The sequence below is a fragment of the Taudactylus pleione genome, unplaced genomic scaffold (assembly GCF_031769625.1).
Source record: "Taudactylus pleione unplaced genomic scaffold, aTauple2 ptg000887l, whole genome shotgun sequence".
Taxonomy (NCBI): Eukaryota; Metazoa; Chordata; class Amphibia; order Anura; family Myobatrachidae; genus Taudactylus; species Taudactylus pleione.
Window position 1 is genome coordinate 1,080,270 of NW_028285288.1, and position 144,179 is coordinate 1,224,448.

Here is a 144,179-nt window from a genome sequence, read left to right on the forward strand (position 1 = left end):
CCAGGCCGGGTGAAGCTTGTGCTCCGGTCTCACCGGACGAACAGCCCCCTGACAGAGACTTTCCCTTGCTCTTACTGTCAGGCAGCGGTTCATCCAGCGATTAGTTCCGGTGGAGCTCTTAGCTGTGACTGAACCCCCCCAGACCTTAGTCGGCGACTTGGAGGCTTTAGATCCCGGTGTTAGGCCTGTGACCAGGCTTGGCGCTGAGACCGGAGCTACAGCTACACCCGGCCTGGTTCCTTACGCCTACCGTTTTGTGGGCGGCCGCACTGACATCAGCAGTAATGTCAGTGGGGAGCTTCCTGCGGTTGCCGAGACCCAACCTTAGGGTCTCGTCGCAAGCCCCGATGGTCACGATGGTCTTGACCATCGCGACCATCAACCTGGTCGGTCGCTAAGCTGTGGGTGGTAACCCACAGCTTAGCTAGCGACCAGGATACCGCACTAGAAAAAGCAAGCGGCCGCCCTCATTCAGAGCGAGCGGTCGCTTTTTGCGACCGCCTCTGAATGAGGGCCAAAGTCCCTACCAATCAGCTCCTAACTGCCACATTACAGGCTGTGTTTGACAAATGGCAGTTAGAAGCTGATTTGTTGGTACTTTATCTTTCTCCAAAGTTTGATACATCTCCCCCTATACCACAGGGTAGAATCTTTCCCTCTGCAATTTGATGGGACTAAACTGAAGTCATTCTCTAGGTAGCGCCACCCAAGGGGGACACATCAGAGAACATTGGCTATTAATCAAAAAATTATATTCTGAAGAATATTTAGATGGGGCAAGTAGTTACCCTGTTGACATTAATGCTGTAGTGTCGGCAGTCAAAATGTTGACCTTATGCCATCAAGGCTATGCCGACATGGTTAATATGTTACTTCTTTACTAGCATGTTTAAAGTTATAACGCAGGCACGGATAAAATGCTACCGCGTCTCCATTTTCCCTTCAACACAATGCTGCTAACATTTTGAATCACATCATCAATGATGTCATTTGTTGCAACCCGCTCCCAACCCGCCCATCTAGACCTCCGTGTCCCGGAGAGGGTCTAGCCAATGTTGGTAAGTATGGCCAGGAGGTATCTTGCCATTCCCTCCCAGAGGGCTGGGGCTGATCGAAAATGCCCATCATAACTATACCGCACTGCGCATCTCACGTCGCTGTAACCAACACCATGACAGAGACCACCAAACCCTCACTGTGACCGGATGACCTCACTTCTCTACCCGATCATTGGTTAGGCTTGATCCCCACTGGATCTTGGAGTATCAGGGATTCCCGCTTACCGCCAGTAACCGCCTGTTATTGACTCCGCCCACTGCGCAGTGGGTGTGTAACATTGCTGCCACCACCAGGTCCTTCCACCGGCCCTGGAACCGCTTGCTGTTGTGTATTGTGTATGCGTCGACGAGCTGCGGTCACACCTCCTGATTGGTGTCGGCTGATACCCACTGATCCCTTGCAATAGACCAGGCTCTGCATGGTAGCTGGCAGAGGGTTTGAGCTTGGAGACAGTGGGCTCAATCCAGAACAGCCGGAGAACGGAATAGCGTTTGGCACAATTCTGTTGTCGCAGGATTCAGATGTAGTCGTGGTAAAGGCAAAGATGTTTATTGCTCAAATAGTCTTAAAAAAGACTCTTCCCCTCAGCTTTAAGTGGGTCAGCATACAGATGTTAAACATCAGTACAATCCTTGATGTTCAAAAAGATATACACATAACCAGGCTCGCAGGCTAATACATGTTACCACAGGGGGTAAGTGCGCCCTGTAGTTTTTACCCAATCACTTTAAGGGCTTGATTCAGCTTTGGGAATAGAGGCCCTGATTCAGAGCCGGACGCTGTTGCAGAGGGCATGGAGCTTAGCTCTGCCCCTGATGTGAATCATGAAGCCCCGTCCCCTGCCCTGATTGACACAGCTAGTCCTGCTTTACGCTGCTGAATTCGTTTACACAATTCCTGTTGACGGTTTCCTGCCATCGATGGAGACCTCCGGTGGTACCATCGATGGAGACCACTAATGGTAGACCCATCTATGACCATCCCTACCCTATATTACTGGCATATGGTTCTGACAAAATACGTACTATCCTGTGCCAAACATATATTACTTTGGGATACTGGGCCTGATTCAGAGCCGAACGCTCTGACAGAGCGCTCGCTCTGAATCAGGGCCGACCTTCTGGTTTTTTTAGAGTGGCCTCCTGGCCGCTCGCATACCTGTGGGTCACCACCCACAGCTATAGCGAGCGGGCAGGAAGATGGTCGCGATGGTCAAGACCATCGCGACCATCGGGCTTGCGACGAGACCCTTGTGGTAGGGTCTCGTTGCCGCAAGACCCAGAGTGCTTTCGGCTCTAACAGAGCCGAAAGCACTCCCACTGACATCACTAGTGATGTCAGTGGGGCCGGCTCCAGACGGTAGGCGTTCCCATGGGAACGCCTCCGTCTGGAGCCGGCCCCCAAAGGGGGCGTGCTGTCTCTCAACCTTGACAGCACACCCCCTTTGGTACGAGAACTGGTGCGACGGTTTGCCCGCCGCTATCCGGGTCTCCTGCATGCGCACGATGGAGCCGGCTCTGTCGTGCGCATGTGCACTGGGCCACCATCGACCCGCTTGCGAGCGCATAGCGCTCGCGTGCGGGTCTGAATCAGGCCAAGAGTATGATATAGCAAGTTAATGTGCATCTTGGTGAAACCATGCTGCACTGCAGGTGGGGCAGATAAAAAATTTGCAGAGAGATTTAGATTTGGGAGGAGTGTGTCCAAACTGACATCTAAATTGCAGTGTAAACATAAAACTGTGCAGTATTTGTGGGCTACATGCAAAAGCAGCCAGTATTTACCACACATACAAACAAATGTATGTATTGCACCCCTTGCATGGCAACATGATTTGTCCAGGTACAGAGTTAAGGTGGCCATACACGGTGAGAATCAAAAGTTGGTCAGATCAGTTGTACGATTTCCCTTGAAAATTCTTCCCTTCAGATACAGGACGATTTGTATTTAAAATGCAACTATTTCACATAAGACCATACGATTTGATCAATCACGTCACATAATGTGTGTCAATTCCTACACGATCAGTTGAGATCTCTCTGCAAAACCATCTGATCTGCGATCCAACTAGACGACGGTGGGGACGCGCATCGGGGTCGCAGAAGACTCAAAATACAACTATTTTCAAATGATTGGTCTGTCCAACCTGTAGAAACTGCCCAAATCGTGTGATCAATCGTCCCGTGTATGGCCAGCATAACTTGCCATTTCTTACTCTATTCCAAAGCTGAATCAGGCCTGAAGTACATGTGCCTTGCATGCTCACCTTGGACAGTGAGGAATGGTAACTCTCCTGTGCCTGAGCCCACCCGCAGGGCTCAGTGACGCCCCGGCTCCGTCACGTCTCGAATGAACAAATTGTTCCCTCCAAAAGGTACTTCCAGGATTCTGCAAAGGGACCAAAGCTGATACCTCTGGCCTGAATCTGAGCCCAGAGGTGGGCAACCAAGGTCCCAGAGCAGGGTTTCCTGGCCACATGTCGGAGGCCAGAGCAGAAGACATTCCATTCTCCTAAGAGGGAGGTAGGGGGTCCCATCAGCCCACACAGAGCCCTGGGTTACCCCTAGACCACCAGGGATAAGGGTAAGTGCTTTTTACTTTGAATTGCATTTAAAATACATTCACTATAAATACACTATGCATACACCTGTACCAGGCGTTAATCACCGTAGCACTGCAGCTGTGAGCCCAGCTCCGTGCTGCACATACAGTTCTAACATTTTTATATATTTATTTTACACTTCATTTAATTATTCTATATTTTACACTGTGGCCAGCGCTCAGCGCTGGGCTCTCATACCCCTGCAGTCCTGGACGGCTGGGGATCTCCCCGATGCAGCGTACCAGGTGTTAAAGCTCCTGAGCAGCGCAGCCACAGGACTTTGTTTGGCTGCGAATGCTCCGTACTGGCCCCTCTACGCCGGGAGGAAAGAGGTGACTCTCCCTGTCCCCCAGCATGCGGCCAATTTGCCTAGTAGCAGTCCGCGCACAGGCCCCCTGGTGCAGTGCAATCTGCTGTTGCGCTGAACTGGGAGCCAGCTTCCCCGTGGCCACTCATCTGGAGTGCTGGCGGGCCGGGAGCTCCTGGTCCCCAGTGGTTGGTATCCAGGTCTGCAGCTCGGGACTCGATTCATTACCGACCGCAACTACGATAATGCACGCAATCAGCCGATTGTTTCGTTCTGCACATGGATACGCATCACAGTGTGTGTGCGCAAATCGGCCACTGTGATCGGGAGTGCGATCGCAGTCACTACGTAGACCCATCCCGGAGTGATTGACAGGAAGTGCCATTTGTGGGAGGTGATGGGGGGGTGGTCGGCGAAACGCAGGCGTGCCAGGGCATTTGAACGCCGTTGCAGGGGTGTGAATAAATTATCCACTGCAATGCCGTACGCAGCCTGATAGCGTGAGATGAGGTTAGCAACTTCTGAGTAAGGTCAGAGCTTGTGCAAGTGTGCGTGAGGCTGCGATGGTACTCACTGTTACCGATGGTTTCACAGTCTTGCTAAACATTACGGATGTGTGTAAGGTAAAGTGTCCTTATGTTATGCTGCGACGGCATATCGATCGCAATGGATTAGCATACTATCGCAATCGCAGTTGCAAACAGTAGTGAATCAGTCCCAGCTGCAGTGGCACTCTCCACCAGGTCACCATCATTGCCGCGGCTGCCGGAGCCCATCTCTGGCGGCTGTGGCGCTTAGCGGCACACCGGGGGCAGGCGGCCGCGGCAGAGCTAATGTTTCAAAATTAATTTAACACCCAGCGCCTAGCGCCAGTAATACATGTTTACATAACATTTCAAATATGGCGCCGCATCACGGGGGTTAACCCCTTCCGTGCCACGGCTGCCATTTACCATGAGGAGGGGGAAGGATGTTTTTTTTCAGTCTGGAGTGCCGCGGACCGCACGTGCCCTGGACTGCGGCCGGCGGTGCCCCCCACACCGTCAGGTCCGACGGCGGCGAGGGCATTTTTGTGAAGTGTATTCTGATCAAGTCCTCTGACCCTTGCGGACTAGTAATATTGTAATAAAATGTATTTCTGTTTTTTTGTATCTTATTTTAACGAGATATTGTTGTTTCCAACTAGACAGGTATTTTTAAGCACCCAGTGTAGTGTACGTTTACCCTTTTTATACCGCACTGCGCAGCCTGGTCCGAACACGGAAGTACAGTAATTGCATCCGTATGGAAGGTCTCACCCTAATCCTGGAGCCTCCCGGATGGTGCAGGTGCCTTTTCATATTGGAACAACCTGTCTTTTATACCCCTTTTCCACTGCTGCAATAACCCAGGTTATTTCTGGGTCTTCCCGGGTAGCAGCTCAGTACCCCTTTCACATCGCCAAAATAACCCGGGTTATTCCCGGGTTGTTGCCTGGTCGACCCGGGTCGATGTGATTTTTAAATGCATCAAAATGAATAACCTGGATCGACCCACCTGGTATTTCAACCCGGGTTAAAAGGAGAGTTAAACACGGGTCGGACCCGGGTTATTTGGCTCTTAAATGGTACAGACACGGTATATTCGACCCGGGTCTGAGAAAACAGTGCCGATTGGCTTTTTCCAGTCAGCTGACCAGCCTGCACACAGAGCACATGTCTCTGTAGTTACATTACTGTCCTGCACTGCACACTTTTGGGAAAAGGCAGCTAATAATGGGGGGAGATGTACGAAGCCCAGAAACGGTATCAGCGCACGTTATGTGCGCTGATACCGCTTCTCCCCGATGTATGATCGGGGGTCTGGGCGGTAAATGACAGGGGCGCTATGCCATGTACGAACGGACATACCACATGACCGTTCGGCCAGCTGTAGCTGTCGTTATCGACAGCTACAGCCTGGCGCTAGCCTATCCCCACAGCAGGGACAGCGCTGTCCCTGCTGCGGCGGCTGCGATACTTGCGAGATCCCGCGCATGCTCAGTGGAGCCGGCCGGGACAGAGACACAGCGCATCAGCACTAGGCTGATGCGCTGCTGTCTCTAGCGGGTAGCGCCGGAGGGGGGAGTTAACGCTCCCCCTCTCCGGCCCATGAGATGTTTATACATCTCATCGTAGTGCTTCCTGCTTCGCCTCGGTAAAGAGTGCCGCTATAATACATCTACCCCAATAAGCTATATACAGACAGCACAGTGTACTATACTGCACTTTACTTTTACTGGTGGAATCATGGCAAACTGGAGTGATGAACAAGTAATGGAGTTGCTATGGATCAGGCATGAGGAAGAAATATGTAAACAGATAACTGGCCCTGTCAGGGATGTGATAACTGCTCTGTCGGCCATGACTGCTGCACAGCGAGCATTCCCCAGCCCCTCCTTTTTCTTTACTGAAAACATCATCATAATTGTGAGCCAATAAAATCCTTTAAAAATTACATCACACTGTTTTAACATGGGCAACCCGGGTTGAGTTAAAAGGCACCAAATCTGCAATAACCCGGGTTATTTAGGCGATGTGAAAAGCCCTGACCCGGGTCGGACCTGGATCGGACCCAGGCTCAAAACCCGGGTCCGACCCGTGTTTGCGATGTGAAAGGGGTATAAAAAAGGGTTCCTGAAAAACAACCCGGGTCAAGCAACCTGGGAATCCAACCCAAGTAGCTCCCAGGGTTGGACCTGGGTGGTGCAGTGTAAATGGTGCAACCCGGGTTATCTGACCTGAGTCATGCCCAAAATTAGCTGAGCAGTCACCTTTCATTTTTATGATCTCACAAGTTTGTTTTAAGCCTATGGTGGGTATTACTAATGTATTTACAATCCCTATGAAAACAAAATACATGTACTGGTGCAGGTAATATGTGATGAGTCAGCAGGAGGTCACAGGTTGCAGAAGCTGCAGGTGACTGAGGGGGGACAGTTCCGGCAGTTACAGGGAGCCCTGAGGATGATGCACTGAGGAGGGGACCTGCACGTGAGGACTAACCTGAGGGACAGCGGCTGCTGCCACCGAAGCACCAGAGACCTCCACCCAGCACCTGTGACAGCCTGCAGCAAAGGGGTGAAAAGCTGACGGTGGTCCCATCGCCATCAGAGGCTGGATCGCAGGCAGTCCTACCTTGATATAAACTTCAAGCAGAGAATAGTCTGTATCCCATATAAAGAGACCACTGGGTAGTGCCAGTTATCTCCCCGAAGGAGCCGAACCAACGTCCGGAGAGGTCGGTAACACAATCCCCAGGTAAATCCTGCATTATAGACTGCATTACAGCCACAGCACTGAGGCAATAGTAAGGTGAGGGGTGCAGGTGTAAGGTATAGTGACCATCACCTAATTATCATTTGCAGCACCATACTCATCCAGCAGTAAAGCCATTACCCAAGATACTGGATAGGAGCCATAACAGCTTATATTCAATACATAACAGCCTTGACCCGTCAGGGGGCATCAACTAAACAACATTACATTAGTGAAAGTCTGCAGAGATAACGGCATAAAGTAAAATGACAATTCCTTTTAAGTACTTCAAAAGGCTGTAAAAGTTACATTATAGGTTGCAAAACGCATTCAACCTGGGCAACGTACTACAACACAGCTCTCCAACAGTATTTAAGTAATAACTTTAGCAAAAGTGAGAGGAACATCCCAAAATCAACTTATGAGTGCACCACCTATAAAGAACAAACTGAACGTATTGTTGGTATTAGGCTGCATGCATGCAATTATAAAAGTGAACAAAAAAGCACTTTAAACAAAATGGGGCAGATGTATGAAGCTGTGGGAAGTGATAAAGTGCAGAGTGATAAACGACCAACCAATCCCCTCCCACCTGTCATTTTTCAAACACAGCCTGTAACATGACAGTTGTGAGCTGATTGGTTGGTCGTTTATCACTCTGCACTTTATCACTTCCCACAGCTTCATACATCTGCCCCAATGTGTGTTATTCAAAAAGTGTTACATTTCTTTTATTTAATTGTTTGGCCACTGATACAGTAAGTGCGACTGTGTCAAGTTGTTTAGTGTGTAATACATGACAATGTAACTGTAGTTCACTGGGACCAGTTAGTTATTCAGAAATAGTGATATAATTTGTTCCGTAAGGAGAGTTTTAAAGAGAATTGCATGTTGGTAGGGAATATTCATCTTTTCACAGGTGTTGGAAGTGGGTGGGATAAACAGAGAGTCTCCCACCAATTTCCAGTGTGATAAAAATTCAGTGTGATTTTCTAGTAGATGTAAAGAAATTATATTGTAACTTGTCATATGCTGATTGTTACACATTGTGTTATCTTTTTAATAAATTGTAACTCTTATTTGACACCAAACTGGTGACAATTGTGCCTGTAATCCCTCCTTACCTCTCTGCAGCCAGAAAAAGAACCAAATAACTCATTAAAATCTTTTAAGATTAGGTGACGCCGCACCACACCATATACCCGAACAGCTGGGGTGTCACAAGTTTAGCAGGCAGACCCGGGTTCAGTGTGAACAGGGCTGACCCAGGAATAACCCGGATCCAAGGTGCAGTGTAAACGAGGTGAGGCCCGCGGTTTTTGGTGGAAAATGGGTATAAAGCTGGCCACACATCTAATGTTTATCTGTTCAGCCAGCCAACTAGTTGATTGGTTGGAATGAAAACCTGGTAATGTATGAAAGCAAATGACAATCAGCAATTTGCTCCCAAACGCTGGAAAATGGTCCAAAACTGTTGTTTGAACAAATAGTTTGGATCAAACATTTAACAAACTTGTCTGAACGACCATTTTCATCTGTTTTCTGGCATTTAGGAGCAAATTGCTGATCATCAGTTAAGCTGGCCACACACTAGACCAGTGGTGGCTAACCTTGACACTCCAGATGTTGTGGAACTACATATCCCAGCATGCCTTGCCACAGGTTTAGCATGCCCTAATAGCAAAATGGTAGCAGTGCATGCTGGGATATGTAGTTCCACAACATCTGGAGTGTCAAGGTTAGCCACCAAGGCACTAGACCAACTTACATCCAACCAGCCAACTAGTTGATTGGTTGGAATGAAAATCTGGTAAGGTATGGGAGTAACTGATGATCAGCAATTTGCTCCTAAATGCCAGAAAATAGATGAAAATGGTCGTTCAGACAAGTTGTTAAATGTTTGATCTAAACTATTTGTTCAAACAACACTTTTGGTCCATTTTCCGGAATTTGGGATCAAATTGCTGATTGTCATTTACTCCCATACATTACCAGGTTTTCATTCCAACCAATCAACTAGTTGGCTGGTTGGACAGATAATCATGTGTGGTCAGCTTTACTCCCATACGTTACCAGATTTTCATTCCAACCAATTAACTAGTTGGCTGGTTGGATGTAAAGGCCCCCATACATCAGCAATTGATTGCAGCAATCGTGCAATCTGCAATCGATTGTGTATAAGAATCGTTCCCTTTTTCAATCGATTGTGGCAAATCTGCAATCGATTGAAAAAGGGAAAGATTTTTATACACAATCGATTGAAAATTGTATGGGGGCCTTTAGTTGGTCTAGTGCAGGGGTCTTCAAACTTGGCCCTCTAGATGCTGTGGAACTACACATCCCAGCATGCACTGTACATAGCTTTAGCATGCTGTTCTATCAAAAAGGTGGCAGTGCATGCTGGGATGTGTAGTTCCACAGCAGCTGGAGGGCCAAGTTTGAAGACCCCTGGTCTAGTGTGTGGCCAGCTTTAGTTTCATAAGTCCAGGACCCCACAGAGTCTCCTCACAGAATCACAAGAATAATTAGCTTCACCTGGGGCTCTTTTAGAATGTGTCAGTGAGTACTAGATACACCTGTGCACCTGTAATGCGGCCAGGAAAATGTTAACTGTTTGAGGACAGAGGGCCTGATTCACTACGGGTCGCTATTCTGCTTATACGCACGCAACGCAGTTGGTAATATCAGCGGTGATATGTAAGTAATTGCATTCGCATTGCGATCGCAGCCTGACATAAGAACGCCCACTTCCCCTTACTCACATCCATATACTTGGGTAACATATCTAAACCATCGGTAACATCGAGTAACATCAGCCCCATACACACAGGTAAGGCAGGTCAGACCTCACTCGGGAATTGCTAACTTCAGCGCACGCTATGAGGCCTCAGGCGGCGTCTGGTATCGCAGTGGCTAATTTATGCATGCCCCTGAAACGCCGTCCCAAGGCACTGGCACCGGCCACCCCCCATCACCACCCACAAACGACACTTCCAGTCAATCACTCTGCCGTGGGTCTGCGTATCCTCTGCGATCACAGTCCCGATCACAGCAGCTAGTTCACACACGTGCACTGCGATGCATAAGCAGAACGCAACAATCAGCTGATTGCGTGCGTATTAGCAACTCCGTTCCGTGCAGAATCAGGCCTAGAGTTTGGGAACCACCGGCATAGCAAATGAACAGAATGTATCTTTCTATTGAATAGAAGCACTTTATTCAGAGATGGATTAAGGGTGGGGGGTGGCAAGTTTCCCTGCCCCCCCCCTCCCTCTCCCCAGCTTTGATTACAGCTCCTGCAATGCAAAAGTGCACAGCAAGCTGTAGTAATTGAAAAAGGCGAGTTAAGGCCCCCATACATCGGCGATCTGAGGCAATGACTATAGGCCCCCATACATCGGCGATCTGAGGCAATGACTATAGGCTCCCATACATCAGCAATCTGAGGCAATGACTATAAGCCCCCATACATCAGCAATCTGAGGCAATGACTATAGGCCTCCATACATCAGCAATCTGAGGCAATGACTATAGGCCCCCATACATCAGCAATCTGAGGCAATGACTATAGGCCCCCATACATCAGCAATCTGAGGCAATGACTATAAGCCCCCATACATCGGCGATCTGAGGCAATGACTATATCCCTCCATACATCAGCAATCACAGGCAATGACTATAAGCCCCCATACATCAGCATCTGAGGCAATGACTATAGGCCCCCATACATCAGCAATCTGAGGCAATGACTATAGGCCCCCATACATCGGCGATCTGAGGCAATGACTATAGGCTCCATACATCAGCAATCTGAGGCAATGACTATAGGCCCCCATACATCGGCAATCTGAGGCAATGACTATAAGCCCCCATACATCAGCAATCAGAGGCAATGACTATAAGCCCCCATACATCGGCAATCTGAGGCAATGACTATAAGCCCCCATACATCGGCGATCTGAGGCAATGACTATAAGCCCCCATACATCGGCGATCTGAGGCAATGACTATAAGCCCCCATACATCAGCAATCTGAGGCAATGACTATAAGCCCCCATACATCGGCAATCTGAGGCAATGACTATAAGCCCCCATACATCAGCTATCTGAGGCAATGACTATAGGCCCCCATACATCGGCGATCTGAGGCAATGACTATAAGCCCCATACATCGGCGATCTGAGGCAATAACTATAAGCCCCATACATCGGCGATCTGAGGCAATAACTATAAGCCCCCATACATCGGCGATCCGAGAACCACAATTGTACAATTTGAAGATTTGTTGCCCGATCTAAAGGCGCGTATCCACTACACGAGAAAAATTAGCGATTGAACGATTACGACATTGTTATCGTTCAATCGATCATTAATAACGCAGTAATTATGCCGGCAACGACTAGCAATGCGCACTCCCATGGTCAGGTTGTGCATGTTCGGGGATGAAGGAGGGTGCCTGCACTGACCGACATATTGTTCAGGGGTCTATTCATCAAACCATATTTTTTTCATTCTGCATGCTATTTTATTTTAACATATATATGTCTTGTATTCATTAAAGGACTTAACGCAGGAGAAACGAAATATCTCTTAGTTAAGTCAGTCAGCGTAAATTTCCACACTCCCCGTATAGTATAGTAATGTGGGGATGTCGAAATTAGTGTATTCATCAAACACCGAAAATCTTAGCTGATGTTGTAAATGTTCGCCATCTCCAGACGGCGTTCAACCCCCAAAACCTGCCATTTAGACGGCAGTTTGTGTTGCAGCGGGATACACTTACCTGTTCTCCAGCGCTCCCTCCTCAGGATTCCGGGTCCGGACACACTGTACACACCGCCGATGCTGCTGCTACTGCCGGGAAGCGTCTCCCCTCTGTTCCCTGATAGCACTTGTAAGTGCTTCTTCAATTAAGTGTTTATTTACTATAAACAATGAATTAGGGAACAGAGGGGAGACACTTCCCGGCAGGAGCAGCATGTTGCGGCTGGGACTCTGGGAGAACTTAGTAAACAAAGCCGTTTCTAGGGGTGGGTGACGCGTGCAATCACACGGGGTGCGCCGCCTCTGTCCCCTGCTGTAGAAACAGCCTGTGAACTGCCGGGCGCCTGCTGAGATTCAGTTACCAGCAGGCGCCCGGCCCCCTCCCCACAGAGCAGCCAGAGACGGAGGCTGGAGCTCAAGCGTGAGCTCCGGCTTCCGCAGTGTGCACTATGGGAGAGACGTCATGAAGTCTTTCTCATAGTGCAGAGGAGCAGCCGAGCGGAGCGGACGCCGGAGTGGGGCTTAAGGTAAGTATTAGGGTATTTTTTTTTTGTGCAGGCGGCTTTTACTAGGGACAATACTTGTGGGGGGCACGTCTACTGGGGGAGGCACTACCACTGGGGGCACCCGTGCACTACTACTGGGGTCATTACTCTGGGGGGGGAGACTACTACTGGGGGCACCACTACTAGGGACATTACAATGGGGGCACATCTACTGGGGGAGACACCACTACTGGGGGCACCCGGGCACCACTACTGGGGACATTACTCGTGGAGAACTTCTACTGGGGGCATTGCTTAGGAGGCACCACTACTGGGGGCATTACTCAGGGCCCAAGGGCACTTCTACTGGGGGCTTTACTACTTGGGGCACTACTACAGAGGGAGCATTACTATTGGGGGCACTAATACTGGGGAATTTGTACAGGGGACACTACTATTGGGGGCATTACTACAGGGGCCACTACCACAGGGGGTATTACTATGGGGGCATGGCATAGGGAGCACCACTCCTGAGGGCTATACTACTGGGTGCACTGCATAAAGGGCACCACTACTGTGGGCACTGCATAAGTTGCACTACCACTGTGGGCACTGCATAAGGAGCACAACTACAGGGGGCACTGCATAATGGGCACTTTTGCCTGAGAGCCAGTGCTGGGGAAGCCTAAGACCTGTCGGGCTGGAATGGCAAGGGAGGGGGCTGGGATGGCAAGGGAGGGGGCTGGGATGGCAAGGGAGGGGACTGGGATGGCAAGGGAGGGGGCTGGAATGGTAAGGGAGGGGGCTGGAATGGTAAGGGAGGGGGCTGGGATGGTAAGGGAGGGGGCTGGAATGGTAAGGGAGGGGGCTGGGATGGTAAGGGAGGGGGCTGGGATGGTAAGGGAGGGGCCTGGGATGGTAAGGGAGGGGCCTGGGATGGCAAGGGAGGGGGCTGGAATGGCAAGGAAGGGGGCTGGAATGGTAAGGGAGGGGGCTGGAATGGCAAGGGAGGGGGCTGGAATTAAGTGTGTATTATGTGAATCTTGTTTTTTCAATGTGTTTTATGTGGTTTTGGATTTCAAAATGTATTTGAGGTGGATGTGGTTTTAAAACGTAGTTTATGTGGCTCTGGCTTTTCCAATATATTTTATGTGGAAGTGGTTTGTTGCAGTGTAATCCTGAAGTGGTTTGTTGCAGTGTATTTTATGTGGATCTGGCTTATTTCAGCGTATTTTATGTGGATCTGGTTTGTATTTTGACTAAAACTGGGTGTGATACAAGGTCATACTCCTGTAAATGTCATACCAAAGGCATGCACACACAAATGCGGCGTGGGCTTGTGACAGCTAGGCCACACCCCATTTTTGAGCGCGCGCCTGGGCTCAGTAGCCACAGCGGCTGACATTCTGACCACACCCCCTCACGATGAGGCCACGCCCACTCTGCAATATTACTGCTTCATGGAGGAGGGTGGGGGCACATTTTGACTGCTCGCACTGGGAGCCTCAGACCCTAGAAACTGCCCTGTTAGTAAAGTTTAAATGAAAAAAAAAGCCAGCAGCACCTTCTGCCCTGCTCTCCCCGTACCCGTCACTAAAGCGGGTCTGACAGTGGGGGTCTGCCGACAGCCGGGCAGTCCCGGCCAGGGAGTGGGGGAGATTTGCGGAGGACCTAGGACGCAGGAGAAGGTTCGGAGCCGCCATTGCCCATCAAAACACAGTGGATGGAGCAGGCAGTAGGTCGAAGCCATGCCGCCGGGAACGCAGATCTCTGCTGCACAGGAGACGGAGGACGGCAGTGGGTTCAGGTAGGGAAAAGTATCTATTTTTCGAAAAGCTGTCATCGCAAAAATGAGATATACAAATAGATAGTTATGGAGAGAAGGAATGATAAATTCCTCCGGTAATTAGGTAGATCTCCATGCGAGTGCTAAACCTAATTACATCCAGAGAATTTTATATGTTAATGAATAGGCCCCTAAGTGTGGGCACATTATCCACTGCACAGGATGATGAGCGACTGAACGATTATAATGTTGTATTCGTACAGTCGTTCCACTCATGTAGTGGATACCAGGGCCGCCATCAGGGGGGACTGCCGGGTCTGTAGTCCCGGGCCCGGAGAGAGAGGGGGCCCGGTGGTCAGCATTAACAGAGAAAATGCGGCGCAGGCACTGGCAGCATTCCAAATAAGCTGCCAGCCGCGAGCCAGATTAGAGCTCGCGGAACGACAGACAATCAGGAGCGGCCGCTCCTGATTGGCTGCTCGCGGGACAACCAATCAGGAGCGGCCGCATCTGATTGGTTGGATGCTTGCAGAACGACAATCAACAGTGGCCGCTCCTGATTGGCTGCCGGTCCGCAAGCAATGATTGGCTCGCAGCCAGTGCCTTATTTGAAATGTCTCCGACGCTTTCTTGCTGGCTGCCGATGCATAACTGCAATGCTGCGGCCCTGCAACCTGGGCCCCCGCGCTCTCCTGACCAGCTGAAGTAAGTACTCCTAATGCAGCTAGCCTTTTACTGCATGTCCACCCCCCAAGTCCAGACAGCCTCCCCTGCCCTGTGCCTCTCCCCTTCTCCTAACAGCCCTCCCTCCCATGTGCCTCCCCCTTCTCCAGCCTTTCCTAACCTGCCACCCCCCCCCCCCAATAAGGTTCAGCCTTCCCTGCCCTGTGCTCTTCCCCAGGGGGGCCCTGAATATTTTATTAGTACCGGGCCCCAGGTGGCAGCCCTGGTGGATACACATCTTTAGGATTTCCCAATCTAGCAATTTGCGCCCATACATTAGAGATCTTTTTCAATAATTTGCAGATCACTTTCAGCAAGCCCATCATTTTACTAGTAACGGTCTGCAGATCTGCTGATCATCTCCATACACTAACAATCTACAGCCCCAATCCATCTGTGACATCCAACCTTTTGGACAATCTGATTAAACTATTCCAATCACTTTTTGGTTGCAATCTGCGATCTGTGAAGCCCATACATTGCAGATTTTTATACACCATCATCTGCAAATTGCAGAATTGCCGCAATTGATTGCTGATGTATTGGGACCTGTAGATTGGAGTCAGCAGGGGGCGGGACTACATGGCACGGTACAGTCAAGGCCTGATTCACTGCGGATCACAATATTGCGTACGCACGCAGTTCAACTGCGATAGCAAGGCACTCCACAGCTATCGCAGTGCAAACTCAGCACTACATAAGGACGCCCACTTTACAATACACACATCTGTAATACTTGGCAGAATAGCGAAACCATCGGTACAATCGAATACCATCGGATCCATACAAACACTTGCGCAAGCCCTGACCTTACTCAGGAATTGTTTTCTTCAGCGCACGCTATGAGGCCTCAGGCTGCTTATGGTATCGTAGTAGCTAATTAATGTACGCACCTGCAATGCCAGGAAGTCCAGGAGCAGAGCAGTTTGTACTGGGTGGAACGGATCATGTTGGGGGGTCTGAACTATGTATGTATATGTGTGTGTGTGTAAGTGTGTGACTGTATATACAGTATGTATGTGTGTGACTATGTATGCCTACCCTCCAACATGACCCCCTCCACCCGGTACACAATGCTCTGCTCCTGCAGCCACCTGTGTTGAGCAAGTTAATAGATGACACAGGTGGCTGCAATCATCAATTAAGAGAGAAGTCCAGGAGCAAAGCTTTTTGGACCGGGTCTGTGTATTTGACTGTATAGATGTGTGACTGTATGTATGTGTATGTATAAGTGTGTGACTATGTATGTGATTGTATATATGTGTGACTATGTATGTATTGTATGTGTATTTGTGTGTATATATGTGTATGACTATGTAGGTGATTGTATATGTGTGACTATGTATGTGACTATGTATATATGTGTGACTGTATGTATGTGTATGTATCAGTGTGTGACTATGTATGTATGTTACTGTATGTGTATTTGTGTGTATATATGTGTATGACTATGTATGTGATTGTATATATGTGTGACTATGTATGTGACTGTATGTGTATTTGTGTGTGTGACTGTATGTATGTGTATATGTGACTATGTATGTACAGGTTGAGTCTCCCATATCCAAATATTCCAAAATACTGAATATTTTTAGCATGACTGAGATAGTGAAAACATTGATTTTTGATGTTTCAATGTACACAAACTTTAAGGCACAAAATTATTAAAAATAAAGTATAAAATGACCTATAGGCTGTGTGTATAAGGTGTATATGACACATAAATAAATTTCATGTATGTACACAAACTTTGTTTGAGCCACAAAATTATTGAAAATATTGTATATAATTACCTTCAGGCTGTGTGTATAAGGTGTATATAAATCATAAATGATTTCTGTGTTTAGATTTGGGCCCTATTCCTAAGACATTTCAATATGGTATGCAATTATTCCAAAATACGGAATATTCCGATATCCAAAATACCCCTGGTCCCAAGCATTTTGGATATGGGAGACTCAACCTGTATGTGACTGTATATATGTATGTGTATTTGTGTGTGAGTATGTGTGACTGTATATATGTGTGTGACCGTATATACGTTTGTGTATATGTATGTGACTGTATGTATGTGAGTGTATATATGTATGTGTATTTGTGTGTGAGTATGTATGTGTGACTGTATAAGTGTGACTGTATATACGTGTGTGTGACCGTATATACATTTGTGTATATGTATGTGACTGTATGTATGTGTGACTGTATATATGTGTGTGACCGTATATACGTTTGTGTATATGTGTGACTGTATATATGTATGTGTATTTGTGTGTGACTGTATATATGTGTGTGTATGTGTGTGTGACCGTATATACATTTATGTATATGTATGTGACTGTATACATGTGTAAATGTGTGTGACTGTATATATGCATATATGTATGTGAATGTATTTGTGTGACTATGTGTATAGCTGTGACCACATGTATGTCTGTATAAGAGTGAGTGTAATATATATATATATATATATATATATATATATATATAAAGCGATTGGGGCTAGCTCTCCACACAAACTTAAAAAATGCCCAGGTGCCATCAGAAGTAAATTAATACTTATGTAATGTTGATGTCCGCATTGGATTGCTATGGTGGTGCCTTTGTTCTATTTCTTGGACAAATATGACTTCTGTCATTTTATTCAGTAATGTATATTCTTGTCTTTGCATACTTTTTCATTGGTCATTTACAGTCAACACTGTAGTGGTCAGTTAGATCTTGCCTGCGTATATCCCTTGATTTGAACTTTTAAAAAAAAAAATTGACGTTTAAATTTGGACCAGTCAGTCAAGTAATGAGGTTACTCAGGTACTTAGTTGGATGATTGGACCCCTTGGAAATCTGGATCCAGTATACTTACTATCATACAACAATGGATGTGCCCGATTTTCGTCCGATCTCGGAAGCAATACCTTGTTGGCCTGGTTAGTACAAGGTTGGGTGACCACCTTAGAATCCCAGGTGTTGTAAGTGAATAAATACAGTATCCTTTGGACGTAATGGTATCTCTCCAAAGATTGACTTTACAACCTCCTGACTACAGTTAACATCATTGGATTTATACATTATTTGTACTGGGCTCATCGCAGTGCAATTACCTCTATTTCACTTGTGATGATTTCTTGCATCACATTACAATGACGTAGGTCATTATTTCCTTTATTTTTACAAATATACCCATAATATACTTTTTTGGAGATGATTTCTCCTTGTGTACTATATACAAAAAATTTTTTTTGCGGTACATGCCCGACCATCCTATATGGACACTTGTAATTTGTTTTATCCGAGTATGTTTTATTGTTATATGTCACATTTGTATTTTTTCTGGTATATATGTTTAGTTTGTGTGTCATTTTGTGTCATGTTACACTTACATCACTTTAGGTATGTGTATCACTGTAGTTTGTTTTGTTTACACATGGTTGCTTAGCAACGCATGGTTCACCATGATCATTGTCTGTATGTATGCATTTAATATTGTGGTGCAGCGTTTGACATGTTTATGTAGACCTACTCCTAATGTTTATATTTGTTTTGCTCCTGTGTTTAGGCATATTATGATATTCTTTGCCTATGATCTCGTATTTTCCCCTCTGGTGGGAGTGTCAGTCACCCGATCAGGTGATGTCAACAAAGGAGCACCAGGCTCCGGCAACGTGTGACGTCATCGCGCGCGCCGGGATGCCTGTGGTGCACATGGATGACGTCATCTGCGGGGAGGCACCAGCCGAGAGGTGGAAGTAGGATTGGTCTGCAGCAAGCGCGATGTCTGTATAAAGGTATGTGGTTGTCACTTTGTTCACTGAAGTTCTTGATAAAAGTCGAAAGATTGAAACGTTGAACGAACGTTCCCTGAGTTGGAGTCATTCTTTCTATGCAAGACCCGTGAGTGCCGCAGCATTTTTTCCCTACAATATATATATATATATCCAAAATGTTGTCTTGAGAAAGGGGACTCGATCCCCGAAACGTCGATATGAAGTCACATTAAAGCTATCCCTGCTGTGGGTGCTTGTTTCACCGCATACTGAAGTCTCTGAGTGCCACCTTCATTCATTATACGTCTATATATATATATATACATATATATACAGTATACATACACACACGCGCACGCAGCCAGGTCGGTGTAGTAGGGAGCGTGGCAGCACAACCGCATCATTGCGACCCCAACCCCCCCCCCCTTTACAACGCTGATATTGCTATGATGAAGCGATTCAGCGGCCAATCCGGGAGTGTTGCCTACTCTTACAGAGGGCCCAGGAGCGACACCCGATTTTTTTGGGAGGCTGGAGCTCAGCTCCGATCAGGCAGCATCAAAGTCTCATTCTATCCAGTGACGAATCAGGGCGGGGCGTTCGCAGTCCCTGAAACCCAGTTATAGCCACGCCTACTTATGCTGCAGTCCCCAGCCGGGCCAATCAGCTGTTACTATGATTCATCCCCTCCTGCATGTATCCCTGGGAACAGGAAGTGATGTCTCAGCCAGTGTAAAACAGAGCATGCTGGGAGATGTAGTTTTATTGTTCACAGCATCCAGTGAGTGAATTGTAGCTGAACTTAACAAGCATATCCTAACAATACACAAGATGGAGATCAGTGGTGTAAGCCAACATGGTCTAGAATAGAATGTGTTAGCTGGCAATGAAATTGATTCTGACTGCAACTTTTTCAACAAAGGTATAATGGATCGCTGTCCTCTTTTTAATATCTATATATCTGAGATCACTAAATGTCTGTACTCAGTAAATAAAAAAGTGTCAGTGACTTGAGTCGTTTGATATATATATAGATATATATATATATATATGAATTTCTGTACTTGTCATGTTGTATCGCAATAGAATATATAAAAATGGTTTTAAAATTTGACACAATGGACCAGATGTTATGATTTGCATGGTTTCTTTAATACTACTCAATTCTGAAGCTGTGCAGGGCCAACCCCTTGTCATAGTATTTTCCCATTGCTTCTAATGCTAAATCAGACTAGTTACAGCAGTGGTGGTCAAACTCGGACCCTTCAGCTTTTGTGGAACTACATATCCCAGCATGCCCTGCCACAGTTTTAGCATGCCATAATAGCAAAACTGTGGCACTGTATGCTGGGATGTGTAGTTCCACTGCAGCTGGAGGGCCTGAGTTTGACACCACTGAGTTACAGGAACGGAAGTGCTTTCTAGACTGTGGATTGAATCAGCCGCATATGCATTCAACTCCCTCAACGTATTTATACAAAAATACACTGAAACCATATAGAATTCTTTAGTTATCCATACCATGGGGTACATAGGAATGGAAGTCCTTCATGTATACTTGTACGTTGAGGGTGTTGTATGCTTTTATACGGGCGATTCAATTACTGTACATGCTTTTGTACTGCGCACATCATGGTAAGAAGTTCTGTTCACACCTCCTCGGGCTGTGAGCTGTAATGAGCGACAGACACATCGCAAATACATTCAAGTGTAATTGCTTCGGCCCCTATGTGTCTGTGTATCTTTATGTGCACTATGTATATGGAACAGTCCCTGGGGTGTATTTTTTTCCTTTGTATGAGCAGCTTATGCTTACCTCAGTAATGTTCATGCCTCAGCCCTGCTAGACTCTGTGTCCCTCGCCAAACACATTCCCATTTCCTACACCTGTACTGGTAGCAGGCGCCAGAGAATACAGCTCACTTATTATGCCGCAGGATAGTATAACAGACCCTGCAATGTGACCCCTTCCACCAGGTACAAAATACTCTGCTCCTTGACTTCCCACCTAATGTATGATTGCAGGACCTGTGTTGAAACACCTTTCTCTTTAATTACCTAGTTCAACACAGGTGTCTGCAATCATACATTAGGTGGGAAGTCCAGGGGCAGAGTATTTTGGCCCTGATTCAGAGGCGCTCGCTCTGAATCAGAGCGAGACATTTTTTTTTTACCGGCCTCCAGGCCGCTCTCTAACCTGTGGGTGACCACCCACAGCTTTAGGGGGCGGCCTGGCGACCATCGGGCTTGCGACGAGACCCTTGTGGTAGGGTCTTGTCCACCGCAAGCCCCAGTGAACTTCCTGCTCTAATAGAGCAGGAAGTTCGCTACTGACATCACGTGTGATGTCAGTAGGGCTGCCCCCAAACGGCAGGCGTTCCTTTGGGAACGCCTCCGTTTGACCAGCCACCCCCCCCGACCCGCCTACAAAACGGGGTGAGCATCAACATCGACAGCCGCCCCGTTTTGCTGCGAGCCCTGAGCGAGTGAAGTTCTCACTCACTCCAGGGCTCGCGTGTGCATCTGAATCAGGCCCTTTGTACCTGGTGGAAGGGGTCACGTTGCAGGGTCGGGGAATGCTGTGCTGGGTGAGGCCAGGGGTGCTATATTGTATAGGTTGGTGGTATTTATATTGCCGTTTGGTTCCTTTTATATTTATACTGTAGTTGTATAATTTGTGAGTTTAACACGTGTTTCTTTAACAATAAAAAATTGGTCATGAACCAATGTGTTATTTTTTTGCCATCCAACACAAAGCTTGGTGGTGGGATTATCTGCTAGGGGGCACCAGCCAAAATCTTGCCTAGGGCACCAAATTGGTTAGGGCCGGCTGTGACTGTATGTGTGTATGACTAAGGGCCTGATTCAGTAAGGATCGCAATATTGATTACGCACGCAGTCTCACTGCGAACATATGCTAATGATTGCAATCGCAATGCCATACGCAGCCTAACATAAGGGCGCCCTCTTTACGTTACACACATCCGTAATACTACGAACCCATCGGTACCATCGTAGCCTCACGCACACTTGCACAAGCTCTGACCTTACTCAGGAATTGCTAACTTCATCGCACGCAGTGAGAGCCCAAGCTGCGTATGTCACCGCAATGGCTAATTTACACACGCCCCTGTAACGGCGTTCAAACGCACTGACACGTCTGCTATCGCCCGACCGCCCCCCGTCACCTCCCACAAATGACACTTTCTGTCAATCACTCTGCGATAGGTCTGTGTAGTCACTGCATCGCAGTCCCGGTCGCAGTGGAGTGTTCGCGCACGCACCCTGCGATGCATGCGCAGAATGCAACAATCGGCCGATCGCGTGCGTAATCGCAGTTACAATCGCTAGTGAATCAGACCCTATGTGTGTATGCTTATCCCTCCAACCATTTTGCTGGGACAGGTTTGTTTTAGGGAATTGCCCCCCCCCCCTGCTGTTGGCGTGAGGCTGGGGGCAGCCCAGGCTTATCTTTATTCTATTCTCCTGTCCTTAGGACCAGCGAGGCCCATTGTTCCCTGTGTGCGCGGTGACCTGTACAGCAGAGCAGCTTCCCATCTGCACATTCACTTCCTGCACTTGTGACTCAGGAAGAAAAACACAGCAGCGTGGAGCGTGAAAGCACAGCCAGGCAGGGGCTCAGCCAGCAGAGAGAGGAGGCCGCAGGCAGCTACATCCTTATTGTTCTGGCACAGAGAATGAGAGGGATCGGTTCTGCACTCCACACAGAACTAGCAGAAGAGAGCAGAGGTGAGCATAGTACAAAGGGTGTGTACGAGCCTGTCTGCTGAGCACGCACAGTATCAGATTGCAGGAAGAAGGTGCAACATATAACAATAAAAGTAGACGGACAAGAGAAACGAAAAAGACTACAAAAATGCATCGTTCCTGCATTGGGGACAACTGAGGAACTGAAGCGCAGGACATGAACTGACGGTTAGCTTCCAGCTTGGCTAGAACCAGATCTCTAAGCAGTAGAGAAGTGTCAGCATGGCGAACGCCCCAGAAGAAGTGACCCAGCTCCCTTACGATGGCACCTGCGACGCCTGTGAGCCGGACGAGGCCGGTGAGGCAATTGTCATCTGCGACGACTGCCATTTCTCTTACTGTGACCTGCACGCCGGTGAGCACAGGCAGCAATATGCTGGGCACAGGGTGAGAGACTTTGCACAGGAGTCCGCAGAGGAGGAGAATACCCCTGTGCAGGAACCGCCGGCGACCGACACGAAACAGAGCGATGTGTCCGAGAGGAAGAACTGTCCTTTGCACATGCAGGAGCTGAGTCTGTACTGCAAGGAGGACTGCAAGATCATCTGCGTCCTGTGCGCCGTCGCTGGAGACCACCGCCAGCATCAGCTTATTACCCTCAATGAAGCCTACCAGGAAATTAAGGTACATGAGTGTGTTGGGGTGATACCATGGGGTCGCGTCTGTGAGGGGTTAATTTCATAACGCAATGTCCACAAATGTGCTGTAACCAGTAGCAACCTGACAGATTCAATCTCTGTGATGGGAAACAGGTCGGCCTTCACCTGCAGCTTCCCCCACCCCCCAGCTCCACTTTGTTTTCACATTTCTTTGTTACACTTGTATAAAATGCCTGTTAATATGTTTTTACTGGTAGTTGTCTTTGATAGGATTTATTATTTTAACTTAATACAGAGATTAAGGGTAATATGCGGCCCCTGTGACCATTGGAGGATAGCCCGTGCGTCCCCTGTGAAGATTGGAGGATGGCCCGTGCGTCCCCTGTGAAGATTGGAGGATGGCCCGTGCGGCCCCTGTGAAGATTGGAGGATGGCCCGTGCGGCCCCTGTGAAGATTGGAGGATGGCCCGTGCGGCCCCTGTGAAGATTGGAGGATGGCCCGTGCGGCCCCTGTGAAGATTGGAGGATGGACCGTGCGGCCCATGTGAAGATTGGAGGATGGCCCGTGCGGCCCCTGTGAAGATTGGAGGATGGCCCGTGCGGCCCCTGTGAAGATTGGAGGATGGCCCGTGCGGCCTCTGTGAAGATTGGAGGATGGCCCGTGCGGCCCCTGTGAAGATTGGAGGATGGCCCGTGCGGCCCCTGTGAAGATTGGAGGATGGCCCGTGCGGCCCCTGTGAAGATTGGAGGATGGCCCGTGCGGCCCCTGTGAAGATTGGAGGATGGCCCGTGCGGCCCCTGTGAAGATTGGAGGATGGCCCGTGCGGCCCCTGTGAAGGCTGGAGGATGGCCCGTGCGGCCCCTGTGAAGGCTGGAGGATGGCCCGTGCGGCCCCTGTGAAGGCTGGAGGATGGCCCTTGCGGTCCCTGTGAAGATTGGAGGATGGCCCGTGCGGCCCCTGTGAAGATTGGAGGATGGCCAGCGCGGCCCCTGTGAAGATTGGAGGATGGCCGGCGCGGCCCCTGTGAAGATTGGAGGATGGCCCGTGCGGCCCGTGTAGATTGGAGGATGGCCCGCGCGGCCCCTGTGAAGACTGGAGGATGGCCCCTGTGAAGATTGAAGGATGGCCCGCGTGGCCCCTGTGAAGACTGGAGGATGGCCCCTGTGTAGATTGGCGGATGGCCGGTGCGGCCCCTGTGTAGATTGGAGGATGGCCCGCGCGGCCCCTGTGTAGATTGGAGGATGGCCCGCGCGGCCCCTGTGTAGATTGGAGGATGGCCCGTGCGGTCCCTGTGTAGATTGGAGGATGGACCGCGCGGCCCCTGAAGTGTGTCAGGCTGCCCATCACTGTTCTGCTTGTGACTGATTGTTGTGGGTTACAGTTACAGCCCATGTGGACGTTGCACCATGCTATTACATAAACCCCATTGTTGTATATACTGTATAAGCCTTTGCAAGGGACTGTTCTTATTTAATAGGTCACTGAGTGCTGAAAAGTCGTCACTGCCTATCCTGCCTTTGTTAGCCGGCTTTGGGCCTGATTCAGACCCACTCGCGAGCGGATGTCCGCTCGCAAGTGGGTCGATGTTATGGACTGAGCATGCGCACGACGGAGGGAGCTCCGTCGTGCGCATGCGCCAGACGCGACGAGCGAAGGAAAGTCCTTCGCTCGTTGTGTCCGATCAAAGGGGGCGTGCTGTCAATGTTGATTGACAGCACGCCCCCTTTGGTGGGCGTGCCGGGGGCGTGCCTCCCTGACGGGGGCGTTCCCACGGGAACGCCTCCCGTCAGAAGCCGGCCCACTGACATCACTAGTGATGTCAGTGGGAGTGATTTTGGCTCTGATAGAGCCAAAATCACTCCGGAGCTTGCGGTTGAAAACCTCAACCGCAGGCTCCGGCTCGCAAATTCGATGGTCGCGATGGTCTCGACCATCGCGACCATCACAATGCACGCTCGTATAGCCTGTGGGTGGTGACCCACAGCTATACGAGCGTCCAGGAGGACGCTCCATGAAAATGGAGCCCGGCCCTCATTCAGAGCGTGCGCTCTGCTCAGAGCGTACGGCTCTGAATGAGGGCCTTTGTCCCTGAAATCTGCTGAACTAATTGATATTCCCATCTAATGAATTACCACCTTACACGTTGCACAAAAGTTTAATAAGTTACAGTAAAATGATGGGCTCTGTTTATGAAGCTGAGATAAGCAGGGCCCTCCCAACCGTCCCGATATTGACGGAAAAATCCAGTTTTTCGGACACTGGGCCTGATTTACTATGGATCGCTATTCTGCTTATACGCACGCAACGCAGTTGCTAATATCAGCGGTCATATGTAAATGTTTGCATTCACTTTGTGATCGCAGACTGACATAAGGACGCCGACTTCCCCTTACTCACATCTGTATACTTGGCCAACATAGAGAAACAATCGCTAACATCGGCCAGTTAATGAAGCCCAGACCTTACTCAGGATTTTCTTACTTCAGCGCACGCTATGAGGCCTTAGACGGCCTCTGGTATCGCAGTGGATAATTTATGCACGCCCCTGCAACTCCGTTGAAATGCACTGGCATGCCAGCATTCACCCGACCACCCCCTCCCATCACCACCCACGAACGGCACTTCCTGTCCACCACTCTGCTCTGGGTCTGCGATTGCAGTGGCTAGTTCGCGCACTGCGATTCATGCGCAGTACACAACAATCAACCAATTGCGTGCGTATAAGCAACTGCGTTCCTTGCTGAATCAGTTGCCGGGACTCCCAGAGGGGCAAAGGGCAGCTTTAGAGCATTATGTATTGTGACGGTATGCAGGACCAGCAGACGGCTGGTACGATAATTTAGGAGAGGGCAGAGCAGGGATGTTCTTCCCATGGGGAACCTTACTAAAGATGCCCCCTGGAACCTTGGGGGTTCCCAAGAAAATGTTGCTGCGGGACCTCCAAAGTTTAATTTCGCCCCCTTGCTGAATGTGTTATTTCCCTTTAGTTCTAAGGACTATAGAACTGACATGACTGAGGTGACGGCTGTAGCCCTCTATCTGTTCTACCAGTTCCAGCGGTCTTGGGGCCTAATTTAGAGATGTACGTTATTGCAATCGCGTCTGCTATTTTGCACGGAATGCAGCAGCAAAAATCTGCTGTTTCCGAAGCTTACACGAGCATAGGGACGCTGCCTTCTCCTATCCGTCAGACGACGTACAACAGCGTAAACATCGGTAACATCGATGCAAGATCGGACAGCCACGCAGCATGTGCGGCAGGTCTGACCAGCCGCAAACACTGCAGCTCTGCTGACACACAGAGAGCTCTCGTGCTGCGTCGGAGATGGCAGTGGCTAATTTATGCACGCCCGTGAAACGGTGTTTAAGCAGTCAGATGACCTGCGTTTGTCTAACCACCCCGTTACCTCCCCAAACACTGACGGCCTGTCCCTCGCTTTGCAAATGAGTCCTCTCTGCAGGTGTAATCGCAAAACAATTGCTGCGCACGAACAGTGCGGCTGACACGCATGTGCAGTGGCAAATAATCGCTCAGTCTGCGTAAAAATTGGTATTATGTACATTTCTGAATCGCGCCCTCTGTGCGCATTCGCATGAAGTTGTTGTACATTGGCCAAGGAAAAGATATTGGATAATGGAGGTGATGGAAGCATTAATACTATTTTGAGAACATGCAACAAGTAGCATAATTGTATCCAGCAGAGATGAACTTTGATTATTTACTGTAAGTTACTTTGGTAACTAATGATATATTAGCATCAGTAATTATATATTAGCATTGGTTGCTAAACATATATTCTAGTGTGATGTACTAACTATGCACCATTTCAAGGTACAGTCAGCATTTTATTTTAAGATTTGTTCTTTGTTTTTTAAGAATTAGCAATTTATAAATATTGATTCTATCTTGTAGTGTCCAATCTCTGTATATTGTGTAATAGATGTGTATTATGGTCATGTTGGAGGTGTAGTGTCCTATGTCTGTATACAGTGTAATAGATGTGTATTATGGTCATGTACAGTGGTCAGGTCATGTTGGGGGTGTAATGTCCTATGTCTGTATAGAGTGTAATAGATGTGTATTATGGTCATGTACAGTGGTCAGGTCATGTTGGGGGTATAGTGTCATATGTCTGTATATAGTGTAATAGAGGTGTATTATGGTCATGTACAGTGGTCAGGACATGTTGGGGGTGTAGTGTCCTATGTCTATATGCAGTGTAATAGATGTGTATTATGGTCATGTACAGTGGTCAGGACATGTTGGGGGTGTAGTGTCCTATGTCTGTATACAGTGTAATAGATGTGTATTATGGTCATGTTGGGGATGTAGTGTCCTATGTCTGTATAGAGTGTAATAGATGTGTATTATGATCATGTACAGTGGTCAGGTCATGTTGGGGTGTAGTGTCCTATGTCTGTATACAGTGTAATAGATGTGTATTATGATCATGTACAGTGGTCAGGTCATGTTGGGGGTGTAGTGTCTTATGTCTGTATAGAGTGTAATAGATGTGTATTATGATCATGTACAGTGGTCAGGTCATGTTGGGGGTGTAGTGTCCTATGTCTGTATACAGTGTAATAGATGTGTATAATGATCATGTACAGTGGTCAGGTCATGTTGGGGGTGTAGTGTCCTATGTCTGTATACAGTGTAATAGATGTGTATTATGATCATGTACAGTGGTCAGGTCATGTTGGGGGTGTAGTGTCCTATGTCTGTATAGAGTGTAATATAATTGTATTATGATCATGTACAGTAGTCAGGTCATGTTGGGGGTGTAGTGTCCTATGTCTGTATACAGTGTAATAGATGTGTAATATGGTCATGTTGGGGGTGTAGTGTCCTATGTCTGTATAGAGTGTAATAGATGTGTATTATAGTCATGTACAGTGGTCAGGACATGTTGGGGGTGTAGTGTCCTATGTCTGTATACAGTGTAATAGATGTGTAATATGGTCATGTTGGAGGTGTAGTGTCCTATGTCTGTATACAGTGTAATAGATGTGTAATATGGTCATGTTGGGAGTGTAGTGTCCTATGTCTGTATAGAGCGTAATAGATGTGTATTATGGTCTTGTACAGTGGTCAGGTCATGTTGGGGGTGTAATGTCCTATGTCTGTATAGAGTGTAATAGATGTGTATTATGGTCATGTACAGTGGTCAGGACATGTTGGGGGTGTAGTGTCCTATGTCTGTATACAGTGTAATAGATGTGTATTATGCTCATGTACAGTGGTCAGGTCATGTTGGGGGTATAGTGTCATATGTCTGTATATAGTGTAATAGATGTGTATTATGGTCATGTACAGTGGTCAGGACATGTTGGGGGTGTAGTGTCCTATGTCTATATGCAGTGTAATAGATGTGTATTATGGTCATGTACAGTGGTCAGGACATGTTGGGGGTGTAGTGTCCTATGTCTGTATACAGTGTAATAGATGTGTATTATGGTCATGTTGGGGATGTAGTGTCCTATGTCTGTATAGAGTGTAATAGATGTGTATTATGATCATGTACAGTGGTCAGGTCATGTTGGGGTGTAGTGTCCTATGTCTGTATACAGTGTAATAGATGTGTATTATGATCATGTACAGTGGTCAGGTCATGTTGGGGGTGTAGTGTCTTATGTCTGTATAGAGTGTAATAGATGTGTATTATGATCATGTACAGTGGTCAGGTCATGTTGGGGGTGTAGTGTCCTATGTCTGTATACAGTGTAATAGATGTGTATAATGATCATGTACAGTGGTCAGGTCATGTTGGGGGTGTATGTCCTATGCCTGTATACAGTGTAATAGATGTGTATTATGATCATGTACAGTGGTCAGGTCATGTTGGGGGTGCAGTGTCCTATGTCTGTATAGAGTGTAATATAATTGTATTATGATCATGTACAGTAGTCAGGTCATGTTGGGGGTGTAGTGTCCTATGTCTGTATACAGTGTAATAGATGTGTAATATGGTCATGTTGGGGATGTAGTGTCCTATGTCTGTATAGAGTGTAATAGATGTGTATTATGGTCATGTACAGTGGTCAGGACATGTTGCGGGTGTAGTGTCCTATGTCTGTATACAGTGTAATAGATGTGTAATATGGTCATGTTGGGGGTGTAGTGTCCTATGTCTGTATAGAGCGTAATAGATGTGTATTATGGTCTTGTACAGTGGTCAGGACATGTTGGGGGTGTAGTGTCCTATGTCTGTATAGGGTATAATAGATGTGTATTATGGTCATGTACAGTGGTCAGGACATGTTGGGGGTGTAGTGTCCTATGTCTGTATACGGTGTAATAGATGTGTATTATGATCATGTACAGTGGTCAGGTCATGTTGGGGTCGTAGTGTCCTATGTCTGTATAGAGTGTAATAGATGTGTATTATGATCATGAACAGTGGTCAGGTCATGTTGGGGGTGTAGTGTCCTATGTCTGTATACAGTGTAATAGATGTGTATAATGATAATGTACAGTGGTCAGGTCATGTTGGGGGTGTAGTGTCCTATGTCTGTATACAGTGTAATAGATGTGTATTATGATCATGTACAGTGGTCAGGTCATGTTGGGGGTGTAGTGTCCTATGTCTGTATACAGTGTAATAGATGTGTATTATGATCATGTACAGTGGTCAGGTCATGTTGGGGGTGTAGTGTCCTATGTCTGTATAGAGTGTAATATAATTGTATTATGATCATGTACAGTAGTCAGGTCATGTTGGGGGTGTAGTGTCCTATGTCTGTATACAGTGTAATAGATGTGTAATATGGTCATGTTGGGGGTGTAGTGTCCTATGTCTGTATAGAGTGTAATAGATGTGTAATATGGTCATGTTGGAGGTGTAGTGTCCTATGTCTGTATACAGTGTAATAGATGTGTAATATGGTCATGTTGGGGGTGTAGTGTCCTATGTCTGTATAGAGTGTAATAGATGTGTATTATGATCATGTACAGCGGTCAGGTCATGTTGGGGGTGTAGTGTCCTATGTCTGTATACGGTGTAATAGATGTGTATTATGGTCATGTACAGTGGTCAGGTCATGTTGGGGGTGTAGTGTCCTATGTCTGTATACAGTGTAATAGATGTGTAATATGGTCATGTTGGAGGTGTAGTGTCCTATGTCTGTATACGGTGTAATAGATGTGCATTATGGTCATGTACAGTGGTCAGGACATGTTGGGGGTGTAGTGTCCTATGTCTGTATACAGTGTAATAGAAATGTATTATGATCATGTACAGTGGTCAGGTCATGTTGGGGGTGTAGTGTCCTATGTCTGTATACAGTGTAATAGATGTGTATTATGATCATCTACAGTGGTCAGGTCATGTTGGGGGTGTAGTGTCCTATGTCTGTATACAATGTAATAGAAATGTATTATGATCATGTACAGTGGTCAGGTCATGTTGGGGGTGTAGTGTTCTATGTCTGTATAGGGTGTAATAGATGTGTATTATGGTCATGTACAGTGGTCAGGTCATGTTGGGGGTGTAGTGTCCTATGTCTGTATAGGGTGTAATAGATGTGTATTATGGTCATGTACAGTGGTCAGGACATGTTGGGGGTGTAGTGTCCTATGTCTGTATACAGTGTAATAGATGTGTATTATGGTCATGTACAGTGGTCAGGACATGTTGGGGGTGTAGTGTCCTATGTCTGTATACAGTGTAATAGATGTGTATTATGGTCATGTACAGTGGTCAGGACATGTTGGGGGTGTAGTGTCCTATGTCTGTATACAGTGTAATAGATGTGTATTATGGTCATGTACAGCGGTCAGATCATGTTGGGGGTGTAGTGTCCTATGTCTGTATAGGGTGTAATAGATGTGTATTGTGATCATGGCCAGTGGTCAGGTGATCTGCTGGAGCCAATAACAGGCGCCAACCGACCAGTATAGCCGGTCTAGCTGGTTAGTATAGTCTCAGCCAATTTGGCCACTCACATGTGGGGGCATCTCTAAAATGATCGAATCAGTAGCCAATGTGAGTTTACTATAGATATGTTGCAGTACGTGATTCGGACCATTGTATCTCAGTCTTGTTGGGGCCCGCATATTCTCAATGAGTTCTGTGTTCCTTATGGTTATAAAACATTCAAAGACCAGAATAACCTGTGCACCAGTACTTGTTATGTTTCGTATTCTAATATAAACGGAGAAACCCCTTACTCAGAATAATATAAATTCCACATATTATATGTTGCTAATTTAATTTGGGGGTGCAGCCTCCTGACAACTAATAGCAATATTCAAAACAAAAAAGAAGATATGAGTTGTCCTGTTTGTGGCGCACTGTTTGTTACATTGTTTCTTATTAAAAACAACAAACAATGTAACAAACAGTGCGCCACAAACAGGACAACTCCTAATTTCTTTTTGGTTATAGAACATGGAAACCGTTGGATAACATTTATATTTGTGTTAGAATGATACACAACAAACGATATCATGAACAATAATATTTCTATCTGATTCTCTGCCCCAAACACATTTTGGCTGCAAGAATCTGTTTATCCAAGGGAGAAGCAGAACTTTGCCTGTGTGTACTGACGTAGCCAGTTACAGGAGAGATACAGCTGCCCTCACCCCATGTAATGAGTCCCAGGATTTATTCCAGGAATAGAAATGTCTTTATTGAGCCACAAATGTGTCTGTGGATCTGAGGCGTCTGTGCCCGTAAGCAGGTGCAGGCCTCGGTCAGAGGCGTTTATCTGACCAACCTCACAAATATCTGTGATTAAACGCATCCTTCTTAAACAGACAGTGACTAACTCCAGCGACAACTTAAAGGCGGATATAGACTACAAGATCTGAAAACGGCTGCACGATTACGACATTGTAATCGTTCAGTCGTTTGTCAGTCTGTGATGAGCCTGCACTGAACGAGCAGACGTTCAGTGCAGGCTCATCAATCATCTGCAAACATGCTCAACCTGACGATATCGTCAGGTTGACCAGCATGTTTGAAAGATGATATGGTGCGTACACACTGGGCGATAAAGTGGACGACTGAACGATAACGATATCGTTATTGTTGAGTCGTCCACTTTATCGTCCATTTTTAACACCAAAAAGATGAACCATGACGACGACGTGCGTTCCCGCGGGTCGTTCGTCATCATCGTTCATTGGGCTGACATGCAGGCCAACCTGACGATCTCGTCAGGTTGCTGCATGTCAGGGAATGGGAATGGGGGAGAGAGCCCGGCGCTGAACGATATCGTTAATGATATCGTTCAGCGGCTGTGCTCAATGTCATGAACGACATTGAGCACAGCCTGCCGGGGACAACACTACACGATATCGCTCAGGGAGCATATCGTCTAGTGTGTACCCACCAATAGATGTCTAAACGACCAGCGGGCACGCGAATCGCTGGTCGTTTTAGACACTTTTGCAAACGTTTGAACGATCGTTATCGTTCTATGATTCAACTAGATCGTCTAGTGGATACCCCCCTTTACAGTCACAGCAAATATTACAACTACACATGTAGAAGGGGGAAAGACAAATAAGCAAATCATTAACCAAAAAGGGAAATATAAACAAATGCAAGGGGAAGTGCAGAGGAAGCTTTCACTATCTAAAAATATCCCTTCTGTGTAAGTTCACTTCCTCCCCAGCATGAATGGTGATACTTTGTATCAATATTATCAGTCCATGACACAATAGACCTATTCTAAATAGGGCAATACTAAAATGATACTTTTATTAGGTAAAATGAAAAGAGATCTAATAAGTCCACATATCTCCCAGCTAGGGAAAGACTATGACTCGGCATGTGGCTCTGCTGTTACAGAAACCGCTCTCATTAATGTGCTCTCCCTATACAATGTGCAGAATAAACCAGCCCAATGAAACGACTGACGCTGCAGTCTTGGGTGGTCCCGCGAGAGCCTGGGGGTTGTGTGTGTGTGCACGTTGCATAGATTACAAGTGCAGTGGAAATGGAGCTCGAAAGACAAAAATAGTGTAAAAAAAAAAAAAATCCTAAAAAACTTTTGAAAAAAATAAATATTATTTTAATATAAAAAAAAAAACGTAAAAATGCTGTGTGACTGATAAAGCATTTTGCTTCTTGTGCCCCAATGCTGCAGTTGTTCTAGGACAGCCACTTTCCTTGATAAATAGACTATCCCATGCTTTGCTTAGGGAAGCCATCTCCCGAGAGCCAGCACCCATGGTTACCACCAGCGATAGTAGTAATATATGGGAGAATAATGAAACGTGATTAATGTCTCCTAGTATTAAGACTGATATGTCGCATACTTTATATTTTTGGGGCCAAGGCAGCAGTATTAAAATATTGATAAAAACAGATTTACGGTTTGAGGTTAAGTTTCCTTTTCAAAAAGTCCCCGTTATCCCCATTGCAGCCTACATACAGTAAAATTGACTTTTTATTTAAGGATGATTATGTTGGAAGCCTAAGTGGATTACAGCTAATTTGTTTCAGCGTTTTATCTACTGCAGCAGAGAATGGCTTTGTTATACTCAGAAATGACAATGTATCCGCCACCTACACTACGCGCAGTGCATTGTCCATGAAGTTCATCAATCTGCTAGGCGCCAGTGACATCACCTAAGGGGTAAATGTATCAAGCATTGGAGACACTGCAAACTGGAGAAGTTGCCCAAAGCAGACAATCGGCGTCTAACGGTCATTTACCTAGCACAGTCTTTGAAATGACAGATAAAATGGAGAGGTTTCCCATAGCAACCAATCGGCTTCTTTCTCAGAGGTTTGATACATCTCCCCCTTTAGTCATGTGCTGAGCAGATGCTCCTGAGGCACAAACAGGGCAGTAACTAGGGGTATTCTAGCGATACTGCCGCCCAGGTAGCAAGGAGATGGGGGCACCTGTATTTGGCATGCCTGGGGAGACACCCGAGAGCTTCCTAGTCCCCTCTTTTTTATGTCTTTAAGTCACATGTGCAAGAGGGCAATCAGTGACATGTATAAATGATACGGGTATTGTAATCTCTTACGAGCAGGGCCCTCTTGTGCTTCTCCGTACTTTACTTTAATATACCTCTTACTCCAAACTAGGGTAACTAATATTTGGTTGTTTATTATCTGCTGCTTATCTGGGTGTTATGGTCGCTAATGTAGCAATGTATATTATCCATGTCCTTGTCCTGCATTGTACTGTACTGTACTGTTAGTCGCTGGTCCCCAATTTCTGTACTGTGTAAGGCTGCGGAAAACTTGTGGCGCCATATAAATAAATGATGACGATAATTCTGGCTGGCTGACTTCAAATCTGCATTTCACCTGGTTTTAATCGATCACAGAACCTGTGTTATTCATACGTGTCCCTGATTATAGGGAAGGGATAAATAAAATCTAGCCCGGCTACAGCACTGGGCCCAGGTTACTGAATATTAGTACAGCTCACAAAATGGCCGCCACTGCAGACTGCAGGTAACAGGTGCTCTGTAAACAGACTTTCCAATGGTTATTTCCATGACTTCAGCATTCCCAGTGACTATTCCTAGCCCTGTGTGACCTTTCTCCTCCTTCCTATAGAACAGAAAACCAGTTGACCTGAAGGTTGCCATGGGTGAGATGGTGGAGAAACTGAAGGAGAAGTGTGCCAACCCCAAAGTAAGTGAGAGAGAGCGCCATTCCCACGCTCTGTGTGCTCCCTGTTTTTCTCATGTCCCCGCTTTTGTCTCTCCACCTGCTGCTTCCCTGCGTGTTTTGTGGGGTGTTTCTCTTTGTCTGGGAAACTGTCACTGAGGAGATTTTCCTCGTAGAGTTTGGACGCCGTACAAGAAGCTTCTTTTCACTCAGTTGGCGTCTTCCTCTGTATAATTAATGGGCTCAATGGGGCATCTTTAATGTAGTCGCTAAGGAACAGAAGAGAGCCCTGTTCCAGCTGCCTCAGATTGCAAACAGCGTTCATTAAGGAGGGTCCTCGCCCGTCCTGATCTCAGCCCTCAGCGGAGTCGCATCTGCCCCTCCATCTTTCTCTCTCTCTCTTCTGTCTTTGACTTTAACTCTTGTGTAATAAGGCAGCGGGAATGTTCGGTGAGAACGTGTCCCTATTGTCCCTGGAAGCCGGCACAATTCAGCAATGGCGCAGGAGCTACATATGTTCTAAATATCCTCAGCGCCTATATATTGTATTTTTCTTGCTGATATTGTTATTGTTGTCACTGAATTCCTTCTGATGTTGGTTACAAACCTACCGGACGCGTTCTAAACGTTCCGCAACACAGAGAAATTGAGCGATTATTCGCAAGCTGCACATGCGTATAAGTCGCAAATGCGCGTGCGTGAACCAGATATTGCGATGGGAAAGTGGTCGCCCGTAGCCCGCAGTCGGGCTGCTATTTTGAGTGACAGATAGTGCCGTTTGTGGGTGGTAACAGAGGAAGGTGCTTGAAAACGGGGGTGTGGATGTGCGAATGCAGGCGTGCCCGACCGTCAGAACGGCGTTTAATGGGTGTGCATAATTAGCAAAGTAGCGTCATTACACAAGTGACTGGGTTGTATTTTAGCCGGAACTGCTCGCAATGTTGTGGTGGGAAAAGGCTACCACAAGCGCTGCGAGCAGCTCCGATGGCTCTCGATGTTCCCGATTAATTCTACAACTGACGGAGATGACGTGTGTTGCGCGTGGCAAAGGGGCGTCTTTATACAGGTGCGAGCGCATAGTGCGGCCGCTCGCTATTACTTAGTGGGCGGCTTTACGCTACGCAGTGCGAGAGCATGATTTAAATAGCCGGCCCCTTTTAGCCAGCGAGCGGACGCAAATAGCGTCCGTGTCTGAATGAGGCCCTCAGTGCGCTCGCCCTTCTCTCTCTAGCAGTACCACTGCCACGGCAGCCGGCAGGTGCAGCAGTAGATTCTGACTTAGGACCGTATTCAATTAGAACCGAAAAGTCAGTTGCCGGACTTTTCGCCATTATCGCTGGTTTTGGGTGCGAAAAAGTATCGTCCTCGTCCCCGCTTATCCTCGTATTCAATTCCAAATCTGCAAAAAACTGGACCCGTCAAAATTGAAATCGGCGAAAAGTACTGTCAGTTTAGGAGAAATCACACCCCCCAAAAGATGCACTGACATGGGGGATCACTATGGGTACCCCCGAATAGCCCTGCTAAAGGTATTTGAGGTTTTTAAACGGTCTCAATAAGCGCCATTTAGTGTGTTTCAGCAAGTGGTGAAGAATAGCATTTTGCAACTTTTTTGGGGGAAAATAATTAGTCCTATCAAATTTGGGGTACATGAAAATGGGTGCAAGTATATTTTAAAGTTGCTAAAGTAAAGCATTAAAGAGCACCAAAAATGCACCTTCAGCAAACATCTGCAATCCAGAAAACCCTCCCCCATACTTGCAGACCCCCCCAAAAGCTATTTCGCTAGTTTTAGATTTTTGTATCCCGATTTTTTTTTTCGCCCATTTTTTAGTGCTTTTTTGGCGTGTCCTTTGTGTATTTTTTTTGTGGTTTTTCTTTTTACACAATTTGTGTCAATGGGGGTGTACAAAGGGTACAGGGTGGTTTCCGCACCTCTGTACCCCAAGACCCCAATTCTGCACTATTTTTCCGCCGGGTATTAATAGGCGAAACTTTTTCTCCTATTACATTGCATTGCGTTTTCGCACCGGCGAAAAGACGATGAAATTTAATACGGTGAAAATGACGTCATCAGCGAAAAAGTATCGCCGAAACGGTCTTTTCGCTTCTAATTGAATACGGCCCTTAGTGACAGAATCTACTGCGCATGCACGGGTCTCCAGGAAAATGGCACCCACGCCATTTTCCCAGGGGCAGCATTACTGCGCATGCGCAAGTCACCAGGAAAATGGCCGCCGCTATTTTCCCAGTTATTTTTGTTGCTCTGGAGACAATGGACAGGTAAGTATAAAGAGTATATGGGTGCAGGGTGTGCTGTGTGGGCCCCCTGGACCGAGGGGCCCGTGTACACTGCAAACCCTGCACCCATTATAGATAAGCCCCCATGACTAACTGCGCCAAAGTCGTCTTCCCCCTCAGGTGAGACCTAATCTGACAGAATTATGACCATGGCAACTGCTATCACATTAGTGTTAAACATAATATATTCTTCCTGATTTGAGACTCACCTGTACACAGCCTTATAAAAGCAAGACCCCCACCAAGCATATCATCCATTAAACACCTATCAAGCGCCTGACACAAGCTGGTTTAAGAGGCTTCTGGTCCTAGACCCAATAATTAAAATGTCTTATTCCTGGTATTTGGGGCAATATGTTCCATTCGGATGTAAACACGTCCAGGGACAGGGCCTCCTGCGATGAGCAGTGATGACATCAGCGGTCACAGAGCTGCGGAACCTCTGGCTGCCTAACGCGCCTGCGCTGTCATCAGACCACACGTGTGCGAGTGGCTATTACAGGGAGGGAGAAGGATGATTCCTCCCCCGATAAAATCGACGATATATTGTCTATAGGGTACAATGTGCTACAGTCGAGCACAAAAGTCTGCCTACGGCACTCCTAAAGAGAACAGATTAATGCGTTCGCAAGCTCGCAACCCAGTCATAGGCGTGCGCTTCGACACTTCCCCCTCCACCGGGTCATGGACTAGGTGAGTAGTGTATGTCCTGGAGGGAGGGGGACGTGGTAGTCCGTGACAAAGCAGCTCCCCCTATGCTGGCTTCAGCGTGCGCCTATGCACTCAGGGCCTGATTCTGCGCACAGGGCTCGCAACCGCGTCGATGGTGGGCCAGTGCGCATGCGCAGGACGGAGCCGGCTCCGTCGTGAGCATGCGCGAGACCCGGATAGCGACGAGCAATCCGTCGCTCCGGGTCTCGTACCAAAGGGGGCGTGCTGTCGATCTTGAGTGACAGCATGCCACCTTTGGTGGGCGGGCCGTTGGAGTAGCTGCCCAAACGGAGGCATTCCCATGTGAACGCTTCTGTTTGGGGGCGGCCCCACTGACATCACGAGTGATGTCAGTGGGAGAGATTTCGGCTCTCTTGCGGCCACGAGACCCTACCATAAGGGTCTCGTCGCAAGCCCGATGGTTGCGATGGTCTTGACCATCACGACCATCTTCCTGGCCGCTCGCTATAGCTGTTGGTGGTCACTCTGTCAGAGTGTCCGGCTCTGAATCAGGGCCTCAGTCACCACCCAAAAAACGCTCATTTCACAGAACAGTATGGATCAATCGTTCGCACAGGCAAACTCCGTCATTGTGCTTAAGGGGTCTATTCACTAAGCAGTGTTAGGAGACAGCTTGAAGTGATAAGGTACCAGCCAATCAGCTCCTAACTGTCATCTCACAGGCTGTGTTTGAATAATGACAGTTGGGAGCTGATTGGCTGGTACCTTATCACTTTTCATTTTGTCTCCTAACACTGCTTAGTAACTAGACCCCCTAAGTCTGATTTTCCGCATGCACAGTCACCGATTTCTTTCTTTGGCGCATGTGCAGTATGCCGGAATCCGCAAAAACCCGACCCTTTGCCACTTGTGTGACAAGTCATGTGATCCTTTGAAGGCGGAAGCCCCATTAAAAGTCCTTCACTGTCATTAATACAGTAGGAACCTCTCAACAAAACATCAGTGTAATGCTGGGTACACACCCGCCGACCTATCTGACGATTGGCAAGTGCATATACACTTACTGTACCAATCGTCTGCCCGATATATATCGGGCCTGATGTCGCAACTGGACGGGCGTTTAAGTGTAATTAATTGTCCGCCCTCTTGAGTTGTCACACTCACCGCAGGGACCCTGCAGCATGTGTCCAGGCGATCGGCGGGTCGTTCGTACACACCAGCAGATGCACCAATATATATGTAGATGTATATTGGCCACAGGGGCGTCTTAAGAGAGGGGGGGGTCCTTGTGCATTCTCCGTGCCGGACCCCCTCGTCTCTCCCCGTTGGCTGGCAGCCAACTGACACGGCTGGCCGGCCACCGCAGAGTCAGTAGACTTTGGGCACTAGAGTGTGCCCAGAGTCTACTGCGCATAATGCCGGAGAAGTGGCCGCGGCGGACATTTTCCGGTGTTCTGTGCAGCGCTGACACCCGACGCGGGACCACAGACTGGTGAGCTTTAGCACCCATTATAGATACGACCCTCATTGGCCATCTGCTGTGCAGCAGAGCCGACACAGTGTGTCTGAGAACGACGTTGTACACACCAGCCGACGCGCTCACAATTCGATTGAACGGCCGATATATCGCCCGGTGTGTACCCGGCTTTAGAGGTTGCAGGGCTCTTTGACTTTTATCTCTTTTCTTTCTATTGTTCCTGATAAACCACTGTTATATCTTATAGAAATACACAGCCTCGCCCTGTATGTCATTTCCATGTCTGCAAATATCCTTATGGTCGTCTTTAAATATTTAGGGGTCTATTTACTAAGCCGTGTTAGGAGATGGAGTGAAAAGTGATAAGAAAGTGATAAGGTGCCAGCCAATCAGCTCCTAACTGTCATATCACAGGCTGTGTTTGAATAATGACAGTTGGGAGCTGATTGGCTGGTACTTTATCACTTTTCACTCTGTCTCCTAACACGGCTTAGTAAATAGACCCCTTAATCATAAGGAAGTTATATAAATGTAAATCTGGTCTCAAGCGCTTTTCTCGGTCACACAACGTTATTTTGCTCTGCGATGCGCCGATGCGCTGCACGCCTGTCTATTAGATTAATTGCTATGTACTCTGTATAGCTGTACCGCACACCCCACCTGTTAGTACTGTATATTACTGTGTTGAAGTCTCTGTATTAGCCTTGGGGAGCCAAGCTTTGCAATTTATACCCCACTTGCAGTTTAAAAAAAATAAAATAATTACTGACAGTTTTTTTATTTTTTTTACTGACACATTAGACTGTATAACAATTAAAAGAATCTTTATTTATGTGCAAAGTCAAAATATTTGTTTGTGTATTATTGCAGCATCAGGAGGGAACAGAGTTTTACTGACTACTGTAAATTTTTCTTATGACCGTTGAAAATGTCTCTCTAGTTTTTTACTGACTGCTGGAAATTTACTGGCTTTAGCAAACCTGTTCTAACATACAATACATGGTTTCCTCATGTCCGACCTTCCCATGTGCTCTGATTTCTGCTAATAATCATTTATGCTCATTCTTACTCTTTGCCAGGCGCGGCTGCGCCCAGCGTGCGTTTCCATTACTTGATTTATCCCGGCGGGATAAAGGTTTGAGAGAATTGATGTTAATTCAGGCTCTTAATTGATGTGTTCTCGTGTTTCATATGTCTGGTTAGAGGGGTCGGGATGTATCCCCACAGCTCTGCTCAATTAGATTGTCCCGTTGATTTAAAATCGCAGCAGGACAGATGCGCCCCACACTCGGTGCTGTCCCGGCTCCTGGGAACAGGGCCGTGTCCTCCTGTAGATGCAGCGCGGATTGCGGGCTGGGTCTCTTTTCATTACAGCAGCAGGGGACCTCCACATTACAATGCTCTTAGATTAGAGACTGTTTTTCAATTAAAGGGACGGTGAACCTGCAGGCTACATTATTGATCTGCGCACGCCCTCCTGCAATTTTACTAAATACGTTACTATTTTTGATTACGGCTTCATATATGAGCAGACAGACATGTTTGTTTTTCTCCTCCTGGTTTGTGACGCAGCCCCGCTGCCCTATTCGCACTTCACGCAGCAATACAGAGAGGGGCTAATGCAGAGAGGAGCGTATCGTGCATGTTTTTTCGTGAAGCACATTCTCGAAAGCGGCTGTACACAAGTGCAGAGTAGTATGTGCTAGGAGACGGCCGGAGAGGAGTAGCGGCAGGCCACTGAGGGGGGAGGTCGAGCGGTTTGTGTCATTCTGGGGTCTATTTACTAAGCAGTGTTAGGAGACAGAGTGAAAAGTGATAAGGTGCCAGCCAATCAGCTCCTAACTGTCATTTTTCAAACATAGCCTGTGAGATGACAGTTAGGAGCTGATTGGCTGGCACCTTATCACTTTTCACTTTATCTCCTAACACTGCTTAGTAAATAGACCCCGGATCTCGGTATTACTCTCCCTATTCTCACCATTTCACTAGGAAGTGTGCAGGATGCGGGAAATCCAACCATTCTTCCGGGGGTCTGGGGGACCACCCGAAAAATTGGGAGTCTCCACGGACCTTCTGGGAGAGTAGGTGCGTATGATCTACTTGTGAATAAAACGGTGTATCTTGGTTATAGCAAATGTATACTTCAGAGAGGGCATGAGTAAAGTAGTCTTATGGAAGCATAGATACGCCTACTTGATGATGGTATTCAATCGGGAAACCGGCTGACGTAAACCCGACAGCCAGCTTCCCGATTGCTTTATCCCGGCGAGGTTTAATGACAGGCGTCTAAATCTAGACGCCTGTAATTTTTCCGACGCCGGGAGACCGGCATCCCAATCGAAGGGATGCCGGGCGCCGCGAGCGGACAGCCGCAGGGGGGAGGGTTAGGTTTAGGGCACCTGGGGGGTGACTTAGGGGTAGGCACCCCCCCGGGAGGGTTAGGCTAAGGGGAGGGAGGGTTAGGGTTAGGCACCCCCTCGGGGGACTTAGGTTTAGGCAGCGGGGAAGGGGGGGGTTAGGGTTAGGCACTTGGGGGGGATTAGGGTTAGGCACAGGGGGTGGTTAGGGTTAGGCACCCCTAAGGAGGGTTAGGGTTAGGGGGGTTAGGTTAGTTTGTACTTGCCTATGGACGATCAGGATTTCCAGCGCTGCCGGGATCTCTGCATCTGTCGGGCTGCCGCTACCGGGAATCGAACTGCCGGCCATTCGTCAGCCGGTATTTCATACCGATTCCCTTGATGACAAAGAGGATTTGCATTAAGCATACAGATAGGAAAGGTCTACCAGCAAAGCTTTCTACAGCTCTGCATATGGGAGAATATATACATTTAAATGAATTGAAGGCAGTCAATCAATCAAATGTATGGGGAGTGACTGCACTGCTTTACATGGCTATACAAAATGATATAGCAAGGTGCTGGAACGCACCACATATACTGGCCCACCAGCCTAGATTTGTGCTTCTACTTAGGTGTTAAATTGATAAAATATATAATTTCTTATAGGTTTTGTGGGAGTATAGCCTATTAATCCAATACAGACCATGCTTAGCCTGCTTTCCCAGATTGTCAGAGAGACTCCAGAATTCCACCTGACTGACTGCAATTGATCTGGGGCTGAGACACCATATTACTTGGCATCTGCAATGAATCCCTTATCATAGAGATCCCTTATAGTGATCCCTTATCCTAGTGATCCCTTATCATAGAGATCCCTTATCCTAGTGATCTCAGGGGAAATGTACAAGATTCTCAGTCCCAGCCAACAAGCCTAGGAATGGAGACCCTTACACATAACTTAAGTACAGCACCTGACTACATTATTTAGCGTTGGTATGTCAGTATTTGGGGGAGGATTGGTAAATCTCTCTTTATGGATTATAGACAATCCGTCCTCCCTCTCGGTGGAATGCTCTGCGTGATAAACCCAAGAAGCACATTCCTCAGTGCTGTAACCCTTTCTAGTCCATCTTTATTCTATGTACAGTTCAGGTCACGTTACTCCAGTCTAATGCATCAGCTGTCCCAGTTCAAGGACCATAAACTATATACCGGGACACTATATACTGTGCCGCATTGCTTGTTGGCCAACCTGTAGGTGCAATAATATTAATTCTAGACATATGAAACTCTACAGTCTTCTGTACCTTGGGTGCATATCGTACCCCTTCTACACCTGGGTTGTTAGCGGGATATCCCGGGATGCTGCTAGGTGTATAAGGGGCGAGGGTTGGATTCCCGGGTTGAGTGACCCAGGAATCCAACCTGGGTAGTATGCAGGGTTTAACATGGGAACAACCCATGTAACCCTGCAGTGTAAACGGGTAACCCAGGTCGTCTGACATGGCCCCGTTTATGGGATGGAGGGTTCTGGATTTTCCGGCACTTGGAGATTATGTCATTTCCAATCGCCGGCAGACTATTTCCACTGCACCCGTGTGCAGTGTGACCGGCGCCGACCCAGAAATAATCAACGCGGTCAGAAGGGGATCTGTCCTGGGTCTGACCCTGTTTGGAACTGTGGGGTTTATTCAGACCCGCTTGCTAGATGCATTCGGTGGCACCCAGCGTATGCAAATCCTGCGCATGCCCAGCAAGGCAGGAGATCGCACGGCAAGGTATTAGCACACCCACTATGTCTTGGCGTGTGATCGCTTTGTGTATGCAGACTCCCACCAGCCATTCATAAGATGCCCACTTGCGCACGTCATCTCCTGGAAGTTCATGAAACCATTGTTACATCGAGTACCATCAGATGTTTGAGGTTGACTATACCCTACCGCAAGCACTGCGATCACTTCAGTGTGAAATTCAAATAGGTGACGTGTACTATGACGCTGCCTGTTAATTATGCACGCCTCTGCAATGGCGTTAAGACGCCTGTGTTCGCACCTCCACTCCCCCGTTTCTAGTGGACAGCCCCTGTCACCACCCACAAACAGCTTCTTCTGTCACTCACTCTGCTGGGCTGTCTATGCGCAGCGAGCGAACGCATCCCGATCTCTCGCAATGTTTCGCGCACGCCAATTGCGATGTATGCGCAGAAAGCGACTCTCTGCCAGCTTCGAGCAAATGCATCCTAGAGAGCGGGTCTGAATCAGCTCCTGTGTTTCAAATACTGTGTCAGACCCGGAAATTTAGTGTAACAGAGGTATAAGTGTTTTGGTGTTAAATCCTAATACAAGAGGACCTTATGTTACATTGTTATTCCTCCAAAGATGTGTTTACAGAGGCAGAATTAGAGCAAACACGTGAGATATTATTGCCGTACATACAATGCAGAGGCATCAGGGTATAATGTCATCTTCACTGCAGAGATCTGGCACACCGCACAAACCCCAAGTAGCATAACTACGTGACTTCTGCTTTCATAAGGTTCTTAAAAACAATAGTTTAAGCTTCTTAATAATAATATTTGCAAATGCACCTCTTAGTCACACCTATCCTACACCTGCTATAGGGAGGTGCAAATACGGGCTGATGTCACTGTCATCAGAATATAGCCACACATGCTAGCAGTGTGATATGTGCATATCTCATCAGGACTACTCCATTACAGGGAAGAACCTAGGGGTCTGAGCAATCCTGGCAAAGTAAGGGACCCCCCCCCCCTGTAATGTCACTCTAGGCTCCTCCTGTGGTCACTCCATGCATCCTCCGTGTCTCTCCAAGCTCCCTCTGTGTCTCTCCAGGCTCTCTCCAGGCTCTCTCTGTGTCACTCCAGGCTCCCTCTGTGTCTCTCCAGGCTCTCTCTGTGTCTCTCCAGGCTCTCTCTGTGTCTCTCCAGGCTCCCTCTGTGTCTCTCCAGGCTCCCTCTGTGTCTCTCCAGGCTCCCTCTGGGTCTCTCCAGGCTCCCTCTGGGTCTCTCCAGGCTCCCTCTGGGTCTCTCCAGGCTCTCTCTGGGTCTCTCCAGGCTCTCTCTGGGTCTCTGCAGGCTCTCCCTGTGTCACTCCAGGCCCCCTCTGTGTCACTCCAGGCCTGAAGGCATGAAGATGCTGTGTTGCACCCAATAGATTTTGGGTGGTACTATGGAAAAAATCTCCCTTCACCCAATACAGGAACCATAGCTCTAGACCAGGGGTAGCCAAACCTGGTCCTGGAGAGCTACCAACAGTGCATGTTTTGCAGGTCTCCTTACAGAATCACGAGTGAAATAATTAGCTCCACCTGTGGATCTTTTCAAATGTGTTAGTGAGTAATGAATGCATCGGAGCACCAGTTAGGTGGCCTGGAAAACGTGAACTGTTAGTAGCTCTCGAGGACCGAGGTTGGCTACCCCTACGATGTAGTACAAAAGCACAATCTCCAGAACATCAAGGCTATACATTTTTAATGATTGAAGTCCAAGGTGCATGCTCCAATCACCCAGGCAGTGCAAAACTGTGCTGGGGATTTTAAATCCTCTCTATAAAGAGAAGGGCCCAATTTCTCCCCATCAACTCAGTGCCAGAAGGCCCCAGTGAGGACAAAAGGGAGTACTCAAGTACCGCTTCGCCAGATTGAGGAGGGATCCTTTGACATCCCAGACCCCTAGAGCCAAAAGGCCCCTTAGGGGGCAAGAGCCCTCGGGCTTCCCTTTTGGTACAAGGATCAGGGTTGAGCTACAAATGTGTTAAATAGCAAACACAAGTAACTATCCAATATGTGGGGAAATTATATGCTTTACAATACTTACCGTATGCTAATCACCAGTAATGTAATCCTTTAATGTTCTCTAAGCAGATAGTGCACATAGTACTTCATCTACAAGCATAAAGTTTAGTAGCCAAGTAATTTACATATATGCAAATTATTTAGCTGCTTATACATTTTAAGTGTAAATGATGTAATGTTTGCACTTTGTGCCCACTTAGTTGACATTATAAGATTAAATAAGGAATGATTAGTATATGGCAGGTATTATAAACATAATATATAAATTATATTTTATAGTCTCCCTAACCTGGATGGTATAAGATATACCATCCTTGGGATGGAGCTTTGCTGGTGGCCAGAAATCTGACTGCAGAAAAGGAGCCATCGGTGGGGTGTCCATCGATGTTTAGCATCGGTGATGATTACCATTGATGGCACAAAAACCATCTATGCTGAGCCATTGATGGTTTTCATCCCCTCGATCACCACCGCTGCTGGGGGCATAGTGGGCCACAAGCCAATCAAAAATGTGGACGGGGCTAATCTCCATCCTGTCAAGAGAAAAAAAAAATTCTGCTCCTACTCATCCATCGATGGTGGAGAACCATTGGTTTGTCTGCCATTGATGGCAAATCTAGTTAACATCGGGTGGCCACCATCGTTGTTTTGAAATTGTCGATGGTAGATGGCCATCCCTAAAAGGAGCTGGGTGCCTGGCAAATAGTGCCCCCCTTTGGCCAGCACCCCTGGTGAGTGCCATCCTGGCCAAGGGGTAGATAAGCCCCTGCTTTATTACATGTCACGTGTGTGCATGTTCTCTGCTGAAGTGTACAAGAAGGTGCAAAATGCTGTCAAAAAAGGATTTCACCATAAAGCGGGCATTTCTGGAGGGGTATTGTAATATCAGGGTGGGGCTACTTTTTTTGTATCCAAATGTGGGGAGTAATGCTAAGCTATGGGACATACCTCCGCAATGTCGCTAGTTTCTAGAACATTGGCTGGCTGCGTTCCTATGGAAAATAGCGCAACCGACGAAACGTGGATGTAGATGACCGATAGACTTTAACTTGAATCTTAAGTTTAGTGATGCCACAAACTGAATCGGTGCTTTTTTGTCTTGAAATGTCCTTTTATGTTCTTCATAAACCAACCACCATGGCGGATGACTTGGAAGGGTCCTGAGGCCATGGATTGGTGCAGAACTCTAGAAGCTATTCTACATTAACTTTATAACCCCCTTTTTCCTGGTATCTGGTAGGCCACACGCAGTGAGCTGAAGGGCTTTATTCAGAAAGAGTTTGACCACTTGAAGCAGCTGGTAAACGAGGAGGAGACGAAGGCCTTACACTTTGTGGACCTCCAGGAAGCCGTGGCCTCAGCACACGTGACCGAGGTCCTCGCAGAGCTCAACGTCCACATGGGAAAATTAATGACCGAAATGGCAGAAATCACCCGGCAGCTGAACAGCTTTAACCATCTAGTCATGCAGAAATCTGAGGTAATCCTGCTCTGTTGATTATATCATTTTATTCATCTGTCTTCTTGCTGTTATGTTACTCAGGGTGACAGACACAACACGGCTTCCTACACGGAGCAGCTCTTGTGCAGTCTGTGCGGGTGATCACGGCCACGTTCCCTCACCAATAAACTTTAAGATATTTATTAACTTAGGGTTACTCAGACTGTAAAATATGATTAATGGATTGTTTGATCTGCTAGTATATATCCCTGATCCGCCATGCTCATAGCTACAATGCTTACAGTACTGAGGGAGAACAGAGGAGAGACATATAGTGTTGCCCGGAAGATTGATTTGCATATTAACCGGGCTGATTAGCATGATAGTCACTGTCCAATGGTGTGGATGGGATTTTAGGCCAATTTAGGTCGTATTCAATTAAAAGCAAAAAGTATCGCAGATTGGGTTTTTTTTCGCATGGCAGAAACTTTTCCCTGCATTCAATTCCAGATGCTTTTCGCGTATGCGGAAAGTCTACGCAATGTAATAGGCGAAAAAGATTCGCCTCTGAATAGCAGGAGAAAAGAAGTGCAAAGTTTTTATTTTGGGGTGCAAAGGTGGGGAAACCCCCAAACCCCCAAAGGACAACTGTGTCAAAACATTCCAGGAGAAAACGTAAGAACACCCCAAAAAAGTACTTTCATTTTGGGGGCGAAAAGCACAAAGTGGGGGGACAACTTCAAAAACTAGTGAAATAAGATTCTGGGGGGGCACTAAGAAGTGTTTTTGGCATTGCAGGTGCTTGTATGACGGAGGAATTTCACTTTTATTAAAACTTCACTTTAGAGACAAAAAAATACGCTGGCACCCATTTACAAAGCCCCCAAATTTGACAGGACTACTTATTTTATCCAAAAAATACTGCGTTATGCCATTCTTCACCACTCGTGCAAAGACGCTAATAAGAAGCTATTGAAACAACTTAAGTACCCGAAATAGCTCTATTAGGGCTCTTCTGGCACATCTACATTGATCCCCAATGTTAATGCATCTTTTTGGGGGGTTTCAGGCTGATTTCCCCATTTCTGATAGCACTTTCCGCCTGTTCCGACAACGCGGCTTGCCGTTTTCGCGTGGTTTGGAATTGAATAGGGCGAATAGCGGGGGTATGCACGATAAGTTTCCGCGTCCAAAACACGCGATGTAGGCGGAAAGTCAGGCAGGCGAAATTTTATTGCGGATGCAAAACTAATTGAATACCGCCCTTAATAGGTTGCCAGAACACAGGTGGAAGCTGTGGCCCGAGCGATGCTAACCACTGTGGAAAATTGTGGGCCTGTATTCTGGGGGTCAAGCATGGCTTGAGGACCTCCGATCTAACTCTGCTCCTGGGTAAAACCATGCTGCGCTGCAGGTGGGGGAGATGTGCAGAGAGAGAGTTAGATGTGGGAGGAGTGTGTCTTAACTCAGATCTAAATTGCAGTGTAACAATAAAGCTGCCCAGCATTTGTGGGCTACATGCAGAAGCAGCCGTTATTTACCCTGCATGCAGAACAAGTAAATGTGTTTATCCTTTGTAGTGCAGCATAGTTTGTCCCAGTACAAAGTTACAGTGTATAGTGTGCTGTACGGTGGTAAAACCACTAAATTCTTTTCTAACACATGTTTTCTTTTCTTCTTCTCTGTAGAACCCAGAAGATGATTGCCGGTGAGTCTGTGCATTACCTATATATATATATATATATATATATATATATATATATATATATATATATATATACCTTTTGTTTTCTCACACCTACATTGGCACATTGTAGGCAGCATAACATGCATCCTATGTTCCTATCCTATGTTACATACTGCTGTATTTGGGGATGAAGACATAGTATGTGTATGTGATCTTATTAGCAACTTTTATGTTCAATTACTGGCCGCGTGTAACCGGACGTATCTCAGGCCCCAATTACTGGCCGCGTGTAACCGGACGTATCTCAGGCCCCAATTACTGGCCGCGTGTAACCGGACGTATCTCAGGCCCCAATTACTGGCCGCGTGTAACCGGACGTATCTCAGGCCCCAATTACTGGCCGCGTGTAACCGGACGTATCTCAGGCCCCAATTACTGGCCGCGTGTAACCGGATGTATCTCAGGCCCCAATTACTGGCCGCGTGTAACCGGACGTATCTCAGGCCCCAATTACTGGCCGTGTGTAACCGGACATATCTCAGGCCCCAATTACTGGCCGCGTGTAACCGGACGTATCTCAGGCCCCAATTACTGGCCGTGTGTAACCGGACATATCTCAGGCCCCAATTACTGGCCCTGTGTAACCGGACGTATCTCAGGCCCCAATTACTGGCCGCGTGTAACCGGATGTATCTCAGGCCCCAATTACTGGCTTGTGTAGCCGGACGTATCTCAGGCCCCAATTACTGGCCGCGTGTAACCGGACGTATCTCAAGCCCCAAATACTGGCGTGTGTAACCGGACGTATCTCAGGCCCCAATTACTGGCCGCGTGTAACCGGACGTATCTCAGACCCCAATTACTGCCGTGTGTAACCGGACGTATCTCAGGCCCCAATTTCTGGCCGCGTGTAACCGGATGTATCTCAGGCCCCAATTACTGGCCGCGTGTAACCGGACGTATCTCAGGCCCGGCGCAGGATAAATGCTCTTTGATCCCTCGTTTACAAATATGTTGCATAACGATGATGTAACTTTTAGGACAGTACAGCGATGCATTTAGTGTATTGTTTGTCGCACTTATTATGGAAGCTATTTGTGGTATATTAAGAAAAAAGAAAACTGACCATATTGTCTGACTGTAATAGCCTATGACATAGCTGTCTTATAGGCAATATTCACATTTATTTTTGCTTAGTGTTTTATGTTCTATACTATAGTCATGTTGTTATTATATTCCTATTGCATTCCTATGTTGTTTATATTACTATGGGGCCTATTTTTCATTAAATATTTGCGGCATATTCCCGGGAAACTTGTTTTCAGGTGATAACTGCAAATATTTATTATCGCCCTAATGTATGAAAGAGGGACCGCAGCAGATACTCTATTTCCGACATCAGCCGCTGCCCCCATAGGTTTCTATGGGGGATGCGATGACGGATTTACCAACGCATTCTGAAGTTTGGCCCCCGCAGCCATCGCCATGGGCTACACTTGGTAGAATTTACGGGGGGAGAGTTCCTCCCGAACCCTCCCCAGCAATGGCCGCTGCACATGGGTGGTCAGCTGACCGTGCACGCGCAGGATTCCCGCCACAGGAGTGAAGCGATCACTGATGCGGTATAATCGCATCCTACAATGCAACAATGAGTGCTAATATCGCTCCCTGATTACATTGCAACTGTTATTATTGGTAAATGGGTCCCTATATACCTTCATATCAGTGTTGGGTGACTCCAAAAAAGCCCCCTGTGTGAAAAACGTAAAAACACAATATAGTAGGCCCCCATGAGGCCAGCACCACGCACACAGTGATGTTAAACAAATAATTATACAGCTTGTTCATCCATTTTAGAGTGCATAAATTAGATTTTCTTTAATTCATTATATGAAATCAATAAACCAGTAAGTAACCAGCAGGTGATTGATGCAGTGGCCGCTGACAGGTTTCATTACCAGGAGTAAATCTGCCGCTCTTAGATCTGCTGTCTGCAGTGACACAGGCAGCTCAGAGCTGTAAGTAGCTCTCCTCACTCACAGAGGAACGCAGGGATTTCATACAAGCCACCACTTTATCCCTCATCGCATGAGTGGGTCCTTCTCCCGCTGGCTGGTCCCCACCCAGCCCTGTGTAATCCTGTCGGAGCTCCTGGGAGACAGGAATCCTTGGTCTATATTTGTAGTCTAGCAACTGGGCCTCGGCCAAGGCAGGATACACACAGCCAAACATGGTATGCACAGGCCAAATCCTTTCCATTACTATATCCAGGGTCAGCACTGATTAACGCTTTCATGGCAAGTGGCCTGCTCGTGGTGCAGCCCATCCTAAGCATAGCACGTGAATACCCCTCTGTAAGACAATTATACGTTGTGTTCCTTTAAACAAGTATGATTATAGAGAATATAATATCTTCGGGTCCATTTTTTTAAAAGCACCTTTTGGTAGTGGAGCCTCAATAACTCACAGGGAGACTGTGTGCACAGTATCTATCTATCTCATATCTCTCATATCTATCTCTCTCATATCTATCTCTCTCATATCTATATCTATCTATCTCATATCTATCTATCTCATATCTACCTATCTATCTATCTTATCTATCTAATATCTATCTATCTATCCTATATATCTCTCTATCTATCTCATATCTATCTATCTCATATCTATCTATCCTATCTATCTATCTCTCTATCTGTCTCATATCTATCTATCTATCTAATATCTCTCATATCTATCTATCTATCTATCTATCTATCTATCTCATATCTATCTATCCTATCTATCTATCTCTCTATCTGTCTCATATCTATCTATCTATCTATCTATCTAATATCTATCTATCTATCTATCTATCTCATATCTATCTATCTATCTATCTCATATCTATCTATCTATCTCATATCTATCTATCTAGCTATCTCATATCTATCTATCTATCTCATATATATCTATCTATCTCATATATATCTATCTCATATCTATCTATCTATCTCATATCTATCTATCTATCTCATATCTATCTATCTATCTCATATCTATCTATCTCATTATCTATCTATATCCTATCTATCTATCTCATATCTATCTATCTATCTATCTAGTATCTATTTATCTCATATCTATCTGTCTATCTATCTATCTATCTATCTATCTCATATCTATCTATCTATCTCATATCTATCTATCTATCTCATATCTATCTATCTATCTATCTCTATTCAATCTTCTCTGTGTGAAGATGTTCTCTTTGTCATTTTGGTTGTTTTTGTTTAGGAGTAATAGCTTCGCTATCAGATGAATGATCAGGTGTTAGAGACATGGCATACAAGGATTTTACTATAATAGGGGAACAGGAAGAGGAGGAGCTGTCTTATGGGCCAATTCATCTATTCATCATACGATAAATGACCCGTTTAACCAAGCGGTATTTAGGTTACCGGCCTATTTTATCATCACCTAATATTCAGTAAACTCCGAAAACTGAAAGTTTTCAGAGTTTTCTTCCGAGAACAAGCGCCATCTTCAGACGACACTTGTTTTCAGATCCCCGCTCCTTCCTATGGGAAGGAGTTCCGTGGATGTGAAGAGGGATCCCTCTGCCGCCTCCTCAACTCCCTAGAGGCTTTGCGCATCCCATACGGCCTCCGATGATGAATAGGCCCCTGAATCACATGAGCTGCGCAGAGTCTACGCTCCTCTGTCAGTTTCTCATAGTTGGGGGAGTTGCATTCATTGGCTCTCAGTGGGCAGGGTGCATGAAGTATCGCATTTACATGCCTGCCAGCGTTAATTACCCCAGTATTCATAAAGAAAATGGCAAAGGACAGCTCTCCTAATAAGAGTTGTCCTTTGTGATAAAAGACTTCCGGGTTTATGATCTGGGAGTCCCTCTGCGCATGTGTCATATGACGTGCGCACCGCGGGGGGTTGCTGAGAGGGATCCGTCTCTCAGCACACTGCGATAAGAAACCCAAAGGCTTCTATTGGGCAACACCATCTGAAGATAGCGTTGCCCACCGGGTCCAAGCTGCAGAAAGATTTTTGCATTCCGAAGCTTTGTGCATATGAGAAAACTGCAGTTTTGGGGGCTGACCACATCTTTAGCTTTCATGCCTCCCACCCAGTGTATTTTTGATTTGGTGATTTGCACTGATTGCTGCAATCAGATTGCAGCACGGGCTACTGAAGTTCACACGTTTCTGTTATGAATGCAAACATTGGGGGTGCCAGGCCCTGCACAGTAATGCCCAACATCTACCAGTAATTCCCAGCACTGTGTCCGCTATGTTGGTCCGGAACCAGGGGAGTCTTAAGAGAGGAGGGGGCCCATGTGCACTTCCCGTGCAGGACCCCTTCCTCTATCCCCGGTGGCCGGTAGCCGACTGACGCGGCTGGCCAGCCACCGGTGCCTTAGTAGACTCCAGGCACTAGAGTGTGCCCGGAGTCTACTGCGCATGCGCAGAACACCAGAAAAATGGGCGCCGCGGGCATTTTCCGGTGTTCTGAGCTGCGCTGACACCCGACGCGGGACCACGGACAGGTAAGTTTAAAATAATATGGGTGCAGTGTGTGCGGTGCGGGGCCCCCCTGGGTCCGGGGGCCCGTGTGCCCCGCACATATTGCACCCATTATAGAGACGCCACTGTCCGGAACCTATAACAGGCCCAGGTTGCAGAAATTGCCAGCAGGACAAATAAGTCCCGGGACTGGATCCTGACACATGTAGGTTTCCCTGTTTCCATCCTCCCTTCCCTTTCTCCCATCGTCAGTCTCTCCTTCATTCCCTCTCTGCATATTTCTTCCATCCATCATCATCCCTCCATTTTACACCGCCCACCTCATGCCTCTGCTCCTAGCGCCTTCTCCCCTCCATTTTACACCGCCCACCTCATGCCTTCGCTCTTAGCGCCTTCTCCCCTCCATTTTACACCGCCCACCTCATGCCTTCGCTCTTAGCGCCTTCTCCCCTCCATTTTACACCGCCCACCTCATGCCTTCGCTCTTAGTGCCTTCTCCCCTCCATTTTACACCGCCCACCTCATGCCTTCGCTCTTAGTGCCTTCTCCCCTCCATTTTACACTGCCCACCTCATGCCTTCGCTCTTAGCGCCTTCTCCCCTCCATTTTACACCGCCCACCTCATTCCTTCGCTCTTAGCGCCTTCTCCCCTCCATTTTACACCGCCCACCTCATGCCTTCGCTCTTAGCGCCTTCTCCCCTTCATTTTACACTGCCCACCTCATGCCTTCGCTCTTAGCGCCTTCTCCCCTCCATTTTATACCGCCCACCTCATTCCTTCGCTCTTAGCGCCTTCTCCCCTCCATTTTATACCGCCCACCTCATTCCTTCGCTCTTAGCGCCTTCTTTCCTCCATTTTATACCGCCCACCTCATGCCTTCACTCTTAGCGCCTTCTCCCCTCCATTTTATACCGCCCACCTCATGCCTTCGCTCTTAGCACTTTCTCCCCTCCATTTTACACCGCTCACCTCATGCCTCTGCTCCTACCGCCCACCTCATGCCTTCGCTCTTAGCGCCTTCTCCCCTCCATTTTACACCGCCCACCTCATGCCTTCGCTATTAGCGCCTTCTCCCCTCCATTTTACACCGCCCACCTCATGCCTTCGCTCTTAGCGCCTTCTCCCCTCCATTTTACACCGCCCACCTCATGCCTTCGCTCTTAGCGCTTTCTCCCCTCCATTTTTACACCGCTCACCTCATGCCTTCGCTCTTAGCGCCTTCTCCCCTCCATTTTACACCGCCCACCTCATGCCTCCGCTCTTAGCGCCTTCTCCCCTCCATTTTACACCGCCCACCTCATGCCTCTGCTCTTAGCGCCTTCTCCCCTCCATTTTAGACCGCCCACCTCATGCCTTCACTCTTAGCGCCTTCTCCCCTCCATTTTACACTGCCCACCTCATGCCTCTGCTCTTAGCGCCTTCTCCCCTCCATTTTAGACCGCCCACCTTATGCCTTCGCTCTTAGTGCCTCTCTCCTCCATTTTACACCGCCCACCTCATGCCTCTGTTCTTAGCGCCTTCTCCCCTCCATTTTATACCACCCACCTCATGCCTTCGCTCTTAGCGCCTTTATCCCCTCCTTTTTACACCGCCCACCTCATGCCTCTGCTCTTAGCGCTTTCTCCCCTCCATTTTATACTGCCCACCTCATGCCTTCGCTCTTAGCGTCCGGGTCTGAATCGACCTCACTGTCCTCAAGGCACCCTAACAATCCAGGTTTTAAGGATATCCATGCTTGACCACAGGTGACTTAATTACTACCTCAGTCAATTTGATTGAACCACCTGTGCTCAACCATGACTATTTCTAAAAACCTGAACTGTTGGGGAGCCTTGAGGACCGCGTTTGGGAACCTCTGGTTTAAAAGAAAACAAAAACAGCAGGTGAGGTATAGTGTATTATGGGTCTGCAGTCAGTGATATTATTCCCTGGAGGGTGACACGTTATAATGTGTTGTCACTTGTGAGTTGAGTGTATATAGAGGTTTTGGTGCAGGGACTTGAGGTAACATCACATGAGGCTTATTAGATTGTGTAGGGGTATTATTGTAAACCATCTACAGGCATGTGATAGTGTTATGTGTGGGGTTTAGCTGTGTGTCTGAGGTCATTGTACTGTAGCTCAGGGCTGGACAAACAGGTCACCATAGCAACTAGGGATTACACCTCAGTGACCAGAGTGTGTTCTACATTATGTACGGTCATAATGGCCATCTACCATGATTTGCTACATATATATATTTATGTGTGTGTGTATATATATATTTATGTGTGTGTGTGTGTATATATATATATATATATATATATATATACATACACACAAATAATTTGCCTCATTGCACGTTTCACGTGTAGAACTTGGCCTTAAGTGCTCCCAGTCCAACCCAAACCTTCCTGATTTTTACACAGTGAAGGTGCGTACACTATGGGTGATAAAGTGGACGACTGAACGATAATGATATCGTTATCGTTCAGTCGTCCACTTTATCGTCCATTTTTAAGCCCAAAGAGATGAACGATAACGACGACGCGCGTTCCCGCGGGTCGTTCGTCATCATCGTTCATCGGGCTGACATGCAGGCCAACCTGACGATCTCGTCAGGTTACTGCATGTCAGGGAATGGGGGAGAGAGCCCGACGCTGAACGATATCGTTAATGATATCGTTCAGCGGCTGTGCTCAATGTCATAAACAACATTGAGCACACCCTGCCGGGGACAACACTACACGATATCGCTCAGGGAGCATATCGTGTAGTGTGTACGCAGTACGCACCTTAAGTTTATGAGTCAATCAGCCACAAGGTTACAGTATGCAGCTGAGCACACTTCCGGTTATTACGGTACTTAATACATTGTCAGGGGTGCGAGCAAAAATTGACAAGGTTGTTTTTTTGAGGCCCACTAACAATACAGGCGACAAATATGGGGGGGCTAATTTAGAATGCCACCTCATGCAGAAGTGATGCAGCGAATTGATGGGTTGTATACGGTGTGTAGGCGGCTGGTGCGCGCTATACATTTGTGCATAGCGCAGTTATTTGGGCTCCTCTTTGTGTTGATTTGGGCATTGTGTAGTTACAGTGATAGCACCACGTGAGACTAGAGCTATCTGCCCCCGCACATGCATGTGGTGTCAGGGTAGCCTCTGCTACTTCTGTATAAGAGCATTGGATGAATCCGATGAGCGCTTAGCTGTCACTAGGCTATAGGTCACCTGACTCTGCTGGCTGTCGGTGGATGAACTATCACATCTTATTTCAGTAACTCAGTTTCCATCAGAGCAGATGTGACTTTGGACCTGATTCAGAGATGGATGCAAGAGAGATCGGTGCCGGGTCGTCGGACGCAGCGGAAATGCTAATGCCACAAGAGCAGTCTTATTATAAAAGATGCCGACTGACAGCTCTATAGCAAGTCCCATGATCAGCCTATTGAGGTGATAAATCTCATCCTACCCTCATTTCACCAATGTCTGTCTATCATTATTTTCATATATAACATTTAGGTTAAAATAAGCCTACCTTACATTGTGACAGGTCATATCAGCAAATGCAGCTGATAACTAACAGCTCTCTTCACCATTCCTTTCTACCAAAGCTGTGTGACATCACAAAGGCTGTTTATGATGTAATAAGTCACATGGTTGGTATAATGAGGTAAAAAAATTAAATAAATAACCGCCTGCATGCATTTTGCCATTGTTATCTATCTATCTATCTATGATCTATCATTTAGGATAACATAAGCTTACACTACAAGGTCAGTAGGTATATCAACAAATACAGCTGATAACTTACTTTTCTATAGCAAGTCACATCATCAATTGAGGTTATAAATAACATTATACCCGCATTTCCCCAATACTATCTATCATTATTATCATATATGATATTTAGGTTAAAATAAGCGTACCTTACAGTGTGACAGATCATATCAGCAGATACAGAGGATAACTGACAGCTCTCTGCAAAATGGTGACCTTTCTGTTATAGCTGTTATAGCTAAGTGACATCACAAAGGCTATTTATGATGTAAGCAAGTCACATGGTCAACATACCATGTGACTTCACATTCTCCATGCATTGTGCCATTGCTTCCAGTAAGCGTACCTTACATTGTGACATGTCATATCAGCAGATACAGTTGATAAGTGATAGTTCATTACAAAACGGTCAGGGCCAAATTAACAATGGGACGGATGGCGCTGCAGCTCCAGGCCTCCACATAAAAATAGGCCCAACATCAGCCCAGCTTCTCACACATTCAGCCATAAATTATAAGTGTTAATAAAGTTTTTTTGTAGTTTTCTCACAAAATTATATATTTTTATCCTAGGTCCGCCAGTAATAGATGGGTGATGGTCATTCCTGCCTCGCTAGTATTAGTGACCCCTGCCAGAATGGCTAACCATTTAATTTTGATCCTCTGCTACAGGACTGACCATTCCGAACTCCTGCCTTTGTTTTGATGTCTTCCCTTGGTTACTATTTGTGGCTTGCTCTCTTCATGAGTCTTCATCTCTCAACCTAGCCATCCGGTCCGCATGTGTTAGTTGTGGTCATGGGTTTCCCTTCACCCTCAGTTACTGAACAGCGATCTGCTGCTGACCACCACATAGTTACCTAATATGGCATTCCTGTCCCAAAAAAGCACAATAGCGCACGGCGGGCAGAGCCGTAACTAGACTTTTTGGTGCCCTGTGCCAGAAAGAGCATTGGCGCCCCCCTCATTTTTCAAAGGGACATAATGCACCCAAAAAAGGGCCATGGTCTCATGGGGAAGGGCCAGGGAAGAGATAGGAGAGGCCAGGAGATGCTGGGGATAAATAGGGACATAATATAGTGCACCTGAGAGAGGACCATGGCCTCATGGGGAAGGGCCAGGGAAGAGATAGGGGAGGCCAGGAGATGCTGGGGATAAATAGGGACATAATGTAGTGCACCTGAGAGAGGGCCATGGCCTCATGGAGAAGGGCCAGGGAAGAGATAGGGGAGGCCATGAGATGCTGGGGATAAATAGGGACATAATATAATGCACCTGAGAGAGGGCCATGGCCTCATGGGGAAGGGCCAGGGAAGAGATAGGGGAGGCCAGGAGATGCTGGGGATAAATAGGGACATAATATAGTGCACCTAAGAGAGGGCCATGGCCTCATGGGGAAGGGATAGGGGAGGCCAGGAGATGCTGGGGATAAATAGGGACGTAATATAGTGCACCTGAGAGAGGGCCATGGCCTCATGGGGAAGGGATAGGGGAGGCCAGGAGATGCTGGGGATAAATAGGGACATAATATAGTGCACCTGAGAGAGGGCCATGGCCTCATGGGGAAGGGCCAGGGAAGAGATAGGGGAGGCCAGGAGATGCTGGGGATAAATAGGGACATAATATAGCGCACCTGAGAGAGGGCCATGGCCTCATGGGGAAGGGCCAGGGAAGAGATAGGGGAGGCCAGGAGATGCTGGGGATAAATAGGGACATAATATAGTGCACCTGAGAGAGGGCCATGGCCTCATGTGGAAGGGCCAGGGAAGAGATAGGAGAGGCCAGGAGATGCTGGGGATAATTAGGGACATAATATAGTGCACCTGAGAGAGGGCCATGGCCTCATGGGGAAGGGCCAGGTAAGAGATAGGAGAGGCCAGGAGATGCTGGGGATAAATAGGGACATAATATAGTGCACCTGAGAGAGGGCCATGGCCTCATGGGGAAGGGCCAGGGAAGAGATAGGGGAGGCCAGGAGATGCTGGGGATGAAATAAGAGGAAGCTACAAGCAAGAATGATAATAAACAGAAATTTGACAGGCCCAAACACCGCCCCCTGACCTGCGGTGCCCTGTGCGATGGCATCGGCCGCACTACCCTAGCTACGGCCCTGACAGCGGGCATATATACTCATGTATAAACACTCCAGTTATTTCATGTATATAGTAAATCTCATTAATACACAACCTTTGGCGTCTCTTCGTGTAAACAGCAGCGTTACACGCTGTTTAATGTTATAGCGGATGCCTCTGGCACCCCTGTCGTTTTATAACACGTGGGGTCAATGGCACAAAATCGTGACTGGGCCCGGGAGCGTATCATGCATCTTTGTTTAGTGTCTGCGGCAGACGGCAGCCTTGTAGGAGAGACCCCGCTGACTATCACCTTGCCAGTGGATGCAGACATTGCCGTGGTAGAAGGACAGCGCTGAATGAAGGACAGTGATTGATGCGTCCTGTTGAGCGCTGCGCAGTCAGAGGCTGGACGGGGTCGTTGGGCCGGTGTCTATACACTTCTAACAGGTTAAGCTAATTACTGCAGAATTGCCACTCGACTGACAAAATGATTCTGCTGGTAAAGTAATTTTCCCTGCTCATTATAAATGGGATTATATCAAGGGGTTTTCACTTTCTTCTCAGGCTGAGAGCACACAAACAGGCTCTTATAATGAGATTAAACAGGGTCATTTTGGAGTAGGATTTTCGGATGATAGAGAAGACAGGAATACATTATTCCTCTCAGTTATCTGGAAATATAGCAAGAAGAAGACTGTGGCGCGGCGGGGTGGGTAAATGTCAGCGTTTCGCGGTATTAGCTCCCCTACACGCGCGTTTAAAATAGTTCCACTCGGTTTCATGTGTGACCTAACGTTTCCTGGCTCCCAAAATATTCTAAAGTTAGAAAATTAGCGATCGGTTCTTCCCGCACTGCAGAGTAAGTAATGGGAGCTAAAATCCAGCAAGGCCATCATACCGGGTTTGGTTTAAGCGTCAGTGGGGTAAGTTTACTAAGTTGGGAGTTCTATTTAAGAAGTGATGTTGCCCAGAGCAACCAATCAGATTCCAGGTATTGTCTTCTAGAAGGTGCTAGATAAATGAGAAATAGAATCTGGTTGCTATGGGCAACATCACTTCTTAAATAGAACTCCCATCTTAGTAAATTTACCCCAATGGCTGCATTATATAGTCATTTAAATGTTTTTCCCTATATGTGACACATTTGAATTGGTACAGTACCTAGACATGTTCACTGTTGCTGTATATAAAAATAAAATGTATATGCTATATAATGTAACTGTTTTAGGTGTGAACTATTTTTGTTTATTTTAATGGCTTTTAGCTGCAACCATCTAACTTTGGGCCTGATTCAGAGTTGTACACTAACCCGATGGTTACCGCACATTTAACCCGATGGGTACCGCAGCCTGGCCAAAAGGACAACAATCGCCACCGATTGTTCCGATGATGATAATGCAGATGTAGCATAGAGGTGTCTGTCGGTATGCAATCAGGAAGCCGGCTGACATTATACCGACAGCCGGCTTCCCGACTGTCATATCCCGGCGAGGGTGAAATGACCGGTGTCTAGATGTAGACACCGATCATTTTACTGACGCCGGGAGATCGGCGCTGCTGCGGACAGCCGCGCGGGGGGGGAAGGTTAGGTTTAGGGCTCCCGGGGGGCTTAGGGTTAGGCACCCCCCCCGGGAGGGTTAGGGTTAGGCTAGGGGGAGGGAGGGTTAGGTTTAGGGTTCCCGGGGGGGACAGGGTTAGGCACCCCCCCGGGAGGTTAGGGTATAGGCACCCCCTCGGGAGGTTAGGTTTAGGCGGCGGGGAAGGGGGGTTAGGTTTAGGCACTTAGAGGGGGGATTAGGGTTAAGCACTGGGGGGAAGGTTAGGGTTAGGCACCCCTAAGGAGGGTTAGGGTTAGGTTAGTTAATACTTACCTGGGGACGATCGGTATTTTCAGCCGTGTCGGCCTGCCGCTGTCGGGATTTGAACTGCCGGACTTGTGTCCGGCGGTAATTCGTATGTATTCCGTGTCTGTCATCTCGCTCTGCATTTACATCTGGACGGAATTACACCGCCGCTTCTGTGCGACTCTGCAAATCCGCCCTCTGACTTTTTGTTTACCTTATTTAATTCTCTGCAATGCGCGGCCGGGATGTCCGACTGTGAGCATTGCGTTAGAATATGATATCCCGACTACACCAATTTTCCTGCGCACAGGGGTGGAAAATTACCAACGCTTATTGGTCGTGAAGTGCCGCCATTTCAGCCGTTCCGAAGGCAGATACTGACGATAACGGTTGCGGCTGCAGACTGAAAAACAGCGGGCGGGGTGGCATTCCACGTGCAGATGTATGGTTGTTGGGAATACACGGCGGGTTCCCGCACTAGAATAAGCTAGCGAGTTGGCTGTCGCAACCGTAGAGTAAAGCGTCTGCAGATGCGTCTGTTTTAGAATCGCCCCCCCCCCCTAGGTAGAGTCCTGCTGGTACTTGTGCCCGCCCTGGCTGGTAGCAGTCGCCGAGAAGAGCAGTAGTGGGTGATTGGCTAGCAAGCATCAGGGAGGCGGGCGGGGCGCAAAGAGTGATTGATGGTGGTGGGGGGTACAAAGGAGCTCTGTATCGTTTACAGCAGCGAGCATAGGAAATATGAGGTTACGTCAGACAGCTCGTCCTCTAGGATATGATCCAGCCTTTCTTGAGTTTGCAACAAAATGAAGTTTTGGCAATGTGCGATTGCAAGGATTGTATCTGATTTTACAAGCACGGTTTATTTATCCTCCTACGGGCCGTAAAATATATCAACACAGTTTTATTGTGTACAGATAATTTACCTTCTCTGCATATTTGCATTTCTTCTCGTGCGTACAGGCCCTATGGGACTTGCTCATAAAACATAATAAATGACTTGTTAGATGAAAACAGCAATAGCGCCTCCACCAGGCCGTGTGACGTAAGTTGTCTAAAAAATAACGTAAAAAATAGACCTTGCTGGTAAATTTGTATAAACGTTGAGTGAAACTTTTATTTTGGGACAAAAAAATAATTATTTCTAAAAAGAATCAAATTTATTTTTTTATTTATACATCGGTAAACTGCGGTATAAGGTTGCACCCAGGGTCCGGCTTATTTATAAAAGGGATAATGGCGGTGTGTCAGTTGCCGGAAGCGCAGGACATCTGTTTCACTTAACAAGACCGAACACGTATAGCGCTGGACAGACATATGAGGGGGAAGAGGCACAGGGATCAGCCAAATTCATTGCCCACAAAGTAGTAGTATTATTTCATAGTGTCCGTATACGTCACTGCCATTTATACCTACTTGTCGTGTGAACACATATAATTAGAGTAATTAAATTGGCGCGCGCTGTTTTTGCACCGTTCGCGTGCGAAGGTCGCTTATCACGTATATGCGCAATCTAATTCCAAAAGTTGCGATGTGGTATTTGTGCAAAAGTTCTTACTGGTTTTACACGCGATAAGTATAGGTGAAAATGGGGAGATCTGCCTGTACCCCCCAAAAATGCAAAGTGATATAGGGTAACAATAAAGAAGTATATTAGTGGCCCCAATAAAAGTATTTGGGGGTTTTACATTTTGTCATGAGGCTGTTTTATGCATATTTCTAAAACCCTCAAATAATAGAAAGTAAATGTTTTTTCTGCAGAATAATTGTTCTACTTAAATTAGGGGGGCATAAAAAGGTATATATTTGTGTCATTTTAAGCCACTTTATAAAAAAAACTTGAAAATCTCCCTCTAATGGTGCATACACACGCTCAGGTTTTCTATCAGATCTGAATAACGATTTTAAAGATCATTCAATCGCTCATATCTGAAAGAAAATCTGCCATGTGAGCCTGCAACGATGAACGATGCGTGTTCCGATGGTCAGATAACGATATCTGACATCGTCTGTGTTTGCTGTCAGATTTTGACGATTTCATTCATTTTAATACAGTTTGAAATCGTTCAAATAGTTGATAAAATCGTTCATTGTTCATCTGACAGATCTGACCATGTGTATGCACCATAACACCCCCATGCAATCTTAGAAACACCTGTCCCATCCATACAGCACCCCTATATACCTGTCTCACTCATACAGCACCCCCATATACCTGTCCAATTGATACAGCACCCACATATACCTGCCCCATCCATACAGCACCCCCATATACCTGCCCCATTCATACAGCACCCCCATATGCCTGCCCCATTCATACAGTACCCCCATATACCTGTCCCATACATACAGCACCTCCATATACCTGCCCCATCCATACAACACCCCCATATACCAGCCCCATCCATACAGCACCCCCATATACCTCTCCCATTCATACAGTACCCCCCATATAACTCTCCCATCCATACAGCACCCCCATATACCTGTCCCATCCATACAGCACCCCCATATACCTCTCCCATTCATACAGCACCCCCATATACCTGTCCCATCCATACAGCACCCGCATATACCTCTCCCATTTATACAGCTCCCCCATATAACTCTCCCATCCATACAGCACCCCCATATACCTCTCCCATCCATACAGCACCCCCATATACCTCTCCCATTCATACAGCACCCCCATATACCTTTCCCATCCATACAGCACACCCAAATACCTCTCCTATTCATACAGCACCCCCATATACCTGTCCCATCCATACAGCACCCGCATATACCTCTCCCATTCATACAGCTCCCCCATATAACTCTCCCATTCATACAGCTCCCCCATATACCTCTCCAATTCATACAGCTCCCCCATATAACTCTCCCATCCATACAGCACCCCCATATGCCTCTCCCATTCATACAGATCCCTCATATAACTCTCCCATCCATACAGCTCCCTCATATACCTCTCCCATCATACAGCACCCCCATATACCTCTCCCATTCATACAGCACCCCCATATACCTCTCCCACCCATACAGCACCCCCATATACCTCTCCCACTTATACAGCTCCCCCATGTAACTCCCCAATCCATACAGCACCCCCATATACCTCACCCATTCATACAGCTCCCCCATATAACTCCCCCATCGATACAGCACCCGCATATACCTGTCCCATCCATACAGCACCCCCATATAACTCTCTCATCCATACAGCACCCACATATAACTCTCCCATTCATACAGCACCCCCATATACCTGTCCCATCCATACAGCACCCCCATATAACTCTCCCATCCATACAGCACCCGCATATAACTCTCCCATTCATACAGCACCCCTATATACCTGTCCCATCCATACAGCACCCTCATATACCTCTCCCATCCATACAGCAGCCCCATATACCTGTCCCATCATACTGCACCCCCATATACCTCTCCCATTCATACAGCACCCCCATATACCTCTCCCACCCATACAGCACCCCCATATACCTCTCCCACTCATACGGCTCCCCCATGTAACTCTCCCATCCATACAGCACCCCCATATACCTCTCCCATTCATACAGCTCCCCCATCGATACAGCACCCGCATATACCTGTCCCATCCATACAGCACCCGCATGTAAATCTCCCATTCATACAGCACCCCCATATACCTGTCCCATCCATACAGCACCCTCATATACCTCTCCCATCCATACAGCACCCCCATATACCTGCCCCATTCATACAGCACCCTCATATACCTGTCCCATCCATACAGCACCCCCATATACCTGTCCCATCCATACAGCACCCCATATACCTGTCCCATCCATACAGCACCCCCATATACCTGTCCCATCCATACAGCACCCCCATATACCTCTCCCATCCATACAGCACCCCCATATACCTCTCCCATCCATATACATGTCCCGTCCATACCGCACCCCCATATACCTGCCCCATTCATACAGCACCCTGATATACCTGTCCCATCCATACAGCGCCCCCATATACCTGCCCCATTCATACAGCACCCCCATATACCTGTACCATTCATAGAGCACCTGCGTATACCTGTCCCATCCATACAGCACCCCCGTATACCTGTCCCAGTCATGCAGCACCTTTATATACCTGTCCCATCCATACGGCACCCCATATACCTGTCCCATCCATACAGCACCCCTATATACCTGTCCCATCCATACAGCACCCCATATACCTGTCCCATCCATACAGCACCCCTAAATACCTGTCCCATGCATACAGCCCCCCATATACCTCTCCCATTCATAGAGCACCCCCATGTACCTGTCCCATCCATACAGCACCCCCTTATACCTGTTCCATCCATACAGCACCCACATATACCAGTCCCGTCCATACAGCATCCCCGTATACCTGTCCCACATCAATTATCCCATTTTCCTCCACTTCTCCACCCCAAAACTGACCTGTCATTATTTGCCAAATTAACAATGTATTTTTGCATAGTCATTAAAGGAGGGTATCCCAGTGGTTCTGAACCAAGGCCCTCATTCAGAATGAATGAGGGCCGTCCTCCATAAAAATGGAGCGTCCTCCTGGATGCTCGTATAGCTGTGGGTCACCAACCACAGCACATACGAGCGTGCAGGATGATGGCCGCGATGTTCTTGACCATCGCGACCATCGCCAGTGCGACCAGAAGCCTGTGGTCGGGTTTTTCGACCACAAGCCCTGGAGTGATTTTGGCTCTATCAGAGCCAAAATCACTCCCACTGACATCACTAGTGATGTCAGTGGGGCCGGCTTCTAACGGTAGGCGTTCCCTTGGGAACGCCTCCGTCTGGCAGGCACGCCCCCGGCACGCCCACCAAAGGGGGCGTGCTGTCAATCAACATCGACAGCATGCCCCCTTTGATCAGACACAACGAGCGAAGGAAAGTCCTTCGCTCGTCGCGTCTGGCGCATGCGCACGACGGAGCTCCCTCCGTCGTGCGCATGCGTAGTGCACACCATCAACCCACTTGCGAGCGGACAGCCGCTTGCGAGTGGGTCTGAATGAGGCCCCAAGTCCTGACATTTATACCTTGAGTATAGGGATTTTCCTCAACTTTTCATTTGCTCAGGATGTGGTGGAAAGTAATTTGCGAAAACTGCATGTGACAATTCGCACCCACGAAAACTGCAGCTATTAGGATTGCGTGATAAGTATAAATTCACACGATAAGCCGTATTTCGTGGAAAAGCGACTTATCGCGGCTATTTGAATTCCACCCTTAGTAGTACATGAGGCTGTCCACCCTCACAGGACTTTATATATTGACTTATAAATGCCCTTCTGTAATTTGGACTAAATTGCTTCAGTCCTTCTGTGCTTTTGTATCAATATTATTGGGCTGATTTTTGTTTATTTTGTGGGATTCGCCACAGATGTGCTCTTTTAATACAACTGCATTTACTGTGTCCTCCTTCTCTATATACAACTGTTATATCTGTGCTCTTCAGCCCTGATATTATAAGAGCTGGCTGAACGTTCGTCTCTGACATCGGTTATGGCACAGGCCTACTGTGCTCTTTACACTCAATACAAATGTATGCAGAAAAAAATCTTTGAGCTATAACTCAGGACAACAAAAATAAGCATCTCTGCCTGATGATATAACATCGTAGCTGGAAAGCACAGAAGAAGCAAGTTTGAAAATAAAAAACGAGTAATTGTTGCAGGAGAACATGTGTAAACCAATGAATACAGGTCATGTGAAGTTGACCCTACGGGGTAATAGTTAGTTGTTTATTAGTGATGCATGGCTTCAATTACAGCTTGCGGTTTAGGCATATGTGACGGAACAGCCCAACCTTTGTTCCATCATTTTGGTAATGTGTTTAAGTTGGGCTTCAAAGTTTTTGAAAAGAATGTTTAGTGTCTGCTCCAGCGTTTGATTGTGTGCTGCAGAGTTTGGGCTTTATGTCCTTTGCAGTGTTAGGGAATGATACCATACGGAGACATTTCTTACAGGCTCTGGCAGAATGGATGGCGTAACTGCGAGTATTTCACACATTGTAACGTTACCCCAAGTGACTGCGGCCGAGCAGCTTCTACATTTTAAGAAAACAAAATGTTTTCATGGGGTTTTTTTTTTTTTGAGAAGTCGAGAGACCGTTTAGCAGGGGCTGGCTGGCAACTTTTGGCCTGGGGGGCAGATACAAGTAAGTGGCCCGATTTCTCCACCAGCGCATTGCAATGGAGAAAAGACACATGATAATAGCCCCTGTAAGTAAGGTGTGCCTAATGTGGGTGTGCTTTAAATAATGTAGAGAGGTTCGCAGGGACCATCAGATCAGGGAGTGTCGCAGTGACTGCCATATAATGCAGAGAGGTTCGTAGGGACCATCAGATCAGGGAGTGTCGCAGTGACTGCCATATAATGCAGAGAGGTTCGTAGGGACCATCAGATCAGGGAGTGTCGCAGTTACTGCCATATAATGCAGAGAGGTTCGTAGGGACCATCAGATCAGGGAGTGTCGCAGTGACTGCCATATAATGCAGAGAGGTTCGCAGGGACCATCAGATCAGGGAGTGTCACAGTGACTGCCATATAATGCAGAGAGGTTCGCAGGGACCATCAGATCAGGGAGTGTCGCAGTGACTGCCATATAATGCAGAAAGGTGCAGTGACAGCCAGATCAGGGAGTGTCGCAGTGACTGCCATATAATGCAGGAAGGTTCGCAAGGACCATCAGATCAGGGAGTGTCGCAGTGACTGCCATATAATGCAGAGAGGTTCGCAGGGACCATCAGATCATGGAGTGTCGCAGTGACATTATTATGCAGAAAGGTTGCAGTGACAGCCAGATCAGGGAGTGTCGCAGTGACTGCCATATAATGCAGAGAGGTTCGCAGTGAGCATCAGATCAGGGAGTGTCGCAGTGACTGTCATATAATGCAGAGAGGTTCGCAGGGACCATCAGATCAGGGAGTGTCGCAGTGACTGCCATATAATGCAGAGAGGTTCGCAGGGACCATCAGATCATGGAGTGTCGCAGTGACATTATTATGCAGAAAGGTTGCAGTGACAGCCAGATCAGGGAGTGTCGCAGTAACTGCCATATAATGCAGAGAGGTTCGCAGTAACCATCAGATCAGGGAGTGTCGCAGTGACTGCCATATAATGCAGAGAGGTTCGCAAGGACCATCAGATTAGGGAGTGTCGTAGTGACTGCCATATAATGCAGAGAGGTTCGCAGGGACCATCAGATCAGGGAGTGTCGCAGTGACTGCCATATAATGCAGAGAGGTTTGCAAGGACCATCAGATCAGGGAGTGTCGCAGTGACTGCCATATAATGCAGAGAGGTTCGCAGGGACCATCAGATCAGGGAGTGTCGCAGTGACTGCCATATAATGCAGAGAGGTTCGCAGGGACCATCAGATCAGGGAGTGTCGCAGTGACTGCCATATAATGCAGAGAGGTCGCAGTGACCACCTGATCAGGGAGCGTTGTAATGGCTGCCAGATAACGCAATAATCACCAGATTATGCAGAAATCATCAGTGACCCACATATAACACAGGTATTATGAATATACAGTAGGGATGTGCAGGCTCGGATAGGTTCGAGTTTGCACGCCGAGTTCGGATTTTTCCCTCCAAAAAACGGGACTCAGAAAGAGGCAAAACGTCATCTTGCATGGACAAACATCATCATTCCTGAACTTTTGTCCATGCAAGATGACGTTTTGCCTCTTTCTGAGTCCCGCTTTTTGGAGGGAAAAATCCGAACTCGGCGTGCAAACTCGAACCTATCCGAGCCTGCACATCCCTAATATACAGTAGCCCTCACACACAATAATAATACCCCCCCCCACATACACACATTATTACATCACCCCCAGCACCGACAGTATTAAAACACCCCATCCCCCCAAAGATAAAGATAACTACAGCCCCCCATTGCATAAGTATTCCAACACCCCACCCTTCCCTCTCAAATGTCATTTAAACATGTACACCTCCACTGGCACTTACCTGCCTGGAAGGCTGCTCCAGGGTACAGGAAGAGATGACACAGACAGGATAGACTAGAGGAAGGGCGGAGACTCGTGGTGAGGGGGCGGGGTCTTCAGCAGGGACAGGAGGAGATAGATTAATATAGTCAGACAGGGTAAGAGAGGGGGCGGGGCCTCCCGGAGAGGGGGCGGAGCCTTAGCCGGGGAGAGGAAGGAGCCCGGGGAAGGGACAGAGGACACAGAAGTAGGTGCACAGCCCCTGCAGCGGAGCGGCCTCGGAAGGAGCGCTGCTGAGTGTGCAGCCACACGCTACATAGGGTGACAGACAGCCCGGTAACAGGCAGAGAACGCTGCCCAGCCGCTCTGAGCGACTTTTGTCGGAGCGACTTTTGTCCAGGAATGATGATGTTCGTCCATGCAAGATGACGTTTTGCCTCTTTCTGAGTTCCGTTTTTTTGGAGGGAAAAATCCGAACTCCACGTGCAAACTCGAACCTATCCGAGCCTGCACATCCCTAATTGAAATACCGGCGGCTCAACTGGCTTTTACCCGATATGGCCAGTTACGACAGGTTGGACAGACCAATCGTGTGAAAATAGGTGTATTTTGTGTGTTCTGTGACCCCGATGCGCGTCCCTGCCGTCCTCTAGTTGGATCGCAGATCAGATGGTTTTGCAGAGAGATCTACGATCTTTTGAGTACAATGTGATACACTTCTATGCATCTTATCCTATGATCGTAACGATCAATCGTACACCATGTGACCACATCTTATCCTATGATCGTAACGATCAATCGTACACCATGTGACCACATCTTATCCTATGATCGTAATGATCAAGCCGTACACCATGTGACCACATCTTATCCTATGATCGTAACGATCAATCGTACACCATGTGACCACATCTTATCCTATGATCGTAATGATCAATCGTACACCATGTGACCACATCTTATCCTATGATCGTAACGATCAATCGTACACCATGTGACCACATCTTATCCTATGATCGTAACGATCAATCGTACACCATGTGACCACATCTTATCCTATGATCGTAACGATCAATCGTACACCATGTGACCACATCTTATCCTATGATCGTAACGATCAATCGTACACCATGTGACCACATCTTATCCTATGATCGTAACGATCAATCGTACACCATGTGACCACATCTTATCCTATGATCGTAATGATCAAGCCGTACACCATGTGACCACATCTTATCCTATGATCGTAACGATCAATCGTACACCATGTGACCACATCTTATCCTATGATCGTAACGATCAATCGTACACCATGTGACCACATCTTATCCTATGATCGTAACGATCAATCGTACACCATGTGAGCACATCTTATCCTATGATCGTAACGATCAATCGTACACCATGTGACCACATCTTATCCTATGATCGTAACGATCAATCGTACACCATGTGACCACATCTTATCCTATGATCGTAACGATCAATCGTACACCATGTGACCACATCTTATCCTATGATCGTAATGATCAATCGTACACCATGTGACCACATCTTATCCTATGATCGTAACAATCAATCGTACACCATGTGACCACATCTTATCCTATGATCGTAACGATCAATCGTACACCATGTGAGCACATCTTATCCTATGATCGTAATGATCAATCGTACACCATGTGACCACATCTTATCCTATGATCGTAATGATCAATCGTACACCATGTGACCACATCTTATCCTATGATCGTAATGATCAATCGTACACCATGTGACCACATCTTATCCTATGATCGTAACGATCAATCGTACACCATGTGACCACATCTTATCCTATGATCGTAACGATCAATCGTACACCATGTGACCACATCTTATCCTATGATCGTAATGATCAATCGTACACCATGTGACCACATCTTATGAAACATTTCAAGGGAAGAATTTCAAGGGCAATCGTATAACTCATTATTATTATTATTTATATAGCGCGCACATATTCTGCAGCGCTTTACAGAGAATATTTGGTCATTCACATCAGTCCCTGCCCCAATCTATATTCCCTGTCACATGCGCACGACACATACACACTAGGGTTAATTTGTGTTGGGAGCCAATTAACCTACCAGTATATTTTTGGAGTGTGGGAGGAAACCGGAGCACCCGGAGGAAACCCACGCAAGCACAGGGAGAATATACAAACTCTGCACAGTTAGGGCCGTAGTGGGAATCGAACCCATGACCTCAGGCAGTAGTGCTAACCATTACACCGTCTGTGCTGCCCAAATCATCTTACCAACTTTGAATCGCACCGTGTATGGGGGCCTTTAGGGGTGCCTAACCTCCCCTCCTAGTGCCTAACCCTAACCTCCCCCCAGGGGTGCCTAAACCTAACCCTCCCAGGGGGTGCCTACCCCTAACCTTCCCCCTAGTGCCTAACCCTAACCTACCCCCAGGGATGCCTAAACCTAACCCCCCTCCCCGCAACCTAACCCTAACCTTCCCCGAGGACGATCGGGATGGCAGCGGTCGGTCTTCCGGCATCAGAATTAAGATAGGCGTCAGCATTTCGACGCCTGTCTTAAGTCCCTTGTCGGGCAGGTCGTGTCGGGATTTAGACCGGCGGTATTGTATCCGCCGGTCTATTAACTATAACCCTTTTTGGCCAAATGGTACTGATGCCCCATTCATTGTAATGTGTAGGACTCAAAAAAGGCAAATTACAGCATGTTACCCTGGTTACTTAGCACCCTGCATACAATGGGCCTCATACAGCCGTGCGCGCAGATGCTGGAGCGTAAGATTGCACAGTGGTGACCGCGATAATGTGCAAATGCTAGTGTCAGCCGTCCCCTTGTATACTAGCGTGCGTCTGCATGTGCTAGCACTGACACGCCCACTTTCAGCGTCACTGGATGCTGTTACATCGCCGGTGAGTCTTGACACTCATCCATCGGCGCACCGTCACTTTCACCAGCTCTATAGCAGGTGCGTTATCTCCATCCGAACACGTCCTCTGTGCGTCTGAGAACGCAGCCGATGTCAGTGACATTACCGCGACACTCCCAACACACGCCCACTACAGATTTTTTTTTGCGCTCACTTCAGGACACCTCCCAGGAACGCTCATGGTTTTCCCTCGCCATTTCTGATACCTTCGATCCCGTATGCAACAGCGCATTTTTGTGCTTACACCCAGGGTAACGCATACATCGTAGGGTTTACAGAATATTTTCCATATGCGCAGTAGCAAATAATCGCTCACCTACGTGACAGTCTGCATCGTGTGCGGTCGGCGTGCATGTGTGATCAGCCCCAACCTCTCTGCATATTTCGTAAAATTCATGGGCACTGCCATGTTTTTTTCTTGTCTGGGAAATATTATCCATGGATTGCACCAGAACGATGTCCTCTGTGTCCAGATTATGTACATGGGGCCTGATTCAGAGCTGAACGCTCTGGCCAGAGCGCTCGCTCTGAATCAGGGCCCTCCTACCTTTTTTTGGAGCGTCCTCATGGACGCTCGCATAGCTGTGGGTTACCACCCACAGCTATAGCGAGCGTCCATGATGATGGTCGCGGTGGTCAAGACCATCGCGACCATCGGGCTTGCGACGGAGACCCTGCGGTAGGGTCTCGATGCCGCAAGCCCTGGAGTGATTTTGGCTCTATCAGAGCCAAAAGCACTCCCACTGACATCACTAGTGATGTCAGTGGGGCCGGCTTGAGACGGTAGGCGTTCCCATGGGAACGCCTCCGTCTGGCAGGCACGCCCCCGGCTCGCCCACCAAAGGGGGCGTGCTGTCAATCAACATCGACAGCACGCCCCCTTTGGTGCGAGACCCGGAGCGCTGGAGAGCCCGTCGCTCTCCGGGTCTCGCGCATGCGCACGACGGAGCTCCCTCCGTCGTGCGCATGCGCAGTGGGGGACATCGACCCGCTTGCGAGCATACTGCCGCTCACGAGCGGGTCTGAATGACCCCCATGGTACAATACTTGCATGAAAAGTACCTAGTGTATCGTAGGCGGGGCTACATATGATTAGGCGTAAGGTTGGGGGGGTCTCTGGAGGAAGGGCCATTATGGCAGCCCCTACCACCCACCAGCCGCACAAATTCCATTCCATTTTGTGTCCCTGAGATGGAATGTTATGTACCCCTGCATCCAAATTTTCCAAGTCATCCCTTTTTTACTCAGGGACTAAGGGTCCGGACAGTATAACATGAGCACTGAGAGGCTCCCCCCGATCCCAGAGTCCATTTCCGGGGACCTTCAACACGTCTCTTTGTCTTCTCTGCACCATGATGCCAAAAATGATTGTGCACACTCGACTGGCCAGGAAATATAAGGCTTGTACTGTCACCACTGTGGTCGTGTACGGCTGCAGCGTTCGTGCAACTGCTCCTTCTGACAAGCTGGTTCTCTCGCCATTGTACAGCAATCACAGAGGTGGCATCATTATCTGTGACAAGGTGACCGCGGTAGATACCATACCAGGGCCCATATTGTTGTATCCTGTGTGCTACATGGATAAGGGATGCCCTCTTTGGCCCAATCAGCAGCAGTTACGGGGTCCTTTGTATATTGTGGATAATAGGGACCAATAGGAGACCAGGCAAAGTAAGCTGCAGGGCAGGAAAGATTTGGAAGGGTTGGTACAGCCGGCAAGACATCTGGGTGATCTAGGGCCCTCATTCAGACCCGCTCGCAAGCGTCTATGCGCTCGCAAGTGGGTCGATGGTGAGGGCCTGCGCACGCACAGCGCTCGCAGTGCACGTGCGCAAGCCCCGGAGTGAGTGACAAATTAACTCGCTCCGGGGCTCGCTACAAACGGGGCGGCTGTCGATGTTGGTCGACAGCTCGCCCTGTTTTGTAGGCGGGGTGGGGGGTTGGCCGGACAAACGGAGGTGTTCCTGAAGGAACGCCTGCCGTCTGTAGGCGGCCCTACTGACATCACCAGTGATGTCAGTAGGAAGTTTTCTGCTCTGTTAGAGCAGGAAGCTACCTGGGGCTTGCGGTAGATGAGACCCTACCGCAAGGGTCTCGTCACAAGCCCTGATGGGCGCAATGGTCTCGACTATCGCGACCATCACCTGCTCACTCGCTAAAGCTATGGAGGCCGGCTTGCAAAACAAAAGCAGCCGCCCTCATTCAGAGCGAGCGCTCGCTCTTTGCGGGCGGCTCTGAATGAGGGCCTAGGTGCGATGTGCCATCCGTCTTATGCGTCATGCCAGGGAGACCCCAGATCGGCTTTACTTCTTTATAACCAGTCACTCGCAGCTGCCATACTCTACAAATAGCAAATCACGCCTGGACTTGCCCATTGTAGATTACCTGTATAATATATGTATAATGACCTTTTAGCTTTTTCTGTTGCTATTTGTAGGTGCATATCTTGATAATGTTAGAATATATTTTTAAGCATCCAACATGGGCCTATTGGTTTCGCATACGTTATGCCAGGCGCACACAGCGGGACAAGAGAAGATTATTTTTGTACTTCTCAAGTTGCATTTCTTCCTATAAGTGTTCCCTCATTAGATAAGGCGAGCAGGAGAAATTAGGCTTTGTTTGCACAAACTCCTACATAACACACAGTGGGATCCAGTTTGTGTACCAAGAGGATTAACCAGATCAAATGACTCATGCATTGAAAATGAGGAAATAAGTTAGCTATTCTGTGGATGTATCAAAGTCTATACTGTATAAGTTTACCGCAGGCGTATAAAGTGTCTCTGCGGGAATAAATCTGGAGTACCACTGAAATGAAAGTGTGATAGGTGTCTGGCCTTAACCAGCTACTGATCTCTCCACCTAGCGACCCGTCAGGAGGCAATATAATGACTCCTCTTATGGGGAGTACAGTGCAGTTCTATATAAAGGCCAGTCTCATCTCCTTCTATGCATTATCAATCCATTCATCAGACTGGCACAGCCGTTTTCCTTTACTAATCATCTTACTAATGCCGTTCTCTGATTGGCTGCCGGTTCCTTCCAGGGTGTGATTTACATGGAGAACCTACATCTCCTCGTTTACTGCACTATCTACGCTCTGGTCTGACACGGAGCCATGCCTGTCATTCTCTCTTCTCACTTCCTCTCTCATCTCCGCAACTCGAGCACTTACGCAATCGGTAGGAATAGCATCAGATATTCCGATATAGGGACGAATTCAATTAGAAGCGAAAAGTCCGTTTCCGTGACACTTTTTCGCCGATGACATCATTTTTGCCGGTTTCAACGTATCCCCGTATTCAATTTGTCCAACTTTTTCGCCGGTGCGAAAAGTTTGCGCCTTGTATCCAGCGGAAAAGTTTTGCCTATTAATACCCGGCGGAAAAAAGGGCAGATTTGGGGTTTTGGGGTGCAAATTTGCGGCAACCCTCTTAAACCCTTTTAACACCCCCCTTGATGCTAATTGTGTCAAGAAACGCAAAAAAAAAACCCCACAAAAGACACCCCAAAAAAGCACTTTGAAAAAATGGGCGAAGAAAATCAAAGTGGGGGTACAAATTCAAAAACTAGCGAAATAGCCTTTGGGGGGGTCTGGAAGTATGGGGGAGGTGTATTTTGGATTGTAGGTCTTTACTGAAGGTGCGTTTTTGGCGCTTTTTAATGCTGGACTTTAGCAACTTTAAAATATGCTAGCCCCCATTTTCATGTACCCCAAATTTTATGGGACTACTTATTCCCCCCCCCCAAAATTGCTAAATGCTATTCTTCACCCCTGTCCCAAAGACGCTAAATAGCGCCCATTGAGACCATTCAAAGAACTCAAATAGCTTTAGCAGGGCTAATGGGGGGTACCCATAATGATCCCCCATGTCAGAGCATCTTTTGGGGGGTTTCAGGCTGATTTCCCCAAAAACGACAGGACTTTTCTCCTGTTTGCGTTTTGCCGGGTTCCGTTTTCACCAATTTGAAATTGAATACAGGGATACGCGGGTACGCGCGCTATAAGTTTTCACCGGCAAAACCTCTGATGACGGCGAAAAGTCCAGCCTCGGATTTTTCGCTTGGAATTGTATATGGGCCTTAATTGTGTACTCTATTGAATGGTTGTCGTATAGTTAGTTCTCCCTTATATTTCCTTTCAGTCAATAGGATAACGGTACAAATACTTATAGACTATGGCCCTCATTCAGAGCCGTTCGCTATTTGCGGTCGTTCGTTCAAAAACAAGGGGTGGCTATTCAAATGATCCGTACGCACATTGCAGTCTGTTCACACCTCTAAGTCTGAACGAGCGAGCAAAACATACGCTCGTTTATTTGATAAAAACGCCCCCTGGCCGCTCGCACCATACATCATGTCCGCTATTTATTAGATTAATCGAGTACATCGTACAGCGTATGAACTGCTCGCTATTCTTGTGGTTGGTTTTTTCAACCGCTATTTTGCGAGCAGTTCTGAGTTTAAAAAAACCAAGTGACGTGGTCAATGACGCTGCTGGATTAATTATGCACACCCATAAAACGCCCGTTTTGACCTTTAACCACGCCTGCGTTCGAATTCCACTCCTCCGTTTTCAAGCACCTTCCCCTGTTACCACCCACATACGCCTCATTCTGTCACTCAAAATAGCAGGCACTCGCTATATAGCGTACAAACGATTTTCGGCCGCACTGACTGGTTCGCGCATGCGTACTAAAAACCGTACGCATGCGCAGATGTGCGAACATCGCTCGGAACGAGCGTACTGCCGCTAACGAGCGGCTCTGAATGAGGGCCAATATCAGGGTCATTGTTGAAAAACATAATGCAAAACTAGCAAGACACTGGAAACAGTTACAACTCAATAACAATAAAAATACAATTTGCACAATATTTCCTTTCAGTCTTAAGGCCCCCATACATCTAACGACAGGTCTCACAATCTGATCGGAAACGCTGATCCTCCAGTCGGAAATGCCAACCAGCGGCCATCGATGTTCTGCGACCCGTCGAAGGCTCGGTAAAATTATACTTGTTGTTTCACAGATTTGCACATCGCAATATTTTGAGCGCGATCGACAAATCTGTTTCACCAATCCTTCGGCCCAGGATCACAGGATCGCAGCGATCCGTCGCAGTTGTATGGGGGCCTTTACTCCCCCCGATTTTACAGTGTTTCTCCTAAAATATTGCCTTCCTGATATTAATGCTTTTGGCACATCTATCACTTCTGTATCACCTCTGAGCTGTACACGTTGCGCTCGTCAAGTCTTCCTGATACGTTTGGTGATGCGGCCTGTGCACCATTTTACTGTCCGTCTCTGTTTTTATGTTTTCCATTTAAATAAGAGGGAGTCATCTCTTCCAAGTGAATTAGTTTTCCTATTACTGTTTTATTCCCTCATTAAACTCTAAATTACTATTAATTAAAACCACTATTTCCTTCAGTCTTGTTGCTTCTATGGTTCCTGCCTCAGAATGTGTGAATAGATGGCAGAGGGCAATGAGCTGTGGTGTCTCTGCGATAGAGAGTCACATGGTGTACGGCCATTCTCCCTCTGTCTCTCTCCTCTCATTCCCTCTCTATCACTTCTGTCTCTCTCCTGTCACTCACTCTGTGGACCTCATTCAGAGTCGGTCGTAAGCGGCCGCTCGGTCGCACGCAATCCGATGTTTCCAAACCACGCATGCGCACGGTTAGTTGTGCGCATGTGCCTACGAGACCTTGCGATCCAAAATGCTATCGATCGTACGGCTTACGAGCAGGAAGTGGCTTCCGAGAGTTGATTGACATGAAAGGCCGTTTGTGGGCGTTGGTCTAGAAACGCGGGCGTTCCTCACCGTTTTCAGGGCGTTTTAGGGGCGTACATAAATTACCTGCTAAGACCGACATAGGAGGCCGGAAGTAGTAAAACGTCACTCTGCGAGCAGGTACGAGGCCTGGCTGATCGTACAGCTTGAGGTTGGGTACGTGGTCTATCAAGCCCCAGAGTACAATCGATACTATCGAATGTTACTGATGTTAGAAGTGATGTTTCTATTTTGTGCCACACAATGCAAGCAGCTAATAATCGTTTGTTGCAGCTAATAACACTGCTAATTGGCATGTAATTGATTCAGTTGCTTTTGCATTAGAGAATAAAAAGAATAAATATATTTCATGGGGATGGCTTATTCTATGAGGTTTTTTGTTAATTTTTGGTGTAATTTGCACACAACACAAGCGGCCGCAACCATCAGAAGAAACTTAACATACAGCGACTGACAACGATCGACTCGATCGCTAACTGCTATCACTCGTTAGCTAGAGGAGGTGCATGGTTCACGTATGGGCGTCACGATGGCAAAACTGTGACTAGGCTGTAATTATTTATTTATTACCAGTTATTTATATAGTGCACACATAGGGGGTCATTCAGACCCGCTCGCGAGCGCAGGACGCTCGCAAGCGGGTCGATGTTCCCCCACTGCGCATGCGCACGACGGAGGGAGCTCTGTCGTGCGCATGCGCGAGACCCAGCGAGCGACGGGCTCTCCATCGCTTCAGGTCTCGCACCAAAGGGGGCGTGCTGTCGATGTTGATTGACAGCACGCCCCCTTTGGTGGGTGTGCCAGGGGCGTGCCTGCCAGACAGAGGCATTCCCATGGGTGTTCCCTACCGCAGGGTCTCCGTCGCAAGCCCGATGGTCGCGATGGTCAAGACCATCGCGACCACCCACAGCATATGCGAGCGGCCAGGAGGCCGCTCCATTTTCAACGCTGGTCAGAGCATTCGGCTCTGAATCAGGCCCATATTCCGCAGCACTTTACAGAGAATATTTGTCCATTCGCATCAGTCCCTGCCCCAGTGGAGCTTACAATCTATGGCCCTCATTCAGAGCCACTCGCTAGCGGCAGTACGCTCGTTCCGAGCGATGTTCGCACATATGCGCATGCGTACGGTTTTTAGTACGCATGCGCGAACCAGTCAGTGCTGCCGATAATCGTGTGATCGCTAAATAGCGAATGCCTGCTATTTTGAGTGACAGAATGAGGCGTATGTGGGTGGTAACAGGGGAAGGTGCTTGAAAACGGGGAGTGGAGATCAGAACGCAGGTGTGCTTAAAGGTTAAAACGGGCGTTTTATGGGTGTGCATAATTAATATAGCAGCGTCAATGACCACGTCATTTGTTTTTTTTTAACTCAGAACTGCTCGCAAAATAGCGGTTGAAAAAACCAACCACAAGAATAGCGAGCAGTTCATATCCTGTTCGATGTACTCGATTAATCTAATAAATAGCGGACATGACGTATGGTGCGAGCGGCCAGGGGGCGTTTTTATCAAATAAACGAGCGTATGCTTTGCTCGCTCGTTCAGACTTAGAGGTGTGAACAGACTGCAATGTGCGAACGGATCATTTGAATAGCCACCCCTTGTTTTTGAACGAACGAACGCAAATAGCGAACGGCTCTGAATGAGGGCCTATGTTTCCTACCACAAGCTCACATACATACACACTAGGGTTAATTTGTGTTGGGAGCCAATTACCCTACCAGTATATTTTTGGAGTGTGGGAGGAAACCGGAGCACCCGGAGGAAACCCACGCAAGCACAGGGAGAATATACAAACTCCGCAAAGTTAGGGCCGTGGTGGGAATCGAACCCACGTCCTCAGTGCTGTGAGGCAGTAATGCTAATCATTACAACATCTGTAATCCCCCAGAACCACCACAAATCTCCACAATTCGCCCGTCTTCCAGAGCGAAATATGACATCATAGCCTATGATATCACAGTGCTGCGCTATCCCAGCCCGTTATCTGTTTATCTGACTGTATCTCCTACACCTGATAGCAGACACCGGGCTTTCTGCCCCGTGATCCTAAGAGCGTTTGAGCTTTATCTGGCCCCTGGCTTCAGTCTCTCAGAGGATTCTCTTTACCTTTTGAAACAAACAGACATTAGTGTAAGAAGACAGATGTAGGCGAGAGCTGCAGGCATTAAGGTTGGGGGGGGGGGGGTTATTGCTACTATCTGAACGCTGCTGGGTCCCTGACAGTCATTTACCCTGACATACCCTGGATCAGCCTCATGCACTCTTAGGGAAAGCGCCCCTGACGCTTGTATGGTGGTCTGCGTGGAATGTGGGACATGGAGCCGTGTGATACAGTATCAGCCGGTAATGAGGACAGGAGAGGCCCTGACTGTGGGATCATGTGCCCGTCTCTGGCGCAACGCTCTGCTGAGGCTTCAGATGGTTCATCCTGAAAAAAAAAAAAAAAAGATTGAGATTTAATTAGAAGGAAGCTGCAGGGAGTACTCTAACAATGGGTAGGGGGAGCCGCGTGGTACGGATACAGTGGGGATGAGCGAAGGAATTAGATGTATGTTACAATGTGTCATTATTGCTTTTTTGCTGTCGGGCATTTAAGCGGAATAAATAAAAGTCATAGCTCTCTAGTTGCAGGGAGAGGATTTTAAAGGATTAAAATGTTCCGTCTCCTCTACACAGTGGAGGCAGCCATTTTGTGACAGAGAGCCGTATCCAGGCAGGGGCAAGTTGTGACACCATGTGCCTCATGCCTCAGTAGTGTTAATAGATCCTATGGGATTGATAAGCGTATAAAATGCAGTGTGTATATCAGACAAAGGCACTTGGAGAGTATAGTCATGTATGCTTGGGAATTATAGTAATATATTATTATTACATAATTTATCTCCCTTTAATGTGCCTACACACTACACAACTCGCGATGTCGTCAACAATTTCCCTTGAACTCCCCCGGCACTCCCAGACCAACGATATATTGCATTAACTGTCCAATCTGACAAACGATCTGACCAATGACCTTAAGGCGCATATCCACTACACGACTAAGGAACGATTGCGCGGTAACGACATCATTATCGTTCATTATACTGTGCAGTGGATATTGGCCCTGATTCAGAGCCGGACGCTCTGGGCAGAGCGCACGCTCTGAATGAGGGCCGTCCTCCATAATTATGGAGCGTCCTCCTGGACGCTCGTATAGCTGTGGGTCACCACCCACAGCCTATACGAGCGTGCAGGTTGATGGCCGCGATGGTCAAGACCATCGCGACCATCGCCACTGCGAGCCGGAGCCTGCAGTTGAGTTTCTCAACCGCAAGGCCCGGAGTGATTTTGGCTCTATCAGAGCCAAAATCACTCCCACTGACATCACTAGTGATGTCAGTGGGCCGGCTTCTGACAGTAGGCATTCCCTTGGGAACGCCCCCGTAAGGGAGGCACGCCCCCGGCATGCCCACCAAAGGGGGCGTGCTGTCAATCAACATCGACAGCACGCCCCCTTTGATCAGACACAACGAGCGAAGGAAAGTCCTTCGCTCGTCGCGTCCGGCGCATGCGCACGACGGAGCTCCCGCCATCGTGCGCATGCGCAGTGCACACCATCGACCCACTTGCGAGCGGACAGCCGCTTGCGAGTGGGTCTGAATCAGGCCCATTGTGCCCAGACGGAACGATACGCCGTCCAGTGCAGGCACCCCAGGGGCAAACGCAGGATTTTTATGGGGGGGATTTCCATATTGTGTGTATGTATGAGTGTGTGTATATGTATATATATATATATATATATATATAGTGTGGATACACATACATATATAAATACACACACACATGTATGCACACACCTATGTCACATATACACAAACAAACTTACCTTGCAGCAGATCTGATCGGGACAGGACCTAGCAGGCTGGCAGCATGTACTTAAGCCCGCCCCCTCGCGGCAAATTGCCACGATTCTCCGGTCGATCGGGTGGGCCCAAATTACTCGATTCTATTGAAATCGCATCATATTGGCTCCACCTCCTCCATATTGTCCTGCGAATCAAGGAGGCCGGGGCTTAAGCACATGATTCCTGCACTTCAGTCTGTCAGGGGGGGGTTCTGGGTACACGGAATACCCCCCTGTGTGCGCTACTGCACACTCCCTCATCCCCGAACATGCACAACCTGTCGATATTGTCAGGTCGGACAGTATGTTCAGGCGATGACAGATGCCGGCAATGACCAGCGGGAGCGCGCATCACTGGTCGTTGCCGGCATATTCACTGTGCGATCGATGAACGATTGAACGATAACATTGTCGTTATCGTTCAATCGTCCATTTATATTGTGTAGTGGATATGCACCTTAAATCTTGTTAACAAGATTGGCAGATATTGCCTGCTGTAAGCAAGATCTGCTAACATAAAATGGAAGCTGCTCAAATCAATTTGGCGATACTCTTAAGGAGCATGAAAGGGAGGGGTCATACTATACAGAAATACAGAAAGGAGAGTATCCCCTAGAGTTCCTCCAGCACACTAAATTGTACCTGCAACCATACATGAAAACTATATGGTAATAGAAATTCAGAGATATTTCTTGCATGCATTTATAAGAACATGGTAAGCTGCCAGGCCACTTCACGGCTTCTCTGATACTGGCAGTCCCTACTCTAGATGCTTACAGTGCCCACTCTGGGCCATGTAATTATCTGTTGTAAGGCCTCATGATAAAGACACATACAGAAATACATCCAAATTGAGAGCCAGCTGGGAACTCCCAACTAGCACTACAACAGCCAGCATGCCCTCCAAATGCTGGTTCATTCATGCCTCTCAAAACATTTTATGTTTACTGTTTTGAGAGGCATGAATGAACCAGCATTTGGAGGGGATGCTGGCTGTTGTAGTGCTAGTTGGGAGTTCCCAGCTGGCTCTCAATTTGGATGTATTTCTGTATGTGTCTTTATCATAAGGCCTTACAACAGATAATTACATGGCCCAGAGTGGGCACTGTAAGCATCTAGAGTAGGGACTGCCAGTATCAGAGAAGCCGTGAAGTGGCCTGGCAGCTTACCATGTTCTTATAAATGCATGCAAGAAATAAGTCTGAATTTCTATTACCATATAGTTTTCATGTATTGTTGCAGGTACAACTTAGGCCCTCATTCAGACCCACTGGCGAGCGGCTGTCCGCTCGCAAGTGGGTCGATGGTCTGCACTGCGCATGCGCACGACGGAGGGAGCTCCGTCATGCGCATGCGCGAGACGCGACGAGCGAAGGACTTTCCTTCGCTCGTAGTGTCTCATCAAAGGGGGCGTGCTGTCGATGTTGACTGACAGCACGCCCCCTTTGGTGGGCGTGCCGGGGGCGTGCCTGCCAGACGGAGGCGTTCCCATGGGAACGCCTACCGTCTGAAGCCGGCCCCACTGACATCACTAGTGATGTCAGTGGGAGTGATTTTGGCTCTGATAGAGCCAAAATCACTCCTGGCCTTGCGGTTGAGAAACTCAACCGCAGGCTTCTGCTCGCAGTTTCGATGGTCGCGATGGTCAAGACCATCGCGACCATCATCCTGCACGCTCGTACATGCTGTGGGTGGTGACCCACAGCTATACGAGCGTCCAGGAGGACGCTCCATATTAATGGAGGTGGGCCCTGATTCAGAGCGAGCGCTCTGGTCAGAGCGTCCGGCTCTGAATCAGGGCCTTAGGCCCTGATTCAGACCCACTGGCGAGCGGCTGTCCGCTCGCACGTGGGTCGATGTTCTGCACTGAGCATGCGCACGACGGAGGGAGCGCCAGACGCGACGAGCGAAGGAAAGTCCTTCGCTCGTTGTGTCTGATCAAAGGGAGCGTGCTGTCGATGTTGATTGACAGCACGCCCCCTTTGGTGGGCGTGCCGGGGGCGTGCCTCCCATGGGAACGCCTCCCGTCAGAAGCCGGCCCACTGACATCACTAGTGATGTCAGTGAGAGTGATTTTGGCTCTGATAGAGCCAAAATCACTCCGGAGCTTACGGTTGAAAACCTCAACCGCAGGCTCCGGCTCGCAGTTTCGATGGTCGCGATGGTCAAGACCATCGCGGCCATCAAACTGCACGCTCGTATAGCCTGTGGGTGGTGACCCACAGCTATGCGAGCGTCCAGGAGGACGCTCCATTTTCATGGAGGGCGGCCCTCATTCAGAGCGTGCGCTCTGCTCAGAGCGTACGGCTCTGAATGAGGGCCTTAGTGTGCTGGGGGAACTCTAGGGGATACTCCCCTTTCTGTATTTCTGTAGGCAAGATCTAAAGATGCGATGTACGACCAGCGAGGACGCGCATCGGCATCATGAGTGGACACACAACTTGGAGATATTTTACACGATTTGTCGTTCCGATGCATCGAAATCGGGCAAATTGTGCAAAATATCGTCTAGTGTGTACGCACCTTTTAAGTTGCATATCCACTACCCGATATAAATGGACAATTGAACAATAACGACATCGTTATCGCTCATTAATCGCGCAGTGAATATGCCGGCAACGACTAACAATGCGCGTTCCCGTTGATCGTTGTTGGCATCTGTTATCACCTGACGATATCGTCAAGTTGTGCATGTTCGGGGATGAGGGAGGATGCCTGCACTGAATGACATATCGTTCCGTGCGGGCACAATGGGCCTGATTCAGAGCCGGACGCAATTAGCGCTCGCTCGTCTTGAAAATAGGGGTGGCTATTCAAATGAACCGTTCGCTGTTTGCGGTCTGTTCACGCCTCTAGGTCTGAACGAGCGAACAAAACTTGCGGTCGTTTTTTTAAAAAATACGCCCCCTGGCCGCTCGCATCCTACGTCATGTCCGCTATGTATTAGATTAATCGAGTACATTGACCAGCGTATGAACTGCTCGCTATTCTTGTGGTTGGTTTTTCCTACCACAATTTTGCGAGCAGTTCTGGCTATAAAATAACCCTGTGACGTGGTCAGTGACGCTGCTGTATTAATTATGCACACCCATAAAACGCCCGTTTTGACCTTTAAGCACGCCTGCGCTCGGATCTCCACTCCCCGTTTTCAAGCACCTTCCCCTGTTACCACCCACATACGCCTCATTCTGTCACTCAAAATAGCAGGCATTCGCTATTTTGCGAGCACACGATTTTCGGCGCACTGACTGGTTCGCCCATGCGTATTACGATCCGTACGCATGCGCAGTTGGGCAAACATCGCTCGGAGCGAACGAGCAGCCACTTGCGTCCGGCTCTGAATCAGGCCCTATATCCACTGCACAGTACAATGAACGATTACGATGTTATTGATCAATCGTTAATTAGTCGTGTAGTGGATATCCGCCTTAAAGGCGCATATCCACTACACAACTAATGAGCGACTGAACGATAACGACAATGTTCAACAGATGATTTCATTTCTTATTTTAGGGGCAGCACAAAATACCAGACTGAGGAGATTGTGTATCCAGAGTGTGTTATATAAGTATCTGTTGTGTTCTGTAAGCCTTGGCCAAACATGTATCACACAGACAGCCGTACGATTTTGATGTATGGCCCCTGCGCTCTCTCCCCATAAACAAAGCATCTTATTACTCTGCAAGGAGACAGTAACATTTAGCAAGACAAATGGAGGAACCTTGTCTATTATATTCCTCGCCCCCTACCGGAGCTGGTAAATGATGGTGCATTTCAGCAGGCACAACACCGGGCAGGAGTGCAGGGTGTAATACGTATTCCATTCCAGCGCTTATAAATATATAGCAACGTTTAAAGGGATGCTATAACAAGGTGTCACTAGACAAATGGCCCAGTGTGCTCGGTGCCTCCTGCCTCAGTGATGTCCCTAATTCATAGGGAAGCTGTAGGTGGCATTCTTAGGAATGTTGCTCCTGCCCACATGATGGCTGCAGAACTTTAATTGTAACCAGAAGTCTACACTGCAGATGTGCTTTTCAATCCTATATATCATCAGGCGCTGGGTTTATCCTCACGTGCCATAGGAACCCTACAGCTCCCCAGCTGCCCTCAAAGCTTCATTTGTCTTTACTTTTAGATAACTAAATTCTTTTTGTATAATTAGCACTTTGATTTTATTTTATTTTTTACTTTAAATGTTTTTTTTTTTTCTGCATGATTTTATATCATCAGGCAGAGTTGTTTGCTTCCGTTGCCCTGGGACACAACAAAGAGCCTGTTACTGGATAGGACTGGATCAGCCGGTGCAATGGGTACAAACAACCCCTGATGATGTAAACACAAAGCTGAAAAACACTGAAGGAAGACAAAAAGACTAATTGCTGTATGTAATAAGGCCTGCACACAGGCCCTGATTCAGAGCCGGACGCTCTGACAGAGCGCTCGCCCTGAATCGGGGCGGGGTTTTTTTTTTTCTAGAACGGCCTACTGGCCGCTCACATAGCTGTGGGTGACCACCCACAGCTACAGCGAGCGGCCAAGATGATGGTCACGATGGTCAAGACCATCGTGACCATCAGGCTTGAGACGAGACCCTTGTGGTAGGGTCTCGTGGCCACAAGCCCTAGAGAGCTTTCGGCTCTAACAGAGCCGAAAGCCCTCTAGTGACATCATTTGTGATGTCAGTGGGGCCGCCCCCAAACGACAGGCGTTCTCATGGGTACGCCTCCGTTTGGGCAGCCACCCCCCCGTCCTGCCCACCAAAGGGGACGAGCTGTCACTCAACATCGACAGCTCGCCCACTTTGTTGCGAGACCCGGAGCGACGGAGTGGCCGCCGCTATCCAGGTCTCGCGCATGCGCACGACGGAGCCGACTCCGTCATGCGCATGCGCTCTGGGCCACCATCAACCAGGTTGCGAGCGCTCAGCGCTCGCGACCAGTCTGAATCAGGCCCATAGTGCACAGACTAGTCTATAAATTAAAGCTGTTTCAAGGTGGGAAATCATTTCTAAATATACCTTGTTTGTCACCATCAGTGTTGGGAGGTACAGAATGTATACGGTATGGAATGCCTGTATACAATTAGTGATAGTGAGGAGGGTTCTGGGGCTGAGGCTCAAATCCACTTTGTCATTCTTATTTTTATCCCCTGGAGAACAGCGTCTCACAAATTCTGGAAGGGAACAGTTTAAAATAACACTTCTCGTCCCAGCACACAAATGGGAATTGACTTGTAATTGTCACAGACGGAGCTCTGTCTCCATACACGGTGATGGATGTGCTGCCGCCTCTGTAATAACTCCCAATTCTTACCGCTGATTTCTTTACCCACTGTATTTTCTAATCTTTCTCTAGAATAATTTCTACTCTTCATATTATTTTATCTGTCACTGTGCCCAAGTCAGGATGCTGGAAAAAGACAAGAAGCAAATACTGTGTGTGTGTATGTATATATATTATAGGAGAAAAAATAGTTCAATTCCTGGTCATGGCATAACTGTGTGGAGTTTGCATGTTCTTTCTGGGTGCTCCGTGTTTACTCCTATGTGACTGCTGACAAAAAAAATGAACCCTCTCTTGTGTATGTTTGTCCATATGATAGGGAATATAGATTGTAAGCTCCAGTGGGGCAGGGACTGATGTAAATGACTGAAATACTTTTGAAATCTTTCCTTGTTGAACACCAGTGAAAGCTGCCATATTGCTTTCTTTATATGTACAGTACTCTCCTTCCTAGATCCAGGTGAACAGTGCCCCCAGTAGCCAAGTCATGGAATATGATTCAACTGCTAGTCGTATTTGCAAAGCAATAGCCTTATGGAGGGTACACACGGTCAGATTTTCTGGAAGATATGAACGATAACGATTTTAAAAATCGTTACATCGTTCATATTGTTGACCTGCATCGACGAACGACGCGCCTGCCTGCATGTCAGATAACGATATCTGAAATCGACTGTGTTTGCAGTCAGATTTGGATTATTTCATTCATTTAAATACTGCCAGAAATCATTCATCGTTCATAAAATCATTCAAATCGTTCATCGTTGATCTATTAAGTCTGACCGTGTGTATGCGCCATTAGAAAAGGGCATATCTTATGCTGGGCTGGGCATACACTTAAGGATACTGAATTAGAACCTCTATACGCTCCTGCCTATACCTTCTAAATCCTGCCTATACCTTCTAAATCCTGCCTATACCTTCTAGAATTGACACTATTTGCGTACGCAGTCATACAGTAAATAAATGCCTTCAGACTTTGAGAAATGTGTTTCCAAAGCACAAAGGTAATTATTCAACATAAAAACAGTAGGTTACACGCTGTGATCTAAAGACAATTTAGCGCAAAGAAATCATACAGACCCAAGGTACAGTTATGCATACGCACGCGCACTGGGACCAGTTACCGGCATCAACAAGAAACCTCCGTCATCAGCATCAGCAAGAAGACTCCAGATTGGAGTCTGTACACACATTTATACTCTTACAGGGATAAGCAACACAATAGAAAAGTTTTGCATGGTTCCATTGGTTTCCAGTGCGCGTGCATCTGTTACAGGACATTTAACAGGTTGATTCAAATGGACACAGATCAGCCTCGGACAGCCTTTTTGTCTCCTTTTTCCCACTGCATGCAAATCTAAGCTCCTAACATTACAAAGTACATTTTAGTGTTTTAACTCTCTACAGTCCATAAGTTGAGAATGCATGTTGTGATCTTCTCACCGATGACACCGGACAGCTGTTGAGACAGAGTAGATCAGTACAACACCAAACACGGTTTGCTTATCATGTACTAAACCTTAGATATCAAAATAGTCTTTATTTCACAACATTAGTAAGAAATGAATAAATCTTGAATATTACACTTTGAAACTATGGAACCTTTTATTTTGAGTGTGCAGTGTGTATGAGGGGTTTTTGGAAAAGACGCTAGTTAGTTATATGTAACTTAGGGTAGATGCGTACGCATGAAGCTAATAAACAGCGTTCGTCTGCAGGATTTTATGCATTCGCTAATGTGCGTCGTGTTAACAGCGCAACTGTGTGTATTTAATGTGTGTATGGGGTATGATGAAATATGCGATCGTATGATGCTAAAAATAGCATCGCCGTATGTACTTAAGTGCGAGTTTCCCTAAAATGGCGCTGGGCGGCCATTCGCAAAATAGCGTCATGCAGATCTCATTTCCTAAGATGGTGTCTTGTGGCCATTCGCAAGATGGCGTCGTTCCAATCTAATTTAAACTGATTCTGTCTCAGCCAATTATCCAGCTTCGACACACTATACAATTATCTGTCAGACATTTATCCAATTTGTCTAGTTGGAATGAAGACCTGGTCATGTATGAGAGCAAATGACAACCGACCATTCGCTCACAAACACTGGAAAACAGACAAAAACTGACGTTCAGGCAAATTGGTTAATCAAACGAAGTTAAACAATTTGTTTAAAATCTTTTTTTTTTTCTCTCTCTCTATATGTCTCCTCTGTGCGTAGCAGCGTAGCTTAGCATAACTGTTTATGTGCGTTTTATCCCCCACGGAGTGACCCCGCCCACATCCTGGACAAATTACGCTTAAGTCCTTCCAGATTCACCCAGAAGACTTCCCCATAGAGGCAGCTGCTCGGCATATGTGTGTCACCGTGGATCCTGACCATCCCTCAGATCTGACAGCCCCGGGCAGAACATAACCCTGCCAGCTATGCTTTGTGCGGCACTAAGTAAATGGTGCTGTAGTCAGAAGGCTGGCAAGCCGCTGACTACAAATCTGACATCTGCAGCAGATGGGGGCCGAGCTGTGTCATTCTACATACAAAGCCGGCAGCCATGGGTGCAGAGTGCCCGCTCTCCCTCACTGGCAGAGACAAGGTTGTGGTATAAAGGAATATCCACTACAAGGGTAAATGCGGGGGAGAGGGCGTGTGGTAAACTGGAATAAGAATAGTGGGGCTCATGGCACGGGACCCCGAATGTAGTGATGATATGGCGAAGAGTGTGGAGCCAAGAACTGTTCCCGATTCACCTTCTCTCTGTTGTACTGGTGCCAGGCTCTGCTGGTGCCGCAAAGGGGGAGCAGATAAATATATTGCAGTGAAATAGTTCTTCTTTTAGGATAGAAGTCTGTGGGGTCTATTTACTAAGCAGTGTTAGGAGACAGAGTGAAAAGTGATAAGAAAGTGATAAGGTGCCAGCCAATCAGCTCCCAACTGTCATTTTTCAAACACAGGCTGTGAGATGACAGTTGGGAGCTGATTGGCTGGGACCTTATCACTTTCTTATCACTTTTCACTCTGGGCTTGATTCAGACCCGGTCGCAAGCGATAAGCGCTCACAACCGGGTCGATGGTGGCCCAGAGAGCATGCGCATGATGGAGCCGGCTCCGTTGTGCGCATGCGCGAGACCCGGCTAGCTCCGGGTCTCGCAACAAAGGGGGCGAGCTGTCAATGTTGAGTGACAGCTCGCCCCCTTTGGTGGGCGGGAGAGCCGAAATCTCTCTAGGGCTTGCGGCCATGAGACCCTACCACAAGGGTCTCATCGCAAGGCCGATGGTCGCGATGGTCTTGACCATCGCGACCATCTACCTGGCCGCTTGCTATAGCGCCACAGCTATGCGAGCGGCCAGGAGGCCGCACAAAAAAATATTAAAAAACGCCCTGATTCAGAGCGAGCGCTCTTTCAGAGGGTCCGGCTCTGAATCAGGGCCTATGTCTCCTAACACAGCTTAGTAAATAGACCCCTGTATAATATAAAGACACAGCTTTTAAAGGGAATGTCCACTTTTATGAATAACACATAAATTACCCCGGGGTCAGCTTTCATACCTCCACGCTGTGCCTCAGGGCCGTAACTAGGGTAGCGCGTGCCTATAATGACAAAGTGAAGCGGCTGTACCCACTGACGCTTTTACGGCCTGTAACCTGGTCAGACACTAGAAGCCATTGTTTCCAGTGTTGCTGTACAGACGGGTGGGGGTACTGCTTGCTAATCGTTTCTCGGAATGCTCCATAGCACCGAACATTCATAGCCATCTAATCAGGATATAGTGGGGGTGACCTAGAGTACAAGGTATTGGTGGAGCGTATCTTGTGTATTTCGGCGCATGCTTCAGCACTGCGTACGCGCAATTACGGGCAGTGCAGAGACATACGCATTTCATTTGCACCACCACTTACGTCCAAGGAGTATCAAACCAAGCGTATACATGTTCTGCCAGATACGTACAGTTCTGTATACGGGCAATTATAAACATTGTTTTCTGTGAATGTAACGTGCGAGCATGTGAGCCCGATTTCCGCCCGACTCTGCCTCAGGCTCTAAATGTCACAACTTCTTTCTGTAAACATCTCAATGAATAGTTTATACTTTTACGTTAGATATAATAATGATCGAACATATATTTAGCATTTTTATGCTGCGCGCTACCTACTGTAAGCCCAGGAGATGGAAATCTAAGGTGACTCCTCCTAACCGATGTAACGTATGATAGAGGGTACATTATACCTTATAATACACCAGTGTTCCTAATGAACAGTGAAGTAATACAATTAAAACTGTCTGATTATGTCATTAGAACTCACCCTCTATAGAGATATTATTTACAGCCATTGATAATATATATTAACATCACCTGTGTATTATATTAATATAATATGACAAACCAAACAAGCTAAACCAACCAAGCATGGTGGCGTACAATCACAGGACACCCGCATCGTGGACTGTGTAAGACTCACGCCGTACAGTTACTGCCAATATGCAAATATAAGTGTTCTCTGTACTGTGTCAGTTCCTCTGACATGTTAATAGCAGGGTTAAAGCGTGACCGGCTGCATGTTTTACATGTAAATAAAATGTGATGATTTTTTTTTTTTTTCCTATGCTGTACAAATGTGTTAGGGATTAAAGTCTCTGAATTCTTTGAGATAAAAGGGAATAACCTGGAGAGGCTGAGACTGTCGTAGAATGTGGATGATGTGTATTTGTGTCCTGGGCACGCCTGATTCTAGCACGGTCTCATACGGTGAGGCGTTCGCAGCGAATGAGAGGACGCTCATGTTTCATCTCCCCCGTTAACAGTTCCCTATCATTTTCCCTCCCCATATCACAGCGTGAGCGAAAAGCATTGAATATAGCCCATCTGCTCCCGGTGATAAGATGGCGGGCAGCGTGGGAGCCAGGCCAGGACTCGCGCTGCAGGGCGGGCAGGGGAATTACTACATAATTCATTAACAGCATCTCTCTTATCCAAGTAGGGCACCAGAACTTCCCCGCTGCACTGCCCAAGCCTCGTGTTATCTCCCTGATGGATGGGAGGAAGGAACGATAATGAAAAATGCTAATGGTAGAATAACTCAGGCCTGCGCCGTATCTGTGTGTATACTTTAGCGGAATCAGCCACCAAGTGTCAGATGCAGAAAGGGGAAAAATCATTGTATTATTCTCTTCTGGATGCAAGTGTTTAGGTTCTGCCACCTAAAACCCTGCATTGCCGCATGCAATGTCAGGATGGTAACACAGGGCCTGATTCAGACCCACTCGTGAGCGCTGAGCGCTCGCAAACGGGTCGATGTTGCCCAAGTGTGCATGCGCACGACGGAGCCGGCTCCGTCGTGCGCATGCGCGAGATCCGAATAAAGACGGCCAAGCCGTCGTTATGGGTCTCGCACCAAAGGGGGCGTGCTGTCGATGGTGATTGACAGCACGCCCCCTTTGGTGGGTGTGCTGGGGGCGTGGCTGCCCAGACGGAGGCGTTCCCATGGGAACGCTTACCGTCTGGGGCCGGCCCCACTGACATCACTAGTGATGTCAGTGGGAGTGCTTTTGGCTCTGATAGAGCCAAAAGCACTCCAGGGCTTGCGGCAGCGAGACCCTACCGCAAGGGTCTCGTCGCAAGCCCGATGGTCTTGATCATTTTGGCCACTCGCTATAGCTGTGGGTGGTCACCCACAGCTATGCGAGCGGCCAGGAGGCCGCTCCAAAAAGGAGGGACAGCCCTGATTCAGAACGAGCGCTCTGTCAGAGCGTCCGGCTCTGAATCAGGACCAGGGTTCCCTAGAATGGGCATTAGGGACACGGTTGGGAGCAGGGTGTACAGAGGAAGTACCCGGTGGGCTCCACTGCCTGAGATCCACACCCCCTCCTCTATGGATCAGTAACTTGGATGGAGCAGGCTCATGGATGAACTTGGGGGCTTGGTTTGTTGCTATTGGAAGCTACATCAAGCTTAGCCCCCCTGTAAATCAACGTGGGTGGCCGCACCCCTTAAGCCTATGCCCCTACCCATTGGTCGGTAGGTTTCTGTAAACCCATTACACGGGACCAAAAACGCAGCCGTGAGATCCTGTGCAAATGTTATTAAACTGTGTTACATTTTGTCATTTTAAAGATTGTTTTAATAAAATTATATTTTAGGTTTTAAACCCAGCAATATATCAGCAGCTCTCATTATTCTTTCAATATTTCTTGTATTATACAGGAGACCATGCCCTGTTGGTGTAGAGGGAGCAGTTGCCTGCTGCTTAGCCAAATAGTAAATCTAATAATGTATACGGCATATGGCATAATATAATGTTCTATACTGTAGCACTCGCAAGACATATATATATATATTTATTTACATACAGTATGTGTTCTCCGCAGGTATTTTTCCTGGCCTACTTCTAAATCATCTCCTCCGCAGGATCCTAGAGGGTAGCTGGGAGGTGAGGGAGCGCGGCGACATGAATTCCAGCATGGCGGCCCCACCTCCGGCTATGCAGCGCAGTGATGGCCATAATGATGCGTTTCGTGAGAGAGCCCCTTTACGGGCCAGTTCCGTATCTATAATAGAATAGCTCTCTTTCTACTACATTGGAAGATCCCAAAGGGGAGGTCCAAGTGGCAGGTGCAGGGGGCGCGCGGACCTGGTTCACGCTACCAAGACCCTGCCCCTCGCCGCGTAATGCTGTAGATCGGCATGATGGCGTGATTGACGGCCAATTGCATCGTGTCGCCAACTTTCCTAGTGAAGTGGGCGGGATCCGTGAGACTAACCAGCTCTCCCAGGAGTTAGGGACGACTCCCCGAATTTCGGGAATCTCCCGAGCAGTGTGGGAGAGTTTGGAGGGATAGAGAAGTCTCAGCCTCAGGGACCTATTTACTAATAAGTGACCGTTTAGCTGGTGTTTTATCACTGCTTATTACACAGATAGAAAGCCTCCAATTGCCACTGTTTACCAATAACAAATCGCTGTGGCAGTTTAGTGATGCCCAGCTCCCTGGCGGTACTGGCTGGTAGCGGTAATAGGATTCACACCACCACTTCACCAGCCAGAGTTGCATTCCTATGCGCGTGCGTGCCCTGGCTTTGCCAATTTTACACATGTGCCAGATTTGGATTTGCTCGGGGAAACTTTCGCTGGCGAAACCCAGCAACTAGTTTCTCCCTGTAATATGTAGGTCTCCCTTTCATAAATAGGCCCATGGTTGTGTTTGCATTCAACTAAACAAGGAACTTCCCTAAAAATGTTCTCTCTACAACCCTCTGCGCTTGGAATCCTTTTGGAGAAAAGCGCTAAAAAAACATTTTTATTAATCTCCAATCAATAATCTCGCTGCACATAAAGAAATCTTGTTACCGTTCTCCATGATTAGCAAGAGGTCTCCTCAGTCCACCCAACTCATTCCTTTGTCGGGTGCAAACTTTTGCTCTGCCTGAAATGCCGCCATCTTGCTGTAGGTGCACCTGTGCAAATTAATACGCGCAAGGCCTTTTTCACTGGATCTGACCCGTTTCCTCGCCTTAAGGGACCCCCGAGGACAGGCGTGCATTACCCCCGAGGACGGGCGTGCAATTACCCCCCGAGGACAGGCGTGCAATTACCCCCCGAGGACAGGCGTGCAATTACCCCCCGAGGACAGACGTGCATTTACCCCCCGAGGACAGGCGTGCATTTACCCCCCGAGGACAGGCGTGCATTTACCCCCCGAGGACAGGCGTGCATTTACCCCCCAAGGACATGTGTGCAATTACCCCCGAGGACAGGCATGCATTACCCCCAAGGACAGGCGTGCAATTACCCCCGAGGACAGGCATGCATTACCCCCGAGGACAGGCGTGCAATTACCCCCCGAGGACAGGCGTGCAATTACCCCCCGATGACAGGCGTGCAATTACCCCCCGAGGACAGGCGCGCAATTACCCTCCCCGAGGACAGGCGTGCAATTACCCCCGAGGACAGGCGTGCAATTACCCCCGAGGACAGGCGTGCAATTACCCCCGAGGACAGGCATACAAGGCTTTGATTTAGACGCCTTGGACCTGTATACATAAAGATTCTAACCAAAAACAACAAAGAGAAACCCATTTACCCGATATTTTATCTTTGTATGAATACCCGGCACTAACAGATATATCAGAATATAACATAAATAAAAATAATTGCAGTATTCCATTAACACATTTTTATGAAAGAATTTTCTTTTCTTTTTTTTCCTGTTTTTATAGAAAGCCGGTAACTCTCATACTAATTATTGCTGTTTAGCAAGCTGGAAAGTAGGACAATTTTTCATTATTAATTATAATTTTATCTTGAAGCTTTATCCCCCAAAGTACATTTGTCACTTACTGATTGTCAGTGAGACGGAGCCATCACAAGCAGGAAATTAACCCTACACTGTCTGCTCATAGCTGGGCCCTCATGGGGTAACGGTCTGCTCATAGCTGGACCCACGCAGGGTAAAGGTCTGCTGATAGCTGGGCCCACTCGGGGTAACGGTTTGCTGATAGCTGGGCCCATGCAGGGTAACGGTCTGTTGATAGCTGGGCCCACGCAGGGTAATGGTCTGTTGATAGCTGGGCCCACGCAGGGTAACGGTCTGTTGATAGCTGGGCCCACGCAGGGTAACGGTCTGTTGATAGCTGGGCCCACGCAGGGTAAGGGTCTGTTGATAGCTGGGCCCACGCAGGGTAATGGTCTGTTGACAGCAGGGCCCACGCAGGGTAATGGTCTGTTGATAGGTGGGACCACTCAGGGTAATGGTCTGTTGATAGCTGGGCCCACTCAGGGTAACAGTCTGTTGATAGCTGGACCCACTCAGGGTAAAGGTCTGTTGATAGCTGGGCCCTCACAGGGTAACCCTGACCTTAGCTGAAGGACATACTGTATCACAGTAAAGTGCCCAGGCCTGGTATGGGCCTTCCGCCAATCATAGGAAAGACAGGCTTGGACCACCCCAATCACCATCCTCATAGTGTCTCATCTCTCAGCGGTTTCGGAGGCTTCGTTAGACACTCTTTAAGATTGGCTGGGGATGAGCTTAGCTGGGTTGTTGGAGATGAAGGCGAGGGAGGACGTTACAGCAGTGTTAGGATGCGCTCTCTCTCAGCCAGGCACACACAAGATTAATTAGTCTGTCAAAGAGAGACACAGCAGATGTTATGGTGGAAATTGTGCCTCTCAGATATTGAAATACGCAGACCAGACGCACAGAGCACATTTATTTTGGAGATTGTCTGTAATTGTGTCTGCGGCGTAACCCAGAGGTTCTCAAACTCGGTCCTCAAGGAACCCTAAAAGTCCAGGTTTTAAGGCTATCCATGGTTAAGCACAGATGTTACATCAAAAGGCTGAGGTACTAATTAAGGCACCTGTGCCTAAGCATGGTTATCCTTAAAACCTTGGCCGTTAGGGTGCCCTGAGGATCGATTTTGGGAACCTCTGGCATAACCTGTCAGAATGTAGACGCAAACTCCGCCAGCCTGAGAATGTTATTGGCGTTGCGTTCGCTGTGTCAGTCTCTGTACAGCATGGTTAGAAACGATTCAATTGCGCCAAAGTAGTTCTAAACAAGTGAGCGGTAAATAACAATACAGAATGGATATAGCCGGGAGAAAATATATATATACGTGACAATCTAATTCTGATAGGTATATAACCTTATTTATATCTCCCAGTGATCATTATTAATATGAGACATTCATGATTTTCAGTGCTGAAATAGGGCTGGCCTATGGGAAAATGGGTGTGGTCATGTATGAAAGAGGCGTGGCCTGGGTGGTGCAGCAATAGCCTAATTTGTCCTGATTGTGAACATTGGGAAAGTTGTAGCATTTAAAGTTATTACTTTGTATATACACAGGGGTAATATGGGTACATTTAGGGGCTGATTCGCACCCAGAGTGATAGTACTGTATTTGCCTGATGCAGAGGAAGCCTGATTTACTACCTTATATGCTAATGAGAGTTTCCTTAGGGTTAATGCGAGAATCCGTGCAGCTTCAGCGGTAAGCCGCTCCGCCACCGGTTTTTCCGTCCACAGCCAAAACAGTCATCATTAGTATCTTGTATGGAGTAATTTGAGTGGATTCAAACTGCACATACATAGAAAATGAGCGCACGTAATTGCGGGGTCCCAGAGTCGCGGGAACGCGTCACATCTGTTCACTTTGAAAAGTATTCCGGAACTTTGGTCCCCGCAGCTTATGCCCTCTGAAGATGGCGTAATCCGCTGTAGCCTATGGGCTACACATTGCAAGCAATACTATCCAGGAGAGGGTTCCACAAGAGCACTCCCCTGGCAATGGCCGCGGCGTATGTGTGGTCTGTAGACCGCGCATGCGCAGGTTCCCCGACACAGGAGTGAAGAGACGTCTGACACGGTGACTTCACTCCCAGCACTTCGCAGCGACGGGTTCCTTGTGCGGAGCCTCTGTCCCTGCAGGAGCTTTGTTACATCCCTGCGCTATGATCGCATCCTGCAATGCGATGATGGCAGCTAACGTTACGGGCAAATCGCATCGCAAATACGATCATTAATAAATGGGCCTCAGTGTACATGAAGGCAAAATATACTTTTTTGTTTTTGTTTTTTTTGTCATCAGTCGCTTATTGTTATAAAAGTCAAACACATTCCCGAACGTTTCCAGATGTGGGCATGTGCATGCTTCAGATGCAGTGGCGTAACTAGGGCAGGGCGAGCGGGGTTCATGCCCTGGGCGCCATTGGACGGTACCGGCTCGCCCGCCCTAGTTGACCGGAGTAGCGCCGACCGCAATGAGTGCGGTCAGCGCTACACATTTGCACAGAACCGGCGCTAGGCTTCCAGCGCCGGTCCTGTGCTGCACACCTGAGCCTGTTCCCTCCCCCCTGAGCGCTTGCCCAATAGCGCTAGGAGGCGGGCTCAGGCTGTGCATAACACACGCATCGCCGCCAGCTCTGGCGGTGATGTGTGTGTTAAACAGCACCAAATGAGAGTCAGATAGACTCTCATTGACTGCAGCACCCACTGCAAGAGCCGGACTAACGTCCGGCTCCTGCAGTGGGTAATGGGACTGACGTCATGACGTCTGTCTCATAATGCTGAGCGCGCCAGCCCGGGCAGACTGGCGGGCGGGAGCAGCATCGCGGACAGGAGCAGGAGCAGCGTGGAATCAGGTAAGTATATTTTTATATATATATATATATATATATTTTATTTTTTTTAACCTATCTGCACAACGGGGGAGGGGGGTGGCTACTACTGGGGGGACCTTTACTGGGGGAGATGTGGCTACTACTGGGGGCGCCATTGGGAGGACCTATACTGGGAGGGGCTACTCTACTGGGGGCTACTACTTGGGGGGGAACTACCACTGGGGGCATTCTAAAAGGGGCCTATTACTAGAGGCACTGCACTCGGGGGACCACTACTGGGGGCAATAATAGGAAGGGCCACTACAGGGACCACTGGATAGGGGGGGTCACTACTGGGAGCCTGCATCAGGGGGACCACTACTGGGGGCACTGCATGGGAGGGGGGGGGCTACTGCTGGGGGCACTATATAAGGGGCTTACTGCTAGGGGCACTGCGGGGACCACTACAGGGGGCACTAGATAGGGGTGATCACTACAGGGTGCCTGCATAAGGGGATCACTACTGGGAAAACTGCATGGGGGGACTACTGCTGGGGGCACTATATAAAGGGGCACTGCATTGTGGGGACTGCTACTGGGGGCACCATAAGGGGGAACACTACGTGGGGCACTGCATTTGGAGGGGCCACTACTGGGGCTACTGAGTAAGGGGAACTAATTGGGGGCTGTATAAGAGGGACCACTACTGGGGATACTGTATAAGGGGCACTACTATGGGCCTGCATGAGAGGGACCACAACTGCATACTTGGGGTACTGTATAAGGGGTACTACTGGGGTTAAGGTGCATATGGATAGGAATGTTCAGTTTGAAAATAAAGGGGTATGTCATGTTGACACGCCCCATTTTTAAGTGACCACGGCCATTTTTTGCCGGGCGGGGGTGGGCTCCCTTTTCAAATTTGCCCTGGGCTCCAAATACCCTAGTTACACCACTGTTCAGATGCCATGCTAAAGTGGCCAAACTGTGTGGTGAGAGATGTGCCTGTAGCAACCAGGGGTAGCGGGTCAGAGGGGCTAGGTAAGCTGGCTCAAGGTGGGTTACATGTTGGGCCTGAGGATCCTTATTGCTGCTGGCAGTGGAAGCAGCATGTTAGGGTGCACGTCACCATGATCTCTATATAGATAGTCGCACACATCTCTCACCCAACTGGCACCCACTTTGACTATACGCTGCAGCGTCTCCTTGCTATTCCTACTTTACAGTGGATTTGGAAAGGTCCACATAGGTTATGGCTGCAAAACACACAAAAACTATCCCCACCACAAAGAAGGAAGCGCAGATCTCCCCTTAACAGGGTGTGTGTGGGCCCCAATCATCACAGCGCAATCAGGCTTCAATGCTTCCTGTGCCGGAGTCAGTCCTGTCTGCCAGTAACCACACCGGCCTGTGTGACGTTTGTGCCTTCAGCCACGTATGCCACAAAGGTAACCCACAAACATAGGTCCCAAGCTGGTCATTTGATGAGTCCGCCGAAGAACCGGGCGACCGCAAGGTGCCAGGTTTGTGTGGATACGCTCATAATGCACACATTGGGCCCGATTCAAAGCCATGCGCTCGCAAGCGGCTCGATGTTAATGGCCTGCACATTCTCCGCGTCTGGCGTGCGCATGCGCGAGCCCCGCTTAGCGACTGAAGTTCAGTCGCTAAAAGGCTCGCAACAAGACGGGGTGGCTGTCGATGGTGAGTGACAGCCCGCCCCGTTTTGTAGGCGGGTAGGGGGGGTGGTTGAACAAACGCAGGCGTTCCCTTAGGAACGCCTGGCGTTTGTTGGGCGGCCCTACTGACATCACTACTGATGTCAGTAGTGGACTTCCTGCTCTGTTAGAGCAGGAAGTCCACTCGGCCTTGCGGCAGCTAGACCCTATCCCAGGGTCTCGTCGCAAGGCCGATGGTCGTGATTATCGCGACGGTCTCCTGGCCGCTAGCACAAGCAGTGAGTGGTCTCCCAACGAGCGGCCAACGGCTGCGCACAGACATACTCAGTGTATTCCTCTAAATAAACAGTTTCGTTATGAGACTAATTCACCTGGCTCTAGGGCAGCTTAAATACTCTGCCAAATGAACCTTTTTCCCTTCAAACGGTCTCAACTCATGTCTAGATTTCGAAAGATTTGGTGGGCCTATTTTAGAAGTCTGGCCTGGAGCCCTAATTCTGTCAGACCCCTTGTTAGTGGCCCCTGATATTCTGATCCATGTGGCTTTGGCGCTTTAAACTGTAATTCCCGTTTACCTCTAGCGCTGCAATCTGTATTATTGGTATTGGATTTGGAGATTGCGTCCTATTCTACGTTCCCTGTGACATCCACGTGGGTTTGTGTTTCCCCCTGTATGAGAACTTTCTATGTGTTCACAGGTGGTTAGGAGTTGGAGGAGGTAATTTCATTTGATTTAGGGGTGCTGGTATCCCATACATTATAATATATAGATGCACAGGAACCTGTGTGACTCTCAGGTTTATTATTCAGCTTTTTAGGCATCCATGTGAACCCAGTATGAGCTGGTCCTGGAGTTGCCAAGTCTGAGCAATGCTGGGAATTAAACAGTGACAGGACACCGATACGTCGGCGTATACAGCGCACCTTATCAGAGCCGCAATGGATGTGAGACCTCATTCATCATCCAGAAGGACACTGATAGGACGTGAATCCTAATTGAAAGTGTCTATGCACTTACAGCCACTTTTCCAAGAGCTGATAACAATAATGAAAGGATTAATTTATTCGTCGGCGCTGTGACCGAAAACAGCATGTCAGCGTCACACTGAGCCGCAGTCAAAGTCGCATTCCTTTTAATAATGTCCAATACTGGTACAATAGACCCTACCTACAGACCATGCTAAACTTTTATCATAGAAAGCCTTCCTTTTAGGTATCAGTCTGTAGCCACTATCCATTGTATCTGTCTCCTGTCACTCACTGTATCCCCATCACCGTTCTGTGCTAAACAAAGATGGAGACGGATTTATAATAGGAGAAAGTACAAGCGCAGTAAGAATGCTACAATGCGTCTTTATTCCATTTGCAAAGCAGAACGGTGACACTGGCTGCTTATTACTGTAATGGTTTAATGATGCAAAGTAAATAAAAAAAGATACAATATCACTTGCTCTTATCATAATTCGATATGTGGCGTTGGCGTTGAACAGTTCCATGTATTCCGCTAATTTGGTAATTCCCCATAGTTGGGTAGTCGGGGGTCTGCACATTTATTGGAAAACAGATTCTGCAGTTTTTCTTGTAGTCCAAGTGGAAAGAAAACCTCATCCCTGCAAACGTTCTAATTTCAATAATAACTCCACGCATTTCACCAATCTGTATTGCCCACATCTCAATTGTCCTCAGTAAAAACTCCCTGATGGTAGATATGTGGTCACTGGCACTTTTTCTCGAGAAAGACCAATAACTGAAGTTTTTTATGTAACACACAGTCAAGTACACAAATTGGGACATAATGTGCTGATGACATATTTCATCTGCGCGTTCCGCAGTGATGCCCACACTCATATAGGTATGCAGTATGTATATGTATGTACATATAATATATATTATGGTATGTAGTTCGGGAAGCCGGCGGACCTAATCCTGGCAGCCGGCTTCCCGGCTGTCATATCCTGACATACGCCGGGAGCACGATGCCCAGCATCCCGATCGAAGGGATGCCGGGCGCCGAGTGCGGATAGCCACGGGGGGGGGGTTAGGTTTAGGGTTCCCGGGGGGGACAGGGCTAGGCACTCCCCCGGGAGGTTAGGTTTAGGCTAGGGGAAGGGGGGGTTAGGGTTAGGCACCCCCGGGGGGAGGTTAGGGTTAAGTACCCCCCCAGGGGACTTAGGTTCAGGCAGCGGGGAAGGGGGGGTTAGGTTTAGGCACTTAGAGGGGGGATTAGGGTTAGGCACTGGGGGGGAAGGTTAGGGTTAGGCACCTCTAAGGGAGGGTTAGGGGGTAGAATCAGGTTAGCTAATAATTACATGAGGACGATTGGAATTTCCACTGCTGCCAGGACGCTGGTGTCGGGATTCCAACCGCCGGACATGCGTCCAGTGGTGAATCATACCGATTCCATATATATATATATATATTGTGATAGGATCACTGGTAAAGTGGTCAGTGATAGATACATTTGCCCTAGATTCCTGTCCTATGTGTTTAAAATCCCCAGGAGAAAGTCTGCAGTGTAGCAGGCTTGAGTTTCGGCTTTTTGAAAAGCCGGTTTGGGACCTGGGGGTTGTGGGTGAGAGGAGAGGGAGAGCTCCACCCACGGCCACTCCAGGTTTTGGTTCTCGCAGCCTGGTAACAGGCTTGTTAGGGTTCCCACCTGAGGGTGGCCAATATAAGCCTAGTGTGTTGAGGGCTGATTGTCTCACCTGGGAGAGCAGACAGGGAGTTTGCTCAGAGACACTTGGATGCCTAACTGTGAGTGTTGTGCTGTGCTTTTGTTGCTGGCGAGGGCATTAGGCCCTGCCAGGTTCTGGTAGTGAGGGAGTGCCCCGACAGGGCTAGGATTTATATTTATGTTTTCTTTATGTTTCTGACATTGTACAATAAAGACTGGCGCCGACCAGCTTGTACTTGCATCCAGACTGGTGTGCTGCTTCCCTGCTGCTGTGTGTGTGTGTAAGGAAGGAGTCCTCTACCCAGGAGAGGGACCCCCTAACCTAACTGTGTCACAATATATATATATATATATATATATATATAATATAGTGTATGGGCATTCTATACTGAGAACCTTGTATTTGTATGAAGGTTGTTCTACATTTGGTTACAGAAAATCCCTCCATCCGATACACTATTACTTTTGTGCGACCACTGCCTCTGTGACCCCTTACTCAATCCCGTGCGGTTGTGAGGCCCTGATTATTAGCTCACCTAAGGATCTATGAGCACTGTCCAATAATGTACAGCCACTGACCGTACGGACGTCATACTCCGCCAATCAGAACCCATATGTCAATTGCCTTGGTCCACTGATTCTTATTTAGATTGTTACATAGGGGGAGATGTATCAAATCTTCTAGAGAGGACAAATGGGGAAGTTACCCATAGCAACCTATTCGCATTGAGCTTTAATTTTCTACAATGACCTTGATAGATGATAGGCAGACGCTAATTGACTACTATGGGCAACTTCTCTACTTGCCCTGTACAGAAGGTTTGATACACCTCCCCCTATCTGACCAGCAGTGCACCTCACAAGCAGGGACTGTCCAGGATCCTGCTGCATTGATCAAACCTCCGGCCCCAGGGTAGCGACTGTCCGCAAAAGGGGCACCACTTAACGGCGCTGCGCATAAAATTATAGATAGATGGGTTTTTTGGCGGTGGTATCATCGGGCCTCCCCTGATTTGGCCATGTCCCCTTAATACCCAGCCCATTGTTTGTCTCAGTGGCCCTGCACAGGGTATCAATGTACGGAGTAAGTGAAGGGGGGTTATATAAATCCCAATGTTTTCCACAAGGAGACCTAAGGAATGCTGCCCTCATTGGCTATAATATCCTGGATAATGGCGGTCTGCAAACAAAATGTTTAACTATAATTATCAGTTACACCAAATTCAGGGGTCTAGTTACTAAGCAGTGTTAGGAGACAGATTGAAAAGTGATAAGAAAGTGATAAGGTGCCAGCCAATCAGCTGCCAACTGTCATTTTTCAAACACAGCCTGTGAGATGACAGTTGGGAGCTGATTGGCTGGCACCTTATCACTTTTCACTCTGTCTCCTAACACTGCTTAGTAAATAGACCCCTCAGTCATTTATCATTCTAATGTCCCTTTGTACTACAAATCATCAGCTTTTCTTTAGGAAAAAAATGCTCTCCTATTGTTTGTTTCAGTGTTAAAATAAAAATAGGCGCGGTCAAAGCCAGGCCGACTCTTTCTGTGCCCTCATCAGCCCTAAAACAGAGAATGTCAGCTGCGACCTACGGTGATTTTGGGCACCAGCCAAGCTTTCTTAGGCACCGACTCACTTTAATCCATATACTCCTAAATTGTGGTGTCCTTATTCTCTATAGCAAATTGTGCCTGCAGGCTCTCCTCCTGCCTGTAAGGAGCTGGTCCTGAATGAGGTAATGATGCTGGAGGACAGCGGCAAGGTAATTCATTAGAGAAGGTTATTGGGGGAATCACTTAATGGCAGATTGCAGCAGGGGGGCCTGGTCGATGAGGTCACCCAGTGCCGCTGCGTTTCCAGGGAAGTCACATTTCCCGAGCTGGAATGAGACAGAACAGCTTTAATTAAGAAGAGAAAACGCCTCCTGTGTGGGAAGCGATTACACAGGGTACTGGCCTGGTGCCATTCCACTGAGGAGGCACAAAACTAGATTTCCAGCAAAGTATTCTAAGCAGCTTCTCATTCATCACGTCAATGTCCGGCCTTCAGCGGCTTCGGATGGAGCTGGATTGTAAGCATGACCTGGTGTATATAACAGTTACTTATATAGAGGCAGCATATTCCATTGTGCTAATCCAGGGCCATAACTAGGGGTGTGCGACCATCAACACCCCGCGGCCCTTGCAGCAAGGACCACTACTGTGCCGGAGCATCGTTTAGGCACCCCGTAGAAGGGATGGCCATCAACCATCGATGATCCAAAATCATTGATGGTTTATGGTAGATGTCAAATACTTTTACCATCAATGGCAGAGATCCAATGGCTAATGGCATCGATGGATGAGTGGGAGACCAATTTTAGTAATGACGTCATAGCGTCAGTCGCTAAGAGGGTCGGCCGGGGCAGGGTGCATTTAAGCCCAGAGGCGGCTCTGCGCTTTACAATATGGAACAAGACAGTAATAAAAGGAAACTGTGGAATAACAGAGCGGTCAGAGGTGCGCTTACAATCTGTGGACCTAGACGGACAAACGCCAGACTGATTACTCCTGGCGATGATGTAATGGTATCGTCCCAGTGAGAGGTGTCACGTTGCTGTCCCCAGTGATAGAATGTTGTTGTTATACAATCACCATTGATTTTTCTATCCAGATCTTCTCCATAATGGAATTATGTTTTGTCTTCAGGGATGAAGGGTCCGCCTCCGACTCAGCCGATGGAAGCTCCGGCTCGCGGTTTCAAAGCCCGCCACCAGGGAACGGACCATGGTAAACACACGATTACACTATCACCGGGACTGAACAGGTACAGCACAGGGACCCTCTGTTATCTATAAAATATGTCTACTGAATAAAACACAATAAACACAAAGGATTGTGTTACACTAGGCCTGGACTACCCGTGGCTCGCCACATGCTGTGACACTACAAATCCCACAATACCCTGCCCAAAATCCGCTAGCAGTGCATGCTGGGGCTTGTAGTCTTACACCACCCGGAGACACAGTTCGTCTCTATGTTACACTAAAGGCAAATGCCCGGGGTTCCGTTATGGGGCATCATCAGGAATGTGTTTAAGCACAATTTTCTGTATTAACAATGCAGGGAGGGGTGTTGAAAGAGGGGGCATGTGGGCTGAGCAGAGGCACCTTCTATTTCAGGAACAGGATAAGCAGCATCGTCTGACATTACAGAGGGTTCTCAGGCTGTACACACAGGGCGTAAGGCCTCCAGTGACAATTTACAGGGAGTAATGCAATGAGGGATCATGTGACTGGATGTTATGAGGGGGTCACCTGACTTCTATAGGGGTTATTAGAGGTCATTTCTTCATAATCTGATATTCTCTGAAGGGCAATAAAAGAAGATTCCCACCTTAAAACTCCATGGGAAATGCTACATTAGAGTTACAGCCGCTGACACTGTAACGTAGCGTTTCGCATGCAGATACAGCGGCAGTCGCACGCAGAATATAGGCACGCCGCATATCATTGTAATCAGCAAAAGCTGCTTGTGCGTCCAATTTGCATCTCTGTGCGAATTCAACGCACTGGAATGTAGAAAGTCGCACAAAAAGACGCTCAAAGCTACCGAGTAACATCACTGCATGGCGCTACCAGAAGGGCTATTTAACGCGTAAGGAGGCTAGATGTATGCGGACACATCTGTGATGTGAGGAGGGTAACAAGAAGCAACAGACTGAGAGTTATATAGTGGGAGGAGCAGGGTCCCCCAGCAGCACAGAGTATATCAGGAGATGAGTGATGTGTTAGTGAGGACAGGGCTGCATGTGACAGGGGCAGTGACATGATGTGAGGAGGGGAATGGAGGCAGCAGGAAGCCACAGACTGAGAGTTATATAGTGGAAGGAGCAGGGTCCCCAGCAGCACAGAGTATATCAGGAGATGAGTGATGTGTTAGTGAGGACAGGGCTGCATGTGACAGGGGCAGTGACATGATGTGAGGAGGGGAATGGAGGCAGCAGGAAGCCACAGACTGAGAGTTATATAGTGTGAGGAGCAGGGTCCCCAGCAGCACAGAGTATATCAGGAGAAGAGTGATGTGTCAGTAAGGACAGGGCTGCATGTGACAGGGGCAGTGACATGATGTGAGGAGGAGAATGGAGGCAGCAGGAAGTCACAGGCTGAGAGTTATATAGTGGAAAGAGCAGGATCCCCAGCAGCACAGAGAATATCAGGAGATGAGTGATGTGTTAGTGAGGACAGGGCTGCATGTGACAGGGGCAGTGACATGATGTGAGGAGGGGAATGGAGGCAGCAGGAAGCCACAGACAGAGTTATATAGTGGAAAGAGCAGGGTCCCCCAGCAGCACAGAGTATATCAGGAGATGAGTGATGTGTTAGTGAGGACAGGGCTGCATGTGACAGGGGCAGTGACATGATGTTAGGAGGGGAATGGAGGCAGCAGGAAGCCACAGACTGATAGTTATATAGTGTGAGGAGCAGGGTCCCCAGCAGCACAGAGTATATCAGGAGAAGAGTGATGTGTCAGTGAGGACAGGGCTGCATGTGACAGGGGCAGTGACATGATGTGAGGAGGGGAATGGAGGCAGCAGGAAGCCACAGACTGAGAGTTATATAGTGGGAGGAGCAGGGTCCCCAGCAGCACAGAGTATATCAGGAGATGAGTGATGTGTCAGTGAGGACAGGGCTGCATGTGACAGGGGCAGTGACATGATGTGAGGAGGGGAATGGAGGCAGCAGGAAGTCACAGGCTGAGAGTTATATAGTGGAAAGAGCAGGGTCCCCCAGCAGCACAGAGTATATCAGGAGATGAGTGATGTGTTAGTGAGGACAGGGCTGCATGTGACAGGGGCAGTGACATGATGTTAGGAGGGGAATGGAGGCAGCAGGAAGCCACAGACTGATAGTTATATAGTGTGAGGAGCAGGGTCCCCAGCAGCACAGAGTATATCAGGAGAAGAGTGATGTGTCAGTGAGGACAGGGCTGCATGTGACAGGGGCAGTGACATGATGTGAGGAGGGGAATGGAGGCAGCAGGAAGCCACAGACTGAGAGTTATATAGTGGGAGGAGCAGGGTCCCCAGCAGCACAGAGTATATCAGGAGATGAGTGATGTGTCAGTGAGGACAGGGCTGCATGTGACAGGGGCAGTGACATGATGTGAGGAGGGGAATGGAGGCAGCAGGAAGTCACAGGCTGAGAGTTATATAGTGGAAAGAGCAGGATCCCCAGCAGCACAGAGAATATCAGGAGATGAGTGATGTGTTAGTGAGGACAGGGCTGCATGTGACAGGGGCAGTGACATGATGTGAGGAGGGGAATGGAGGCAGCAGGAAGCCACAGACTGAGAGTTATATAGTGGAAAGAGCAGGGTCCCCAAGCAGCACAGAGTATATCAGGAGATGAGTGATGTGTTAGTGAGGACAGGGCTGCATGTGACAGGGGCAGTGACATGATGTGAGGAGGGGAATGGAGGCAGCAGGAAGCCACAGACTGAGAGTTATATAGTGGGAGGAGCAGGGTCCCCAGCAGCACAGAGTATATCAGGAGATGAGTGATGTGTTAGTGAGGACAGGGCTGCATGTGACAGGGGCAGTGACATGATGTGAGGAGGGGAATGGAGCAGCAGGAAGCCACAGACTGAAAGTTATATAGTGGGAGGAGCAGGGTCCCCAGCATCACAGAGTATATCAGGAGATGAGTGATGTGTCAGTGAGGGCACAGCTGCATGTGACAGGGCAGTGGCATGATGTGAGGAGGGGAACTGGGGTAGCAGAAAGCCACAGACAACGGGCTCTTTTTTACTAAGCCTTGGATGTAGATAAAGTGAACAGAGAGAAATTACCACCCAATCCGCTGCTAACTACCATGTCACAGGCTGTGTTTGAAATATGACAGGAGCTGGTTGGCTGGTACTTTATCTCTATCCAAGGCTTAGTATATAGACCCCTGAGAGTTATATAGTGAGAGGAGCCCCCAGCAGCACAGAGTTATGAAATGAGGCTCCTGTGGCAATGATGCACCTGTATGTGAAGGTCATATATACGACTTGTTACAGTACATAGTGTATGTTCAATAATAAAATAAACTGTAATGTAAATGACTATGCATAGAAGGAGCACACCGTACATATTTATCCAATCTGCCGATATGTCCTAATGAAATGAGCACAATGGAGGCATTATGATGACGTGATTCTCTGAATTGCCTCAATGTAGTCGCTGCCCCTCTGTGTGATGACGCCATTGTCAGCATTCTGCAGCTGGGGGAGGGGCCATGATGACGTGATTTGCATTGCCCCGCCTTCAGCTCCAGCTACTTACAGTACATCTCTTTCCCCAGACCTCCCAGAGGGGTGATGGAAAGCTTTGGTAAGGATGGCCCGGTCATACAGGGGATGGGGGAGGGGACACAGGTGATTTGGGGGCTGCGCTGCCACATTCCTGTCATAGGGGGACATTTGAAAACTCTCATCACAATTTTTATAAATGTGAAACGTTTTTATTGCATTATTATTATTATTATTATTATTATTATTATTATTATTAAGCACCTTCACTCACAGTATTTTGTCCCGTGGGCCTAATTCAGCGGTGGACGCAAATCGCGTATCTGCTTCGTCTTTGTACGCAGCGGATCTGAGACGTTATGCAAATTTTGGCTTTTGTATAGAGACGACCCCTTACGGATACTCCGATCCGCCACCTGAGTAGGAAGATGTAGCATCGGATGAACAGCGGTCGCACCATCGGACCTCTGAGCAACCCTAGGCTGGCTCAGAATGTCCGTCGCAGGTTATATGCTGGGGCCAGAACCACTGTATAAGAACACATAGTCGCTGTCTGCGACACCCTAGAAAACGGGCACGACCTATGTTTGTCTCCACACCCCCCACTAAATCCCCCACGGCCACTGTCTTCATTCTCTCTGCCTCCTCATGCGCAGTATGACCGCTGCGGCAGGACCATCGCGTCACATGCGCAGTGTGACTCAGGCGCATTCGCAGTATAGAAAACAGTGGCCACTGGAACTCCGTCCACCTCTGAATTAGGACCAATGTCCCTAGTCTTCACATTACATTGCAAATATTGTTCATTATTAACTGACATGGGGAACAGAAAGTCCTTTATCCAGGAGGTAACCGTCAGTGTCTTTATGTGACATCGTTGCTGCCTTCCCTTGGATTACTTATTGGTATTCTGCGAAGTTTGAATCGTTATGTAACTATGTTTTATTCATCATTCCTGCATTTTGTGGTGGGTCCCCTGTTATTTTCTCGTCTATAGCCGCAGCACTGCACATTGATGGCATTTATAATGGTATGTTTGTGTGGGGTATTGATTTTATGTCGCTCCCTGTGGGGATTGTTTGATACAATAACTTTTACTACGTGTTCCACATTATATCCCCGGTTCCACTGCTGTAATTATTAAGCTTAAGCTTTTGTTCTCTCCCTTCTTTCTTCCTGTCTCTCTTCCTGTCTCTCTCTCTGTCTTCCTGTCTCTCCATGTCTGTATCCCCCTCTCCCTGTCTCTCTCTTCCTGTCGCTCTGTCGTTCTTCCATTGCCTCTCTTTTTCTCTCTTGTTTTCTCTCTTTTTTTACTCTCTCTTCTCTTTTTTTTCCTCTTTTTTCTTTTTCTCTTTTTTTCTTTTTTTCTCTTTTTTTCTTTTTCTTTTTCTTTTTTTTTCTCTTTTTTTTACTCTCTTTTTTTGTCCTTTTTTTTTCTCTTTTTGTTCTCTTTTTTTTTTTAATTCTCTTTTTTTTTCTCTTTTTTTTTCTCCCTTTTTCTCTCTCTTTTTTTTCTCTCTCTTTTTTTCTTCCCATCCTTTCTCCAATTAGACCAACTAGTTGCCAAGGTCAAGGGATTAGATGGCATCACAGACCTAATCTGACCTCACAGGCAGAAACAGAAATAATTATAGGGCTGTAATGCACAGGGTCTCAATTAGAATTAGGAATAAATCTAGGCCAGGTTGTAGATTGCATTTTTGGGGGAAGGGGGTTGTTAATTTAAACATTTGGGCTTATTTGGAGTTGGAAGGGGAGTCACACTCTCTCACCTGTAAATTCTGCTCCATCCCAGGGAAGGCAGCACATCCCTACATGCAGAAAGGGTTGTCCAGGCACAAGTTTGCACCCTGTAGTTGGATTTGGTCCTATTCCAAATATGATATTGTCCCAAATATACAACCATTTAAAGCCATGATATGCATTGGCAGCCTGATAGGCCTCAGGGGCCGCATTCATGCCCCCCATACCTTTAAAGGGCTGCTATTACCCTAAATTAAAATGAGACACCTATCTGTGAGAACATATCCGTGATAACGCAGGAGGGGGGCGGAAGCAGCAGGTAAAGGGTCGGAGGGCCACATGTATTTGTGATGCGGGGTATTTGCACTTCCAGCTCATGCTGTCCTATGGCGCATACGTCCCAACCATACTGATATTGGCGGGACATTGTCCTGATCTGCCTGGCGGTTGGGACATGGGTCCTATTCACACTGCTTTTCGGCATTAGGCATGTTACCAGAATCATGACCACACCCCATCTGAGATGTAAACACACCCACTCCATAAAGTTAACCGCACCCCCTGTCCTGGTTCTCACATTCACACTGTTGGGAGCTATGTATAGCGTCTTACTGTAAAAATGACCCCCGTGCTGCCATGGATCTGATCATTATCTCCATCTCTGTAAAATGCATGTGGCTATACCCTATGATTAGACTTTTCAGATGTCTGACCCTGTCGCTAGACATACATACAGTGACCGGCTGGGTGCGCGGCGCAGTTAAATCCTTGGCTACAGACAGCCATTGGGAGCCATCCAGGTCAGGGTGGAGGGGATTATTCTGTCTGACTGTGTGAGCTCTGGTGGATAATGGTCTAACAGCAACTCATTACATTTTTCTTTCCAGCTGACGATGGAGTCCGGAGTCCCATCCTCCATAATGTGCTGATAGAAGAGGCAGCAAGACCTTCATAACAGGACTCTTAATGACCGTATAGCATCTCACATCGAAGGTCTGCTCCGGGCGGCTTTAGAGTATCTTGGAACAATGTGTTTTTACCATGGGTTACACGACCGTCATCCAAGGGCTGTTAGTAATCACCCGGAGCCTGGACATTCTGCGCATTGTAGTCTACTTCTGGTTCTCTTTTTTTTTTCCTAAGTGAAAGGAGAACTTTAATAAAATAAATAAATAAATAGTAACAGGACATGGGACCCTATACAATACATAGGACAATGCTTTAGTGGGGCATGACCTGATAATTGCCTCTCAGCAACACTGTAGCGTTGCATGATTTAGTCTCCCCGCTATTCATATTACATGTGATATACATGCATATCATATCATCTTATAGGACATGAGGCCCAGGCCAGACCCCCTCACCATGACCCTTCCCAATTGGTTCAAAACCCTCCGCTCCCAAACTATGATGACGCAGCTGCCTGGGCTGAATGAATGAACTGATACAGAAAAGTTTTAGGCAACTACAATAGTGGGGGGTGGAGCCAGTTTGGAAGGGGTCATGTCGGATGGTCTGTGGGGTAATTTATTACCAACCTTTGAATGTGTTGGTGCACTGTAAACCGCTATGAAATGCGGCAACACCTGGATTTTATGTTTGATCCGAAAATGTTAAAAAAAAAATGAACCCGTTGTATCAGGAGATGGCAGGACAGTACTGTAATTCTATTGTACAATTGTTTTCTTTTTTTTAATTTTATTGTTTTATACTATTGCAAGATGAAAGTAATGTTTTCTCTTTATTCAATCGGAGCTATTTTTATAAGTCGATTTCCTACGTATATATATTTATGCTGATGTATGTAATTAGCACTCTGTATTCTTACTTACGTGTGGTGCTTCTGCGTCTGTTAGTTTTTCTGCTCCTTAGTGGTTACGTTACCCTGGGTTGAAGAAGACGGTAATATAGATAGGAGTAATCACTCCTGGGTCTGCAGCTTACATAGTATCACACCTTTAATCAAAGCGCGGAGAGACGCTGACAGATGGCTCTTGTAAAGCATGGCTGGTAGACTGGGGCTTGTCCCCTGTTTGTCATTCTTCATAAAATAAGTAAGTGTGAAATTCTAATGGGAACACACGGTACAGAGACCCTTCTTGGGAATTGAGACATAACAGATACTTGGAAAAGATTTCTCCTTGGAAAAAAGTAGAAATATATTAATTTAAATTACAAAAAATTAAAACGGCTGACTGCAAACTTAGGGCCTGATTCAGAGCCGAACGCAATTAGCGCTCGCTCGTCCAGAAAATAGGGGTGGCTATTCAAATGAACCGTTCGCTGTTTGCGGTCTGTTCACGCCTCTAGGTCTGAACGAGCGAACAAAACTTGCTGACGTTTTTTGGGAAACTACGTCCCCTGGCCGCTCGCATCCTACGTCATGTCCGCTATTTATTAGATTAATCGAGTACATCGACCAGCGTATGAACTGCTCGCTATTCTTGTGGTTGGTTTTTGCTACCACAATTTTGCGAGCAGTTCTGGCTAATAAATAACCCAGTGACGTGGTCAATGACGCTGCTGTTTTAATTATGCACACCCATAAAACGCCCGTTTTGACCTTTAAACACGCCTGCGGTTGGATCTCCACTCCCCGTTTTCAAGCACCTTCCCCTGTTACCACCCACAAACGCCTCATTCTGTCACTCAAATTATCAGGCATTCGCTATTTTGCGAGCACATGAATTTCGGCCGCACATGACTGGTTCGCGCATGCGTTTTACAGAATGTGGATACCAGCGCTACCGTATGCCTACTAGTGTTCTCGGAAGCAGCTGGACACAGAGTTGTCCAGACTCGAAAAGGGAGATAATAAGTTAAATAGTAGTATCCAGCGCTAACCTGCTCTAATGGTGTGTGGGAACGTTTTATGTCCAGTGGTGTAATAACGATCCGTACGCATGCGCAGTTGGGCAAACATCGCTCGGAGCGAACGAGCGGCCGCTTACGAGTGGCTCTGAATCAGGCCCTTAGATCATACCAGTTGCCAACAGTCAGAGCATGGGGCAGCTGGCTCCATAAGGACTTGTGATATTCTTAAACCACTTATTTGTCTCAATGTGTCGCTGGTTAAAGAAGAAACTGACACTATGTGTTATTACAGATACGGGAAGTATCGGTTAAGCCTGCAAAATGACTACACCCAAATATTTTGGGGTTTAACCAATAGCCAATAAAATGCCGTCTATCTGTTCTTTAGGGGATGTAGTTATAATGCCCACGCGCGGGAAGCCGTCTGATGGAATCCCGGCGTCGGAATCCCGACATAGCACTTAAGATAGGCGTCGAAATCCCGATGCCTATCTTTATTCCAACGACGGAATCCCAACAGATGGCTTCCTGAACAAATGTAAGCGGTGACAGGGTTAGCATTAGCCGTGGGGGGGGGTGGGGGAGGGTTAGGTTTAGGCACCCCCAGGGGGACTTAGGGTTAGGCACCCCCGAGGGGGGGGGTTAGGGTTAGGCACCCCCCTGAAAGGGGTTAAGTTTAGGGTGCGGGCGGGGGGGTTAGGTCTAAGCACCCCCGGGGGGACTTAGGTTTAGGCACCACCCTGGCAGTGTCAGGGTTAAGTACCTCTAAGGGAGGGTTAGGTTTAGGGTGCGGGCAGGGGGGTTAGGTTTAGGCACCCCCAGGGGGACTTAGGGTTAGGCACCACCCTGGGAGTGTCAGGGTTAGGTACCTCTAAGGGAGGGTTAGGTTTAGGGTGCGGGCAGGGGGGTTAGGTTTAGGCACCCCCGGGGGGACTTAGGGTTAGGCACCACCCCGGGAGTGTCAGGGTTAGGTACCTCTTAGGGAGGGTTAGGTTTAGGGTGCGGGCAGGGGGCTTAGGTTTAGGCACCCCCCGGGGGGACTTAGGGTTAGGCACCACCCTGGGAGTGTCAGGGTTAGGTACCTCTAAGGGAGGGTTAGGTTTAGGGTGCGGGCAGGGGGGGTTAGGTTTAGTCACCACCCCGGGAGTGTTAGGGTTAGCGGGGGAGAGGGGTAGGGATAATGTACTTCCCTTGTCCGTCGGGATTCTGACCGTTCGGTCTTCCGGCGTCGGCATTTCACGCGGCGGTTATGCAGCCGCCGGGATCCAGTAACCTCATTATACCAGAGACTAGTGAATTGTTTTAGTCTGCTTTGTCATAAACATCAGTTCAGCACAGAAAAAGCCTGTGCCACAGTACAGCGCATAATCCACAACTGCACTTTACGTAAAAATCGTCTCGTTACCGCATAGCTGAATCGTTTGCAATAATAAAATGATCAGTTGAATAAAGCATTGTATTTCCTGCATCATCGTTTATTTATAAAGTGTCACAGAACGCTGACAGCTGATATAATGAATCGTACAAAAACAAGTCTTACATGGAAATGAGACCTGTACACGGCTGCGAGAGAAGGTGCCGTCATGAGACAGGGGACAGAACGGGCCACGCTTACAGGGCAAAGCTGAGACATTAGGAACTAGCGGGGCGAGGTGGTAGCTTGTAGTAACAAGGGGGCTAGTATTAGGTGGGGGCAGGGTACTCTGTAGTGAAGAGATGGGTTTTGGGCTAGTGCTTGAAAGATTGAGGTTTGGCGAAGAGTCTGCTTAGGTGGGATAAAGAGTTCTATAAATTGGGAGCATGACGGGAGGTCTTGGACGCGGGAGTGAGAGGCTGTAATCGGAGGGGAAACAAAGGCACAAGCAGATCTAAATGGCCTAGAAAGAGTGGAGTGAGGAGAGGGACAGTTACTTGATTTGGATTCTGAAAGTCATTGGTCCATGGGCCTGATTCAGAGCCGCTCGTAAGCGGCCGCTCGTTCACTCTGAGCGATGTTCGCACAACTGCGCATGCGTATGGGTCGTAATGCGCATGTGTAAACCAGTCGTTGCGATCGGAAGGTGTGCTCGCAAAACAGCGAGGGGCTGCTAATTTGATTGACAGAATGTACCATTTGTGGGTAGTAACAGGGGAAGGTGCTTGAAAACGGGGGAGTGGAGATCCGAACGCAGGCGTGCCTAACGGTCAAAAGGGCGTTTAATGGGTGTGCATAATTAGTAAAGGAGCGTTAGCGACCACGTCACTTGGTTGTCTTTTAGCCTGAACGGCTCGCAGTGATAGCGGTAAGAAAAACCTACCACAAGCACTGCGAGCAGTTCAGATGCCTTTCGATGTTCCCGATTAATCTAATAAATACCGGAGATGACGTGTGATGCGAACGGCAAAGGGGCGGCTTTACAAAATAGCGAGCGCATTTTTCGTTCGCTCGCTCAGACATAGAGGCGTCAACAAACATTGTGATTGGATGCGTAGAGTAAAGCTGAGGGTGGAATGAAGCAGACCCCAAGGCGTGGGGCACTGACTGGGCACAGGGGGTGCTGGCTGCAGTGAGAGAGACTCGACTGACACTGGAAGGAAGTGATGAGCTTAGTTTAGGACATTCTGAGCTTCAGAACCTCCACATGAAGATGGCGGAGATAGAATTGGACATGTGGGATTAACGTAAAGGAGGAGAGAGATTTAGGTATATGAGGGCTCATTTATCAAAGTGTATTTGAGGTAAAATACCCAACATTTGGGGGTTTACCTTAAATACTAAGTATCCCCCGTATGTATGAAGGCGGGACTGCAGCAGTTATCTATGGGGGATGCGATGCTGCCAAATTTACCAATATACAGAATGCGACGCATCCCAAATATTGGCCCCCGCAGCTAATGTCTTCTGAAGATGGCGTTAGCTGCTGTAGCCTATGGGCTACACGGCGCACTATTAGCTGGCGGAGGGATCTGCCGGAACCCTCCCCGACTATGGCCCGTATTCAATTTGAAGCAAAAAGCCGTTTTTCGCGCGTTTTTGGCGAAAACTTTTCGCTGATGACATCATTTTCGCCTGTTTTGATTTTACTCCATATTCAATTTGGAAGACTTTCCGCCTAGGCGGAGAGTCAATGCAATGTAATAGGCGGAAAAGTTTCGCCTATGAATGGGAGGCGGAAAAAAGTGCAGAATTGGGGTTTTGGGTTGCAACGTTGCCGGACCCCCCTGCAGCCTTCAGACAGTCCCCCAAAGGTAAACTGCATCAAATTAGAAAAAAAAAAAATTAAGGACACCCCAAAAAATCACTTTGAATTCGGGGGCGAAAAAAAAAAGTTGGGGGACTAAGTTAAAAACTAGCGAACCTGACTCTGGGGAGTCCCCAAGTATGCCCCAGGTGTTTTTTTTGTTGCAGGTGCTTGCGGCAGGTGGGTTTTTCACAACTTTTTTTACTTCACATTAGCAACATAAATATGATACCCCCCATTTTCAAGTACCCCAAATTTGATTGGAATACTTATTTTGTCCCAAAAAAAATGCTAAATACTATTCTTCACCACTTTGAGCCAGTTTAAAAAACCCAAATACCTTCAGCAGGACTATTCGGGGGTACCCATAGTGATCCCCCATGTCAGTGCATCTTTTGGGGGTGTCAGGCTGATTTCCCCAAATCTGACAGTACTTTCCGCCTGTTTCAGTTTCGCCGGGTGCCGTTTTCGCGTACTTTCAAATTGAATACGGGGATATGCGGGGACACGCGCGATACTCTTTCGCCTACAAAACACGCGAAAAGTCCGGGAGGCGAAAAAGTTTAGCTGGCCGTTTCTAATTGAATACGGCTCTATGGCGCAGTCCATGGGACGGCGTATGCGCACCACCCCCTCCACTGGCTGGCAGCTTTCCGGAGAAATCGCAGGGACGGGCTCTTTTCGGAGCCCGTGTCCCTGCATGTCCCGGATGATACATCTGGCCGATAGGATCGCATATTGCAATGCGAGATCAGCTGCGTTACAGGCATGCCCTGATCGCGTTGCAAAACCGATCATTGATAAATGGGCCCCATAAAGAGATGCCAAGAGGGACCTCAACTGGTGCTGCTTGCAGAATGCATCAAATGCGACCGAAAGGTCAAGGAGGATGAGTAGGAAACAGTGACCCTTCGGGTAGATTTACTAAGCTGGGACTTTGGCAAGTCTGTGGGAAAGTGACCGTGCAGAGGGACAGGGCGAGGATCTGAGCTAGATATAGACAGAATTGGAGGAAAACTAAGATCATGGGATGGAATGGGGGATAGGGAATCCGTGTTACCTAAGAAGGGGGGTTGAGATAGCTGTGCTATAACTCCTAAAAGCCTCTGGAATGCTGCCTGGGGATGGAACAACAGGGGTTCACCTTCCCTGTATAAATTAGTTGAAAAATAGAATTATCCCTGGCGTTTCAGTATGAGGGTTAATAAAAGGAATCAATGAACATGAGTAAAAAATATATATATAAGATTTATTTCACAATTAGGTAAAAGGGCATTCAAAAGTTATAAGTAAATATATAAAACACAGCTACTACTAGTAGACATCATGTAAAAACAAACCACATAAAACATAAATTATGAGTTGCAGCCCTTAAGTGGGTCGGCAATGAGGAGATACGCTTATAGCGTTTAACTCTTGGCCTCCTAGATGGTGTGTGACACCCTCCAGGGTGTATGGCTCCAATGTCTTATTGTAAAAGAGAAGTCAATGTCTGTATATAAAGGGGTACCTTAATCAGGGGCTAATTGCCCAATGCCTTGTATGTCAGGGATGTCTGTAGAGGTTGAGGTCGTTTGCCTGCACCTCGGGCTTTGTCAGCATCCTGATGAAGCCCGAGGTGCGGGCGAAACGCCTAGATCCAGTGAGGTAAGGGATATCCAGAGACGTGGTTCACACGTTCTCCACCCTTACAAGTTTGCCGGCAAACGACCTCAACCTCTACAGACATCCCTGACATACAAGGCATTGGGCAATTAGCTCCTGATTAAGGTACCCCTTTATATACAGACATTGACTTCTCTTTTACAATAAGACATTGGAGCCATACACCCTGGAGGGTGTCACACACCATCTAGGAGGCCAAGAGTTAAACGCTATAAGCGTATCTCCTCATTGCCGACCCACTTAAGGGCTGCAACTCATAATTTATGTTTTATGTGGTTTGTTTTTACATGATGTCTACTAGTAGTAGCTGTGTTTTATATATTTACTTATAACTTTTGAATGCCCTTTTACCTAATTGTGAAATAAATCTTATATATATATATTTTACTCATGTTCATTGATTCCTTTTATTAACCCTCATCCTGAAGCGCCAGGGATAATTCTATTTTTCATCCGTGTTACCTGGCCATGCAAAGGGGATGGTCACATCCCCTTCTACCGTCCTCTTCCCAGCTGATCTTGTTACTGCTCCACAAATTTTGGGTGTACCAAGCTACTTGTTAGACAATCTCCATCCCCTACAATAACACATTAACGTGCTGATGGGCTATATACCAGTGTACAGTGAGCTGCCTCAGATAACCTCTGTGTGACTTATGTCTGTGCCTGGGCAAGTAACAACAGATGTAATAAGAGTAATTGTGGAATTGGGAAGAAGTAGGGTTGTAGCACAGAAAACACACACATACAGGGGGATACATACATACATACAGGGGGATACATTCATACATACATACAGGGGGATACATACATACATACATACATACAGGGGGATAGATACATACATACATACATACATACAGGGGGATACATACATACAGGTACATACATACCGGGGGATACATACAGGCACACACATACTGTACAGGGGGATAGATAGATACATACAGGGGGATACATACATACAGGGGGATACATACATACAGGTACACACATACAGGGGGATACATACAGGCACACACATACAGGGGGATACATACACACAGGGGGATACATACAGGGGGATACATACAGGGGGATACATACATACATACATACAGGTACACACATACAGGGGGATACATACATACAGGCACTCACATACAGGGGGATACATACAGGCACACACATACAGGGGGATACATACATACATACATACATACAGGAGGATACATACAGGCATACACATACAGGGGGATACATACAGGTACACACATATAGGGGGATACATACAGGTACACACATATAGGGGGATACATACAGGTACACACATACAGGGGGATACATACAGGCATACACATACAGGGGGATACATACAGGTACACACATATAGGGGGATACATACAGGTACACACATATAGGGGGATACATACAGGTACACACATATAGGGGGATACATACAGGTACACACATACAGGGGGATACATACAGGCACACACATACTGTACAGGGGGATACATACAGGTACACACAAACAGGGGGATACATACAGGTACACACATACAGGGGGATACATACAGGTACACACATACTGTACAGGGGGATAAATACAGGTACACACATACTGTACATGGGGATACATACAGGCACACACATACTATACAGGGGGATACATACAGGCACACACCTATAGGGGGATACATACAGGCACACACATACTGTACAGGGGGATACATACAGGCACACACATACTGTACAGCGGGATAGATACAGGTACACACATACTGTACAGGGGGATACATACAGGCACACACATACTGTACAGGGGGATACATACAGGTACACACATACTGTACAGGGGGATACATACAGGTACACACATACAGGGGGATACATACAGGCACACACAAACAGGGGGATACATACAGGTACACACATACTGTACAGGGGGATACATACAGGCACACACATACTGTACAGGGGGATACATACAGGCACACACATACTGTACAGGGGGATACATACAGGTACACACATACAGGGGGATACAAACAGGCACACACATACAGGGGGATACATACAGGCACACACATACTGTACAGGGGGATACATACAGGTACACACATATAGGGGGATACATACAGGCACACACATACTGTACAGGGGGATACATACATGTACACACATACAGGGGGATACATACAGAGGCACACATACTGTACAGGGGGATACATACAGGTACACACATACAGGGGGATACATACAGGTACACACACAGGGGGATACATACAGGTACACACATATAGGGGGATACATACAGGCACACACATACTGTAAATGGGGATACATACAGGAAAACACATACTGTACAGGGGGATACATACATACAGGTAGACACATACAGGGGGATACATACAGGCACACACATATAGAGGGATACATACAGGTACACTCATACTGTACAGGGGGATACATACAGGTACACACATATAGGGGGATACATACAGGTACACAAGTATAGGGGGATACATACAGGCACACACATACAGGGGGATACATACAGGCACACACATACAGGGGGATACATACAGGTACACACATACTGTACAGGGGGATACATACAGGTACACACATACTGTACAGGGGGATACATACAGGCACACACATATAGGGGGATACATACAGGCACACACATACAGGGGTATACATACAGGCACACACATACTGTACAGGGGGATACATACAGGTACACACATACTGTACAGGGGATACATACATGTACACAAATACAGGGGGATACATACAGGTACACACATATAGGGAGATACATACAGGTACACACATATAGGGGGATACATACAGGCACACACATACTGTACAGGGGGATACATACAGGTACACACATACTGTACAGGGGGATACATACAGGCACACACATATAGGGGGATACATACAGGCACACACATACAGGGGTATACATACAGGCACACACATACTGTACAGGGGGATACATACAGGCACACACATACTGTACAGGGGGATACATACAGGTACACACATACAGGGGGATACATACAGGCACACACATAAAGGGGGATACATACAGGTACACACATATAGGGGGATACATACAGGTACACACATATAGGGGGATACATACAGGCACACACATACTGTACAGGGGGATACATACAGGTACACACATATAGGGGGATACATACAGGTACACACATACTGTACAGGGGATACATACATGTACACACATACAGGGGGATACATACAGGCACACACAAACAGGGGGATACATACAGGTACACACATACTGTACAGGGGGATACATACAGGTACACACATACTGTACAGGGGGATACATACAGGTACACACATACAGGGGGATACATACAGGCACACACAAACAGGGGGATACATACAGGTACACACATACTGTACAGGGGGATACATACAGGCACACACATACTGTACAGGGGGATACATACAGGCACACACATACTGTACAGGGGGATACATACAGGTACACACATATAGGGGGATACATACAGGTACACACATACTGTACAGGGGGATACATGCAGGCACACACATACTGTACAGGGGGATACATACAGGCACACATATACTGTACAGGGGGATACATACAGGTACACACATACTGTACAGGGGGATACATACAGGTACACACATACAGGGGGATACATACAGGTACACACATACTGTACAGGGGGATACATACAGGTGCACACATACACGGGGATACATACAGGTACACACATACTGTACAGGGGGATACATACAGGCACACACATACTGTACAGGGGGATACATACAGGTACACACATACTGTACAGTGGGATACATACAGGCACACACATACTGTACAGGGGGATACATACAGGCACACACATACTGTACAGGGGGATACATACAGGTACACACATACTGTACAGGGGGATACATACAGGTACACACATACAGGGGGATACATACAGGTTCACACATACTGTACAGGGGGATACATACAGGTGCACACATACAGGGGGATACATACAGGTACACACATACTGTACAGGGGGATACATACAGGCACACACACACTGTACAGGGGGATACATACATACAGGCACACACATACTGTACAGGGGGATACATACAGGTACACACATACAGGGGGATACATACAGGCACACACAACCTGTACAGGGGGATACATACAGGCACACACATACTGTACAGGGGGATACATACAGGCACACACATATAGGGGGATACATACAGGTACACACATACTGTACAGGGGGATACATACAGGTACACACATACTGTACAGGGGGATACATACAGGCACACACATACAGGGGGATACATACAGGTACACACATACTGTACAGGGGGATACATACATGTACACACATATAGGGGGATACATACAGGTACACACATACTGTACAGGGGGATACATACAGGTATACACATACTGTACAGGGGGATACATACAAGTACACACATACTGTACAGGGGGATACATACAGGCACACACATACAGGGGGATACATACAGGTACACACATACTGTACAGGGGGATACATACAGGTACACACAAACAGGGGGATACATACAGGTACACACATACAGGGGGATACATACAGGTACACACATACTGTACAGGGGGATACATACAGGTACACACATACTGTACAGGGGGATACATACATGTACACACATATAGGGGGATACATACAGGTACACACATACTGCACAGGGGGATACATACAGGCACACACATATAGGGGGATACATACAGGCACACACATACTGTACAGGGGGATACATACAGGCACATGCACAATAAGAGCAACATATAAAATTCATCATTTGTCTATAATGCATAGACCTATATAGGTAGAATTTGCATTTGTTTTGGGGAGTTTTTGCTTCATGTTATTTAGCTGCAGCCTGTGACTTATTTTTGTGGTTTCTTGATCCGCTTGTTGTTCCAATTAACTTGACGGCTGGAAATGAGCACAGCGGAGAAACAGTAAGGGGAGAACGAAATAAATAAATGAGAGAGAGCAGAAACACACACGCTCACATCTCCAGACCCTGCGTCCTATCAGCCGTAACATGTAACCCGGAGAGTGTGCGCCATATTACCAGGGATATCACATCTCCAGCCCCTGCGTCTTATCAGCCGTAACATGTAACCCGGAGAGTGTGCACCATATTACTTACCAGGGGTATCACATCTCCAGACCCTGCGTGTTATCAGCCGTAACATGTAACCCGGAGAGTGTGCGCCATATTACTTACCAGGAATATCACATCTCCAGACCCTGCGTCCTATCAGCCGTAACATGTAACCCGGAGAGAGTGCGCCATATTACCAGGGATATCACATCTCCAGACCCTGCGTCTTATCAGCCATAACATGTAACCCAGAGAGTGTGCGCCATATTACCAGGGGTATCACATCTCCAGACCCTGCGTCTTATCAGCCGTAACATGAAACCCGGAGAGTGTGCGCCATATTACTTACCAGGGGTATCACATCTCCAGGCCCAGCGTCTTATCAACAGTAAAACATGTAACCCGGAGAGTGTGCGCCATATTACCAGGGATATCACATCTCCAGACCCTGCGTCTTATCTACCGTAACATGTAACCCAGAGAGTGTGCGCCATATTACCAGGGATATCACATCTCCAGACACTGCGTCTTATCAGCCGTAATATGTAACCCGGAGAGTGTGCGCCATATTACCAGGGATATCACATCTCCAGACCCTGCGTCTTATCAGCCGTAACATGTAACCCGGAGAGTGTGCGCCATATTACCAGGGATATCACATCTCCAGACCCTGCGTCTTATCAGCCGCAACATGTAACCCAGAGAGTGTGCGCCATATTACCAGGGATATCACATCTCCAGACCCTGCGTCTTATCAGCCATAATATGTAACCCGGAGAGTGTGCGCCATATTACCCGGGATATCACATCTCCAGACCCTGCGTCTTATCAGCCATAATATGTAACCCGGAGAGTGTGCGCCATATTACTTACCAGGGATATCACATCTCCAGACCCTGCGTCTTCTCAGCCGTAACATGTAACCCGGAGAGTGTGCGCCATGTTACCAGGGATATCACATCTCCAGACACTGCGTCTTATCAGCCGTAACATGTAACCCGGAGAGTGTGCGCCATATTACCAGGGATATCACATCTCCAGACCCTGCGTCTTACAAGCCGTAACATGTAACCCGGAGAGTGTGCGCCATATTACCAGGGATATCACATCTCCAGACACTGCGTCTTATCAGCCGTAATATGTAACCCGGAGAGTGTGCGCCATATTACCAGGGATATCACATCTCCAGACCCCTTGTCTTATCAGCCGTAACATGTAACCCGGAGAGTGTGCGCAGTGTTACCAGGGATATCACATCTCCAGACCCTGCGTCTTATCAGCTGTAACATGTAACCCGGAGAGTGTGCGCCATATTACCAGGGATATCACATCTCCAGACCCTGCGTCTTATCAGTCGTAACATGTAACCCAGAGAGTGTGCGCCATATTACCAGGGATATCACATCTCCAGACACTGCGTCTTATCAGCCGTAATATGTAACCCGGAGAGTGTGCGCTATATTACCAGGGATATCACATCTCCAGACCCTGCGTCTTATCAGCCGTAATATGTAACCCGGAGAGTGTGCGCCATATTACTTACCAGGGATATCACATCTCCAGACCCTGCGTCTTATCAGCCGTAACATGTAACCCGGAGAGAGTGCGCCATGTTACCAGGGATATCACATCTCCAGACCCTGCGTCTTATCAGCCGTAACATGTAACCCGGAGAGTGTGCGCCATATTACCAGGGATGTCACATCTCCAGACCCTGCGTCTTATCAGCCGTAACATGTAACCTAGAGAGTGTGCGCCATATTACCAGGGATATCACATCTCCAGACACTGCGTCTTATCAGCCGTAATATGTAACCCGGAGAGTGTGCGCCATATTACCAGGGATATCACATCTCCAGACCCTGCGTCTTATCAGCCGTAATATGTAACCTGGAGAGTGTGCGCCATATTACCAGGGATATCACATCTCCAGACCCTTCGTCTAATCAGCCGTAACATGTAACCCAGAGAGTGTGCGCCATATTACCAGGGATATCACATCTCCAGACACTGCATGTTATCAGCCGTAACATATAACCCGGAGAGTGTGCGCCATATTACCAGGGATATCACATCTCCAGACCCTGCGTCTTATCAGCCGTAACATGTAACCCAGTGATTGTGCGCCATATTACCAGGGATATCACATCTCCAGACCCTATGTCTTTTCAACGATATCATGTAACCCAGAGAGTGTGCGCCATATTACCAGGGATATCACATCTCCAGACCCTGCGTCTTATCAGCCGTAACATGTAACCCGGAGCGTGTGCGCCATATTACCAGGGATATCACATCTCCAGACCCTGCGTCTTCTCAGCCGTAACATGTAACCCGGAGAGTGTGCGCCATGTTACCAGGGATATCACATCTCCAGACACTGCGTCTTATCAGCCGTAACATGTAACCCGGAGAGTGTGCGCCATATTACCAGGGATATCACATCTCCAGACCCTGCGTCTTACAAGCCGTAACATGTAACCCGGAGAGTGTGCGCCATATTACCAGGGATATCACATCTCCAGACACTGCGTCTTATCAGCCGTAATATGTAACCCGGAGAGTGTGCGCCATATTACCAGGGATATCACATCTCCAGACCCCTTGTCTTATCAGCCGTAACATGTAACCCGGAGAGTGTGCGCAGTGTTACCAGGGATATCACATCTCCAGACCCTGCGTCTTATCAGCTGTAACATGTAACCCGGAGAGTGTGCGCCATATTACCAGGGATATCACATCTCCAGACCCTGCGTCTTATCAGTCGTAACATGTAACCCAGAGAGTGTGCGCCATATTACCAGGGACATCACATCTCCAGACACTGCGTCTTATCAGCCGTAATATGTAACCCGGAGAGTGTGCGCTATATTACCAGGGATATCACATCTCCAGACCCTGCGTCTTATCAGCCGTAATATGTAACCCGGAGAGTGTGCGCCATATTACTTACCAGGGATATCACATCTCCAGACCCTGCGTCTTATCAGCCGTAACATGTAACCCGGAGAGAGTGCGCCATGTTACCAGGGATATCACATCTCCAGACCCTGCGTCTTATCAGCCGTAACATGTAACCCGGAGAGTGTGCGCCATATTACCAGGGATGTCACATCTCCAGACCCTGCGTCTTATCAGCCGTAACATGTAACCTAGAGAGTGTGCGCCATATTACTAGGGATATCACATCTCCAGACACTGCGTCTTATCAGCCGTAATATGTAACCCGGAGAGTGTGCGCCAAATTACCAGGGATATCACATCTCCAGACCCTGCGTCTCATCAGCCGTAATATGTAACCTGGAGAGTGTGCGCCATATTACCAGGGATATCACATCTCCAGACCCTTCGTCTAATCAGCCGTAACATGTAACCCAGAGAGTGTGCGCCATATTACCAGGGATATCACATCTCCAGACACTGCATGTTATCAGCCGTAACATATAACCCGGAGAGTGTGCGCCATATTACCAGGGATATCACATCTCCAGACCCTGCGTCTTATCAGCCGTAACATGTAACCCAGTGATTGTGCGCCATATTACCAGGGATATCACATCTCCAGACCCTACGTCTTTTCAACGATATCATGTAACCCAGAGAGTGTGCGCCATATTACCAGGGATATCACATCTCCAGACCCTGCGTCTTATCAGCCGTAACATGTAACCCGGAGCGTGTGCGCCATATTACCAGGGATATCACATCTCCAGATCCTGCGTCCTCTCAGCTGTAACATGTAACCCGGAGAGTGTGTGCCATATTACCAGGGATATCACATCTCCAGATTCTGCGTCTTATCAGACGTAACATGTAACCCGGAGCGTGTGCGCCATATTACCAGGGATATCACATCTCCAGATCCTGCGTCCTCTCAGCTGTAACATGTAACCCGGAGAGTGTGCGCCTTATTACCAGGGATATCACATCTCCATGACCCTGAGTCTTATCAGCCGTAACATGTAACCCGGAGAGTGAGCGCCATATTACCAGGGATATCACATCTCCAGACCCTGCGTCTTATCAGCCATAACATGTAACGCGGAGAGTGTGCGCCATATTACCAGGGATATCACATCTCCAGATCCTGCGTCTTATCAGCCGTAAGATGTATCCCGGAGAGAATGCGCCATATTACCAGGGATATCACATCTCCAGACTCTGCATCTTAGCCGTAATATCTAACCCGGAGAGTGTGCGCCATATTACCAGGGATATCACATCTCCAGACCCTGCGTCTTATCAGCTGTAATATGTAACCCGGAGAGTGTGCGCCATATTACCAGGGATATCACATCTCCAGACCCTGCGTTTTATCAGCTGTAATATGTAACCCGGAGAGTGTGCGCCATATTACCAGGGATATCACATCTCCAGATCCAGCGTCTTATCTGCCGTAACATGTAACCCGGAGAGTGTGCGCCATAGTACTTACCAGGGATATCACATCTCCAGACCTTGCGTCTTATCAGCCGTAACATGTAACCCGGAGAGTGTGCGCCATATTACCAGGGATATCACATCTCCAGACCCTGCGTCTTATCAGCCGTAACATGTAACCGGAGCGTGTGCGCCATATTACCAGGGATATCACATCTCCAGACCCTGCGTCTTATCAGCCGTAACATGTAACCCTGAGAGAGTGCGCCATATTACCAGGGATATCACATCTCCAGACCCTGCGTCTTATCAGCCGTAACATGTAACCCGGAGAGGGTGCGCCATATTACCAGGGATATCACATCTCCAGACCCTGCATCTTATCAACCGTAACATGTAACCCGGAGAGTGTGCGCCATATTACCAGAGATATCACATCTCTAGATCCTGCCTCTTATCAGCAGTAACATGTAACCCGGAGAGTGTGCGCCATATTACCAGGGATATCACATCTCCAGACCCTGCGTCTTATCAGCCGTAACATGTAACCCAGAGATTGTGCGCCATATTACCAGGGATATCACATCTCCAGACCCTGCGTCTTATCAGCCGTAACATGTAACACAGAGAGAGTGCGCCATATTACCAGGGATATCACATCTCCAGACCCTGCGTCTTATCAGCTGTAACGTAACGATGGAGAGTGTGCGCCATATTACAAGGGATATCACATCTCCAGACCCTACGTCTTATCAACCGTATCATGTAACCCAGAGAGTGTGTGCCATATTACCAGGGATATCACATCTCCAGATCCTGCGTCCTCTCAGCTGTAACATGTAACCCGGAGAGAGTGTGCCTTATTACCAGGGATATCACATCTCCATGACCCTATGTCTTATCAACCGTAACATGTAACGCGGAGAGTGTGCGCCATATTACCAGGGACATCACATCTCCGTATCCTGCGTGTTATCAGCCATAACATGTAACCCGGAGAGTGTGCGCCATATTACCAGGGATATCACATCTCCAGACCCTGCGTCTTATCAGCCGTAATATGTAACGCGGAGAGTGTGCGCCATATTACCAGGGATATCCCATCTCCAGACCCTGCGTCTTATCAGTCGTAACATGTAACCCGGAGAGTGTGCACCATATTACCAGGGATATCACATCTCCAGACCCTGCGTCTTATCATCCGTAACATGTAACCCGGAGAGTGTGCGCCATATTACCAGGGATATCACATCTCCAGACCCTGCGTCTTATCAGCCGTAATATGTAACCCGGAGAGTGTGCGCCATATTACCAGGGATATCACATCTCCAGATCCTGCGTCCTCTCAGCTGTAACATGTAACCCGGAGAGTGTGCGCCTTATTACCAGGGATATCACATCTCCATGACCCTGAGTCTTATCAGCCGTAACATGTAACCCGGAGAGTGAGCGCCATATTACCAGGGATATCACATCTCCAGACCCTGCGTCTTATCAGCCATAACATGTAACGCGGAGAGTGTGCGCCACTTTACCAGGAATATCACATCTCCAGACACTGCGTCTTATCAGCCGTAATATGTAACCCGGAGAGTGTGCGCCATATTACCAGGGATATCACATCTCCAGACCCTGCGTCTTATCAGCCGTAATATGTAACCCGGAGAGTGTGCGCCATATTACTGACCAGGGATATCACATCTCCAGACCCTGCGTCTTATCAGCCGTAACATGTAACCCGGAGAGTGTGCTCCATGTTACCAGGGATATCACGTCTCCAGACCCTGCGTCTTATCAGCCGTAACATGTAACCCAGAGAGTGTGCGCCATATTACCAGGGATATCACATCTCCAGACACTGCATGTTATCAGCCGTAACATATAACCCGGAGAGTGTGTGCCATATTACCAGGGATATCACATCTCCAGACCCTGCGTCTTATCAGCCGTAACATGTAACCCAGTGATTGTGCGCCATATTACCAGGGATATCACATCTCCAGACCCTACGTCTTTTCAACCGTATCATGTAACCCAGAGAGTGTGCGCCATATTACCAGGGATATCACATCTCCAGACCCTGCGTCTTATCAGCCGTAACATGTAACCCGGAGCGTGTGCGCCATATTACCAGGGATATCACATCTCCAGATCCTGCGTCCTCTCAGCTGTAACATGTAACCCGGAGAGTGTGTGCCATATTACCAGGGATATCACATCTCCAGATTCTGCGTCTTTTCAGACGTAACATGTAACCCGGAGCGTGTGCGCCATATTACCAGGGATATCACATCTCCAGATCCTGCGTCCTCTCAGCTGTAACATGTAACCCGGAGAGTGTGCGCCTTATTACCAGGGATATCACATCTCCATGACCCTGAGTCTTATCAGCCGTAACATGTAACCCGGAGAGTGAGCGCCATATTACCAGGGATATCACATCTCCAGACCCTGCGTCTTATCAGCCATAACATGTAACGCGGAGAGTGTGCGCCATATTACCAGGGATATCACATCTCCAGATCCTGCGTCTTATCAGCCGTAAGATGTATCCCGGAGAGAATGCGCCATATTACCAGCGATATCACATCTCCAGACTCTGCATCTTAGCCGTAATATCTAACCCGGAGAGTGTGCGCCATATTACCAGGGATATCACATCTCCAGACCCTGCGTCTTATCAGCTGTAATATGTAACCCGGAGAGTGTGCGCCATATTACCAGGGATATCACATCTCCAGACCCTGCGTTTTATCAGCTGTAATATGTAACCCGGAGAGTGTGCGCCATATTACCAGGGATATCACATCTCCAGATCCAGCGTCTTATCTGCCGTAACATGTAACACGGAGAGTGTGCGCAATAGTACTTACCAGGGATATCACATCTCCAGACCTTGCGTCTTATCAGCCGTAACATGTAACCCGGAGAGTGTGCGCCATATTACCAGGGATATCACATCTCCAGACCCTGCGTCTTATCAGCCGTAACATGTAACCCGGAGAGTGTGCGCCATATTACCAGGGATATCACATCTCCAGACCCTGCGTCTTATCAGCCGTAACATGTAACCGTGAGAGAGTGCGCCATATTACCAGGGATATCACATCTCCAGACCCTGCGTCTTATCAGCCGTAACATGTAACCCGGAGAGGGTGCGCCATATTACCAGGGATATCACATCTCCAGACCCTGCATCTTATCAACCGTAACATGTAACCCGGAGAGTGTGCGCCATATTACCAGAGATATCACATCTCTAGACCCTGCCTCTTATCAGCAGTAACATGTAACCCGGAGAGTGTGCGCCATATTACCAGGGATATCACATCTCCAGACCCTGCGTCTTATCAGCCGTAACATGTAACCCAGAGAGTGTGTGCCATATTACCAGGGTTATCACATCTCCAGATCCTGCGTCCTCTCAGCTGTAACATGTAACCCGGAGAGAGTGTGCCTTCTTACCAGGGATATCACATCTCCATGACCCTATGTCTTATCAACCGTAACATGTAGCGCGGAGAGTGTGCGCCATATTACCAGGGACATCACATCTCCAGATCCTGCGTGTTATCAGCCATAACATGTAACCCGGAGAGTGTGCGCCATATTACCAGGGATATCACATCTCCAGACCCTGCGTCTTATCAGCCGTAATATGTAACGCGGAGAGTGTGCGCCATATTACCAGGGATATCCCATCTCCAGACCCTGCGTCTTATCAGTCGTAACATGTAACCCGGAGAGTGTGCGCCATATTACCAGGGATATCACATCTCCAGACCCTGCGTCTTATCATCCGTAACATGTAACCCGGAGAGTGTGCGCCATATTACCAGGGATATCACATCTCCAGACCCTGCGTCTTATCAGCCGTAATATGTAACCCGGAGAGTGTGCGCCATATTACCAGGGATATCACATCTCCAGACCCTGCGTCTTATCAGCCGTAATATGTAACCCGGAGAGTGTGCGTCATATTACCAGGGATATCACATCTCCAGACCCTGCGTCTTATCAGCCGTAATATCTAACCCGGAGTGTGTGTGTCATATTACCAGGGATATCACATCTCCAGACCCTGCGTCTTATCAGCCGTAATATGTAACCCTGAGAGTGTGCGTCATATTACCAGAGATATCACATCTCCAGACCCTGCATCTTATCAGCCGTAATTTCTAACCCGGAGAGTGTGCGCCATATTACCAGGGATATCACATCTCCAGACCCTGCGTCTTATCAGCCGTAACATGTAACCCGGAGAGTGTGCGCCATATTACCAGGGATATCACATCTCCAGACCCTGCGTCTTATCAGCCGTAACATGTAACCCGGAGAGAGAGCGCCACATTACCAGGGATATCACATCTCCAGATCCTGCGTCTTATCAGCCGTAACATGTAACCCGGAGAGAGTGCGCCATATTTCCAGGGATATCACATCTCCAGACCCTGCGTCCTATCAGCTGTAACATGTAACGCGGAGAGTGTGCGCCATATTACCAGGGATATCACATCTCCAGACCCTGCGTCCTATCAGCCGTAACATGTAACCCGGAGAGTGTGCGCCATATTACCAGGGATATCACATCTCTAGACCCTACGTCTTATCAACCGTATCATGTAACCCAGAGAGTGTGAGCCATATTACCAGGGATATCACATCTCCAGACCCTGCGTCTTATCAGCCGTAACATGTAACCCGGAGAGTGTGCGCCATATTACCAGGGATATCACATCTCCAGACCCTGCGTCTTATCAGCCGTAACATGTAACCCAGAGATTGTGCGCCATATTACCAGGGATATCACATCTCCAGACCCTGCGTCTTATCAGCCGTAACATGTAACACAGAGAGTGTGCACCATATTCCCAGGGATATCACATCTCCAGACCGTGCGTCTTATCAGCTGTAACATGTAACCCTGGAGAATGTGCGCCATATTGCAAGGGATATCACATCTCCAGACCAAACGTCTTATCAACCGTATCATGTAACCCAGAAAGTGTGCGCCATATTACCAGGGATATCACATCTCCAGACCCTGTGTCTTATCAGCCGTAACATGTAACCCGGAGAGTGTGCGCCATATTACTTACCAGGGGTATCACATCTCCAGGCCCTGCGTCTTATCAGCCGTAACATGTAACCCGGAGAGTGTGCGCCATATTACCAGGGATATCACATCTCCAGACCCTGCATCTTATCTGCCGTAACATGTAACCCAGAGAGTGTGCGCCATATTACCAGGGATATCACATCTCCAGACCCTGCGTCTTATCAGCCGTAACATGTAACCCGGAGAGTGTGCGCCATATTACCAGGGATATCACATCTCCAGACCCTGCGTCTTATCAGCCATAATATGTAACCCGGACAGTGTGCGCCATATTACTTACCAGGGATATCACATCTCCAGACCCTGCGTCTTATCAGCCGTAACATGTAACCCGGAGAGTGTGCGCCATGTTACCAGGGATATCACATCTCCAGACACGGCGTCTTATCAGCCGTAACATGTAACCCGGAGAGTGTGCGCAATATTACCAGGGATATCACATCTCCAGACCCTGCGTCTTACAAGCCGTAACATGTAACCCGGAGAGTGTGCGCCATATTACCAGGAATATCACATCTCCAGACACTGCGTCTTATCAGCCGTAATATGTAACCCGGAGAGTGTGCGCCATATTACCAGGGATATCACATCTCCAGACCCTGCGTCTTATCAGCCGTAATATGTAACCCGGAGAGTGTGCGCCATATTACTTACCAGGGATATCACATCTCCAGACCCTGCGTCTTATCAGCCGTAACATGTAACCCGGAGAGTGTGCTCCATGTTACCAGGGATATCACATCTCCAGACCCTGCGTCTTATCAGCCGTAACATGTAACCCGGAGAGTGTGCGCCATATTACCAGGGATATCACATCTCTAGACCCTGCGTCTTATCAGCCGTAATATGTAACTCGGAGAGTGTGCGCCATATTACCAGGGATATCACATCTCCAGACCCTGTGTCTTATCAGCCGTAACATGTAACACGGAGAGTGTGCGTCATATTACCAGGTATATCACATCTCCAGACCCTGCGTGTTATCAGCCGTAACATGTAACCCGGAGAGTGTGCGCCATATTACAAGGGATATCACATCTCCAGACCCTGCGTCTTATCAGCCGTAATATGTAACCCGGAGAGTGTGCGCCATATTACCAGGGATATCACATCTCCAGACCCTTCGTCTAATCAGCCGTAACATGTAACCAAGAGAGTGTGCGCCATATCACCAAGGATATCACATCTCCAGACACTGCGTCTTATCAGCCGTAACATGTAACCCGGAGAGTGTGCGCCATATTACCAGGGATATCACATCTCCAGACCCTGCGTCTTATCAGCCATAATATGTAACCCGGACAGTGTGCGCCATATTACTTACCAGGGATATCACATCTCCAGACCCTGCGTCTTATCAGCCGTAACATGTAACCCGGAGAGTGTGCGCCATGTTACCAGGGATATCACATCTCCAGACACGGCGTCTTATCAGCCGTAACATGTAACCCGGAGAGTGTGCGCAATATTACCAGGGATATCACATCTCCAGACCCTGCGTCTTACAAGCCGTAACATGTAACCCGGAGAGTGTGCGCCATATTACCAGGAATATCACATCTCCAGACACTGCGTCTTATCAGCCGTAATATGTAACCCGGAGAGTGTGCGCCATATTACCAGGGATATCACATCTCCAGACCCTGCGTCTTATCAGCCGTAATATGTAACCCGGAGAGTGTGCGCCATATTACTTACCAGGGATATCACATCTCCAGACCCTGCGTCTTATCAGCCGTAACATGTAACCCGGAGAGTGTGCTCCATGTTACCAGGGATATCACATCTCCAGACCCTGCGTCTTATCAGCCGTAACATGTAACCCGGAGAGTGTGCGCCATATTACCAGGGATATCACATCTCTAGACCCTGCGTCTTATCAGCCGTAATATGTAACTCGGAGAGTGTGCGCCATATTACAAGGGATATCACATCTCCAGACCCTGCGTCTTATCAGCCGTAATATGTAACCCGGAGAGTGTGCGCCATATTACCAGGGATATCACATCTCCAGACCCTTCGTCTAATCAGCCGTAACATGTAACCAAGAGAGTGTGCGCCATATCACCAAGGATATCACATCTCCAGACACTGCATGTTATCAGCCGTAACATATAACCAGGAGAGTGTGCGCCATATTACCAGGGATGTCACATCTCCAGACCCTGCATCTTATCAGCCGTAACATGTAACCTAGAGAGTGTGCGCCATATTACCAGGGATATCACATCTCCAGACACTGCGTCTTATCAGCCGTAATATGTAACCCGGAGAGTGTGCGCCATATTACCAGGGATATCACATCTCCAGACCCTGCGTCTTATCAGCCGTAATATGTAACCTGGAGAGTGTGCGCCATATTACCAGGGATATCACATCTCCAGACCCTTCGTCTAATCAGCCGTAACATGTAACCCAGAGAGTGTGCGCCATATTACCAGGGATATCACATCTCCAGACACTGCATGTTATCAGCCGTAACATATAACCCGGAGAGTGTGCACCATATTACCAGGGATATCACATCTCCAGACCCTGCGTCTTATCAGCCGTAACATGTAACCCAGTGATTGTGCGCCATATTACCAGGGATATCACATCTCCAGACCCTACGTCTTTTCAACCATATCATGTAACCCAGAGAGTGTGCGCCATATTACCAGGGATATCACATCTCCAGACCCTGCGTCTTATCAGCCGTAACATGTAACCCGGAGCGTGTGCGCCATATTACCAGGGATATCACATCTCCAGATCCTGCGTCCTCTCAGCTGTAACATGTAACCCGGAGAGTGTGTGCCATATTACCAGGGATATCACATCTCCAGATTCTGCGTCTTATCAGACGTAACATGTAACCCGGAGCGTGTGCGCCATATTACCAGGGATATCACATCTCCAGATCCTGCGTCCTCTCAGCTGTAACATGTAACCCGGAGAGTGTGCGCCTTATTACCAGGGATATCACATCTCCATGACCCTGAGTCTTATCAGCCGTAACATGTAACCCGGAGAGTGAGCGCCATATTACCAGGGATATCACATCTCCAGACCCTGCGTCTTATCAGCCATAACATGTAACGCGGAGAGTGTGCGCCATATTACCAGGGATATCACATCTCCAGATCCTGCGTCTTATCAGCCGTAAGATGTATCCCGGAGAGAATGCGCCATATTACCAGGGATATCACATCTCCAGACTCTGCATCTTAGCCGTAATATCTAACCCGGAGAGTGTGCGCCATATTACCAGGGATATCACATCTCCAGACCCTGCGTCTTATCAGCTGTAATATGTAACCCGGAGAGTGTGCGCCATATTACCAGGGATATCACATCTCCAGACCCTGCGATTTATCAGCTGTAATATGTAACCCGGAGAGTGTGCGCCATATTACCAGGGATATCACATCTCCAGATCCAGCGTCTTATCTGCCGTAACATGTAACACGGAGAGTGTGCGCCATAGTACTTACCAGGGATATCACATCTCCAGACCTTGCGTCTTATCAGCCGTAACATGTAACCCGGAGAGTGTGCGCCATATTACCAGGGATATCACATCTCCAGACCCTGCGTCTTATCAGCCGTAACATGTAACCCGGAGAGTGTGCGCCATATTACCAGGGATATCACATCTCCAGACCCTGCGTCTTATCAGCCGTAACATGTAACCCTGAGAGAGTGCGCCATATTACCAGGGATATCACATCTCCAGACCCTGCGTCTTATCAGCCGTAACATGTAACCCGGAGAGGGTGCGCCATATTACCAGGGATATCACATCTCCAGACCCTGCATCTTATCAACCGTAACATGTAACCCGGAGAGTGTGCGCCATATTACCAGAGATATCACATCTCTAGACCCTGCCTCTTATCAGCAGTAACATGTAACCCGGAGAGTGTGCGCCATATTACCAGGGATATCACATCTCCAGACCCTGCATCTTATCAGCCGTAACATGTAACCCAGAGATTGTGCGCCATATTACCAGGGATATCACATCTCCAGACCCTGCGTCTTATCAGCCGTAACATGTAACACAGAGAGAGTGCGCCATATTACCAGGGATATCACATCTCCAGACCCTGCGTCTTATCAGCTGTAACGTAACGATGGAGAGTGTGCGCCATATTACAAGGGATATCACATCTCCAGACCCTACGTCTTATCAACCGTATCATGTAACCCAGAGAGTGTGTGCCATATTACCAGGGTTATCACATCTCCAGATCCTGCTTCCTCTCAGCTGTAACATGTAACCCGGAGAGAGTGTGCCTTATTACCAGGGATATCACATCTCCATGACCCTATGTCTTATCAACCGTAACATGTAGCGCGGAGAGTGTGCGCCATATTACCAGGGACATCACATCTCCAGATCCTGCGTGTTATCAGCCATAACATGTAACCCGGAGAGTGTGCGCCATATTACCAGGGATATCACATCTCCAGACCTTGCGTCTTATCAGCCGTAATATATAACGCGGAGAGTGTGCGCCATATTACCAGGGATATCCCATCTCCAGACCCTGCGTCTTATCAGTCGTAACATGTAACCCGGAGAGTGTGCGCCATATTACCAGGGATATCACATCTCCAGACCCTGCGTCTTATCATCCGTAACATGTAACCCGGAGAGTGTGCGCCATATTACCAGGGATATCACATCTCCAGACCCTGCGTCTTATCAGCCGTAATATGTAACCCGGAGAGTGTGCGCCATATTACCAGGGATATCACATCTCCAGACCCTGCGTCTTATCAGCCGTAATATGTAACCCGGAGAGTGTGCGTCATATTACCAGGGATATCACATCTCCAGACCCTGCGTCTTATCAGCCGTAATATCTAACCCGGAGTGTGTGTGTCATATTACCAGGGATATCACATCTCCAGACCCTGCGTCTTATCAGCCGTAATATGTAACCCTGAGAGTGTGCGTCATATTACCAGGGATATCACATCTCCAGACCCTGCATCTTATCAGCCGTAATTTCTAACCCGGAGAGTGTGCGCCATATTACCAGGGATATCACATCTCCAGACCCTGCGTCTTATCAGCCGTAACATGTAACCCGGAGAGTGTGCGCCATATTACCAGGGATATCACATCTCCAGACCCTGCGTCTTATCAGCCGTAACATGTAACCCGGAGAGAGAGCGCCACATTACCAGGGTTATCACATCTCCAGATCCTGCGTCTTATCAGCCGTAACATGTAACCCGGAGAGAGTGCGCCATATTTCCAGGGATATCACATCTCCAGACCCTGCGTCCTATCAGCTGTAACATGTAACGCGGAGAGTGTGCGCCATATTACCAGGGATATCACATCTCCAGACCCTGCGTCCTATCAGCCGTAACATGTAACCCGGAGAGTGTGCGCCATATTACCAGGGATATCACATCTCTAGACCCTACGTCTTATCAACTGTATCATGTAACCCAGAGAGTGTGAGCCATATTACCAGGGATATCACATCTCCAGACCCTGCGTCTTATCAGCCGTAACATGTAACCCGGAGAGTGTGCGCCATATTACCAGGGATATCACATCTCCAGACCCTGCGTCTTATCAGCCGTAACATGTAACCCAGAGATTGTGCGCCATATTACCAGGGATATCACATCTCCAGACCCTGCGTCTTATCAGCCGTAACATGTAACACAGAGAGTGTGCACCATATTGCCAGGGATATCACATCTCCAGACCGTGCGTCTTATCAGCTGTAACATGTAACCCTGGAGAATGTGCGCCATATTGCAAGGGATATCACATCTCCAGACCAAACGTCTTATCAACCGTATCATGTAACCCAGAAAGTGTGCGCCATATTACCAGGGATATCACATCTCCAGACCCTGTGTCTTATCAGCCGTAACATGTAACCCGGAGAGTGTGCGCCATATTACTTACCAGGGGTATCACATCTCCAGGCCCTGCGTCTTATCAGCCGTAACATGTAACCCGGAGAGTGTGCGCCATATTACCAGGGATATCACATCTCCAGACCCTGCATCTTATCTGCCGTAACATGTAACCCAGAGAGTGTGCGCCATATTACCAGGGATATCACATCTCCAGACCCTGCGTCTTATCAGCCGTAACATGTAACCCGGAGAGTGTGCGCCATATTACCAGGGATATCACATCTCCAGACCCTGCGTCTTATCAGCCGTAACATGTAACCCGGAGAGTGTGCGCCATATTACCAGGGATATCACATCTCCAGACCCTGCGTCTTATCAGCCATAATATGTAACCCGGACAGTGTGCGCCATATTACTTACCAGGGATATCACATCTCCAGACCCTGCGTCTTATCAGCCGTAACATGTAACCCGGAGAGTGTGCGCCATGTTACCAGGGATATCACATCTCCAGACACGGCGTCTTATCAGCCGTAACATGTAACCCGGAGAGTGTGCGCCATATTACCAGGGATATCACATCTCCAGACCCTGCGTCTTACAAGCCGTAACATGTAACCCGGAGAGTGTGCGCCATATTACCAGGAATATCACATCTCCAGACACTGCGTCTTATCAGCCGTAATATGTAACCCGGAGAGTGTGCGCCATATTACCAGGGATATCACATCTCCAGACCCTGCGTCTTATCAGCCGTAATATGTAACCCGGAGAGTGTGCGCCATATTACTTACCAGGGATATCACATCTCCAGACCCTGCGTCTTATCCGCCGTAACATGTAACCCGGAGAGTGTGCTCCATGTTACCAGGGATATCACATCTCCAGACCCTGCGTCTTATCAGCCGTAACATGTAACCCGGAGAGTGTGCGCCATATTACCAGGGATATCACATCTCTAGACCCTGCGTCTTATCAGCCGTAATATGTAACTCGGAGAGTGTGCGCCATATTACCAGGGATATCACATCTCCAGACCCTGTGTCTTATCAGCCGTAACATGTAACACGGAGAGTGTGCGTCATATTACCAGGTATATCACATCTCCAGACCCTGCGTGTTATCAGCCGTAACATGTAACCCGGAGAGTGTGCGCCATATTACAAGGGATATCACATCTCCAGACCCTGCGTCTTATCAGCCGTAATATGTAACCCGGAGAGTGTGCGCCATATTACCAGGGATATCACATCTCCAGACCCTTCGTCTAATCAGCCGTAACATGTAACCAAGAGAGTGTGCGCCATATCACCAAGGATATCACATCTCCAGACACTGCATGTTATCAGCCGTAACATATAACCAGGAGAGTGTGCGCCATATTACCAGGGATATCACATCTCCACACCCTGCGTCTTATCAGCCGAAACATGTAACCCAGAGATTGTGCGCCATATTACCAGGGATATCACATCTCCAGACCCTGCGTCTTATCAGCCGTAACATGTAACACGGAGAGTGTGCGCCATATTACCAGGGATATCACATCTCCAGACCCTGCGTCTTATCAGCTGTAACATGTAACCCTGGAGAGTGTGCGCCATATTACCAGGGATATCACATCTCCAGACCGTACGTCTTATCAAACATATCATGTAACCCAGAGAGTGTGCGCCATATTACCAGGGATATCACATCTCCAGACCCTGCGTCTTATCAGCCGTAACATGTAACCCGGAGCGTGTGCGCCATATTACCAGGGATATCACATCTCCAGATCCTGCGTCCTCTCAGCTGTAACATGTAACCCGGAGAGTGTGTGCCATATTACCAGGGATATCACATCTCCAGACCCTGCGTCTTATCAGCCATAATATGTAACCCGGACAGTGTGCGCCATATTACTTACCAGGGATATCACATCTCCAGACCCTGCGTCTTATCAGCCGTAACATGTAACCCGGAGAGTGTGCGCCATGTTACCAGGGATATCACATCTCCAGACACGGCGTCTTATCAGCCGTAACATGTAACCCGGAGAGTGTGCGCAATATTACCAGGGATATCACATCTCCAGACCCTGCGTCTTACAAGCCGTAACATGTAACCCGGAGAGTGTGCGCCATATTACCAGGAATATCACATCTCCAGACACTGCGTCTTATCAGCCGTAATATGTAACCCGGAGAGTGTGCGCCATATTACCAGGGATATCACATCTCCAGACCCTGCGTCTTATCAGCCGTAATATGTAACCCGGAGAGTGTGCGCCATATTACTTACCAGGGATATCACATCTCCAGACCCTGCGTCTTATCAGCCGTAACATGTAACCCGGAGAGTGTGCTCCATGTTACCAGGGATATCACATCTCCAGACCCTGCGTCTTATCAGCCGTAACATGTAACCCGGAGAGTGTGCGCCATATTACCAGGGATATCACATCTCTAGACCCTGCGTCTTATCAGCCGTAATATGTAACTCGGAGAGTGTGCGCCATATTACAAGGGATATCACATCTCCAGACCCTGCGTCTTATCAGCCGTAATATGTAACCCGGAGAGTGTGCGCCATATTACCAGGGATATCACATCTCCAGACCCTTCGTCTAATCAGCCGTAACATGTAACCAAGAGAGTGTGCGCCATATCACCAAGGATATCACATCTCCAGACACTGCATGTTATCAGCCGTAACATATAACCAGGAGAGTGTGCGCCATATTACCAGGGATGTCACATCTCCAGACCCTGCATCTTATCAGCCGTAACATGTAACCTAGAGAGTGTGCGCCATATTACCAGGGATATCACATCTCCAGACACTGCGTCTTATCAGCCGTAATATGTAACCCGGAGAGTGTGCGCCATATTACCAGGGATATCACATCTCCAGACCCTGCGTCTTATCAGCCGTAATATGTAACCTGGAGAGTGTGCGCCATATTACCAGGGATATCACATCTCCAGACCCTTCGTCTAATCAGCCGTAACATGTAACCCAGAGAGTGTGCGCCATATTACCAGGGATATCACATCTCCAGACACTGCATGTTATCAGCCGTAACATATAACCCGGAGAGTGTGCGCCATATTACCAGGGATATCACATCTCCAGACCCTGCGTCTTATCAGCCGTAACATGTAACCCAGTGATTGTGCGCCATATTACCAGGGATATCACATCTCCAGACCCTACGTCTTTTCAACCATATCATGTAACCCAGAGAGTGTGCGCCATATTACCAGGGATATCACATCTCCAGACCCTGCGTCTTATCAGCCGTAACATGTAACCCGGAGCGTGTGCGCCATATTACCAGGGATATCACATCTCCAGATCCTGCGTCCTCTCAGCTGTAACATGTAACCCGGAGAGTGTGTGCCATATTACCAGGGATATCACATCTCCAGATTCTGCGTCTTATCAGACGTAACATGTAACCCGGAGCGTGTGCGCCATATTACCAGGGATATCACATCTCCAGATCCTGCGTCCTCTCAGCTGTAACATGTAACCCGGAGAGTGTGCGCCTTATTACCAGGGATATCACATCTCCATGACCCTGAGTCTTATCAGCCGTAACATGTAACCCGGAGAGTGAGCGCCATATTACCAGGGATATCACATCTCCAGACCCTGCGTCTTATCAGCCATAACATGTAACGCGGAGAGTGTGCGCCATATTACCAGGGATATCACATCTCCAGATCCTGCGTCTTATCAGCCGTAAGATGTATCCCGGAGAGAATGCGCCATATTACCAGGGATATCACATCTCCAGACTCTGCATCTTAGCCGTAATATCTAACCCGGAGAGTGTGCGCCATATTACCAGGGATATCACATCTCCAGACCCTGCGTCTTATCAGCTGTAATATGTAACCCGGAGAGTGTGCGCCATATTACCAGGGATATCACATCTCCAGACCCTGCGATTTATCAGCTGTAATATGTAACCCGGAGAGTGTGCGCCATATTACCAGGGATATCACATCTCCAGATCCAGCGTCTTATCTGCCGTAACATGTAACACGGAGAGTGTGCGCCATAGTACTTACCAGGGATATCACATCTCCAGACCTTGCGTCTTATCAGCCGTAACATGTAACCCGGAGAGTGTGCGCCATATTACCAGGGATATCACATCTCCAGACCCTGCGTCTTATCAGCCGTAACATGTAACCCGGAGAGTGTGCGCCATATTACCAGGGATATCACATCTCCAGACCCTGCGTCTTATCAGCCGTAACATGTAACCCTGAGAGAGTGCGCCATATTACCAGGGATATCACATCTCCAGACCCTGCGTCTTATCAGCCGTAACATGTAACCCGGAGAGGGTGCGCCATATTACCAGGGATATCACATCTCCAGACCCTGCATCTTATCAACCGTAACATGTATCCCGGAGAGTGTGCGCCATATTACCAGACATATCACATCTCTAGACCCTGCCTCTTATCAGCAGTAACATGTAACCCGGAGAGTGTGCGCCATATTACCAGGGATATCACATCTCCAGACCCTGCATCTTATCAGCCGTAACATGTAACCCAGAGATTGTGCGCCATATTACCAGGGATATCACATCTCCAGACCCTGCGTCTTATCAGCCGTAACATGTAACACAGAGAGAGTGCGCCATATTACCAGGGATATCACATCTCCAGACCCTGCGTCTTATCAGCTGTAACGTAACGATGGAGAGTGTGCGCCATATTACAAGGGATATCACATCTCCAGACCCTACGTCTTATCAACCGTATCATGTAACCCAGAGAGTGTGTGCCATATTACCAGGGTTATCACATCTCCAGATCCTGCGTCCTCTCAGCTGTAACATGTAACCCGGAGAGAGTGTGCCTTATTACCAGGGATATCACATCTCCATGACCCTATGTCTTATCAACCGTAACATGTAGCGCGGAGAGTGTGCGCCATATTACCAGGGACATCACATCTCCAGATCCTGCGTGTTATCAGCCATAACATGTAACCCGGAGAGTGTGCGCCATATTACCAGGGATATCACATCTCCAGACCTTGCGTCTTATCAGCCGTAATATGTAACGCGGAGAGTGTGCGCCATATTACCAGGGATATCCCATCTCCAGACCCTGCGTCTTATCAGTCGTAACATGTAACCCGGAGAGTGTGCGCCATATTACCAGGGATATCACATCTCCAGACCCTGCGTCTTATCATCCGTAACATGTAACCCGGAGAGTGTGCGCCATATTACCAGGGATATCACATCTCCAGACCCTGCGTCTTATCAGCCGTAATATGTAACCCGGAGAGTGTGCGCCATATTACCAGGGATATCACATCTCCAGACCCTGCGTCTTATCAGCCGTAATATGTAACCCGGAGAGTGTGCGTCATATTACCAGGGATATCACATCTCCAGACCCTGCGTCTTATCAGCCGTAATATCTAACCCGGAGTGTGTGTGTCATATTACCAGGGATATCACATCTCCAGACCCTGCGTCTTATCAGCCGTAATATGTAACCCTGAGAGTGTGCGTCATATTACCAGGGATATCACATCTCCAGACCCTGCATCTTATCAGCCGTAATTTCTAACCCGGAGAGTGTGCGCCATATTACCAGGGATATCACATCTCCAGACCCTGCGTCTTATCAGCCGTAACATGTAACCCGGAGAGTGTGCGCCATATTACCAGGGATATCACATCTCCAGACCCTGCGTCTTATCAGCCGTAACATGTAACCCGGAGAGAGAGCGCCACATTACCAGGGTTATCACATCTCCAGATCCTGCGTCTTATCAGCCGTAACATGTAACCCGGAGAGAGTGCGCCATATTTCCAGGGATATCACATCTCCAGACCCTGCGTCCTATCAGCTGTAACATGTAACGCGGAGA

The 144,179-nt window shown here is 47.8% G+C and overlaps 1 protein-coding gene across 1 annotated transcript; it reads left to right on the forward strand.

The window, feature by feature from the left end:
- Positions 1–19,595: 19,595 nt before the first annotated feature.
- TRIM44 (TRIM family member 44) lies at positions 19,596–113,406 on the forward strand. The gene is made up of 7 exons (XM_088459024.1): positions 19,596–19,684; positions 22,259–23,154; positions 34,662–34,739; positions 46,558–46,797; positions 48,447–48,466; positions 104,700–104,817; positions 110,915–113,406. Exons 2-6 carry the CDS (start codon positions 22,753–22,755, stop codon positions 104,782–104,784), a joined length of 825 nt encoding a protein of 274 aa, XP_088315150.1. The 5' UTR covers positions 19,596–19,684; positions 22,259–22,752; the 3' UTR covers positions 104,785–104,817; positions 110,915–113,406.
- The last annotated feature ends 30,773 nt before the right edge of the window (positions 113,407–144,179 follow it).

Coding starts and splice junctions, on each gene's coding strand:
- TRIM44 (XM_088459024.1), top strand. CDS start 22,753: ATGGCGAACGCCCCAGAAGAAGTGACCCAGCTCCCTTACGATGGCACC. Junction 34,740..46,557: donor AGAAGTGTGCCAACCCCAAA/GTAAGTGAGAGA, acceptor GGTATCTGGTAG/GCCACACGCAGTGAGCTGAA. Junction 46,798..48,446: donor TAGTCATGCAGAAATCTGAG/GTAATCCTGCTC, acceptor TCTTCTCTGTAG/AACCCAGAAGATGATTGCCG.